Below are 124,506 nucleotides of genomic sequence, written 5' to 3' on the forward strand. Positions count from 1 at the left end.
TGACTCTAGAATACTTTACGATACAGGGGAGTTCATGGTCGACTCAATCACTGCAAGGAACCCAGGTCCTGTGGCTGAAAAATAAGCCCAAGTCATCACCCCTCCAGCACTGTGCTTGACAGTTGGGATTGTGTTAACACACACCTGAATGTTCCAAACCAGCAAACTGCTAAAATTTCGCTTTTATATAGGTTTTTGATCCATTTCATTTCAGATAACAAATTCCGTTACCTGCCCGCTCGTTTCGGACGGAAATCAGGGACCATTGAAAATTAGAGGGGTGTCTGATAACAAATTTTGTTCCCAGACTCTCACACGCTATCACACTCTCATTTTCGTCCACTTTCTCATGCTCTCTGAATGTCTCCCTACCTTCTCTGCTGACTACTTCTATCTTCTTGTTCTGTAATCAGTGGAGAGGTCATCATCGTAAGCTCTTCCATTTTGTTGAAAGTTCACTCTAGGGTTTTGAAGAGCAAAATGGATGATCTTCCGGTGGCGATTCTCCAATCTGAGGATCATGGGAATATATTTTATTTGAATAAATGCAAATGAGCACACTACACACATATGGCTAATATATGTTCGGACAGAATGCTGCCCTCTGTTGGTTTTACATTAAGTAGCATTGTTCCATATGCTTGAAAGAAATCCAGTTATTATGCTACTTAATGTAAAACCAACAGAGGGCAGCATTCTGTCCGAACATATATTAGCCATATGTGGCAGTGTGCTCATTTGCATTTATTCAAATAAAATATATTCCCATGATCCTTTCGTGTAACAGTTTAATACAAAAAAAACCCAAAATAAATAGAAAAAAAGAGTTTGCAAGTTCGACAGAATTAATGTCTGCGAGTGCGGACATTTAACTGTTGCAGTGGGGAGACCAGCGGATCATGGGGATATATTTTATTTAAATAATTAATAATTAATAAATGAAAATGAGCACACTGCCACATATGGCTAATATATCATCGGACAGAATGCTGCCCTCTGTTGGTTTTACATTGAGTAGCATAATATTCTGCCCGAGAATATATTAGCTATATATATGGTAGTGAGCTCATTGGTCCCCAGCAGGAGGCCCCCTGCTGGCGACCAATAGAGTTGCTGATACGCACATTTAAACTACTGGCGCCAGAGCTGCTGCGGTACGCGTTAACCCCGTATTAACCCCTTAACCGGAAAAAACGAAGAAAAAACGAATATTCGCCAGAAGAGAAGACAGGAACAAAGATTTTTTTTGACGAAGACGAGCACGAAGACGAACACGAAGAGCCCCCTGGTGCCCAAGTCTACTTTTAACCCCCTATATGCCAGAGTGGCATATAGGGGTATAAGGCATTTCTGGAGGCAGAGTGGCATATAAGGGAATAAAAGGCATATCATGGGACAGAGTGGCATATAGAGGGTTAAAAGGCATATCATGGGGCACAGTGGCATATAGGGGGTTATAAAGCATATCAGAGAGGCAGAGTGGCATATAGGGGGGCGTAAAGGCTTTTCCATCACTGGGGCCACTGGAGAAGCCTGACTGCCAGCCTCCTCCCTATTGACTATGGGCCCTGGGTTTCTAAAGACTTCTGTGGCTACCCCCAGCAGTATCTTCTCATCTCTGGCTGAGGGGATTATCTCCAGCAGACAGCCAGGGTCTGCCACCAGGGAGTGACCACCATTGTTTTAGTCTAATGTATAAATCAGTCTCCCCCACCTATTGTATTGTTAATCCCGTTACTGCCCCTGTTGTCTCTGGGAGGCAGATTAAGGGGGCGGTTTGTGTCCCAATATCTTGTTTTATGTAAATGTGTGTTTTGCTGGATATATCCAGCTCTGTGTGTCTAAAATAAATGAGTCTTCGTTTGATTTTACCCTACACTGAGTCTCGGCGAGTGACTGGGGAACCGGGGAAAGAGTGGTGTCCCAGGCTAAGGGAGCACAAGACAGCGGAGGCAGTCGGTCGGACTAGCCAGCTCCGTGACATTGGTGGCAAGCGGCGGGATTTCTTCTTAGTCTGAGGGACACTTACTTTCTACCGGGATTGACCGACAGGACGGCAGACTTCGGTCGCCTTGACGAGGACATGGATGTGGTATCGGAATTCCAGGGGCTACTGCGGGTCATCCTCTCCTGCTACACCACTGCTCTGCCTACAGAACAACACCAGAACCTGAGGCAAGTGGTTTGACGGTCAGTATGGCAGAGGGCTGTTATATGCCGGGGTCAGTGTCTTCCAAGCTCCGAACAAAAGATTAGAGACCAGCGGGAACTACGGATGCCATTCCTGGGACAGCAACCCCAGGAGCAATGGGTATGCGAATTGGACAAGCTGGTCCAGCAGGAGGTAGAGCTGGAAGATCATTATAGGGATCTGCAGTGGTATACAGAACAAGCATATTGGGGAACTGCGAAAGATTGTTCTCCAGAGGACTATGACTGCGGTGGCCCTGGATTATTATGGGATAGTCTGCAGGAGGATCCGGACTTCGGCAGTACAGCGGAGTGGCGGATCGAGGACATCCGGGATTTCAGGGAGTGGGACCTCCCAGATGCACTAGGACTCAGAGGTGATTTAGACTTTTTAATTACACAGGAGTGGGAACTGGAGAAGGCGTATAAAAAACTGTTCGAACGCGTTCAACAGAATGCCCCAGTGTCCAGGGATTGTGTGGATTTTGTGGATGTGATTGAGTGGTCAGCTGAGGATGTTGACCCAGGCGGGGTGGATGGGACTGCGGTCTCCACCCCTGAGTCAGAGGGATACTGGGCAGCTAATCCAGATCCGATACTGGAGCTGTGCGACTTTACACCACAACCAGATCCAGAGACTGGGGATTCATTTGATTTATTGTCTGAGGATGTTAACCCAAGAGGGGTGGATAACACTGCGGTCTCCACACCTGAGTCCTCAGAATGCTGGGCAGTCTGCCCAGATCCCTTAGCCCCAGCTGAAGAGCTGGCAACAGGGCAGAGCGCTGCTGGCTTCTGCCCCACACCTGCAATGACTACAGGGATCCAGGAAGATGCGGCACCCGGCCCTTCTCCCCAGCGGCAGCTCACATGTCCGGGAGCAGAGGAACCGGTCCTCCCTCCCCAGCGGCAGGCCGACCCACAAGATGCCCTAACCCCAGCTGAAGTGCTGGCAACCGGGCAGAGCATCGCTGGCCTCTGCCCAGCACCTACCAAAGCTGCAGGAATTCAGGGAGATCCAGCAGCCAACCTACCTCCCCAGCAGAAGCAGGGAGGTGGAACAGCCGGTCCATCCCCCCAGCGGCAGAACCTAATTCCGGTACCGGAGGAACCGGAACTCCCTCCTCAACGGCAGCAGGAGCACCAGGGAGGGGATGCAGGAGGCATCCCTCCCCAGCGGTACCCGGGAGATGGCGCAGCCGGCCCATCTCCCCAGCAGCAGCAGGAGCACCAATTTTGGGAGGGCATTAATGGGCCAAATAAACTGACTGCCTACGGAGTCAACCCGTTTGGGGTCTCATCCTATGTCAGTCCAATTCGAAGGGGGAAGAATTGTGACGGAAGCCTCCATCACTGGGGCCACTGGAGAAGCCTGACTGCCAGCCTCCTCCCTATTGACTATGGGCCCTGGGTTTCTAAAGACTTCTGTGGCTACCCCCAGCAGTATCTTCTCATCTCTGGCTGAGGGGATTATCTCCAGCAGACAGCCAGGGTCTGCCACCAGGGAGTGACCACCATTGTTTTAGTCTAATGTATAAATCAGTCTCCCCCACCTATTGTATTGTTAATCCCGTTACTGCCCCTGTTGTCTCTGGGAGGCAGATTAAGGGGGCGGTTTGTGTCCCAATATCTTGTTTTATGTAAATGTGTGTTTTGCTGGATATATCCAGCTCTGTGTGTCTAAAATAAATGAGTCTTCGTTTGGTTTTACCCTACACTGAGTCTCGGCGAGTGACTGGGGAACCGGGGAAAGAGTGGTGTCCCAGGCTAAGGGAGCACAAGACAGCGGAGGCAGTCGGTCGGACTAGCCAGCTCCGTGACACCTTCTAACCCCCTTTATGCCACTCTGTCTCCAGAAATACCTTATACCCCCCTATATGCCACTCTGTCCCATCATATGCCTTTTAACCCCCTATATGGCAGAGTGGCTTATATGGGGTATAAGGCATTTCTGGAGGCAGAGTGGCATAAAGGGGGTTAGAAGGCATATCATGGGACAGAGTGGCATATAGGAGGGTATAAGGCATATCAGGGGGCAGAGTGGCAAGCCTGGGGCAGATGTGCATAACTGGGGGGCAGGTTTGCAAATAAAAGGATATATATCTACGGGGAGAGGATGTGCCCAGAAACTACGCCATTTTGCCATTCACCAGTAGGTCAAGCCCCATCCCGTTGTCCATAGAGAAATATTTATAAATTTCTACTAGTGAGATCAGAATCCACATATGTGGAATATAGAAACCCAACTTCATATGTAAATGAAATAAATGAAAATAAAGCTAGAGTCATTTTCTTCAATTTTTTATTTCCAATAAAATTGTCAAAAAAGAGAAAAAAAATAATAAACAGATGTAAAGAATGGACTTGTACATTATTATAAGATAAACCTGCAGTTGTATATCCCAGTGAACAGACTGGGATATATATTATATTATATTATAATTCTTTATCTGCAACATTTTCTTAAATAGATTCTCACTTATGACTGAGCACAGTTGGTGCGAAATGCGTTAAGCGTTTTAGCCTTTTTCTTCGTGTTTTTGTTCTGTTTCCCTCCTTGATTTTACTTTCCACGGACATTTAATAAATTCATTTTTGTACATTTATGGATATCCCTGTGTGATTTGCTGGTGTCGGCTGGCGCAACTATTTGTTTTTGTGTTACAATTTGGAACCTGGACCGGGTCCTTTTGGATTTATTATGTGAAATGATATGGGATTGTAGCCTCTCCATTTGTTTCTTCATTGTGGGAAGTGCTTGTACCAAATCTGTATTGGTATCAATATATTACTCCTACCCTACATGTCTTGCCCCCCATGCTGATTTCTTTTTTTTGCCTGCCTCAATCACTAATGCTATAGATTGTTGAAAGGTAATCAAATGGGCAAAGAGCATGGTCTTGGAGTTTGTAAATGTGTATATATACAGTATATATAATAGTGGAGAAGAGCTCCTTACCCTACTGCCATTGTTTCTCATGTCCACTCACTCTGGGAGTGGTCGCTGTACACGCTGCGCAGTTCCATGACCACCTCCAAGTGTGTGGACGTCAGCATGTTGTTAGTGTTGGCTCTGTGATCGGTCTTGAGCTCTGCTCCTTCAAGACCATATCACTGCCGACACATCTCTCCATGCTTAATCCTCCAGTTTCGGGACAGAGGGATGGCAGCTTCAGAGATTTGGGGCTAAAGCATACTTTATCCCCAGGGTCTCCATTCTGGGCTATGGGGTTGAGATTCGGGGCTTCAGGCCCAGTAGCCTAGCGAAGCAACTGGTAGAAAGTATAGTAAAAGTAGGTACTACTTAAGGTAGACATGTACTAAATTTAGGGCTGAAACAACTAATCGATAAAATCGATAATAATCGATAATGAAAATCGTTGTCAATGATTTTCATTATCGATTAATCGGATCGATTTTTATCGATTATAAAAAGAGGTTTTTTTCAGAGCAAATGCTCTGAAAAACTCCTCTCCTTATATAATCCGACCTCAAACAGAGATCGGATTATAACACTGGAATCCAGATCCCCGCTACGCTGCAGGAGACCTGGATTCCCCTCACTGTCGGCCGGTCTCTCACTTCCGTCTCTCTCCCCCTCCCATCTGCCCCCTCCCATACAACACTCTGCCTCTCTACCCCGCACCGTTACTGACAGGCACTTTCCCTGCAGCTTCTTAGAAGCCTCAGTGTAAGTGAAGGTGAGTAACGGAGTCTGTCTGTGCGATGCAGACCCCCACCGGCTGACAGAGAATCATCCTCTCTGATAGCCGGTGGGGGTCTGCATCGCACAGACAGACTCCGTGACACTGTGGCTTCTATGAAGCTGCAGTGAAAGTGCCTTCCGTAACGGAGCCGGGTAGAGAGGCAGAGCGGTGTATGGGAGGGGGGAGGAGTCAGAGGGGTGTATGGGAGCCACCCTCCAATACACCTCTCTGGCTCCTCCCCCTCTCATACGCCACTCTGCCTCTCTACCCGGCTCCCTGGTGTCTTGTCAGAAACGGAGGTTCACAGGAGGCAGAGTGGAGAATGGGAGGGGGGAGGAGGCAAAGTGATGTATGGGAGGGGGAGGAGCCAATGTGATGTATGGGGGGAGGAGCCAGAGTGGTGAATGGGAGGGGGAGGAACCAGAGTGGTGTATGGGAGGAGGCAGAGTGGAGTATGGGAGGGGGAGGAGCCAAAGTGATGCATGGGAGGGGAGGAGGCAGAGTGGTATATGGGAGGGGGAGGAGGCAAAGTGATGTATGGGAGGGGAGGAGCCAAAGTGATGTATGGGCGGGGGAGGAGGCAGAGTGGTGTATGGGAGGGGGGAGGAGGCAGAGTGGAGTATGAGAGGGGGAGGGGCCAGAGTGGTGTATGGGAGGGGCCAGAGTGGTGTATGGGTGAGTTATAGTGGTGTATGGGGGGTATTATGAATTTTTAGGGCATATAGGGGGTATAAGGCATATGGATATTAGGCATATCAGGGGGGCATAAACATATCTGGGGGTAAAAGGTATATCAGGGGGCTCAGTGGCATATAGGGGGTATAAGACATATCGATATCAGGCATATCAGGGGGGCATAAAACAAATCTGGGGGTAAAAGGTATATCAGGGGGCTCAGTTGCATATCACTGGCATATAAGGAGTATAAGGCATATCAGGGGCACAGTGGCATATCAGGGGGCACAGTGGAATCTGGCATATAAGAGGTATAAGGCATATATGGGGGCAGAGTGGCAAGCTGGGGGTCAGATGTGCATAACTGGGGGCAGTTTGGTAAATAAAAAAATTTAAACAAGGCTTTTTTCTCAGTTTTTATTAAATATGAAAAATAGTTAACATATGAATTAATATTTACTAATAACTTTGTATTAAAACCTAGTTTGAGAAACACTGTGTTTGGGTTCTTGTAGCTTTTATTATTATGTCAGTAAAATAAGAAGGTGAATAGAGAGAGGCCATTGCAATAAAGAGATGAAAGTGTAAATTGTATGTTTTTTATTGCAATTTTTCGACAAAATAATCGGCCAACTAATCGATTATTAAAATAATCGTTAGTTGCAGCCCTAACTAAATTATGTCATGTTGTGGGATTCTTTATTTGTTATCTCTTGTTTGCAGTTTCTCAGCTCTATGGAATATGATGGCTCTAAATACATTTTTTTAAATTTATTTATTTAACAAACATCCATTTAATAAGTTCTCTTCTAATCTCTTTGTTCCTCAGACTGTATATAATGGGGTTCAGTAAAGGGGTCACCATGGTGTAAAATCCAGAAACCACCTTTTGTAACCCCAAATATCGATCTTCAGATGGAACCAGGTAGTTAAACGTTAATGTCCCGTAATATATACAGACCACGGTCAGGTGGGAGCTGCAGGTGGAGAAGGCTTTCTGTCTCCCGCTGCTGGAGGAGATTCGGAGGATGGTGAGGAAAATACGGATGTAAGTAACAATAATAAAAATAAAAGGACAGAAAATTACTGGGATACCCAATATAAGGTTTACTATATCAGTAGCCAACCTGTCTGAACAAGAGAGTTTCAGAAGAGGAACCAAATCACAAAATAAATGGTTAATAATATTTGACCCACAAAAAGTCATTTGGTTTAAATTAACAATATGTGAGAATGAAAAAAATATTCCAGATACCCAACACAGAATAAGAAGCCGAATACAAAGTTTAAAGTCCATAATGGAGGAATAACGCAAAGGGCTATAGATAGCCAGGTATCGATCATAGGACATAATGGTGAGGAGGAAACTCTCAGTTGTAGCTGTCACGGAAAAAGAGTAAAATTGGGTAAAGCAACTAAAAAAGGACATAGAGCTTCCTTCTCTTAATATAATCTTTAGCATTGGAGGTTCGATGGTTGTGGTGAGCACGATGTCACTGAGGGACAGGTGGCTGAGGAAGAAGTACATGGGAGAGTAGATGTATCTTGAGGAGGACACCATTATGATCATCATGGTGTTGGCAAGGAACGTCACAATATAATTCATGAGAAAAAGAAAAAATATTAAAAGCTTAACATCATGAATATTTTCAAATCCCACAATCCAGAATTCTGTTACTATCGTCCGGTTCCTGTAATTTCCCTTCACGCATGTAAAAAAAAAATAATAAAAAATTATGAAAAAACATACAAATGTGCAGAAGACAATAATTATAATTGTATCTTTTAAAGAATTTTTAAGGCACTCGGTGGAGTATGATGGACACCGATCCTGACATTATCAGTCGTGAACTGCAATATCCTCGGAGATCAAAAGAGAGTATTCTGACATCTGTATATATGTCTGTGCTTAGTATAAATAAAGTTGGGGCCTTACACTGCCACCTGGTGGTGAACTTTGGCCATGTTTCTGTCAACTTCCTGTTCCAGGTTATTCCACTGTAAGCAAGTCTGAGGAGAAGACAGAACAGTTATGAGCTCTCCTTTTTCCTTACACGCAGGCCTTGGAAATATTAGTCTGTAAGTAATTGTTTTCAATGCATTAGTATATACTTTCACTGATTTAAGTTCTGTTTCATGTTGATGTATATTATTTTCATGTCAGTAAGGTGATATGAGCCTGGCTAGCTAGGCCTTTGTTTTCTGTCAGTTGACATTTGAATAGTCATGTATGCCTGTCGCTTGTATGCTTTGTAGTTTGAAAATGTGTACAAACAGCGTTCTAATATATGTTCCTAATTCTGTATATTTTGCAGTTTTACAAAATAAATACAAAAATAAAATCAAATAAAACGTAAAGTCAGTAAAAATCCAAACAGTACCCTTGCTTCCTGGGTTTTTATTGAGAAGTTGTTCGCTGTCTGCCAAACCTTGTACTAGCAACACATCGTGAGGGCAGAACAGAGAGTCATGCATTTTCTTTTAACAAAAGAAGCATTTCTATTATCTCATTATGATTAAGTATCACAGTAAAAATGTAAACTAGTACAAAATATTCCAACACTTATTGTCCAATAAATATTGTCCTCTTTACTGTACAACAAGTAAAAGCCGAGCAAATTGTAAATACATTACTGTCACGGAAGCCTCTGGGACTTGGGGGGTGCCTGGAGGCTGTGTTTCCCATGATAGACGGTGGACGCCTGGATTGCATTACATATTTCCAGCAGGTGACAGTGAACACTAATTATAGTGCAATATCTGGATCCTTTGCTTGGATTTATGTTTAAGTCACCCTGTATCTGATTAGGGGTACAGGGTGGCAACAGTGAGAGAGGCGGAGCTCTCTAGATCCCAGTTTCACCCTTCCTCCTGCCTGTCTGACCAGTATTATTGGTTACTGTTATAACTAATTTGCATATGATCTGCATATTGTTTTACATATGGTGTGATGCATGCTGGTTGTAGCTCTCCACCACCTTATTGAAAAGCTCTTGGTGGCTGGTGGTAATTGCTTCCTCAATAAAGTGAGTTCTGGTTTTATCTCAATGCGAGTCTTGTCTTGTTATTGGGGTAAGTCTCGGTGATGCCCTTGTCAGGATGATAAAACATTGTATTGCTATGCTTCCGTATACTACAGTGCTGCTGATGTCCCAAAGAGCTATGGTTCTTGCCGTTTCTGTTGCTAGTCCTGCCTGAGGGCGGAAGTTTCATGTTCCTGGTGGCCGTGGGGTGAAGAAAGGACTATCTGGCAGGTGTACCCAATTGGGGTACAGGTTGTTCCCGTTACAATAAAGAAACTGAATTGATCTTGAGCAGCTAGATACCCACTAGATTTATCATCAGAACAACTTTGTACTAAGTTGTTGTCCAGGTTGTGATTCTGAAGCTGCGCTTTATTGGGTATTCACATTTTTTCCATATTACTATGTGTTTTTCCTTTAAAAGTGTTCTAGTTTTTTTCACACACACAGATATGAGTTTCAGAGCTAAATTCTGCCTCACCTGTAGCTCATTGAGATATCAGTAAGGCATTAAACACTTTCTCCCATAGACAACTCATTAATTACCGTATTTGCTCGATTATAAGACAAGGTTTTTTCCAGAGCAAATGCTCTGAAAAATACCCCTCATCTTATAATCGGGGTCGTCTTATAATCAGACCTCAAATATGTCTGACTATGAGACTGAGATCCAGATCCCCCGCAGCGCTGCAGGGGACCTGGATCCTCCTGTCTTATGCCCCCCATTTAACACCCCCACCCCCCAAACTTACCCGTGCTTCTGACTCCCCGGTCATGTAGCCGGGACAGCGTGTAGACGGCTACGCGATTCGCGTAGAGAACTTCCGCTGCAGCCGGAAGGAGGTGCGGTTAGCAGCGGGGGTTGTCTGCATCCATCGCGCAGACCTTCCCCGGCTGTCAGAGATCAGAGTTCCCTGCACCGGTGCGGGGAATTCTCTCTGACACCTCCTTCCGGCTGCAGCGGACGTTGCCTACGCAAATCGCGTAGACGTCTACCCGCTGCCCAGACAACACACCGGGGAGTATTAAATGGGGGGCATAAGGCATTTCTGTAGGCAGAGTGTTCTATGAAATGCCTTATAACCCTCTTAATGCCACTCTGCCTCCAGAAAAGGCATAACATGGGGCACAGTGGCATATAGAGGGTTAAAAGGCATATCATGTGGCATATAGGGGGTATAAGGCATTTCTGGGGCAGAGTGACAAGCCTGGGGGCAGATGTGCATAACTGGGGGAGCAGGTTGGAAAATAAAAGGAAATAAAAACAAAATATTTTTCTCAATCATAGCTTTTATTAAAAAAAAAAAATAGTTTACATGAATTAACATTTACTGGTAAAACTTTTTTCCTATAGGGTCTTATATTCAGTTTTTTTCTTTTTTTTCTAAATTAATATTCCGATTTTGGGGGGTCGTCTTATAAATCAGGGTTGTCTTATAATCAAGCAAATATGGTAATTGAAGTGTTCGGATATTTGAAGGTCGAGAGGATGTGGCTGTTCCTGAATGTCATATAAAATAAGGTTACAGGCGACTTGTAGCAACATAGGAGATTTATACTGAGACCGTAATGGGTATTTTTTTTAATTCATGATGAAGTATTGGAGTACTGAAGATATTATCTTTGGAAAGTTGCTGGGATGTTCGGAGGAGTGCGACTAAAAGGGGGAAGGAGATCTATTCGGCTTGGGGAGAGAAGAGAAAGAGATGGAGGTAGAGAAGAGAGAGAGATAGAGACAGAAGAAGGGAGAGAAGAGCGAGGGAGAGGGGGATGGGAGAGATATTTAAATACATTAAAGGAATTAATAAAGGACAGGGTAGAATTTTAATTCAAAGGAGGAGAAAAGATATAACAAGAGGTCCTAATCGAACATCAGAGGCTTGGATGGAATGGAAAGAAGTTTTACTTTACTGAGAGGATGGGAGATAAGTTGAATTTGTTTTAAGGATTACACTTATATATGACAATATAAAGAAAATTAAAGTGTCCCCTGCAGATAATTTTAAATAGAAAAAAAAATCATGAAAACATATATACCAGTCTATTAATTATTTGCTGTTCCAACGCATTTTGTGTAAATGATGGAGACTTGGATAATATATTTACAGACACTGAATACAGATTAAAGCCAAAGCCTGAATTACAAACAGAAAATCTTACCATGTATCAAAGTTCTTTTCAGGTCTCTGTTTCGTTGAGAATTGTCCAAAAGCAAATAATTTTCCTCTTTTAATTTTCTTATGATGAATATGAGATTTCATCTGACATGTCCAAAGAGAAAGTGACGGTCTGAGCAGGGCCTGTGCCGGTGCTGCTAACGCTCCGCCGGTTATATTTCCACAGGCAAAGTCATGAATCCTCCAGGGGGAATGATGGAGTTTTCTCAGAAGCATTGCCTCTGCTGAATTTTATTAGAACATTAAGAAGTTAACTGTTTCGATCCTGATTTAATTTGTAAGAAGCAATATTTTTAAGAATTGTGTGTATTGTAGGGAACAGCTCACACATGGGGCGACAATGACAGTATTCACACAGGCAGCATGTTTCAAAAGTTCAAGAGGGTGTTTATTTAAATGATTTAGGCACAGAGCGCCTTGCAGACAAAACAAACTCTAAGCCTGTCCGGCTCTAACTAAACATCAGGATACCTCACTATCCCACGACAGGCCTAAGGTCTGGCACCAAGCAAAACAACAAGTTGTCCATAGGGAAAGGTTCAGACCTGGTGGGCTGCAGCGCTGGCTCTAGCTGCTCTCCTACACCCTGCAAACCTAACAGCCCTCTCTTTTAAGGCTTCCTCCCCAGTAATAAGCATAGGAAGCCTCACCTGAGGACCCCTGGGAGTAAGGAAAACCTGTCGTGGACTAGGGGTGTGGGCTGGAGCTCTCCCGCTTCCAACCTGTCCTCCAGTCCAAGAAATCCAGCCCATGTAACTTTAAACAAAAGAGCCCTAGCAGACTATGCTCTGCTAAAGCAGCATGTATCCTCCTGGATTTCTGCTACTGTGCCTGGCTGAGAAAACCAGGTGAGATATACACCCCATCCACCACTTTCCCACATACTTTACCACAGTATATATATATACTCTATAAGGGTTAGAGTGCTGACTGTGTACCACATAAAATGCTTCTGTAGAGTAAGGGTGCTTGTCAATTGGCTCCTGAACCAACCAGCAGCCATCTTACCTCCTCCAGGTGGTAGTCTTGCTTGAGGCTTCCTTTAAAGAGTCTTGTGCTCGACGCAAGAATGAAAGACAGCCCCGGACCATTATCCCTCCTCCAGCAAACTTTACAGTCAGATAGGTAGGTAGGTAGGTAGGTAGGTAGGTAGGTAATGTTCTCCTAGCTCCCGCCAAACCCAGACTCTTTTTCCACAAATGTTTGTAGATGCGGACTGCATGGCTAGGTGCTTGATTTTATATACCTGTGGCGATGGGTCTGATTGAACCACCTGAATTCAACAATTAATAGGTGTGTCCCAATACTTTTGTCCGTATAGTGCATGGGCACATTATATATATATATATATATATATATATATATTCTTTTCCCTGTTTGAAAATATATTTGTCCACAGCTTTATTAACAATTTACAACTTACCAAAGTCATTGTCAAAACATACCATGACAATTGAACAATAATATTTCCCCCAAAATAACACAATGATCCTCAATATTATGAAAACATTGGCATCCCATCACATACAAAGTGCCATCAACTTAACCAAAGAACCATTAAGGCGACCAGATTTTGGTAAATGGTAAAAAAAAAATAAAACATTTTATAAGCATATTTCCTTCAAACTATTTATGCAGTGTATTTGGTATGTGTATATGAAGTGATTGTATTATGTAACAAGGTGCAGGGTGTTGTTGTGGAAGGGGTATACATTCCCCCTCGATTTTGCAGGGTTTTATATGACATATAGGGCAGGCTGGTGCTCCACCCCGCAGTTTACATGCACCTGGACTGACCCAGGATCCAGGCCAGGAGTTTAAGCTGACTCCAATGCACTGGTCAGCTGCAGGTAATGAGCTGCACCGACTGCAATAAAGCCTGGCCTGTTGGGCAGAGAAAAAGGAGAGAGAGTTTGTTTGGAAGCAGCAGGGCTGGCTATGCACAAAAGAGACCATCAAAAAGGTTGGTGGGATTACGTTTTGTTTAGTTTTAGACCATGAGTAGTGAGGGAGTTATATGTTAGTAATCGCTCAGACGAGCTAGGCTTTTGTTTGTAGGGAATTTGTGTACTATGTAATTCTGTATATATCTGCATACGTGGACTACAAATAAATCGTGGTTGATTACCTAACTGAGATGTGGCGTTAATACCCTAGAGGACCGTGCTGTTTGGTACCCTGTGTGGTTTTGCTGGGATAAAATTAAATAGTGGCTCTGCCACACCGACAGTCAGATACACACACAAGGACAGGCTCTGCCACATCGACAGCCAAACACACACACCAGGACAGGCTCTGACACACAAACACACACAGCAGGACAGGCTCTGCCACACACTAACACCAAGTAATCATATATTTTATATAGCAATCAGACTCTTATCATGCCAAGTCAGTCAGTATACGCTGGAATCTTGGTATGCCTGGGCATGATAGGAGTGTGATTGGTGTTAGCAATCATTTAATATAGCAATCACACTCCTATGATGCCAATTCAGCCAGTGTATGCTGGAATCTTGGTATGCCTGGGTATAATAGGAGTGTAATTGCTGTTAGCAATCATATATTTAATATAGCAATCACATTCCTATCATGCACAAGCAGCCAATAAATGCTGGAACCTGGCTAGCTGCTTCCCTTGTGTATTGATGCTGCCAGCTGTATCCCTTATAGCATCCCTATGCCATGCCCCCCCATTACACATTCATGCTATCACACACATATTCATTTACTCATTCAGAAACATTCATTCACACATACTCATTAATTCCTTCAATCACGCAAACTTGTTCATACACCCACTCCCTTACCTGGTTAGTGAAACCACATACAAAATGGTTTCACCTTATATATCTAACATCCTTAACCCCACCGTAACAACCTATACCAATTAAATCAAATTAACTCCTTTAAACCCACCTCCTAGCTCTATCAAGGGCCACTCCACTAAGTTACATTGCTCCATGGGCTACAGATAGTTTGACTTCAGTTAAATAATGGACTTGTACATTTGTATAAGTTAAACCGGAGGTCTGCAGTTATACATCCCAGTGAAGAGACAAGGATATATATTATATTATAATATTATAATTATATTCTTTATATGCAATAATATTATATAATTATATTCTTTGTATGGAACATTTTCTTAACCCCTTCATTCCCCTATAGACGTACTGGGACGTCCAAAAAACGCCTATTAAGAAACCCCTATGGACGTCCCGGTACATCCAGCCCTTCGTGCAGCGTCAGGGACACATCCCTGCTGCTGCACGGGAGACCAGGCTGTCGTTTGACCCCACTACTGTCCGATCTCATGAAAGCCGGTAAGCTGTTACACTGTAAACTGCCCGATCGCGCAGTTTCAAACGCGCGATCGTGCATTCCCTTCCGGGTTGCGTCACTGCTGACGTAACCCGGAAGGTCATCGGAGGACAGGATATCCTGCCCTCCGATGAGGCACAGAGACGCTACGATCTCTATGCAGGTCTGTGAGGACCTGCATAGAGATCACAGTGTGATCGGTGCAGGGGGATCGCGGGGAGGGGAGTGAGAAACCATCTCTCTCACTCCCCCTCCCGTCCTGAAAGAGAAAAGCTGGAAAAAAAAATATAATATTAAATAAATCATTAAAATAATAATATAAATAATACTAAAAAAAAATTATAATGTGAGCTGTAATGTCATTGTGACATCACTGGCATGTAAAAAGATAATAAAAAAAATATTAAAAAACCTTACTTCCCATTGCCCTAGCATAACATCTAGCCAGTATAACCCTCCTGCCCCTGTTCACAACCCCCAAACCCGTTAAGCCATAGGCATAAAAAGTATACAAAATTGTACACCTAATAGTATGCTCCCTGGTGCTGGGAAAGTCTGGGAAATCTATATAAATTTGGTATTTCTGAAATCAGGACACCTGAATTGATAAACTTGGAGGGGAGTTTCCATCACTTTACCTAATTTTGTGAGGATTCAGAGGGAAAATGTAAAAAAATTATATTTTTTTTTCTACTCTTCACTAGTTTTTACTAAAATTTCTCATTCTAAATTTTCAGCTAATCATCCAACTATGGTATCAAACTAAAGCTCTATCTCTCCTTGAAAAAACAATATATAGTTTACATGGGTACACTATTCACAGGAAAGGAGAATCACAGCTAAACCGACATACCCCAAAAATGGCAAAATTGCTCCGGGCTTTGAGGTACCAAAAACCCCTGGGATTGAAGGGGTTAAATTGATTCTTAATAGATTTTCACTATGTTCTTGTTGGTTTCTTATATAGACCATTTCAGCGAACTCCATTGACTGACCATTGTGTGAAGTGCTTGAACCAAATCCGTATTTGAATCAATAAATTACTCCTACCCTACATGTCTTGCCCCCCCATGCTGACTCCTTTTTATTAGCCTGTCACTAATGCTATAGAAGTTGAAGAAGAAGTAATCTAAGAGGTAAAAAGCTTGGTCTGGGAATTTGGGAATTTGTGAATGTGTATATATAATAGTGGAGAAGAGCTCCTTACACTGGTGCCATTGTTTCTCATGTCCACTCACTCTGGGAGTGGTCGCTGTACACGCTGCGCAGTTCCACGAACACCTCAGCATGTTGTTAGTGTCGGCTCAGTGATCGGTCTTTTCCTCTGCTCCTTCAAGACCATATCACTGCCGACACATCTCTCTCTCTCTGTCTGACCTCTATGAGAGCTTTATCCTCCAGTTCTGGGACAGCTGTACAGCAGCTTCAGAGGATTGTGGCTAGAGCATACTTTGGCCCCAGGGTCTACATTCAGGGCTATGGAGTTGAGATTCGGGGCTTTAGGCCCAGTAGCCCCCCTAGCGAAGCCACTAGTAGAGAGTAAAAGTAGGTACTACCTAAGGTGGACATTTACTAAATATGTCATGTTATGAGATGCCTTATTTGTTATCTCTTGTTTGCAGTTTCTCAGCTCCATGGAATATGATGGCACTATATACATTATTTTTATTTATTTATTTAAGAAACATACATTTAAGTTCCCTTCTAATCTCTACGCTCCTCAGACTGTATATAATGGGGTTCAATAATGGGGTCACCATGGTGTAAAATGCAGAAACCACCTTTTGTAGCCCCAAATATCTATCTTCAGAAGGAACCAGGTAGTTAAACGTTAATGTCCCGTAATATATACAGACCACGGTGAGGTGGGAGCTGCAGGTGGAGAAGGCTTTCTGTCTCCCGCTGCTGGAGGAGATTCGGAGGATGGTGAGGAAAATACGGATGTAAGTAGCGATAATAAAAATAAAAGGACAGAAAATGATTGGGATACCCAATATAAGGTTTCCTATATCAGTGGCCAACCTGTCTGAACAAGAGAGTTTCAGAAGAGGAACATAATCACAAAATAAATGGTTAATAATATTTGATCCACAAAATGTAATGTGATTTAAATTAACAATATGTGTTATTGAAAACAATATTCCAGATAGCCAACACAGAATAACAAGCTGAATACAAAGTTTAAGGACCATGATGGAGGAATAATGCAAAGGGCTATAGATGGCCAGGTATCGATCATAGGACATCACGGTGAGGAGGAAACTCTCAGTTGTGGCGGTCACGGAAAAGAAGTACAATTGGGTAAAGCAACTAAAAAAGGACATAGCGCTTCCTTCTCTTAATATAATCTTGAGCATTGGAGGTTCGATGGTTGTGGTGAGCACGATGTCACTGAGGGACAGGTGGCTGAGGAAGAAGTACATGGGAGAGTAGATGTATCTTGAGGAGGACACCATTATGATCATCATGGTGTTGGCAAGGAACGTCACAATATAATTCACGAGAAAAAGAAGAAATATGAAAAGCTTAACATCATGAATATTTTCAAATCCCACAATCCAGAATTCTGTTACTATCGTCCGGTTCCTGTAATTTCCCTTCACGCGTTTAAAAAATAAATAAATAATGAAATAGGAAAGAAAATCTACAGATGGGCAGAAGACAATATTTATTATTGTATCTATCGCGTAATATTTTTACTGCACTGCAATATCCGTAGAGATCGAGTGAAGAAAGTCATGCATTTTTTTTTTTAAATAAAAGACATTTATGCGTTGCTATTATTATAAAGTATCATATTAACCTACGCCTTAAAAAATGTAAACTTCTTATACAAAATATTCCAACAATAAATATCCAATAAATATTGTCCCCCAAGTAAAAGCCAAAGCAAATTGTAAACATACTACAATTAAGTAAAGAAATTGAATTGATCTTAACCCCTTAAGGTTAGGAAAACAATGCATTTTGCGCCCGTACATGCACGGGCTTTGTAATTAAGGGGTTAAGCAGCTAGATATCCAACAGAGTCACCATCAGAACAACTTTGTACTAAATTTTTGTCCAGGTTTTGATTTATTGTGTATTCACATTTTTTACATATTAACCCATATTAACACTGTCCCTCATAGACAACTCATTAACTAATTGTAGTGTTAGGCTGTTGCTGAATGTCGTATAAAAGAGGGTGATAGGCGATTGTCAGGTTACTCGTGGGAACATAGGAGATTTATACTGAGACCGTAATGGGTATTTTTTTTTAATTCATGATGAAGTATTGGAGTACTGAAGACCTTATTTTTGGGAAGTTGTTGAGATGTTCAGAGGAGTGCGACTAAAGGGGGAAGGTGATCTGTCCGGCTTAGAGGAAAGAAGAGAGAGAGAGACAGGAGGAGAAAGGGTGGAGAGAAGAGAGAGAGAGAAAAGGGGGAGAGAAGAGAGAGAGAAATGGGGGAGAGAAGAGAGAGACGGGGAGAGAAGAGAGAGAGAGAGAAAATGGGGAGAGAAGAGAGAGAGAAATGGGGGAGAGAAGAGAGAGACGGGGAGAGAAGAGAGAGAGGGGGGATGGGAGAGAGACATTTAAATACATAAAGGGGTTTAATAAAGGACGGGAGGGAATTTATTTCAAAGGAGGAAAAATGTTACAACAAGAGGCTGTAATCTAACACTAGCGGGTCAGAGGCTTGGATGGAATGCGGGGGAGTTTTACTTTACTGAGAGGAGGGTGGATAAGTGGAACTTAACGTTGAATTGTTTTAGGGATTACATTTTTTTAAGAAAAAATATAAAAAAATTAAAGTGTTCCCTGCAGATGATTTTAAATAGAAATAAATAATAAAAACATATATACCCTTCTATTTATTATTTGCAAAAAAACTGTTCCAACGCATTTTGTGTAAATGATGGAGACTTGGATAATATATTTACAGACACTGAATACAGATTAAAGCCAAAGCCTGAATTACATACAAAAATCTTACCATGTATCAAAGTTCTTTGGAGGTCCCTGTTTGTTGAGAATTGTCCAAAAGCAAATAATTTTCCTCTTTTAATTTTCTTATGATGAATATGAGATTTCATCTGACATGTCCAAAGAGAAAGTGACGGTCTGAGCAAGGCCTGTGCCGGTGCTGCTAACGCTCCGCCGGTTATATTTCCACAGACAAAGTCATGAATCCTCCAGGGGGAATGGTGGAGTTTTCTCAAAAGTATTGCCTCTGCTACGTTTTATTAGAACACAAAGAAGTTAACTTTTTGCCATCTTGGTTTTCACTTTTAAACAATTTCATATTGCAGGAAAACAAGCAACTTTTAAGAAGCAATATGTACACTATCTCACAAAAGTTAGCACATCCCTCACATTGTTGTAAATATGTTATTATATCTGTTCATGTGATAACACTGAAGAAATGACTCTCTGCTACAATGTAACGCAGTAAGTGTACAGCCTGTATAACAGAGTAACTTTACTGCCCCCTCAAATATACCCCAACACACAGCCATTAACCCCTCAATATAACCCAACACACAGCCATTAACCCCTCAAATATAACCCAACACACAGCCATTAACCCCTCAAATATACCCCAATACACAGCCATTAACCCCTCAAATATACCCCAACACACAGCCATTAACCCCTCAAATATAACCCAACACACAGCCATTAACCCCTCAAATATACCCCAACACATGGCCATTTTTCGGCAACAAAAGTGAGTACACCCCTAAGTGGAAATGTCCAAATTGGGCCCAAAGTGTCAATATTTTGTGTGGCCATCATTATTTTCCAGCACTGCCTTAACCCTCTTGGGCATGGAGTTCACCAGAGCTTCACAGGTTGCCGCCGGAGTCCTCTTCCACTCCTCCATGAGGACATCACGGAGCTGGTGGATGTTAGAGACCTTGTGCTCCCCCACCTTCCATTTGAGGATGCCCCGCAGATGCTCAATAGGGTTTAGGTCTGGAGACATGCTTGGCCAGTGGTCATCTTGGAGGTGTGTTTGGGGTCGTTATCATGTTGGAATACTGCCCTGCGGCCCAGTCTCCGAAGGGAGGGGATCATGCTCTGCTTCAGCATGTCACAGTATATCTTGGAATTCATGGTTCCCTCAGTGGACTGTAGCTCCCCAGTTCCGGCAGTACTCATGCAGGCCTGGACCATGACATTCCCACCACCATGCTTGACTGTAGACAAGACACATTTGTCTTTGTACTCCTCACCTGGTTGCTGCCACACAAGCTTGACACCATCTGAACCAAATAAGTTTATCTTGGTCTCGTCGGACCGCAGGTCGTGGTTCCAGTAATCCATGTGCTTAGTCTGCTTGTCTTCAGCAAACTGTGTGCGGGCTTTCTTGCGCATCATCTTTGGAAGAGGGTTCCTTCTGGGATGATAGCCATGCAGACCAATTTAATGCAGTGTGCAGCATATGGGCTGAGCACTGACAGGCTGGCCCTCCAACCTCTGCAGCAATGCCGGCAGCACATATACGTCTATTTCCCAAATACAACCTATGGATTTGACGCTGAGCACATGCACTCAACTTCTTTGGTCGACCAAGGCGACGCCTGAGTGGAACCTGTCCTGTGAAACCGCTGTATGGTCTTGCCCACCATGCTGCAGCTCAGTTTCAGGGTCTTGGCGATCTTCTTATAGCCGCGGCCTTCTTTATGTAGAGCAACAATTCTTTTTTTCAGATCCTCAGAGAGTTCTTTGCCATGAGGCGCCATGTTGGACTTCCAGTGACCAGTATGAGAGAACCTGCTCCCCATTCACACCTGAGATCTTGTAACACTAACGAGTCACATGACACCGGGGAGGGGAAATGGCTGATTGGGCCCAATTTGGACATTTCCACTTAGGGGTGTACTCACTTTTGTTGCCGTAGTTTAGACATTAATGGCTGTGTGTTGAGTTATATTGAGGGGTTAATGGCTGTGTGTTGGGTTATATTTGAGGGGTTAATGGCTGTGTGTTGGGTTATATTGAGGGGTTAATGGCTGTGTGTTGGGTTATATTTGAGGGGTTAATGGCTGTGTGTTGGGTTATATTTGAGGGGTTAATGGCTGTGTGTTGGGTTATATTTGAGGGGTTAATGGCTGTGTGTTGAGTTATATTTGAGGGGTTAATGGCTGTGTGTTGAGTTATATTGAGGGGCAGTAAAGTTACTCTGTTATACAGGCTGTACACTCACTACTTTACATTGTAGCCGAGAGTCATTTCTTCAGTGAAAGATATAATAACATATTTACAACAATGTGAGGGGTGTACTCACTTTTTGTGAGATACTGTATGTATATATACACCGATCAGCCAAAACATTATGACTGCTTACAGGTGAAGTGAATAACACTGGCAGTGGGTGGGATATATTAGACAGTAAATGAACATTATGTCCTCAAAGCTGATGTATTAGAAGCAGAAAAAAATGGGCATGCGTAAGGATCTGAGCAACTTTGACAACGGCCGAATTGTGATGGCTAGACGACTGGGTCAGAGCATCGCCAAAACTGCAGCTCTTGTGGGGTGTTCCCAGGCGGCAGTGGTCAGTGCCTATCAAAAGTGTCAATGAAGGAAAAGTGGTGAACCAGCGACATGTTAGGGTCATGGACCGCCAAGGCTCATTGATGAACGTGAGGGGCGAAGGCTGGCCAGTGTGGTCAAATCCAACAGACGGGCTCCTGTAGCTCAAATTGCTTAAAAAGTTAACATGGGATCTGATAGAAAGGTTTCAGAACATGGGCACATGAGCATAAGAACTGGACCAAGGAGTAATGGAAGAAGGTGGCCAGTCTGATGAATCACTTTTTCTTTTACATCACGTGAATGGCCGGGTGCGTCGCTTACCTAGAGAACACACAGCACCAGGATGCATCCATGGAGGCCGCACCTCACAGCTTACAGGACCTGCTGCTAACTTACCACAGCACACCCTCAGCGGTCTAGTGGAGTCCATGTCTTGACGAGTCAAGGCTGTTTTGGTGGCAAAAGGGTGGCCTAAACAATATTAGGTGGTCATAATGTTAAGTCTAATCGGTGTGTACACATATAAGGGTCTGGAGGCATGATTGGCTGGTCTGAGTATTTCAGAAACTGCTGTCCTACTGGGATTTTCACCCAAACCATCTCTAGGGTTTACAGAGAATGGTCCGAAAAAGAGAAAATATCCAGTGAGCAACAGTTGTGTGGACGAAAATGCTTTGTTGATTTCAGAGGAGAGTGGGCAGACTGGTTTGAGATGATGAAAAGGCAACAGTAAGGTATGCAGAATACCATCTACAGCAGCAGAAGACAACACCGGTCCCACTCCTGTCAGTTAAGAACAGAAAACTGGTGCAAACCGCATAGGCTCACCAAAATTGGACAATGGAAGACTGGATGAACGTCGCCTGGTCTGATGAGTCTCGATTTCTTGTGAAAACCAATGGTTAACGACAATTGACGTGCCAGGACCATCATGACTTGGCCTTGACCTTGGCTTTCTGCACCCAAACAGTGTTGCCGTAATGCCTCGATGTTGAGGCATTCAGCAACACCAAGATCGGCATCAGGGGCCACGTCTGGCCCCTCCCCGGGGCACCAACATCCGCCATACATTGTATGCCGGCAGACACCCGTTTTAAAAGAGTTCAATGGTGTCGCTGAAATGCCTCGATAGGGAGGCATTCAGCGACACTGAACACCCACTCCAGGACGCGCCATGGTCCCAACAGCCACTGCGAGTGATTCGACAATGTCCCAATTAACACACGGAGAAGGGTGACCACATGTCTAATTTTCAATTTGAAAAATGCACACATCGCAAATGTGGCCTTTTAGCCCCCAAACAACCCGACAAACCCATTCATGTGGGGTATCACTGTACTTCCGAGATGTTGCTAAACACATATTGTGCTGTCGTGTGACAGCAACATATACCAGGAGCTGTAAATTCATACATAAAGTAAGTGTGTGGGGAAAAATACACACAAAAAATACTACTGCAAACTTTCACAAAGGCTGGTGGTAGAATTAGTGCATGCAAAGAGTTAAAATACTAGCATTTTAAATACCCTAGGTTGTCTAATCTTCAAAGATATATGGTTTGATGGGGTAAATTGCATTGGCCGGCTTCAAAGATACCCGAAATAGCACATGGGGGCAGAATTAACAGATTTGGAAAAAATGGTTTTGAAATAGCACTTGTACTTATTGCCCCATAACGTGCAGAAAAAAACATTTCATTAGCTTTTAAAGATGAGTAAAAGATTTTTCAAGTAAAAGTCAGAAAAAGTCCTTTCTTCTACATTTTTTCACCATATTTTATACTTTTTTTTTATAGTGCTACGATACAATCAAAATAATGACATCTCTTGTCGTGAAAAAAACAATATATAATTTGTGTGGGTTCAGTAAACGCGAAAGAATAAAATAACAGCTGAACACGAGCAGCGCAGAAATGTTAGAACAGCCATTGTCACGAGGGGTACAACAAATAAAATCAGCCATTGTCACGAAGGGGTTAAAATATAGAAAAAAAATTTCAGTTTTGCTTTCAAATACTTTTTAAATGAATTAAACCTTCTATTTCGGTACTACGTTCCATGTGTGGTTATTTGCATAATCCCTTTCTTTCTCTTGCAGGTATATTTAAGTAGTTCCCGTCTAATCTCCCCGTTCCTCAGACTGTATATAATGGGGTTCAGTAATGGGGTCACCATGGTGTAAAACGCAGAAACCAGCTTTTGTAACCCCAAATATTCTTCCGTTGAAGGAACGAGGTAGTTAAATATCAGTGTCCCGTAATATATACAGACCACGGCCAGGTGGGAGCTGCAGGTGGAGAAGGCTTTCTGCCGGCCATCACTAGAGGAGATTCGGAGGATGGTGAGGAAGATACTTACGTAAGTTACAAAAATAAAAATAAAAGGACAAAATACCATAGTTATAGCCAATACAATGTTACCTATTTCACTACCCAACCTTCCCGAACAAGAAACTTTAAGAATAGGAACCAAATCACAAAATAAATGGTTAATGATATTTGACCCACAAAATGTCATCTGGCTGAAATTAACAACATGCGAGAATGAAATTAGTACTCCAGACGCCCAACACAGAATAACAAGCCGAATGCACAGCTTAAGGTCCATGATGGAGGAGTAACGCAATGGGCTATAGATGGCCAAGTACCGATCGTAGGACATCACGGTGAGGAGTAGACACTCCGTAGCTGCTGATACCGAAAAGAAGTAAAACTGCGCGAAGCAGCCGGGCAAGGACATGGCGCTTCCTTCCTCTAATATAATATGGATCATGGGAGGTTCGATGGTGGTGATGAGGAGGATGTCACTGAGGGACAGGTGGCTGAGGAAGAAGTACATGGGAGAGTAGATGTACCGGGTCGCAGACACCAACGTGACCATTGTTGCGTTTGCAGATAACGTCACAACATAATTTATCAGAAAAAGAAAAAATATGAACGTCCTAATATCGTGAATGTTTTCAAATCCCAAAATCCAGAATTCCGTTACGCTTGTCTCGTTCCTAACATTTTCCTTCACATATGTAAAAAACAAAACATCGTTCATTATATATGCTTGTAATGACGTCCTCTTTGGGTGTTTATTTAAACATTTCATTCTCGTAAGAAGTTTGTAACATCGTTGTGCGTTAATCTATGTGCATCTGTACTCCCCACACCTCAATAAACAGGGAATATTATACCATAAAAAAAAAAAATTTCAAATCTTGAAAAATAGTTTATTCAACTGGAAGATATTTGTATTTTGAGCCTGTAAGTTATTATCTTGTTGCTAAAAATGTATTGTTTGAAAATGGAAGACAAACATATTCATGAAACCACCTACCGATTTATATAATTTTTTTTTTTTTGCAAATTAGGACTTGTCTTTTTTTACATATGTAACATGAGGATTCATCATGGATTTTATTCAATTTGTGAGAAATAATTTACATAATTTAGTTTTCTTATTTTTTTTCAAAATAAAGTATGTTTGGCTACAAATACATATGATATATTGTTTAAATTAAAAAGCATGATATCATATGTACCAGGGCACTATTTTTCTGCTAAAATGTCAATTCCGGCACATTTTGTGTACAGGATGGAGAGGTTGGATAATATAGGTACAGATTCCACTTAGCGCAATTTTTTTTTATTTATCAATAACACTTACCATACTTATACTAAAGACTCATCACAACAAAATGTTACCATATTTCACATTTCTCCCCGACATTCTTCTTTCAGCAAAAATTCTCCAAAAGCTAATATATTTTTTCTTTTATTTTTCTTCTTTTTTATTTCTTTTTTTTTCTGAATATGAAGTTTCATTTGAAAAACATCCACAGATAACATGACACACTGAGCAGGACGTGTGTCTGAGCTGCTAACGCTCTGCCGGTTATATTTCCACAGAAGAAATCATAGATCCTCCAGAGGGACAAAATTAGTTTTCTCAAGAGTATTGCATCTGCCGAATGAAATGATTCACTTAAGGGAATGACACAGGGGGCAGCAGATGGGATAAGAGTAGCCAGGGGCTGTTTAATGTCTTATGTTAGAAAATAAAAAATGTAAGAGATATTTCTTAGAAGAAGGAGGCAGGATTTGATGAGTGGCCAGGTATGCGTGTGAGGCAACAAACTTGGATGGACAATTGAAATTCTCAACATTATAATGAAGATATCAGGAATTGCCTGCAACTGACTTGCATGCCCTCGCCTGAAACTGTCAAAAGACATACCTCACCACCCCTAACATATAGCATATACATTATTGAAACAAATATACATGAATGAAAAGTCCCCAGGATCCCCTGTTAACCAAGGGAAAAACAATTATTTGCCCCAAGTCCCGCTTGGTCTTCACCTGAAAGTGGAGCTCTGAAGGCTGAAGAAATGGCAGCTTGTGCCCACCGAGGGCTATGTCAATCCTTAACAAGTCAATGAATAAATAGTTTTTCATACAAGATTCCACCCTTTGGGTTCAAACCTCATGGCTTCACGCCTTATGCCTGCTTGGGGTAGGTAAGGGTTTTTTAATTTTTTTTTTTTATATCTTCTTAACTTTACTCCTTCATCTCACAGTGAAGCACCGGAGGTTGAGAGACTCAGGATGGGGTCCATTGTGCTTCAAAAGGGATTTTAAGCATTTTTTTCCCACTTTACCCCAGAAGGTGGGAGGCAAAGATGCCTCTAACAGTAAACTTGGTATTTTAACACCTTTGTTGGCATCCAGTGATGATCAACATGACATTCATTAGGGAGAATTAATGCAATTTTATTCTTTTTTTTAGGTGAAAAGTTCTCTTTGACATCTTTTATAACATTGATTTGCTTATCTATAAAACGCTTTGGGTTTTACTGGAAGAAGCTATATAAATGCTTAAATCAATGAATAGACATAGTGTTCACTGCTTGGGATCAGGTGGATTAGCATATAAAGTGTTTGCCCAGCCCAAGTTAAGAAGTGTAAATCCATAAACCACTGGGAGACGCAGGATTACTGCACATAAACCGCTTAGCATACGGGAAGAGGTGTGTGGGCAAAGGTGAGATGAGGAACGTGGAGAGCAAAGTAATGGATGTGTGACCTTTTTTATCTAGAATTGAAAATATCTATCTATGAAAACTCCAAAATGGTGCAGTTTTCTATGTTTTTGATGTATCCTACAAACACTGAAATAAAATCACTGGCAGCAAATTACTGACAGAGATAAATGGAGGACAAAAATAATGGTAAAAGGTAAATATAGTACAAACCGGTGGGAGTAGCAGGGGGAGGGGGCAGGAGATATTTAAACTTATTCCATTTTTGGTTGGTTTTCACCAGTTTATTATACAACGGCAGCCATATTTTCATGAGGTGAAGGAGGTGAACCGCTAAACTCATCATATTTCATCCATTAATATTTCCTTATAACAGTATTTTAAACAGCGCCACCTACTGGTCATATTAGGAAAGCACACAATGATCAACAAAAAGCAAACTAAGACATAACATTAACCATATAACAATTAAAACATTTTATTAATTAGTACAATAAAGTGTTAAACAAAAAAGTGCTTATGAGAAATAATAGGACTCGTCGTCATCTGCAGCCACATTCGTCAACCACCATATCTTCATGTTTGTGTAAAACAATTCTTCCCCCCTCGATCTGTAACATGGACATGGGGCTCAGCTTCACGGGGAGACAGGAAGGACAACTCACTGTGTGGGGGGCATTCACATAGGCCAAACTCTGGGGGAAAAAATGGGGGAAGTAGACAAAAAAACTTTATTTAATTTAAGCAATTCTGAGCATACAAACTTGGAAAATGATAAGATTTACTATCTTTCTAATGTGTCAGAACATAATCTATATTATATCATAATTATTATATTATATCAGAATTACCTGTACATAGGCATGGTTGGTTGGCTTGAAGGAGTCATTTAATGGAAGAGGACAAGCTCCTTCACACCTGTATGCGTTGTATCGCTTGGGTGAAATGATCTGGTGTCCCCATCCAATCTTCTCAAAGTCCACAAACATGTCCACCCGTCTGCACAGAGTCTTCCCGTCTCCCACCGGCATGGAGAGGTTATGGACATTCCTAGGCCTCCTCCGACTGACAGCTTTTCTGGAGGCCTCATTCACTGATCTGGTATATTTAGAGGTCTCCACTGTCTTGATGAGGCTGGGAGACCCGTCAGCATCAGGAGAAGAGTTATCCTTGGCAAACACTAAGAGCCTCACTCTTTTAGCTGTCTCTCCCATACAGTTGCTCTCATCTCCTCTCTCCGGCACATCCTTTGTATCTTCTTGGATGTTGTTCGTCTCCGCATGATGGAGATAGTTCTGGAGCATCTTGGTGACATTGAAAACCTTCCAGGAGGACTCCAACGTGTGAGAAGAGAAATAATTTAAGGATCCTATGAAGAACTCCCTCTGGTCTCCTTTGGCATGATAGATTTCCAGTTTGACGTCTTCAAAAGACGAGCTGGGAATTCGTAACTCCGCCAACCTCAGCTGAGTGCTGCTGGAGATAGACCTCATGTCAAAAGTCAGTTTCCAGCCATTATTCCTTTCAATGCATCCTGGAGAAGACAAGAACAGCAGAGAAGTCATGTTATGTCTTGGATGCAATCTGTCATCTACCTCCCAAAATACAAAGGGAACCACCTAAACATCACTTAGGATTTGAACTAAGGTTATGTTATATACTGTAAAATAGGTTATAAATAGCTGTCTGTAAAATGACGTATAGCCAGTGCTATCCATCTCATCTCTTGCACTACAATAGTTTATATCGTGATCGACACTGAAGAGGCATACAGTACATTCTTAGCAATAACTAATATATAACTCTATAACAAAACCTAAATCATCTAATGCACTCATACAATAAACATGAGATGGATCTGCCTTAGTAAGAGAATATTTATTTTTAGGTATATTCCCTTAATACTAAATAAGTTCATACTTTTTGGAATGAGACTCAGGACGGGATCCGATTCCCAGATGATGGAGCGTTCCAGGATTGGAAGGTTTCTGTCGTTCCCTGTGATGAGAGTTTGGTAGAGCTGCATTATATAAAGGGCCGGTTTCATTGTCTGGGATGGATTGTGTCCATGAAGATCGGCTGAAGGTCTCAGTCCCAGGTTAGTTCCTGTAAGAGGAATATTCAGCTTCCCAAAGATCTCCGGGATGAGAGTGAGGAGCAAAATCATGTGCAGGAGGTCCATCTTTAAACAGGACCTGGACACTTATATCCAAGGAGATGACGTTTCTTCAGAAGCTCTCCAGTAATGATCTCTTCCTTGAAGATCCTAGGACTTTATCTTGAGGTTGTGTCAGAGTCTGAAATGGTTCTTTGCACCTATGGCTGTTTAAAGATTATTTTTTACAGAAGCTTTGAAAGCCATGATCAGTTACTGTTGCATTATTGTGATGCTAATTAGAATGCTAACACATCTTTGTTATCTGGTATTTCAGTGTACCGTATTTTCTGCTGTATGAGACGACTGGGCGTATAAGACGACCCCCAACTTTTCCAGTTAAAATATAGAGTTTGGGCTATACTCGCCGTATAAGACTACCCCTCAACCCAGTATACAACAACCAGCCAATCACGGCAAGCGATGTACCTTACCGGTGATTGGCTGGTTGTTGTATACAAAGCCTGCTTGGATTGGGTGGGTCAGCTCTCCCTAACATATGCCTGTCCACACACACATGTATAGACATACACTGCCCTCACACACCCCTTCCTTTACACACATATACACGTACACACCAGCTTACAAACACACATATACACATACACTGCCCTTACACACACCTGTCCATACACATACACTGCCCATACACAGACATATACATACATACACTGCCCTTACACACACACACACACACACACACATATATATGTATATATATATATATATATATATATATATATATATATATATATGTATATATATATATATATATATATATAATCTACACATACTAACATACACCTGTCCATACATACACATTTATACACTGCTTCTCCGCTCGCCCCTCTCCTAGAGATACGTGGCTTCGTGGGGAATCGTGAATCCGAACAATAAGAGACACGAGAAGAAGCAAGGTTGCGGGAAACAAGACAGCTATGCGGAAGGAGTCAGTGGATAGGGTAGGGAGACAATCACATGCAGTATTTTGTCATCCACAACTGATGATCTCCCGGGACACTGAAAGTACCGGAACAAGCTTCCAAGTCCCAGGACTGTCCCGGTAAAAATGGAACAGCTGGCAACTATGAAGATGAAACAACTAAAAAAAAAAATATTCTGTTGGTGAAGACAAGTCAACGCCATGCTCGTTCTATAAGTGTTTTGTAAGAGTTTTATGTTAGAAAACTAACTAGTTGTACTCTAAGAACAGTTTGGATGAGTTAGGTAGATAATCCCCCATTTCTTGTTTCCCACTAAAGTATTTTGTTACTTTTAATGTGCGTGAGACAGTCTAATGCTGTTCTTGTCTTATCCAAGATGGACTGAAATAGATAATTGCTGGATATTCCTTTTAGACATGATGTCTACCTTCAGCAGCACTCAGATAAGGTTGGCAGAGCTACAAATCCTAGAAAACTATCATGCCAAGGGAGGCCAGAGAGGGGTCAAGAACTAGCTCCATCATGCTGACAAGAACAGCATCTAAGAAGATAAGGAGGAAGATAAGGAGGCTAAGGATATGACAGGCAGAGGTGACGAGAGCAGCTGTATCGGAGAGGTAGCTAATAGAGTGAGACTCTTAGTGTTTGCCAAGGACAACTCTTCTCCTGATGATGTTGGGTCTCCGAGCCTCATCAAGACAGTGGAGGCCTCTAAATACACCAGATCGGTCAATGAGGTCTCCAGAAAAGCTGTCAGTAGGAGGAGAACTAGAAATGCCCATAACCCCTCCATGCCGGTGGGAGACGGGAAGACTCTGTGCAGAAGGGTGGACATGTTTGAGACGATTGGATGATCACACCAGATCAACTCACCCAATATATACAACTCATACAGATGTGAAGGAGCTTGTCCTCTTCCAATAAGTCACACATTCAAGCCAATTAACCATGCTTACGTACTGTTCATGTACTTTTGATTCCAATTTCATATGTTCTCCATTGATACAACTAGTCAGATATATAAATGTGTTTTAATGGTATAAAGAACAAGGGTTAATTCATGTATTTCCTCCAATTTCTTTTGCAGAGTTTGGCCTAACTAAATGGAGTTGTCCATGTTACAGATCAAGGGGGGGAGAGATATTTTGTTTAACATTGCTAAATCTTCTATATTTCATTATATCGGATATATATCTATATTTCAGATAACTCAAAATGTATGTATCTTTTGAAAAAATATTTTATTGCGCCAATTTTAAATTGCATGTTGGTATGTGATTTGAGACCTTGCATGGGCTGTAATAGGCCTCTGAACGGCACAGAAACATTTTCCAATGTACTCGTGGAAAATGTTATTTGTTATTTTATATAATACTTGTTATGTCCTGTCTATCCATTGTACAGGGCTACGGAATATGATTGCGTTATTTAAAACAGTAAATAATAATAATGAGAAAAATGACTTAATCCTTTAACCCCTTAAGGACAATTGGGGTTATTACTCGTAGTATATTGCGGGACAATGGCTCTTTTAACATTTTTCGGTGTTCCTGTTTAGCTGTGATTTTCTTCTTTCTCATTCCGTGCTCCCACACATATTATATATGGTTTTTTTTCAGGACAAACAGGGCTTTCTTTAGATACCATTCATTTTATCATATCATCTAATTTACTATAAAAAAAAATGATAAAATATGGGGATTTTTTGTTAAAAAATAACCTTTTCTCACTTTTTAAACAAAAAACTTTTACTCATCTGCAAAAACTAATGAAAAAACCTGCTAAATAGATTCTACTATTTGTCCTGAGTTTAGAAATACCCAATGTTTTTATGTTTTTTTGCTTTTTTCTACATATTATGGGGCAATAAGTACAGGTAGCGTTTTGCTATTTCAAAACCTTTTTTTTCCAAATCTGGTAATTCTTCCCCCCATGTGCCATTTCAGGTATCTTTGAAGCCGGCCAATCTAATTTACCCCATCAAATCATATATTTTTAAAAACTAGACACCCCGAGGTATTTTAAATGCTGGTAATTTAACCCTTTCCATGCACTAATTTTACCACCAGCCTTTGTGAAACTTTATGGTAGTACATTTTTTTGTATTTTTTTCCACACACGTTGTACTTCAGGTATAAAATTATCGCTCCTGGTATATGTCCCTGTCAAACAACACCCCAATATGTGTTCAGTAACATCTCCTGAGCGCAGTGATACCCCCATGCATGGGTTTGTAGGGTTATTTGGGAGGTAAAAGGCCGCCTTTGTGAGGTGTGTATTTTTATGTCATTTAGACATCTGATCCCCTGCCCCATGTCCCATATTTGGGACATCTTTGAACCCGGCCAATTCAATTTACCCCATCAAATCATATATTTTTTAATACTAGACACCCTATGGGCATTTGTAATGCCAACATTTTAACTCTTTCCATGCTGGAATTTTTGTAAAGATAAAGAATTTTAGGACTTGCTTATTAAAAACTTTTTTTTTTTTGTGAACTCAGATCTATGACGGCAACGTCATTTACAGGATGGCACTTGTGGTTGCTCTTCAGAGCAATCACAAGGCTATCGGGGTAAGGGGGTTGTGTTACTGACATGCCTCGATATGGAGGCATGTCAGCAACACAGTTTATGCTTAGGAAGCGTTTCCGATCGCTTCCTAAGCTGTTTTAGCCGGGATCCTCCCCGGATCCACGGTCAGCCTCACTTGTGAGGCTTCCGTGGATGCCGCGGAGATGCAGCTATTTAATGGCAGCCCGTACATGTACGTGGATTGTCGTTAAGGGGTTAAGAAATGACTGCTGGTTGCACTGGACCCGACGACATCTAGTGGCTGAAATCTGAACTGCATGTTCACTCACTGCTAAGAGTAAATGTTAAATTTAACATCTTCTCATAGGCTGCCTATTTCAGGTCCACTTACTGAATTATGATCTCTGGTGAGTTGCAGTAGCACAATCGTGCAAGTTGGCTGGAGCAAAAATAAAAAAAACTCATGTAGGAGATGCGAGTGCATGCGCGTTGAAAAAGAAGGCAACTCACAAATGTTCTAATAAGAAATTCAATATAAGCCTGTGCCAGCAGGGAGAAAGAAAAGAAAGGTAAAAGGATCAAAAGAAGAAAAAAATGGGCTAGTGGCAGCTCTAACATCACCAGGGACAATAAAAATAAACTGCTGTGAGCGCTCAGTCAGCATTAACAGGGTAAATTAGCAAAATATTTTTTTCATTAGTATTCATACACACAGTGATACATAAATAATCAACACTTAGAAAATGTACGAACAGTGAGTATCCAAGTCATTTAAAAAAGACTCTTGCATTCACATTAGTACCAACTGCAAATTTACCAAATGTTGGCTAATTCGGCAATTCGTACAAAGCCATGAAAACGAGACGAGACCACCCACAAAGTGGATGAAAACGAAGAAGAAAGCTAAAAAAATTTTGCCCTTTCACTCACATTCTCACTTAGTCTATCACAGTCTTGTTCACACTCTTTCTCACCCTGTTTCCATTACCTTCTCTGCCGAGCATGTCTCCTTTTGCTTTTGTTCCACTTCCGCATCTTCTTGTTCTTTATCTTTTATCTTCTACCTTTCTCTACATCCTCCGCAGATATAACCTGGCATGAACTTCTGCCACAATGGCGGCGTTTCCTTTGATGTCCTTTGATGTCCTCTCATTCGATCCTCCAATTGAGGTGAGGACATCGCCAAAACCAAAAGTTCACCTTAGGGCAAAATGGTAACATCCTCTCATTCATTGGATTGGACATAACCTGACCCCAAATCACGGTGTTTCCAGTGACATACTCTCCAGCAATTATTCAATCGAGGATTTAACCAAAAGTGCCACGATTTTGGTAAAGGTCACCTTAAGGCGCTGCAGTTTTGGCAGAAATTCACGCCACATTATGTCCAATCCTCGTATCGTGGGAAAAGTTTTCTCTTAGGTGAACTTACACCAAAATTACTGCACTTTGGTTGATGTCCTCCTCTCTGATTGGAGGATCGGGCGACAGGGCGTCGCCAGAACTGCCGTCATTTTGGCAGAAGTTCATGCCCCGTTATGTCCGTGGAGATGCGGATGAAGAGACAAGATACAAGAAGATGCGTAATCGGTCAGTAGAAGTGGAAGTTGTCGGCAGAGAGGGTAGGGGAACATTTAGAGAGCGAGATAGAGAGAGGACATTAGAATGAGAGTTTGTCTGAATTCAAAATGCCAACCAATGACAGGGAATGTAATTTGTTGTCTGAAAACGAATGTGCCAAAACGAACCGAAAAATTAGTCTGAATCGTTTTTGGCCCATTTGCACATTTCTACTGTAAACTTGTCATGTTTCACCAAACAACTCACAAATGTTCAATTAAGAATAAAATGACAGATCTCCTAAAGTTAATTTGCTTCAAACTGTGTGATGTCAAATTAAGGTTTTATCTAAATGGAACAGCACCTTCAATGTTATCCGTGCCCTACCACTATGGGGACATCGTATTGTGACCTTGCTTGTTGTTTATTCAGTATCTCCTTATATACTGTATTTCAATTTTCTACTCACTTTTTAAACACAAAAACAAGGTTGTCATCTTAGTGGTTCTACACTCACAAAGGTGCAATGAATGGTGAAGAGTGTACTATGTACTGTGTGGGTTATTTATTCTTTTATTTGTTCATGATTAATGGTACAACCCCGTATACTAACGGGTACTGGGTAAAAATAATTTCAAAAAACCTATAAAACAACAATTCATGCCCTCGCCTGTAACTTACAAAAGTTGCAGCCATTCGCAAGCCAGTCGTGAACAACTCTCCAGTTACTGAATCTTCGAGTTGTTTTATGAGTTATCGCATGTGAGGGAACTCTAAATACATCCTTTATTAATAACAAGTGCAACACCTGTATTTTAAAAAATATATTTTAAGTGCTTCATGGAAAATATAAATTGTTTTGCACAGAATCATTACAGAAAGGTTTTTATAAATATCCAAGCAGATGTGTCTTGTTCAGAAGGATCCCAGGACTTTATATTGGGGTTGTGTCAAAATCTGAAATGGTTCTTCACACTTGTGGCTGTTTGAAGATCATTTTGACCAAAACTTCAAAGGCCATGATCAGTTATTGAGTTATTGTGATGCTAATTAGAATTATAACAGGTGTTTTCTTATGATGACTTTCTGTTTTCTGTAGAATGGGAATTAATACCATCAAAGAATCTTCAATAAAGTAATTGATGTAGAAAATACATATTCATGATAACACACAAATACTTAAACATACACATTTATGCTCGCACACCTAAACATAACATACATATTGATGTTCACACACACTTACAGATTGTCTGCTTTCCAAAAATATGTACTATGTGTTATTTATTGTTTTATTTGTTCATGATTACAGCTACAAACCCATATAAAAAATTTTAACACAATTTAAAAAAATACTAATGCATGCCCTCGCCTGTAACTCACAAAATGGAAATTTGAAGCAGCTCACAAGCCCATCGTGAGCAGCTTACCAATTATTACATGTTTGTGTTGGTTTGTAAGTAATTGTGTGTGATGTGACTTTAATTACATTATACATCAGGACTGAAAAAAATCACAAACTAAAACCTTACTTTAATCCTTTATTAATAACAAGTGCAACACATACAGTTTTCATATATATTTAAGTGCTTCAGGGGAAAATGGTAATTTTTATGTACGGAATAATTTCAGAAAAGTTTTTATAAATAATAGGACTCGTCGTCATCTGCAACCACATTCCTCAACCACCATATCTTCATGTTTGTGTAAAACAATTCTTCCCCCCTCGATCTGTAACATGGACATGGGGCTCAGCTTCACGGGGAGACAGGAAGGACAACTCACTGTGTGGGGGGCATTCAGATGGGCCAAACTCTGAAAAAATGAGAAAAATACACAAATTAACATTCATTCTTTATAGTATAAATAAAAAAAATTAAATTAACTAACTATAGAAGTATTAGCAATTCTAAAGAAAAAAATGGAACTGAGACTGCATGCACATAATTGGAATAAATATTTTTCTAATTTGTCAGCAAAATCTACAGAATAAGAGAGAAATCTATATTATATTTATTATATTATATGATAAACTCACCTGTACATAGGCATGGTTGGTTGGCTTGAAGGAGTCATTTAGTGGAAGAGGACAAGCTCCTTCACATCTGTATGCGTTGTATCGCTTGGGTGAGATGATCTGGTTTCCCCATCCAATCTTCTCAAAGTCCACAAACATGTCCACCCGTCTGCACAGAGTCTTCCCGTCTCCCACCGGCATGGAGGGGTTATGGGCATTCCTAGTTCTCCTCCTACTGACAGCTTTTCTGGAGACCTCATTCACTGATCTGGTGTATTTAGAGGTCTCCGCTGTCGTGATGAGGCTGGGAGACCCGTCATCATCAGGAGAAGAGTTGTCCTTGGCAAACACTAAGAGCCTCACTCTTTTAGCTGTCTCTCCCATACAGCTGCTCTCATCTCCTCTCTCCGGCACATCCTTTGTATCTTCTTGGATGTTGTTCTTCTCAGCATGACGGAGATAGTTCTGGAGCATCTTGGTGACATTGAAAACCGTTGAGGAGGACTCCACATTGTGAGAAGATAAATGATTTAAGGATCCTATGAAGACCCCCCTCTGGCCTCCCTTGGCATGATAGATTTCGAGCTTGGCGTTTTTGAAGGATGAGCTGGGGATTCGTAACTCCGCCAACCTCAGTTGAGTGCTGCTGGAGATAGACGTCATGTCAAATGTCAATTTCATGCCATTATCCTTTTTAGAGCAGCCTGGAGAAGACAAGAACATCAATGTTAGGGTCAAATTAGGCTCTCGGACATTTGAGATGACAATTAATGTATCATACATTAAGAATTATGTAATATACCAGATTATTTAAACAGAAAGCTTACTTACTTTTTGGAATGAGACTCAGGACAGGATCCGATTCCCAGATGATGGAGCGTTCCAGGATTGGAAGGTTTCCGTCGTTCCCTGTGATGATAGTTTGGTAGAGCTGCATTATATAAAGGGCTGGTTTCATTGTCTGGGATGGATTGTGTCCATGAAGATCGGCTGAAGGTCTCAGTCCCAGGTTAGTTCCTGTAAGAGGAATATTCAGCTTCCCAAAGATCTCCGGGATAAGAGTGAGGAGCAAAATCATGAGCAGGAGGTCCATCTTTAAACAGGTCTTCTGCTGTGGATGTGGCCTCTTCTATCCAATGAGATGTGTCTTGTTCAGAAGCTCTCCAGTAATGATCTCTTCCTTGAGGATCCCAGGACTTTATATTGGGGTTGCGTCAAAATCTGAAATGGTTCTTCACACTTGTGGCTGTTTGAAGATCATTTTGACCCAAACTTCAAAGGCCACGATCAGTTATTGAGTTATTGTGATGCTAATTAGAATTATAACAGGTGTTTGTTTATGGTGAGTTTCTGTTTTCTGTAGAATGGAAATTAATACCATCAAAGAATCTTCAATAAAGTAATTGATGTAGAAAATACTTCAAAGTAACTCATGATAAATGTCATGTTACCAGAAACCCATTTTGCTTCCTTCCAGTGACTTTGTTTATTGTATACCAGGTGTTCTAGTTTGTGATACATTTTGTCTAATATCTCCCCCATCCTCGACACTTCAATAACTGTTGAAATCATACGGCCATTGATGACTTAATTTAAACTTTTTGTCTGATTCAGCACATGGTGAACCTAATTTAAAGATGGACTGCACATTGACAAAGGGATTGGAGAGTATTAGAAGACAGCATTTACCGTCTACTGAATTACCTGTTAAAGGTTCTGTTCTGAAATCATGGAAAATTTTGCCTTGTTCATAATTTTGACGAGAAAAACATAATCATCACTTGACACAAAAATGGAAAAACAAAGTTTCTGAAAAGCTTCTGTGTTGTTTTCATGCAATGAGATCTTCAGAGGGAGAAATACAATGACAGATCTGCTAAGGGTTATTTACTTAACATACTAGAGATCCCAAAGAATAGTGTGTCTAAGTGGAACAGAACCTTTAATATTTTCCATGTCCCAGCACTATGAGGACATCTTATTGTGATGGTTCTCTGTCTCCAGTCCTGTCTAACAGAGAAATTTCAAACATGTGACCCAGTCCCTGACAATTTATGAAAACATTTAATTATATTCTCATTTATGTCCATTTACTATTAAGGATGTAAAATATGTATATTTATAAAAATTAGCTTAACCATTTTACGTATTCAATATAATCTTACATACTTTATTTTGAACTTCATATTATTTGACTCCTTAATAAAATAAAAAGATTGTCTCCTCCTTGGTTGTTTGATCACAAAGGTCGAGAGCCAACCCTCAAATAAGTGAACAGTGCAACGAACAGGTAAAAGTGTAAAATAAAAAATGCAAAACATAATGTACATTACATCAAGACATTAAAACTGATTTAATATTTCTAATGGGTTTTTATTATTTCAGATTTTTTAAATTAAGTTTAACCCAAATAGAGATAAACCTTACAGTTTTACAAGATTAGATGGAAATATAACAGACATAAGTACAAAGTTAAGCATTTTGGTTTATTTTATTAATTGCAGTTCAGAGTTTCAGAGACATAACATCAGTATTTCTCTAATTATTATATATATATAGTATATTCTAATGATTTTTATTACTATATTATTAGATGTTTGAAGATCTCTTTGAAGATTCTCAGATAGAATTATTCATAGTTCAGAATAAACATTGACACTCGTTGGCGTTAATAGTGTGAAAATGAAGTGTCAATGGCTGGACTTTTGATCCGTCCCCTTTAATAAAACTTCATACAGCCTCAAGTGTGAAACACAATTCATTTTATTCATCAACCCAAATATAAAGTCCTGGGATCCTCAAGGAAGAGATCATTACTGGAGAGCTTCTGAACAAGAAACATCTCCTTGGGCAGAAGAGACCAGATTCACAGCAGAAGACCTGTTTAAAGATGGATCTCCTGCTCATGATTTTGCTCCTCACTCTTATCCCGGAGATCTTTGGGAAGCTGAATATTCCTCTTACAGGAACTAACCTGGGACAGAGACCTTCAGCCGATCTTCATGGACACAATCCATCCCAGACAATGAAACCAGCCCTTTATATAATGCAGCTCTACCAAACTCTCATCACAGGGAACGATGGAGACCTTCCAATCCTGGAACGCTCCATCATCTGGGAATCGGATCCTGTCCTGAGTCTCATTCCAAAAAGTAAGTAAGCTTTCTGTTTAAATAATCTGTTATATTACATAATTCTGAATGTATGATACATTAATTGTCATCTCAAATGTCCGAGAGCCTAATTGGACCCTAACATTGATGTTCTTGTCTTCTCCAGGCTGCTCTAAAAAGGATAATGGCATGAAATTGACTTTTGACATGACGTCTATCTCCAGCAGCACTCAACTGAGGTTGGTGGAGTTACGAATCCCCAACTCATCCTTCAAAAACGCCAAACTCGAAATCTATCATGCCAAAGGAGGCCAGAGGGGGGTCTTCATAGGATCCTTAAATCATTTGTCTTCTCACAATGTGGAGTCCTCCTCAATGGTTTTCAATGTCACCAAGATGCTCCAGAACTATCTCCACCATGCTGAGAAGAACAACATCCAAGAAGATACAAAGGATGTGCCGGATAGAGGAGATGGGAGCAGCTGTATGGGAGAGACAGCTAAAAGAGTGAGGCTCTTAGTGTTTGCCAAGGACAACTCTTCTCCTGATGCTGACGGGTCTCCCAGCCTCATCAAGACAGTGGAGGCCTCTAAGTACACCAGATTTGTCAATGGGGTGTCCAGAAAAGCTGTCAGTAGGAGAAGGACGAGGAATGCCCATAACCCCTCCATGCCGGTGGGAGACGGGAAGACTCTGTGCAGAAGGGTGGACATGTTTGTGGACTTTGAGAAGATTGGATGGGGAAACCAGATCATCTCTCCCAAGCGATACAACGCATACAGGTGTGAAGGAGCTTGTCCTCTTCCATTAAATGACTCCTTCAAGCCAACCAACCATGCCTACGTACAGGTGAGTTTATCATATAATATAATAAATATAAAAAAAAATAGATTTCTTATGTATTGTGTACATTTTGCTGACAAACGAGAAAAATATTAATTCTAATCATGTCCTCGTAGTCTCAGTTCCAATATTTTGTTTAGAATTGCTAAAACTTATAGTTAGATCATTTTAAGTATATGAATTTTGATTTATTTAGATTTATACTGTAAAGAATGAATGTTAATTTGTGTGTTTTTCTCATTTTTTGCAGAGTTTGGCCCATCTGAATGCCCCCCACACAGTGAGTTGTCCTTCCTGTCTCCCCGTGAAGCTGAGCCCCATGTCCATGTTACAGATCGAGGGGGGAAGAATTGTTTTACACAAACATGAAGATATGGTGGTTGAGGAATGTGGCTGCAGATGACGGCGAGTCCTATTATTTATAAAAACTTTTCTGTAAGTATATTTTATATTTAAAAAGCTGTATGTGTTGCACTTGTAATTAATAAAGGATTTAAATTACATTGTGATTTGTGATTTTTTTCAGTGCTAACGTGTAACGTAATTAAAGTCCCCTCACGTGTGATTACTGACCAAATAATGAGATCGGAAACCATCTTGTTATTTATTTTGGATTTGAAAGATTCATTTACTGTGTATATAACTACTTTATAACTGTGATTTGCACAGTAACACTTTCCTGCGTTAGTGGTTTGAGGTAGGGAGCTTGGCATTACCGGTCAGATTCTAGGCAGGGTCATTGGGTCATACTGAAAGCCATGCTCAAGTCATGGGGAGTGAGCGGTGCTAAAATAAATACATATATAAAAAAAACATTGATGCCTAAAGGCAGCGATCAGTGCGTGGAGGAGGCAGCTTACAGTGGCTGCCTGCTACCGCGTCATCAGAAGTTTTATTAAAAACAGTGTGCGAACGGAAGTCTCATGCGATGACGTGATCGCACCATACTTCCTTAGTGAATGGAAGCCTCGCATTCACACTAAAGGTGATGGTCCATTCATGAGGAGTAAGCACTGCTGATTGGTCAGAGACTGATCAGCAGACTTTATAACAAACAGACCAAAAAAAAAACAAAAAGATTGATGCATAAAGGCAGTGATAAATGCGTGGAGCAGGCAGCTTACTATGACTACTATAACATCAGACGTTCCAAAAAGTGTTCCAACGGGTTCCCAGCTCATGTGTGGTTAGATCAGCGGGCTGACAGAATGAAAAAACTGTCTGATCCCTGCTGTCATTTAAGGGCAGGACTGGACTGGGAATTAAAATCAGCCCTGGAAATAATTGAATACCAGCCTCGTGTTTTATGGTGCCATTAATATGCACGTGGCACATGTGTGCGGTCTCATCCCAGATCATGGGAGTTGTAGTCCGCAAAAGCACATGCTCCAGAAAAGCAAAAAGGTTGGCATATTAGGGAATGTTGAAAAGGTGTGATCCCCACCGACTCGTATATAAAATATAATAATAGTGCTTCCCACAGTCTGCTGCTTCCCGAATTTCACTCTTCCTCAGAGAATGCTGTCACCCTCTGGTCTGGGGACAGGGAAAGCCAGGTGACCCCATCAGCCCCTTGCCAATAACCCTGGTAACTCACATAGTCACTGTCACACATATTTACAGAAACCTACATTTCCTTTAATGATCACACTCAAATACTTTTCAAAAATATGTACTATGTGGGTACAAAGCAATGCATGCCCTCACCCGTTACTCACAAAAAGTAGAGATGCAGTCACCCACAATCCCGTCATGAATAACTGTCACGAACCGGGGGAGCAGGTCTGATAGGAGCCCAGATGCAGGGGATACGAGGGGCTCTGTCTGTACCCCACGATGCATGATGGCTTGGGGTTGGTACAGACAGGCACAGGAAATAACTCAAAGACAGAAGATGCGGATTAAGAGTTGTATTGCATATGATGGTACAATATATATACAAAGAAAGTCACTTGGCAGGAAGCCTTCTCGTTGGGGCACACACGGCAGGAAGCCCTCTCGTTGGGGCACACACGGCAGGAAGTCCTCTCGTTGGGGCACACATGGCAGGAAGCCCTCTCGTTGGGGCACACACGGCAGGAAGCCCTCTCGTTGGGGCACACACGGCAGGAAGCCCACTTGCAGGGCACACGGCAGGAAGCCCACTTGCAGGGCACACGGCAGGTTGCCCACTTGCAGGGCACTCGACTTGGGAGTCCACTTAGTGGGGCGCTGGCCGCAACTCAGGAACAAATCAGGAACCAAATCAGGAACCAAATCAGGAACCAAATCAGGAACCAAATCAGGAACCAAAGCAGGAACCAAAGCAGGTGGTCCTCAAACGCCAATGTCAAGGCCCAGACTGAAGGGCTGGGCAGGTTTATATAAGCTGTGATCTCCAGGTGCACCTTGTTTCCTGGTTATGGCAATCAGGTCTGAGTGCAGCTGGACTAGATAATCCCTCTGAGTGCTTTAGAGTGACAAGAGCGACCACTAGAGGTTGGAAACGGGAATGAGCCACGCAAAGTATGAACAAGTCCAGCCAGCGAAGGGTGAAAACGTGACAATAACTGACCAATTATCACACGTTCATGTTGTTATAGGAGTTATTGAATGCAAGACGACTATAATTGCATTAACAGTTTAGACTGACGAAATCACAAACCAAAATATTATTTCAATCCTTTATTAATAACAAGTGCAACACATACAGTTTTTAAATATATTATAAGTGCTTCGGGGAACGTCAATTACAAAAAAAAAATCATGAATAATAGGACTCGTCGTCATCTGCAGCCACATTCCTCAACCACCATATCTTCATGTTTGTGTAAAACAATTCTTCCCCCCTCGATCTGTAACATGGACATGGGGCTCAGCTTCACGGGGAGACAGGAAGGACAACTCACTGTGTGAGGGGCATTCAGATGGGCCAGACTGCAAGAAATGAGAAAAACACACAAATTAACATTCACTCTTTACAGTATAAATAAAAATAAAAAAATTAGCTAACTATAGAAGTTTCAGCAATACTAAACTAAATATTGGAACTGAGACTGCATGTACATAATTAGAATTAATATTTTTCTCATTTGCCAGCTAAATCTACAGAAAAAGTGAGAAATCTGTATTATATTTATTATATTATATGATAAACTCACCTGTACGTAGGCATGGTTGGTTGGCTTGAAGGAGTCATTTAGTGGAAGAGGACAAGCTCCTTCACACCTGTATGCGTTGTATCGCTTGGGAGAGATGATCTGGTTTCCCCATCCAATCTTCTCAAAGTCCACAAACATGTCCACCCGTCTGCACAGAGTCTTCCTGTCTCCCACCGGCATGGAGGGGTTATGGACATTCCTAGTTCTCCTCCGACTGACAGCTTTTCTGGAGACCTCATTGACCGATCGGGTGTATTTAGAGGTCTCCACTGTCTTGATGAGGCTGGGAGACCCGTCAGCATCAGGAGAAGAGTTGTCCTTGGCAAACACTAACAGCCTCACTCTTTTAGCTGTCTCTCCCATACAGCTGCTCTCGTCTCCTCTCTCCGGCACATCCTTTGTATCTTCTTGGATGTTGTTCTTCTCAGCATGATGGAGATAGTTCTGGAGCATCTTGGTGACATTGAAAACCTTCGAGGAGGACTCCCAGTTGTGAGAAGATAAATGATTTAAGGATCCAATAAAGACCCCCCTCTGGCCTCCCTTGGCATGATAGATTTCGAGCTTGGCGTTTTTGAAGGATGAGCTGGGGATTCGTAACTCCGCCAACCTCAGCTGAGTGCTGCTGGAGATAGACGTCATGTCAAATGTCAATTTCCAGTCATTATTCTTTTCAGTGCAACCTGGAGAAGACAAGAACGTCAATGTTAGGGTCCCATTAGGCTCTCGGACATTTAACATAACAATTAATGTATCGTACATTAAGAATGATGTAAATAATAACAGATTATTCAAAAAGAAAGCTTACTTACTTTTTGGAATGAGACTCAGGACGGGATCCGATTCCCAGATGATGGAGCGTTCCAGGATTGGAAGGTCTCCATCGTTCCCTGTGATGAGAGATTGGTAGAGCTGCATTATATAAAGGGCTGGTTTCATTGTCTGGGATGGATTGTGTGCATGAAGATCGGCTGAAGGTCTCAGTCCCAGGTTAGTTCCTGTAAGAGGAATATTCAGCTTCCCAAAGATCTCCGGGATGAGAGTGAGGAGCAAAATCATGAGCAGGAGATCCATCTTTAAACAGGTCTTCTGCTGTGGATCTGGTCTCTTCTGCCCAAGGAGATGTGTCTTGTTCAGAAGTTCTCCAGTAATGATCTCTTCCTTGAGGATCCCAGGACTTTATCTTGAGCTTGTGTCAAAATCTGAAATGGTTCTTCACACTTGTGGCTGTTTGAAGATCATTTTGACCCAAACCTCAAAGGCCATGATCAGTTATTGAGTTATTGTGATGCTAATTAGAATTATAACAGGTGTTTGTTTATGGTGAGTTTCTGTTTTCTGTAGAATAGGAATTAATACCATCAAAGAATCTTCAATAAAGTAATTGATGTAGAAAATACTTCAAAGTAACTCATGATAAATGTCATCTTACCAGAAACCCATTTTGCTTCCTTCCAGTGACTTTGTTTATTGTTTACCAGGTGCTCTAGTTTGTGATACATTTTGTCTAATATCTCCCCCATCATCCACACTTCTTTTTGTCTGATTCAGGACATGGTGAACCTAATTTAAAGATGGATCCGCACATTGACAAAGAGATTGGAGAGTATTAGAAGACAGCATTTACCGTCTACTGAATTACCTGTTAAAGGTTCTGTTCTGAAATCATGGAAAATGTTGCCTTGTTCATAATTTTGACGAGAAAAACATAATCATCACTTGACACAAAAATGGAAAAACAAACCTTCTGAAAAGCTTCTGTGTTGTTTTCATGCAATGAGATCTTCAGAGGGAGGAATACAATGACAGATCTGCTAAGGGTTATTTACTTAACATACTAGAGATCCCAATGAATATTTTGTCTAAGTGGAACAGGACCTTTAATATTTTCCATGTCCCAGCACTATGAGGGCATCTTATTGTGATGGTTCTCTGCCTCCAGTCCTGTCTTACAGAGAAATTTGAAACATGTGACCCAGTCCATGACAATTTATGAAAACACGTAATTATATTCTCATTTATGTCCATTTACTATTAAGGATGTAAAATATGTATATTTATAAAAATTAGCTTAAACATTTTACGTATTCAATATAATCTTACATACTTTATTTTGAACTTTATGTTATTTGACTCCTTAATAAAATAAAAAAGATTGTCTCCTCCTTGGTTGTTTGATCACAAAGGTCGAGAGCCAACCCTCAAATAAGTGAACAGTGCAACGAACGGGTAAAAGTGTAAAATAAAAAATGCAAAACATAGTGTACATTACATCAAGATATTAAAACTGATCAAATATTTCTAATGGGTTTTTATAATTTCAGATTTTTAAAATTAAGTTTAACTCAAATACAGATAAAACCTTCCAGTTTTACAAGATTACATGGAAATATAACAGACATAAGTAGAAAGTTAAGCATTTTGGTTTATTTTATTAAATGCAGTTCAGAGTTTCAGAGACATAACATCAGTATTTCTCTAATTATTATATATATATAGTATATTCTAATGATTTTTATTACTATATTATTAGATGTTTGAAGATCTCTTTGAAGATTCTCTGATAGAATTATTCATAGTTCAGAATAAACATTGACACTCGTTGGCGTTAATAGTGTGAAAATGAAGTGTCAATGGCTGGACTTTTGATCCGTCCCCTTTAATAAAACTTCAAACAGCCACAAGTGTGAAACACAATTCAGTTTATTCATCAAACCCCAATATAAAGTCCTGGGATCCTCAAGGAAGAGATCATTACTGGAGAGCTTCTGAACAAGAAACATCTCCTTGGGCAGAAGAGACCAGATCCACAGCAGAAGACCTGTTTAAAGATGGACCTCCTGCACATGATTTTGCTCCTCACTCTCATCCCGGAGATCTTTGGGAAGCTGAATATTCCTCTTACAGGAACTAACCTGGGACTGAGACCTTCAGCCGATCTTCATGGTCACAATCCATCCCGGACAATGAAACCAGCCCTTTATATAATGCAGCTCTACCAAACTCTCATCACAGGGAACGATGGAGACCTTCCAATCCTGGAACGCTCCATCATCTGGGAATCGGATCCCGTCCTGAGTCTCATTCCAAAAAGTAAGTAAGCTTTCTGTTTGAATAATCTGTTATATTACATAATTCTTAATGTACGATACATTAATTGTAATGTTAAATGTCCGAGAGCCTAATGGGACCCTAACATTGATCTTCTTGTCTTCTCCAGGTTGCACTGAAAAGGAAAATGGCTGGAAATTGACATTTGACATGACGTCTATCTCCAGCAGCACTCAACTGAGGTTGGCGGAGTTACGAATCCCCAGCTCATCCTTCAAAAACGCCAAACTCGAAATCTATCATTCCAAGGGAGGCCAGAGGGGGGTCTTCATAGGATCCTTAAATCATTTATCTTCTCACAATGTAGAGTCCTCCTCAATGGTTTTCAATATCACCAAGATGCTCCAGAACTATCTCCATCATGCTGAGAAGAACAACATCCAAGAAGATACAAAGGATGTGCCGGAGAGAGGAGCCGAGAGCAGCTGTATGGGAGAGACAGCTAAAAGAGTGAGGCTCTTAGTGTTTGCCAAGGACAACTCCTCTCCTGATGATGATGGGTCTCCCAGCCTCATCAAGACAGTAGAGGCCTCTAAATATACCAGATCGGTGAATGAGGCCTCCAGAAAAGCCGTCAGTCGGAGGAGAACTAGGAATGCCCATAGCCCCTCCATGCCGGTGGGAGACGGGAAGACTCTGTGCAGAAGGGTGGACATGTTTGTGGACTTTGAGAAGATTGGATGGGGAAACCAGATCATCTCTCCCAAAAGATACAACGCATACAGGTGTGAAGGCGCTTGTCCTCTTCCATTAAATGACTCCTTCAAGCCAACCAACCATGCCTACGTACAGGTGAGTTTATTATATAATATAATAAATATTAAAAAAAATAGATTTCTCACTTATTGTGTAGATTTTGCTGACAAACGAGAAAAATATTAATTCTAATTATGTCCACGTAGTCTCAGTTCCAATATTTTGTTTAGAATTGCTAAAACTTATAGTTAGATCATTTTAAATATATGAGTTTGGATTTATTTTGATTTATATTGTAAAGAATGAATGTTAATTTGTGTATTTCTCTCATTTTTTGCAGAGTTTGGCCCATCTGAACGCCCCCCACACAGTGAGTTGTCCTTCCTGTCTCCCCGTGAAGTTGAGCCCCATGTCCATGTTACAGATCGAGGGGGGAAGAATTGTTTTACATAAACATGAAGATATGGTGGTTGAGGAATGTGGCTGCAGATGACGACGAGTCCTATTATTTTTAAAAATTAATCTGTAAGTATATTTTATATTTAAAAAGCTGTATGTGTTGCACTTGTAATTAATAAAGGATTTAAATTACATTGTGATTTGTGATTTTTTTCAGTGCTAACGTGTAACGTAATTAAAGTCCCCTCACGTGTGATTACTGACCAAATAATGAGATGAGAAACCATCTTGTTATTTATTTTGTATTTGAAAGATTCATTTACTGTGTATATAACTACTTTATAACTGTGATTTGCACAGTAACACTTTCCTGCGTTAGCGGTTTGAGATAGGGAGCTTGGCATTACCGGTCAGATTCTAGGCAGGGTCATTGGGTCATACTGAAAGCCATGCTGAAGTCATGGGGAGCGAGCGATGCTAAAATAAATACATATATAAAAAAAACATTGATGCCTAAAGGCAGCGATCAGTGCGTGGAGGAGGCAGCTTACAGTGGCTGCCTGCTACCGCGTCATCAGAAGTTTTATTAAAAAAACAGTGTGCGAACGGAAGTCTCATGCGATGACGTGATCGCACCATACTTCCTTAGTGAATGGAAGCCTCGCATTCACACTAAAGGTGATGGTCCATTCATGAGGAGTAAGCACTGCTGATTGGTCAGAGACTGATCAGCAGACTTTATAACAAACAGACCAAAAAAAAAACCAAAAAGATTGATGCATAAAGGCAGTGATAAATGCGTGGAGCAGGCAGCTTACTATGACTGTTTGCTACTATACCATCAGACGTTCCAAAAATGAAGCCCACGGGGGCCAGAATGGACTAGAGTGGGCCCTGACAGAGTGCTGAGCAGGGCTAGGCTAAGGCAGGAATTTTGGATTTTAGGGGAGGAGTTTTGGTAGGAGGATATTTAAGTTTGGTGATCACAGGGGTAAGGATCCATTTTGTTTAACCTTACCTGGTGGTGTTTGTCCCACCCTCCCTCCCCTTATGTGGTTGAGTTTGTGGAGTAGTGTTGCTGCATTAGTCACAGTTGTGGGCGGTAGCTTGCCAGGTATCCAAGGGGTTAATGTGGTGGTATGATCCTTGGTGGTCATAACCAGTGGGAGGTTCCTTGCAAGGAGTGGTGCTCGGAACCTCGGGGCCGGGTTGGGGCATCCTGGTATGTCCCCTCCCAAATTGGTGTCTGGTATGGTGTTGCTGCATTAGTCACAGTCGTGGGCGGTAGCTTGCCAGGTATCCAAGGGGTTAATGTGGTGGTATGATCATTGGTGGTCATAACTGGTGGGAGGTTCTTTGCAAGGAGTGGTGCTCGGACCCTCGGGTCCGGGTTGGGGCATCCTGGTATGTCCCCTCCCAAAATTGGTGTGTGGTATGGTACCTTGATAACTTGGCAAGCTAGGTTGGTTTTGGTGACGTCATTGTCTCTGTTAACGCATCTATGTTTATTATTTCAGGTTTTACAGGACAATGACTGTTAAATAAAACGGCTGTGGCCTTTTCAAACCCATCTTGTGTGTTGGTGTTTTATTTAATTGAGCAAATGAGCCAAGCCTGGCCCGTGAGTCGAAGCTACATCTGTCAGTGTTCCAACGGGTTCCCAGCTCATGTGTGGTTAGATCAGCGGGCTGACAGACTGAAAAAACTGTCTGATCCCTGCTGTCATTCAAGGGCAGGACTGGACTGGGAATTAAAATCAGCCCTGGAAATAATTGAATACCAGCCTCGTGTTTTATGGTGCCATTAATATGCACGTGGCACATGTGTGCGGTCTCATCCCAGATCATGGGAGTTGTAGTCCGCAAAAGCACATGCTCCAGAAAAGCAAAAAGGTTGGGATATTAGGGAATGTTGAAAAGGTGTGATCCCCACCGACTCGTATATAAAATATAATAATAGTGCTTCCCACAGTCTGCTGCTTCCCGAATTTCACTCTTCCTCAGGGAATGCTGTCACCCTCTGGTCTGGGGACAGGGAAAGCCAGGTGACCCCATCAGCCCCTTGCCAATAACCCTGGTAACTCACATAGGCACTGTCACACATATTTACAGAAACCTACATTTCCTTTAATGATCACACTCAAATACTTTTCAAAAATATGTACTATGTGGGTACAAAGCAATGCATGCCCTCACCCGTTACTCACAAAAAGTAGAGTTGCAGTCCCCCGCAGTCCCGTCATGAATAACTCACCAATTATTACATGTTCATGCTGTTCTGGGAGTTATTGAATGCAAGAAGACTCTAATTGCATTAAAAGTTTAGACTGACGAAATCAGAATCCAAAATATTATTTCAATCCTTTATTAATAACAAGTGCAACACATACAGCTTTTAAATATATTATAAGTGCTTCAGGGAACGTCAATTACAAAAAAAAAATCATGAATTATAGGACTCGTCGTCATCTGCAGCCACATTCCTCAACCACCATATCTTCATGTTTGTGTAAAACAATTCTTCCCCCCTCGATCTGTAACATGGACATGGGGCTCAACTTCACGGGGAGACAGGAAGGACAACTCACTGTGTGAGGGGCATTCAGATGGGCCAAACTCTGCAAAAAATGAGAGAAATACAAAGATTAACGCTCATTCTTTACAGTATAAATAAAAAAAATCAAATTAGCTAACTATAGAAGTTTTAGCAATACTAAACTAAATATTGGAACTGAGACTGCATGTACATAATTACAATTAATATTTTTCTCATTTGTCAGCTAAATCTACAGAAAAAGTGAGAAATCTGTATTATATTTATTATATTATATGAAAAACTCACCTGTACGTAGGCATGGTTGGTTGGCTTGAAGGAGTCATTTAGTGGAAGAGGACAAGCTCCTTCACACCTGTATGCGTTGTATCGCTTGGGAGAGATGATCTGGTTTCCCCATCCAATCTTCTCAAAGTCCACAAACATGTCCACCCTTCTGCACAGAGTCTTCCCGTCTCCCACCGGCGTGGAGGGGTTATGGGCATTCCTAGTTCTCCTCCGACTGACGGCTTTTCTGGAGACCTCATTGACCGATCTGGTGTACTTAGAGGTCTCCACTGTCTTGATGAGGCTCGGAGACCCGTCATCATCAGGAGAGGAGTTGTCCTTGGCAAACACTAACAGCCTCACTCTTTTAGCTGTCTCTCCCATACAGCTGCTCTCGTCTCCTCTCTCCGGCACATCCTTTGTATCTTCTTGGATGTTGTTCTTCTCAGCATGATGGAAATAGTTCTGGAGCATCTTGGTGACGTTGAAAACCTTCGAGGAGGACTCCCAATTGTGAGAAGATAAGTGATTTAAGGATCCAATAAAGACCCCCCTCTGGCCTCCTATGGCATGATAAATTTCCAGCTTGGCGTTTTTGAAGGATGAGCTGGGGATTCGTAACTCCGCCAACCTCAGTTGAGTGCTGCTGGAGATAGAGGTCATGTCAAAAGTCAATTTCATGCCATTATCCTTTTTAGAGCAGCCTGAAGAAGACAAGAACATCAATGTTAGGGTCCAATTAGGCTCTCGGACATTTGAGATGACAATTAATGTGTTGTACATTAAGAATTATGTAATATACCAGATTATTTAAACAGAAAGCTTACTTACTTTTTGGAATGAGACTCAGGACGGGATCCGATTCCCAGATGATGGAGCGTTCCAGGATTGGAAGGTTTCCGTCGTTCCCTGTGATGAGAGTTTGGTAGAGCTGCATTATATAAAGGGCTGGTTTCATTGTCTGGGATGGATTGTGTCCATGAAGATCGGCTGAAGGTCTCAGACCCAGGTTAGTTCCTGTAAGAGGAATATTCAGCTTTCCAAAGATCTCCGGAATGAGACTGAGGAGCAAGATCATGTGCAGGAGATCCATCTTTAAACAGGTCTTCTGCTATGAATCTGGTCTCCTCTATCCAAGGAGATGTGTCTTGTTCAGAAGCTCTCCAGTAATGATCTCTTCCTTGAGGATCCCAGGACTTTATATTGAGGTTGTGTCAAAATCTGAAATGGTTCTTCACACCTGTGGCTGTTTGAAGATCATTTTGACCCAAACTTCAAAGGCCATGATCAGTTATTGAGTGATTGTGATGCTAATTAGAATTATAACAGGTGTTTGTTTATGGTGAGTTTCTGTTTTCTGTAAAATAGGAATTAATACCATCAAAGAATCTTCAATAAAGTAATTGATGTAGAAAATACTTCAAAGTAACTCATGATAAATGTCATGTGACCAGAAACCCATTTTGCTTCCTTCCAGTGACTTTGTTTATTGTATGCCAGGTGCTCTAGTTTGTGATACATTTTGTCTAATATCTCCCCCATCATCCACACTTCATTAACTGTTGACATCATACGTCCATTAATGACTTCATTTAAACTTTTTGTCTGATTCAGGACATGGTGAACCTAATTTAAAGATGGATCCGCACATTGACAAAGAGATTGGGGAGTATTAGAAGACAGCATTTACCGTCTACTGAATAACCTGTTAAAGGTTCTGTTCTGAAATCATGGAAAATGTTGCCTTGTTCATGATTTTGATGAGAAAAACATAATCATCACTTGACACAAAAATGGAAAAACAAACCTTCTGAAAAGCTTCTGTGTTGTTTTCATGCAATGAGATCTTCAGAGGGAGGAATACAATGACAGATCTGCTAAGGGTTATTTACTTAACATACTAGAGATCCCAATGAATATTTTGTCTAAGTGGAACAGAACCTTTAATATTTTCCATGTCCCAGCACTATGAGGGCATCTTATTGTGATGGTTCTCTGCCTCCAGTCCTGTCTAACAGAGAAATTTGAAACATGTGACCCAGTCCCTGACAATTTATGAAAACACGTAATTATATTCTCATTTATGTCCATTTACTATTAAGGATGTAAAATATGTATATTTATAAAAAATAGTTTAAACATTTTACGTATTCCATATAATCTTACATACTTTATTTTGAACTTCATATTATTTGACTCCTTAATAAAATAAAAAGATTGTCTCCTCCTTGGTTGTTTGAAAACAAAGGTCGAGAGCCAACCCTCAAATAAGTGAACGGTGCAACGAACGGGTAAAAGTGTAAAATAAAAAATGCAAAACATAATGTACATTACATCAAGATATTAAAACTGATTAAATATTCCTAATGGGTTTTTATAATTTCAGATTTTTAAAATTAAATTTAACCCAAATACAGATAAAACCTTACAGTTTTACAAGATTAGATGGAAATATAACAGACATAAGTACAAAGTTAAGCATTTGGGGTTATTTATTAAATGCAGTTCAGAGTTTCAGAGACATAACATCAGTATTTCTCTAATTATTATATATATATAGTATATTCTAATGATTTTTATTACTATATTATTAGATGTTTGAAGATCTCTTTGAAGATTCTCAGATAGAATTATTCATAGTTCAGAATAAACATTGACACTCGTTGGCGTTAATAGTGTGAAAATGAAGTGTCAATGGCTGGACTTTTGATCTGTCCCCTTTAATAAAACTTCAAACAGCCTCAAGTGTGAAACACAATTCAGTTTATTCATCAACCCCAATATAAAGTCCTGGAATCCTCAAGGAAGAGATCATTACTGGAGAACTTCTGAACAAGAAACATCTCCTTGGATAGGAGAGACCAGATCCACAGCAGAAGACCTGTTTAAAGATGGATCTCCTGCTCATGATCTTGCTCCTCACTCTTATCCCGGAGATCTTTGGGAAGCTGAATATTCCTCTTACAGGAACTAACCTGGGACTGAGACCTTCAGCCGATCTTCATGGACACAATCCATCCCAGACAATGAAACCGGCCCTTTATATAATGCAGCTCTACCAAACTCTCATCACAGGGAACGACGGAAACCTTCCAATCCTGGAACGCTCCATCATCTGGGAATCGGATCCCGTCCTGAGTCTCATTCCAAAAAGTAAGTAAGCTTTCTGTTTGAATAATCTGTTATTATTTACATCATTCTTAATGTATGATACATCAATTGTTATGTTAACTGTCTGAGAGCCTAATGGGACCCTAACATTGATGTTCTTGTCTTCTCCAGGTTGCACTGAAAAGGATAATGACTGGAAACTGACATTTGACATGACGTCTATCTCCAGCAGCACTCAACTGAGGTTGGCGGAGTTACGAATCCCCAGCTCATCCTTCAAAAACGCCAAGCTAGAAATCTATCATGCCAAGGGAGGCCAGAGGGGGGTCTTCATAGGATCCTTAAATCATTTATCTTCTCACAATGTGGAGTCCTCCTCAATGGTTTTCAATGTCACCAAGATGCTCCAGAACTATCTCCATCATGCTGAGAAGAACATCCAAGAAGATACAAAGGATGTGCCGGAGAGAGGAGACGAGAGCAGCTGTATGGGAGAGACAGCTAAAAGAGTGAGGCTCTTAGTGTTTGCCAAGGACGACTCCTCTCCTGATGATGTTGGGTCTCCGAGCCTCATCAAGACAGTGGAAGCCTCTAAGTACACCAGATCTGTCAATGAGGTCTCCAGAAAAGCTGTCAGTAGGAGGAGAACTAGGAATGCCCATAACCCCTCCATGCCGGTGGGAGACGGGAAGACTCTGTGCAGAAGGGTGGACATGTTTGTGGACTTTGAGAAGATTGGATGGGGAAACCAGATCATCTCACCCAAAAGATACAACGCATACAGGTGTGAAGGAGCTTGTCCTCTTCCATTAAATGACTCCTTCAAGCCAACCAACCATGCCTACGTACAGGTGAGTTTATTATATAATATAATGAATATTAAAAAAATAGATTTCTCATTTATTGTGTAGATTTTGCTGACAAACGAGAAAAAATATTAATTCTAATCATGTCCACATAGTCTCAGTTCCAATGTTTTGTTTAGAATAATTTTAAATATATGAATTTTGATTTATTTTGATTTAGAGTATAAAGAATGAATGTTAATTTGTGTTTTTCTCATTTTTTGCAGAGTTTGGCCCATCTGAATGCCCCCCACACAGTGAGTTGTCCTTCCTGTCTCCCCGTGAAGTTGAGCCCCATGTCCATGTTACAGATCGAGGGGGGAAGAATTGTTTTACACAAACATGAAGATATGGTGGTTGAGGAATGTGGCTGCAGATGAAAAGTCCTATTATTTATAAAAACGTTATTGTAAATATACAATATATTTTAAAAGCTGTATGTGTTGCACTTGTAATTAATAAAGGATTTAAATAACAATTTGGTTTGTGAGTTCTTCAGTGCTAATGTGTAACAAAATTAATGTCCCCTCACATGTGATTACATACCAAATAACACAAACATGTAATAGTTGGTGAGTTGTTCACGTTGCTATTGAGAGTGACTGCAACTTAACATTTTGTGAGTTACAGGTGAGGGCATGCATTACTGTGTCAAAATATTTTTTTTAAAGATTTTTACAGTTATTATATGGGTTTGTAACTCTAATCATAAACAAATAAAACAATAAATAACCCACATAGTTCATAGTTTTGGAAATTAGACAACCCATAAGTGTGTGTATGAGAGTAGATATGTATTGTATGCTGAGCTGTGTGAGCATGAATGTTTATGTGTAAGTATATGTGAGCATGAATGCTTATGTGTGTTTGTGAGTTAGTGTGTACGCTTGTGTAAATGTTAGGGTGAGTGTAAATATGTATGCCAGTGCCTATGTGGATTGCTGTGTGTGTGTTTGTGTGGGCAAGGGGTCAATGGGGCCACCTGGCTTTACAGAAGGTACCAGCCCTCCATTGGATGCCAGCATTTTGCTCTTCTGGTGCACCCACTTTTGGGGCCCATTTTGGTGCAATATGGGGTGATAATCATATGGGATGGAAATGATGGTGGGGAGGTGTGGGATGATGGAGGTATGAATTTGCTTATTGGGGGGCATGAATTATGATGTGGGTGTGATGATGGTCAGGGTCAGCTCTACACACACACACAGACACCCTTGGGTTTGCATGTGTTATCTAGTTGGTCTCTGCAGCTCTGCTGCTGCCTTGGTACCGTAGAATGCAGCGTTCCTACCTTAAACTAGGGGGCTACATGATAGTAGGCATCAGACTTGTTGGCATACTACTTTCTTTTACTTCTGATGGCATGGTTGCAGGGAGCCATAGTAAGCTGCTTGCTCCACGCATTGATCGCTACCTTCAGTCATCGGTCTTTTTTATTATATATATAATTGTTTTTAATTATTTGACGTTTTTTTTTAGGTTGGTGATCCATATCTGACCGATCAGCAGGACTCCCTCCCCATAAGTATGGCATTCTGTGAAATATAAACGCAAGACTTCCATTCATAATGCGGGACTTTTGGTGTGGGGAAGGTGAAGGTCCCCTACACTAGGAGCTATTGGACAGTGATGTGTATAGAAGTGCACAGCTCTACTCCATTAATGACGTACATTAACTGCAAACTGACATTCACTCCACCTTTACTGTGGAAGGGTTTTCCATCACCTTTACCAACCATAACTTATATAATGGTATTTCTCTATCACAATCTCATGCTGACGAGTCCCATTAAGGACGAAACAGCTGTCCATGAGCGGGGATCTGGCTGCTGCATCTCTTACCTGAGTTTTGTCTGAAGGCTGTCCTGTACAGCGGGCAATTACTTTCAAGTGATCCATGCATAAAGTGGATATAGCGGAAAAAGGTAATCATTATTTGCATGCGCCTACCCAGAATCCCCTTTGCTCTGGAAGCACCATGAGATTTCTGAGGTAAAAACAAGCCTTCTGGCTTGTCTGGTGTCTGTAGATGAGTGTTTAATAATAATAATGCTTCTACTACCCCATTAATTTTAAATGGAAGGGTTTTCCATCACCTTTACCCACCATAACTTATGTAATGGTATTTCTTGGCTACCTCAAGCTTCAAGTATTAAGCCAGTATTGCAACCTCATGCTGACGAGGCCCATTAAGGATGAAACAGCTGTCAATCAGTGTTGACTGCTCCTCTGTCTTTTGGTTAAGATCAAGTGATGGGCCAAACTCTGCAAAAAATGAGAAAAACACAAAAATTAATGCTCATTCTTTATACTATAAATCAAAAAACAAATAAGGTCAAAAACAAATGTATAAATTTAAATTTGACTAATTTGAACACACAATGTGTTTCTCATTTGTCAAAATCTAGATAAAAATGGAAACTCTATACCTTATTGTATTTATTAAATATTACACTCACCTGTACGTAGGCATGGTTGGTTGGCTTGAAGTTGAAGTTGTCATTTAGTGGAAGAGGACAAGCTCCTTCACACCTGTATGCGTTGTATCGCTTGGGAGAGATGATCTGGTTTCCCCATCCAATCTTCTCAAAGTCCACAAACATGTCCACCCTTCTGCACAGAGTCTTCCCGTCTCCCACCGGCATGGAGGGGTTATGGGCATTCCTCGTCCTTCTCCTACTGACAGCTTTTCTGGAGACCTCATTGACAGATCTGGTGTATTTAGAGGTCTCCGCTGTCTTGATGAGGCTGGGAGACCCGTCATCATCAGGAGAGGAGTTGTCCTTGGCAAACACTAACAGCCTCACTCTTTTAGCTGTCTCTGCCGTACAGCTGCTCTCGGCTCCTCTCTCCGGCACATCCTTTGTATCTTCTTGGATGTTGTTCTTCTCAGCATGATGGAGATAGTTCTGGAGCATCTTAGTGACATTGAAAACCATTGAGGAGGACTCCACATTGTGAGAAGATAAATGATTTAAGGATCCTATGAAGACCCCCCTCTGGCCTCCCTTGGCATGATAGATTTCGAGCTTGGCATTTTTGAAGGATGAGCTGGGGATTCGTAACTCCGCCAACCTCAGCTGAGTGCTGCTGGAGATAGACGTCATGTCAAATGTCAGTTTCCAGTCATTATCCTTTTCAGTGCAACCTGGAGAAGACAAGAACATCAATTTTAGGGTCCCATTAGGCTCTCGGACATTTAACATAACAATTAATGTATCGTAGATTAAGAATTATGTAATATAACAGATTATTCAAACAGAAAGCTTACTTACTTTTTGGAATGAGACTCAGGACGGGATCCGATTCCCAGATGATGGAGCGTTCCAGGATCGGAAGGTTTCCGTCATTCCCTGTGATGAGAGTTTGGTAGAGCTGCATCATATAAAGGGCTGGTTTCATTGTCTGGGATGGATTGTGTCCATGAAGATCGGCTGAAGGTCTCAGTCGCAGGTTAGTTCCTGTAAGAGGAATATTCAGCTTCCCAAAGATCTCCGGGATGAGAGTGAGGAGCAAAATCATGAGCAGGAGGTCCATCTTTAAACAGGTCTTCTGCTGTGGATGTGGCCTCTTCTATCCAAGGAGATGTTTCTTGTTCAGAAGCTCTCCAGTAATGATCTCTTCCTTGAGGATCCCAGGACTTTATCTTGAGGTTGTGTCAAAATCTGAAATGGTTCTTCACACTTGTGGCTGTTTGAAGATCATTTTGACCCAAACTTCAAAGGCCATGATCAGTTACTGAGTTATTGTGATGCTGATTAGAATTATAACAGGTGTTTGTTTATGGCGGGTTTCTGTTTTCTGTAGAATGGGAATTAATACCATCAAAGAATCTTCAATAAAGTAATTGATGTAGAAAATACTTCAAAGTAACTCATGATAAATGTCATGTTACCAGAAACCCATTTTGCTTCCTTCCAGTTACTTAGTTTTTGTATATCAGGTGCTCTAGTTTGTGATTGGCATACCGCCATTGGTGACTTCATTTTAACTTTCTGTCTGATTCAGGACACGGCGAACCTAATTTAAAGATGGATCCGCACATTGACAAAGAATATTAGAAGACAACATTTACCGTCTACTGAATTACCTTTTAAAGGTTCTGTTCTGTTCTGAAATCATGGAAAATTTTGCCTTGTTCATAATTTTGACAAGAAAAACATAATCATCACTTGACACAAAAATGGAAAAACAAAGCTTCTTAAAAAAAAGCTTCTGTGTTGTTTTCAAGCAATGAGATCTTCAGAGGGAGAAATACAATGACAGATCTGCTAACAGTTATTTTCTTAACAGTTAAGGATGTGAAATATGTATATTTATAAAAATCTGCCTAATCGTGTTATGTATTCAATATAATCTTACATATTTTATTTTGAACTTCATATTATTTGACTCCTTAATAAAATAAAAAGATTGTCTCCTCCTTGGTTGTTTGATCACAAAGGTCGAGAGCCAACCCTCAAATAAGTGAACAGTGCAACGAACGGGTAAAAGTGTAAAATAAAAAATGCAAAACATAATGTACATTACATCAAGACATTAAAACTGATTAAATATTCCTAATGGGTTTTTATAATTTCAGATTTTTTAAATTAAGTTTAACCCAAACGGAGATAAAACCTTCCAGTTTTACAAAATTAGATGGAAATATAACAGACATAAGTACAAAGTTAAGCATTTGGGGTTTTTTATTAAATGCAGTTCAGAGTTTCAGAGACATAACATCAGTATTTCTCTAATTATTATATATATAGTATATTCTAATGATTTTTATTACTATATTATTAGATGTTTGAAGATCTCTTTGAAGATTCTCAGATAGAATTATTCATAGTTCAGAATAAACATTGACACTCGTTGGCGTTAATAGTGTGAAAATGAAGTGTCAATGGCTGGACTTTTGATCCGTCCCCTTTAATAAAACTTCAAACAGCCTCAAGTGTGAAACACAATTCAGTTTATTCGTCAACCCCAATATAAAGTCCTGGGATCCTCAAGGAAGAGATCATTACTGGAGAGCTTCTGAACAAGAAACATCTCCTTGGGCAGAAGAGACCAGATTCACAGCAGAAGACCTGTTTAAAGATGGATCTCCTGCTCATGATTTTGCTCCTCACTCTCATCCCGGAGATTTTTGGGAAGCTGAATATTCCTCTTACAGGAACTAACCTGGGACTGAGACCTTCAGCCGATCTTCATGGACACAATCCATCCCAGACAATGAAACCAGCCCTTTATATAATGCAGCTCTACCAAACTCTCATCACAGGGAACGACAGAGACCTCCCAATCCTGGAACGCTCCATCATCTGGGAATCGGATCCCGTCCTGAGTCTCATTCCAAAAAGTAAGAACCTTTTTTTTCTTAAAATATGGATATTTTGTTATATGTTTATCTGAAAAGAAATATTCTCTTAGTGAATGTAAGTCAATGCCATGTTTATTTTATGGATGTTTTAGATGTTTTATTGCAAACTAAGAACAGTTTAGATGAACAATGCAGATAATGTTTTATTTTTTATTGATTGGTAAACATTTCCAAAAAGCTCTGTTGTTTCATCTTACGAACCGAATGTGACCCTAACATTGCTGTTCTTGTCTTCTCCAGGTTGCACTGAAAGAGATAATGGCTGGAAATTTATTTTTGACATGACGTCTATCTCCAGCAGCACTCAGCTGAGGTTGGCGGAGTTACGAATCCCCAGTTCGTCTTTTGAAAATGTCAAAGTGGAAATCTATCATGCCAAGGAAGACCAGAAGGGGGTCTTCATAGGATCTTTAAATCATTTTTCTCCTCATGAACTAGAGTCATCCTGGAAGGTTTTCAATGTCACCAAGATGCTCCAGAACTATCTCCATCATGCTGAGAAGAACAACATCCAAGAAGATACAAAGGATGTGCCGGAGAGAGGAGACGAGAGCAGCTGTATGGGAGAGACAGCTAAAAGAGTGAGGCTGTTAGTGTTTGCCAAGGACAACTCCTCTCCTGATGCTGACGGGTCTTCCAGCCTCATCAAGACAGTGGAGACCTCTAAATACACCAGATCGGTCAATGAGGTCTCCAGAATATCTGTCAGTAGGAGGAGAACTAGGAATGCCCATAACCCCTCCATGCCGGTGGGAGACGGGAAGACTCTGTGCAGAAGGGTGGACATGTTTGTGGACTTTGAGAAGATTGGATGGGGAAACCAGATCATCTCTCCCAAGCGATACAACGCATACAGGTGTGAAGGAGCTTGTCCTCTTCCACTAAATGACTCCTTCAAGCCAACCAACCATGCCTACGTACAGGTGAGTGTAATATTTAATAAATACAATAAGGTATAGAGTTTCCATTTTTATCTAGATTTTGACAAATGAGAAACACATTAAGTGTAATAATTTCCATGATGTCTTGATCCCAAAAATGTGTGTGTGTTCAAATTAGTCAAATTTCAATGTATACATTTATTTTTTGATTTAGAGTATAAAGAATGAATGTTAATTTGTGTATTTCTCTCATTTTTGCAGAGTTTGGCCCATCTGAACGCCCCCCACACAGTGAGTTGTCCTTCCTGTCTCCCCGTGAAGCTGAGCCCCATGTCCATGTTACAGATCGAGGGGGGAAGAATTGTTTTACACAAACATGAAGATATGGTGGTTGAGGAATGTGGCTGCAGATGACGACGAGTCCTATTATTTATAAAAACTTTTCTGAAATTATTCTGTTCATAAAAATTACCATTTTCCCCTGAAGCACTTAAATATATATGAAAACTGTATGTGTTGCACTTGTTATTAATAAAGGATTAAAGTAAGGTTTCGGATTGTGATTTTTTTCAGTCCTGATGTGTAATGTAATTAAAGTCACATCCCACACAATTACTTACAAACCAACACAAACATGTAATAATTGGGAAGCTGCTCATGATGGGCTTGCGAGCAGCTCCAACTTTCCATTTTGTGAGTTACAGGCGAGGGCATGCATTACTGCTAAGTATTTTTTAAAATTGTGTTTACATTTTTTATATGGGTTTGTAACTGCAACCATGAACAAATAAAACAATAAATAACCCACATAGTACATATTTTTGGACAGCAGACAAATCTGTACTGTATGTTGAGGTGTGTGAGCATAAATGTGTATGTTTAAGTATTTGTGCGTTATCATGAATGTGTATGTGTGTTTATGCGTTAGTGTGTAGCTTTGTATGAATGTTGGAGTGTGTGGAAATATGTGTGCCCCTGCCTTTGTGATTTACTGGTGGTGTGAGCAAGGGGCAGATGGGACTTGCCAGATTTACTTGCCCCCAGGCCAGAAGGTGCTAGCCCTCCCCTGTATTCCAGCCTTTTGCTCTTCTGGCGCAAACACTTTTGCAGAATACAACTACCAGGATCTACAGTTCTGCACCATTAGCATGACTGAGGGTGATGAAAGTAGCAATTAACAAACGGTCATCAGCCCATCTGTTAAAAAATATACATATATCATTAGAAAATATAGGTGCAGGGTCTTAACGCTATTTGTGATTGAACTTTAAATGTGTAGTTCGGGGCTACCAGGCTGTGACATAATATCTAACGGACAGCTATTTCACCCTTAATGGAAATCTTCAACATAAGATCGTTATAATGGTTTCCTAATACTTGAGGCTTGAGGTAGTATGAGAAATACCATTATATAAGTTATGGTGGGTAAAGGTGATGGAAAACCCATCCACTTAAAAGTAAGGGGGTAGTAGAAGTATTATTATTAATCACTCATCTCCAGACACCAGAGAAGACAGAAGGCTTGTTTTGCCCTCAGAAATCTCATGGTGCTGCCACAACCACAAGGGATTCTGGGTAGGCGCATGCAAATAAGGTCAACAATGATATCCTTTTGCCTCCATATCCACTTTATATATGGATCCCTTGAAAGTACCGTATTTGCTCGATTATAAGACGACCCCGATTATAAGACGACCCCTTAAATTTTGGATCTTATTGGGGAAAAAAAGAAAAGGCCTGAATATAAGACGACCCTAATGGGAAAAAAATCAAAACCACTGTTTTTGTCATAAAAATAGTTTAATCATTAACATATAACAACCAGATTATCTGTAAAATAGCAAACGTGCAAAAAAACAATCAAAGGGAAAAACAACAGTCTTTGTTTCTAGATTTTTTTAATCAATGATGACTGGAATGATATCATCATCTTCCTCTTCCTCGTCCTCTTCATCTCCTTTGTTTTCAGTGCTGCTCTGTGGTGTCTCATGCCACAAGATATCATCCTCTGTGCCATCCATGGCATTAGTAATGCAGCATTTCTTGAAGCCAAGAACAATACTGTCAGCAGAAATCTGGCCCCAGGCATGAAGTACCCATTCACATAGAAGAGTAATAGATGGCTTTTTAATTTTTCCTGTTGGAGTGAGGGTGTGATCATCAGAAAGGAGCCATGCGCTGTACTGCCTTTTTAAATGGTCTTTAAATGGTTTATTAACCACAACATCCAGGACTTGTAACTGTGAGGTCATACCTCCAGGGATGATGACCAAATCAGTGTTCATCTTAGAAATTTGCTTTTTAACATTTGGGGTTAAATGTCCTCTGAATGCATCAAGGACAAGCATTCCTCTTTTTTTGCAATGGATTCCCCAAACAACTTTAAGCCAGTCTATAACTAGACTTTCTTCCATCCACCCCTTTTCTTGAACTCTGACTATCACTCCTGATGGTACTTTTTCTTTTGGCATGGTTTTCCTTTTCAGAATAATGTATGGTGGAAGCTTTGTTCCATCTGCTAGTACTGCCAACATAACGGTTATTCGAGATTTTTCATTCCCAGTAGATTTTATAAGAACCGACTTCTCTCCCTTCTTGTGCGCTGTAACATTGCTTGGCATGTCAAAGAACACCGGTGTTTGATCTGCATTACAGATCTGACTGAGGGCATAGTCATGCTTTTTCCTCAGAGCGATCACAAAGCGTTGAAAGGAAAGGAGTTTTTCACTAAAGTCATTTGGTAGTCTTTGTGCTAAAGTTGTGCGTCGCCTCAAAGACAAACCATGTCTTAGCATCATCCTTCTGCACCATCCCATGCTGGCTTTAAATTCAGTTATTTTTAACTGTTTTGCAATTTCCAGTGCTTTTATCTGCATAGCTTCTCTGGTTACAGGGTATCCTTTGCTACGCATTTCACAGACAAATTTTTCTACCTGTTTGTCAAGTTCTTCATGACGCCCAACTTTAGGGCCTTTGAAACCTTGCCTGGTGGACTGTGTGTTCAGGAGTTCTTTCTTCTGTGTCCGCCGTCTCCTGACGTTACACTCTGTGACACAGTACTTTCTGGCAGCTGCACAATTGTTTGTTTTTTCTGCCTCGTTTATCACCTTAATTTTAAAATTGGCATCGTAGCTCTTGCGTAAGAATTTTTTAGTAGATTTGCCTTTTCCTTTCGCTTTCTCTACTGGTGCCACTCTTGAAGGCTCTCCTCTGGATGTGGAAGGAGTTGGCATGTCGCTTGAGCACTCTCCTCTGGATGTGGAAGGAGTTGGCATGTCGCTTGAGCACTCTCCTCTGGATGTGGAAGGAGTTGGCATGTCGCTTGAGCACTCTCCTCTGGATGTGGAAGGAGTTGGCATGTCGCTTGAGCACTCTCCTCTGGATGTGGAAGGAGTTGGCATGTCGCTTGAGCACTCTCCTCTGGATGTGGAAGGAGTTGGCATGTCGCTTGAGCACTCTCCTCTGGATGTGGAAGGAGTTGGCATGTCGCTTGAGCACTCTCCTCTGGATGTGGAAGGAGTTGGCATGTCGCTTGAGCAATCTCCTCTGGACGTGGAAGGAGTTGGCATGTCGCTTGAGCACTCTCCTCTGGATGTGGAAGGAGTTGGCATGTCGCTTGAGCAATCTCCTCTGGATGTGGAAGGAGTTGGCATGTCGCTTGAGCACTCTCCTCTGGATGTGGAAGGAGTTGGCATGTCGCTTGAGCACTCTCCTCTGGATGTGGAAGGAGTTGGCATGTCGCTTGAGCACTCTCCTCTGGATGTGGAAGGAGTTGGCATGTCGCTTGAGCAATCTCCTCTGGACGTGGAAGGAGTTGGCATGTCGCTTGAGCACTCTCCTCTGGATGTGGAAGGAGTTGGCATGTCGCTTGAGCAATCTCCTCTGGATGTGGAAGGAGTTGGCATGTCGCTTGAGCACTCTCCTCTGGATGTGGAAGGAGTTGGCATGTCGCTTGAGCACTCTCCTCTGGACGTGGAAGGAGTGGAAGACATGATGGCAATTTGGCAGGTTTGCTGTTTAGGTACTCTAAAACCATAATAACAAGAAGACACTAGTCATGCTATTCTGTTCCTGTATATGGTATGTGTAACTGTAAAGTGTTTGCATACTCTGTAGTGTTGTTTTTATTGGAAATAAACGTACATTACGTACCAGTAATTTAAGCAATACCAGCATTACTATATTTTACATACGGTGTATTATAGAATGAAATGGGCCATGCAGGGAATCTACCACTCACTCATAAGCACACTTAAAATCAGTCACTCATAAACACACTTAAAATCTGACAGGCACTCATAAGCACACTTAAAATCAGTCACTCATAAACACACTTAAAATCTGACAGGCACTCATAAGCACACTTAAAATCAGTCACTCATAAACACACTTAAAATCTGACACTCACTCATATGCACTTTTACACTATGACACAGGGGAATGGTGGTAGTAATGTGGTGGTTTCTTATTGCATGTGTATAGTGGGTTTTTTTTCTTTCTCACCTGTCAGTGGGAATAGCAGATCTATAGATGTCCCATCAACATGTCCCATCAACTTGTCCCATCAACATGCTCCTAATGCTCCTCAGTCACGCTTAAAGGGGTCTGGGAATCATGGGAAATGTAGTTCACTAGGTTGTGCCCCTAATTGAACCAGCTATGCAAATCATTCCTACCTGACAGTCTATGCTCCTCTTCACAAATTGTGAACAGGAGCACAGACTGTCAGGTAGGACTGATTTGCATAGAATCAAAGGCAAAAAACGTAAAAAACGAAGCTGGGTCAGGTGAGAACAGCGCGACCCACGTGACCCGCGCATCTGTTATGGTCACAGCTTCCGATTCGGCCGCATCGGAGGATGCTGAAGCCGCGGATTACGGAGGCGGCGGCTGCTGCCACGGATCACGGAGGCGGAGGCGGCGGCTGCCGCGGATACGGAGGCGGCGGCTGCCGCGGATACGGAGTCGGCAGCTGCCGCGAATACAGAAGCGGCGGCTGCAGCTGATACGGCGGCGGCGGCTGCCGATGGAATTGTGAGGTATCGTGTGGGATGATCTGAGGTCTGATTACAAGACGACCTCGATTATAAGACGAGGTCGGTTTTTCAGAAGTTTTTTTCTGGAAAAAAACTCGTCTTATAATCGAGCAAATACGGTAATCGCCCGCTGTACAGGACAGCCTTTAGACAAAACTCAAGAAGAGATGCAGTAGCCAAATCACCACTCATGGACAGCTGTTTCATCCTTAATTTTTTTTTTTGGAAGCCCGATTTGTTATGCTTCTCAGGTGCGTGCGTCTGTGCATAGGAGCAGCAGAAGTCTGATACTTTTTCAAGTCTTCGTCTGACATTCCCCGTCGGGATACGCGAGACACAATTCTTCCCCTTCCCGGCCATAAGACCTGCAGGAGGATCGGATCTTCCAGTCCACCTCCAAAAACAAGGACCACTGTAGGAAGAAGTAGGGAGCCCCAAGGCATCATACTGCTTCTACTCGCCAGGACAAAAATAGTCCAGTTCCACTGCTGGGATGCAACACTCATATAAAATGCAAAGTCTGTGACCCGTAAAGAATCAAAATCATATCCTCACTGTATCATAAATAGAACCCAGCAGCATGAGGTTGCCATACCTGCTTAATACTTGGGGTAGTACAGGATATACCATTACATAAGTTATGGTGGGTAAAGGTGATGGAAAACCCTTCCACTGATAAATAAGGGGGTAGTAGAAGTATTATTAAACACTCATCTACAGACACCAGACAAGCCAGAAGGCTTGTTTTTCCCTCAGAAATCTCATGGTGCTGCCACAACCACAAGGGATTCTGGGTAGACATGCAAATAAGGTCAACAATGATCACCTTATACACGGATCCCTTGAAAGTAATTGCCTGCTGTACAAGACAGCCTTTAGACAAAACTCGGGTGAAGGGCCCTTCACCTTCCCCACACCAGAAGTCCCGCATTATGAATGAAAGTCTTGCGTTTATATTTAACAGAATTCCATACTTATGGGGAGCGAGTCCTGTTGATCGGTCAGATATGGATCACCAGCCTAAAAAAATATATATATACACACACAAAAAAGACTGATGGCTGAAGGTATCGATCAATGCGTGGAGCAAGCAGCTTACTATGGCTCCCTGCTACCATGCCATCAGAAGTAAAACAAAGTAGTATGCCAACAAGTCTGATGCCTACTGTCATGTAGCCCCCTAGTTTAAGGTAGGAACGCTGCATTCTACCGTACCAAGGCAGCAGCAGAGCTGCAGAGACCAACTAGATAACACATGCAAACCCAAGGGTGTCTGTGTGTGTGTGTAGAGCTGACCCTGACCATCATCACACCCACATCATAATTCATGTCCCCCAACCAGCAAATTCATACCTCCATCATCGCACACCTCCCCACCATCATTTCCATCCCACATGATTATCACCCCATATTGCACCAAAATGGTCCCCAAAAGTGGGTGCACCAGAAGAGCAAAATGCTGGCATCCAATGGAGGGCTGGTACCTTCTGGCCTGGGAGCAGGTAAAGCCAGGTGGCCCCATCGACCCCTTGCCCACACAAACACACACGGCAAGCCACATAGGCACTGACAAACATATTTACACTCACCCTAACATTTACACAAGCGTACACACTAACTCACAAGCACACATAAGCCTTCATGATCAGATATACTTACACATAAACGTTCATGCTCACACAGCTCAGCATACAATACAGATCTACTCTCATACACACAGTTATGGATTGTCTACTTTCCAAAACTATGAACTATGTGGGTTATTTATTGTTTTATTTGTTTATGATTAGAGTTACAAACCCATATAATAACTGTAAAGATCATTCAAAAAATACTTTGAAACAGTAATGCATGCCCTCGCCTGTAACTCACAAAATGTAAAGTTGCAGTCACTCTCAATAGCAACGTGAACAACTCACCAACTATTACATGTTTGTGTTATTTGGTATGTAATCACATGTGAGGGGACATTAATTTTGTTACACATTAGTGCTGAAGAACTCACAAACCAAATTGTTATTTAAATCCTTTATTAATTACAAGTGCAACACATACAGCTTTTTAAATATATTGTATATTTACAATAACGTTTTTATAAATAATAGGACTTTTCATCTGCAGCCACATTCCTCAACCACCATATCTTCATGTTTGTGTAAAACAATTCTTCCCCCCTCGATCTGTAACATGGACATGGGGCTCAGCTTCACGGGGAGACAGGAAGGACAACTCACTGTGTGGGGGGCATTCAGATGGGCCAAACTCTGCAAAAAATGAGAAAAACACAAAAATTACCTCTCATTCTTTACAGTATAAATCAAAATTCATATACTTAAAATGATCCAACTATAGAAGTTTTAGCAATTCTAAACAAAATATTGGAACTGAGACTATGTGAACATGATTAGAATTAATAGTTTTCTCGTTTGTCAGTAAAATCTACAAAATAAATAAGAAATCTATTTTTTTAATATTTATTATATGATATAATAAACTCACCTGTACGTAGGCATGGTTGGTTGGCTTGAAGGAGTCATTTAGTGGAAGAGGACAAGCTCCTTCACACCTGTATGCGTTGTATCGCTTGGGAGAGATGATCTGGTTTCCCCATCCAATCTTCTCAAAGTCCACAAACATGTCCACCCTTCTGCACAGAGTCTTCACATCTCCCACCGGCATAGAGGGGTTATGGGCATTCCTAGTTCTCCTCCGACTGACAGCTTTTCTGGACACCCCATTGACAGATCTGGTGTATTTAGAGGTCTCCACTGTCTTGATGAGGCTGGGAGACCCGTCATCATCAGGAGAAGAGTTGTCCTTGGCAAACACTAAGAGCCTCACTCTTTTAGCTGTCTCTCCCATACAGCTGCTCTCGGCTCCTCTCTCCGGCACATCCTTTGTATCTTCTTGGATGTTGTTCTTCTCAGCATGATGGAGATAGTTCTGGAGCATCTTGGTCACATTGAAAACCATTGAGGAGGACTCCACATTGTGAGAAGATAAATGATTTAAGGAACCTATGAAGACCCCCCTCTGGCCTCCCTTGGCATGATAGATTTCGAGTTTGGCGTTTTTGAAGGATGAGCTGGGGATTCGTAACTCCGCCAACCTCAGTTGAGTGCTGCTGGAGATAGACCTCATGTCAAATGTCAATTTCCAGTCATTATCCTTTTCAGTGCAACCTGGAGAAGACAAGAACATCAATGTTAGGGTCCCATTAGGCTCTCAGACATTTAACATAATTATTGTATCATACATTAAGAATTATGTAATATAACAGATTATTCAAACAGAAAGCTTACTTACTTTTTGGAATAAGACTCAGGACGGGATCCGATTCCCAGATGATGGAGCGTTCCAGGATTGGAAGGTTTCCGTCGTTCCCTGTGATGAGAGTTTGGTAGAGCTGCATTATATAAAGGGCCGGTTTCATTGTCTGGGATGGATTGTGTCCATGAAGATCGGCTGAAGGTCTCAGACCCAGGTTAGTTCCTGTAAGAGGAAAATTCAGCTTCCCAAAGATCTCCGGGATGATAGTGAGGAGCAAAATCATGTGCAGGAGATCCATCTTTAAACAGGTCTTCTGCTGTGGATCTGGTCTCTTCTGCCCAAGGAGATGTTTCTTGTTCAGAAGTTCTCCAGTAATGATCTCTTCCTTGAGGATCTCAGGACTTTATATTGGGGTTGATGAATAAACTGAATTGTGTTTCACACTTGAGGCTGTTTGAAGTTTTATTAAAGGGGACAGATCAAAAGTCCAGCCATTGACACTTCATTTTCACACTATTAACGCCAACGAGTGTCAATGTTTATTCTGAACTATGAATAATTCTATCTGAGAATCTTCAAAGAGATCTTCAAACATCTAATAATATAGTAATAAAAATCATTAGAATATACTATATATATATAATAATTAGAGAAACACTGATGTTATGTCTCTGGAACTCTGAACTGCATTTAATAAATAACCCCAAATGCTTAACTTTGTACTTATGTCTGTTATATTTCCATCTAATTTTGTAAAACTGGAAGGTTTTGTCTGTATTTGGGTTAAACTTAATTTTAAAAATCTGAAATTATAAAAACACATTAGGAATATTAAATCAGTTTTAATATCTTGATGTAATGTACATTATGTTTTGCATTTTTTATTTTACACTTTTACCCGTTTATTGCACCGTTCACTTATTTGAGGGTTGGCTCTCGACCTTTGTTTTCAAACAACCAAGGAGGAGACAATCTTTTTATTTTATTAAGGATTCAAATAATATGAAGTTCAAAATAAAGTATGTAAGATTATATTGAATACGTAAAATGTTTAAACTATTTTTTATAAATATACATATTTTACATCCTTAATAGTAAATGCACATAAATGAGAATATAAATAAGTGTTTTCATAAATTGTCAGGGACTGGGTCACATGTTTCAAATTTCTCTGTCAGACAGGACTGGAGACAGAGAACCATCACAATAAGATGCCCTCATAGTGCTGGGACATGGAAAATATTAAAGGAGCGGTTCCATTTAGACAAAATATTCATTGGGATCTCTAGTATGTTAAGTAAATAACCAGTAGCAGATCTGTCATTGTATTCCTCCCTCTGAAGATCTCATTGCATGAAAACAACACAGAAGCTTTTCAGAAGCGTTGGATTTCCATTTTTGTGTCAAGTGATGATTATGTTTTTCTCGTCAACATTATTATTATATATGATTTCAGAACAGAACAGGAAATTCAGTAGACGGTAAATGCTGTCTTCTAATACTCTCCAATCTCTTTGTCAATGTGCGGATCCATCTTTAAATTAGGTTCACCATGTCCTGAATCAGACAAAAAGTTTAAATGAAGTCATCAATGGCCGTATGATGTCAACAGTTAATGAAGTGTGGATGATGGGGGAGATATTAGACAAAATGTATCACAAACTAGAGCACCTGGTATACAATAAAGAAAGTCACTGGAAGGAAGCAAAATGGGTTTCTGGTAACATGACATTTATCATGAGTTACTTTGAAGTATTTTCTACATCAATTACTTTATTGAAGATTCTTTGATGGTATTAATTCCCATTCTACAGAAAACAGAAACTCACCATAAACAAACACCTGTTATAATTCTAATTAGCATCACAATAACTCAATAACTGATCATGGCCTTTGAAGTTTGGGTAAAAATAATCTTCAAACAGCCACAAGTGTGAAGAACCATTTCAGATTTTGACACAACCCCAATATAAAGTCCTGAGATTCTCAAGGAAGAGATCATTACTGGAGAGCTTCTGAACAAGAAACATCTCCTTGGATAGAGGAGACCAGATCCACAGCAGAAGACCTGTTTAAAGATGGACCTCCTGCACATGATTTTGCTCCTCACACTCATCCCGGAGATCTTTGGGAAGCTGAATATTCCTCTTACAGGAATTAACCTGGGTCTGAGACCTTCAGCCGATCTTCATGGACACAATCCATCCCAGACAATGAAACCAGCCCTTTATATAATGCAGCTCTACCAAACTCTAATCACAGGGAACGACGGAGACCTCCCAATCCTGGAACGCTCCATCATCTGGGAATCGGATCCCGTCCTGAGTCTCATTCCAAAAAGTAAGTAAGCTTTCTGTTTGAATAATCTGTTATATTAAATAATTCTTAATGTACGACACATTAATTGTTATGTTAAATGTCCAAGAGCCTAATGGGACCCTAACATTGATGTTCTTGTCTTCTCCAGGTTGCACTGAAAAGGATAATGACTGGAAATTGACATTTGACATGACGTCTATCTCCAGCAGCACTCAACTGAGGTTGGCGGAGTTACGAATCCCCAGCTCATCCTTCAAATATGCCAAGCTGGAAATCTATCATGCCAAAGGAGGCCAGAGGGGGGTCTTTATTGGATCCTTAAATCATTTATCTTCTCACCTCCTCCTCGAAGGTTTTCAATATCACCAAGATGCTCCAGAACTATCTCCATCATGCTGAGAAGAACAACATCCAAGAAGATACAAAGGATGTGCCGGAGAGAGGAGATGGGAGCAGCTGTATGGGAGAGACAGCTAAAAGAGTGAGGCTCTTAGTGTTTGCCAAGGACAACTTCTCTCCTGATGATGACGGGTCTCCCAGCCTCATCAAGACAGTGGAGACCTCTAAATACACCAGATCAGTGAATGAGGCCTCCAGAAAAGCTGTCAGTAGGAGGAGAACTAGGAATGCCCATAACCCCTCCATGCCGGTGGGAGACGGGAAGACTCTGTGCAGAAGGGTGGACATGTTTGTGGACTTTGAGAAGATTGGATGGGGAAACCAGATCATCTCTCCCAAGCGATACAACGCATACAGGTGTGAAGGAGCTTGTCCTCTTCCACTAAATGACAACTTCAAGCCAACCAACCATGCCTACGTACAGGTGAGTTTATTATATAATGTAATAAATGTTTAAAAAAAAAGATTTCTTATTTATTGTGTAGATTTTGATGACAAGCGACAAAAATATTAATTCTAATCATGTCCACATAGTCTCAGTTCCAATATTTTGTTTAGAATTGCTAATTTTAAGTATATGAATTTTGATTTATTTAGAGCAGGGGCGTCCAACATGCGGCCCGCGGGCCAAATGCGGCCCGCGAGACCTCGAAGTGCGGCCCGCGTAAGATCGGCAGCCAGGGCAACCGATCTTACGCGAGCCGCACCACAAGCCCTGCTACTTACTTGTGGGAGGGTCTTCTGGACTGCACAGAGGAAGCGGAGTTCACGTGACATCCTACTTCCTCTGTGCTTTAGCAGAGAAGGCAGAGGGAGGCCGCGCCCCCTGCTGAAGTCTGTAAGCGGCATCGAGGAGCTGCAGTTCAGGTAAGGGGGTGAGGAGGGTGTTTGAATGAGTGTGTGTGATTGAGGGAATTAATCTGTGAATGAATGAGTGTGTGTGATTGAGGGAATTAATCTGTGAATGAATGAGTGTGTGTGTGTGTGAGATAGCATGGATGTGTAAGTGCTGGAACCTAGGCATGATGGGACTGTGATTGCTGTTAGCAATCACACTCCTATCATGCCAAGTCAGCCAGTACATGCTGAAACCTGGCCAGCTGCCCCCCTTGTGTATTGATGCTGCCAGCAGTATGGGGTCTGCACTTACAGCCACCCTGTACCAGCCTGTACTGGCTGACTTGGCATGATAGGAGTGTGATTGCTAACAGCAATCACAGTCCCATCATGCCTAGGTTCCAGCATTTACTGGATGGATGTGTAAGTGCTGGAACCTAGGCATGATGGGACTGTGACTACTGTTAGCAATCACACTCCTATCATGCCAAGTCAGCCAGTACATGCTGAAACCTAGCTAGCTGCCCCCCTTGTGTAGTGATGCTGCCAGCAGTATGGGGTCTGCACATCACTTCCAGCCACCCTGTACCAGCATGTACTGGCTGACTTGGCATGATAGGAGTGTGATTGCTAACAGCAATCACAGCGAGCACAGTCCCATCATGCCTAGGTTCCAGCATTTACTGGTTGCCTGGGTTGCCAGCATTTACTGGTTGCCAAGTCATATTGCTAATTTTGTCCAGTTGTGTGTTACCTACTTTTATTAAAAATGTGAGTTTTTATTATTATTTTTAAAGGTGGGGGTCATTTTTGGTTTTGGCTAAGTGAACCCTGAATGTTTTGGTCCAGAATTTTCATTTTAGTTCATCCCTAGAATAAATCTAGGGAATCCTGAATTTGTAGTCGCAAAACTTTCTAGGCCCAGAAATCAGTGAGAGGAAGAGTAAAGGTTTTGTGTCATTTTACTTTATTTTAATCTGCATATTTTATTAAAGGCCATATTTTTTGTCACAGTGAAAAATGAGTGCGGCCCGCGCACGTATACAATTCTGATGAGGTGGCCCACTGCAGAAAAAACTTGGACACCCCTGATTTAGAGTATAAAGAATGAATGTTAATTTGTGTGTTTTTCTCATTTTTGTGCAGAGTTTGGCCCATCTGAACGCCCCCCACACAGTGAGTTGTCCTTCCTGTCTCCCCGTGAAGCTGAGCCCCATGTCCATGTTACAGATCGAGGGGGGAAGAATTGTTTTACACAAACATGAAGATATGGTGGTTGAGGAATGTGGCTGCAGATGACGACGAGTCCTATTATTTATAAAAACTTTTCTGAAATTATTCTGTACATAAAAATTACCATTTTCCCTGAATATATATGAAAACTGTATGTGCTGCACTTGTTATTGATAAAGGATTTAAGTAAGGTTTTGGATTGTGATTTTTTCACTCCTGATGTGTAATGTAATTAAAGTCACATTACACACAATTACTTACAAACCAACACAAACATGTAATGATTGGGAAGCTGCTCACCATGGGCTTGTGAGCGGCTCCAACTTTCCATTTTGTGAGTTACAGGCGAGGGCATGCATTAATGTTTCAAACTATTTTTTAAAATTGTGTTTACATTTTTTATATGGGTTTATAGCTGCAATCATGAACAAATAAAACAATAAATAACCCACATAGTACATATTTTTGGAAAGCAGACAATCTGCTGTACTGTATGTTGAGGTGTGTGAGCATAAATGTGTATGTTTAAGTATTTGTGTGTTATCATGAATGTGCATGTGTGTTTATGCGTTAGTGTGTAGCTTTGTATAAATGTTGGAGTGTGTGGAAATATGTGTGCCACTGCCTTTGTGATTTACTGGGGTGCGAGCAAGGGGCAGATGGGACTCGCCAGATTTACTTGCCCCCAGGCCAGAAGGTGCTAGCCCTCCACTGTATTCCAGCCTTTTGCTCTTCTGGCACAAACACTTTTGCAGAATACAACTACCAGGATGTACAGTTCTGCACCATTGGCATGACTGAGGGTGATGAAAGTAGTAATTAACAAACAGTCATCAGCCCATCTGTTAAAAAATATACATATATCATTAGAAAATATAGGTGCAGGGTCTTACCGCTATTTGTATTATTTGTGATTGAATTTGCAATGTGTAGGTGGGGCTGGCTGGCTGTGACATAATATCTAATGGACAGCTGTTTTTTTTTCTTTTCTCGTTGTATGGTTTGCCAGGAACCACCTAGTCTTGAGGAGAGAGCAGTTCACAGTCCGTGACTACTGCAGGCGTATCCACAGCACACGAACACCCGGTGCACATCCCCCAATCTGGGACCAAGGACAAACTACCTAAAAACAACCTCAGGGCTTCATGGTTTCCCAACCCTAGAGCCAGAGGACCAAATTTTCCCTCTCTCACAGGCACTCACTTGATCTTAGCCAGAAGACCAGGAAGCAAACAGCAATCATTGGCAGCTGTTTCATTCTTAACAGAACTTGTCAGCATGAGGTTACAACTCTGAGTTAACACTTGAAGCTTGGGATAGTATGAGAAATCCCATTACATAAGTTATGGTGATGGGAAACCCTTCCATTTAAAATTGAGGGGGTAGTAGAAGTATTATTATTAAACACTCATCTACAAACACCAGACAGAAGGTTTGTTTTTCCCTCAGAAATCTCATGGTGCTGCCACAACCACAAGGGATTCTGGGTAGGCGCATGCAAATAAGGTCAACAATGATAACCTTTTGCCTCTATATCCACTTTATACATGGATCCCTTGAAAGTAATTGCCTGCTGTACAGGACAGACTTTAGGCAAAACTTGAGTAAGAGATGGAATACCCAGATCACCGCTCATGGACAGCTGTTTCAGCCTTAATTTTTTTTTTGGGAAGCCCGAGGTGTTGTGCTTCTCAGGAGCGTGCGTCTGCGCATAGGAGCAGCAGAAGCCTGATACTTTTTCAAGTCTTCGTCCGACATTCCCCGTGGGGATATGTCAGACACAATTCCTGCAGGAGGGTCAGATCTTCTGGGTCACCTCCAAAAATGAGGACCACTGCACAGAAAAGACAGGGAGCCACAAGGCATCGCACTACCTCTACCTGCCAGGACATAAAAAGCCCAGTCCCACTGCCGGGGAGGAACGGTCCTACAAAATGCAAATTCCGTGATCCAAAAAAATTAACATCAAAGACTCGCTTTGTTCTTAATGGGACTCGTCACCATGAGGTTGTGATCCCTGCTTAATTCTTGAGGCTTGAGGTAGTATGAGAAATCCCATTACATAAGTTGTGGGGGGTAAAAGTGATGGAAACCCTTCCACTTAAAAATAAGGGGGTAGTAGAAGCATTATTATTATTAAACACTCATCTACAGACACCAGACAAGCCAGAAGGCTTGCTTTTCCCTCAGAAATCTCATGGTGCTGCCAGAGCAAAAGGGATTCTGGGTAGGCGCATGCAAATAATGATCACCTTTTGCCTCTATGTCCACTTTATACATGGATCCCTTGAAAGTAATTGCCTGCTGTACAGGACAGCCTTTAGACAAAACTCAGGTAAGAGATACAGTAGCCAGATCACCGCTGATGGACAGCTGTTTCGTCCTTAATGGGACTCGTCAGCATGAGGTTGTGATAGAGAAATACCATTATATAAGTTATGGTTGGTAAAGGTGATGGAAACCCTTCCACAGTAAAGGTGGAGTGAATGTCAGTTTGCAGTAAATGTACGTCATTAATGGAGTAGAGCTGTGCACTTCTATACACATCACTGTCCAATATCTCCTAGTGTAGGGGATCTCCACCTTCCCCACACCAAAAGTCCCGCATTATGAATGGAAGTCTTGCGTTTATATTTAACAGAATGCCATACTTATGGGGAGGGAGTCCTGCTGATCGGTCAGATATGGATCACCAGCCTAAAAAAAACGTCAAAAAATTAAAAACAATTATATATAACAAAAAAGACTGATGTTTGAAGGTAGCGATCAATGCGTGGAGCAAGCAGCTTACTATGGCTCCCTGCTACCATGCCATCAGAAGTAAAACAAAGTAGTATGCCAACAAGTCTGACGCCTACTGTCATGTAGCCCCCTAGTTTAAGGTAGGAACGCTGTATTCCACGGTACCAAGGCAGCAGCAGAGCTGCAGAGACCAACTAGATAACACATGCAAACCCAAGGGTGTCTGTGTGTGTGTGTAGAGCTGACCCTGACCATCATCACACCCACATCATAATTCATGCCCCCCAATAAACAAATTCATACCTCCATCATCGCACACCTCCCCACCATCATTTCCATCCCATATGATTATTACCCCATATTGCACCAAAATGGGCCCCAAAAGTGGGTGCACCAGAAGAGCAAAATGCTGGCATCCAATGGAGGGCTGGCACCTTCTGTAAAGCCAGGTGGCCCCATCGACCCCTTGCCCACACAAACACACACACAGCAATCCACATAGGCACTGACAAACATATTTACACTCACCCTAACATTTACACAAGCGTACACACTAACTCACAAGCACACATAAGCCTTCATGATCACACAGCTCAGCATACAATACATATCTACTCTCATACACACACTTATGGGTTGTCTAATTTCCAAAACTATGAACTATGTGGGTTATTTATTGTTTTATTTGTTTATGATTAGAGCTACAAACCCATATAATAACTGTAAAAATCTTTAAAAAAAATATTTTGAAACAGTAATGCATGCCCTCACCTGTAACTCACAAAATGTTAAGTTGCAGTCACTCTCAATAGCAACGTGAACAACTCACCAATTATTACATGTTTGTGTTATTTGGTCAGTAATCACACATGAGGGGACTTTAATTATGTTACACATTAGCACTGAAGAACTCACAAACCAAATTGTTATTTAAATCCTTTATTAATTACAAGTGCAACACATACAGCTTTTTAAATATATTGTATATTTACAATAACGTTTTTATAAATAATAGGACTTTTCATCTGCAGCCACATTCCTCAACCACCATATCTTCATGTTTGTGTAAAACAATTCTTCCCCCCTCGATCTGTAACATGGACATGGGGCTCAACTTCACGGGGAGACAGGAAGGACAACTCACTGTGTGGGGGGCATTCAGATGGGCCAAACTCTGCAAAAAATGAGAAAAACACAAAAATTAACGCTCATTCTTTACAGTATAAATCAAAATAAATCAAAACTCATGTATTTAAAATGATCCAACTATAGAAGTTTTAGCAATTCTAAACAAAATGTTGGAACTGAGACTATGTGAACATGATTACAATTAATAGTTTTCTCGTTTGTCAGTAAAATCTACAAAATAAATAAGAAATCTATTTATTATATGATATAATAAACTCACCTGTACGTAGGCATGGTTGGTTGGCTTGAAGGAGTCATTTAGTGGAAGAGGACAAGCTCCTTCACACCTGTATGCGTTGTATCTCTTGGGAGAGATGATCTGGTTTCCCCATCCAATCTTCTCAAAGTCCACAAACATGTCCACCCTTCTGCACAGAGTCTTCCCGTCTCCCACCGGCATGGAGGGGTTATGGGCATTCCTAGTTCTCCTCCTACTAACAGCTTTTCTGGAGACCTCATTGACCGATCTAGTATACTTAGAGGCTTCCACTGTCTTGATGAGGCTCGGAGACCCGTCAGCATCAGGAGAGGAGTTGTCCTTGGCAAACACTAAGAGCCTCACTCTTTTAGCTGTCTCTCCCATACAGCTGCTCTCGTCTCCTCTCTCCGGCACATCCTTTGTATCTTCTTGGATGTTGTCCTTCTCAGCATGATGGAGATAGTTCTGGAGCATCTTGGTGATATTGAAAACCATTGAGGAGGACTCCACATTGTGAGAAGATAAATGATTTAAGGATCCTATGAAGACCCCCCTCTGGCCTCCCTTGGCATGATAGATTTCGAGCTTGGCGTTTTTGAAGTATGAGCTGGGCATTCGTAACTCCGCCAACCTCAGTTGAGTGCTGCTGGAGATAGACGTCATGTCAAAAGTCAATTTCCAGCCATTATCTTTTTCAGTGCAACCTGGAGAAGACAAGAACATCAATGTTAGGGTCCCATTAGGCTCTCGGACATTTAACGTAACAATTAGTGTATCGTACATTAAGAATGATGTAATATAACAGATTATTCAAACAGAAAGCTTACTTACTTTTTGGAATGAGACTCAGGACAGGATCCGATTCCCAGATGATGGAGCGTTCCTGGACTGGAAGGTTTCCATCGTTCCCTGTGATGAGAGTTTGGTAGAGCTGCATTATATAAAGGGCCGGTTTCATTGTCTGGGATGGATTGTGTCCATGAAGATCGGCTGAAGGTCTCTGTCCCAGGTTAGTTCCTGTAAGAGGAATATTCAGCTTCCCAAAGATCTCTGGGATGAGAGTGAGGAGCAAAATCATGTGCAGGAGGTCCATCTTTAAACAGGTCTTCTGTTGTGAATCTGGTCTCTTCTGCCCAAGGAGATGTTTCTTGTTCAGAAGCTCTCCAGTAATGATCTCTTCCTTGAGGATCCCAGGACTTTATATTGGGGTTGATGAATAAACTGAATTGTGTTTCACACTTGAGGCTGTTTGAAGTTTTATTAAAGGGGACGGATCAAAAGTCCAGTCATTGACACTTCATTTTCACACTATTAACGCCAACGAGTGTCAATGTTTATTCTGAACTATGAATAATTCTATCTTCAAAGAGATCTTCAAACATTTATTAATAAAATAATCAAAAAGCTTTACACTATATTATATATGTACATATATATCTATATTAATTAGAGAAATTACAGTTTTGTGTCTCTGAAAGTCTGAATTGCATTCATTAAAATAACCAAAAATGCTTAACTTTGTATTTATGTCTGTTATTTTTTCAATGTGGTTTTCAAAAGCTGAAAGGTTTTATCTGTATTTGAGTTAAACTCAATATCAAAAAGTAAGTTTTCTTAATGTGATATAAAGTATATTATGTTTTGCATTTTATATTTTACCTTTATTAACATTAAAGGTGCTGTTCCACTTAATCAATAAATTCATTGGACTCTCCAGTATGTGAAGTAAATAACCCTTAGCAGATTATTTATTTTCCCTCTTCAATGACCTATCAGTGGCTGTTTTTGTATCACAGGATTATTATATTTTCCAGGTAAGAGTCAAACATGGACAGGCACCCTAAACAGGTAATTCAGTAGACGGTAAATGCTGTGATCTAAAACTCCCCAATCCCTTTGTCAATGTGCGGATCCATCTTTAAATTAGGTTCACCATGTCCTGAACCAGACAAAAAGTTGAAATGAAGTCACCAATGGCCGTATGATGTCAACAGGTAATGAAGTGTCAATGGTAGGGGAGATAATATTTTACCAGAATTTAAATATTATAGAATAGACAAAACATAACACAAACTAGAACACCTGGTATAAAATGAATTAATTCATTGGAAGGAAACAAAATGGGTTTCTGGTAACATGACATTTATCATGAGTTACTTTGAAGTATTTTCTACATCAATTACTTTATTGAAGATTCTTTGATGGTATTAATTCCCATTCTACAGAAAACAGAAACTCACCATAAACAAACACCTGTTATAATTCTAATTAGCTTCACAATCACTCAATAACTGATCATGGCCTTTGAAGTTTGGGTCAAAATGATCTTCAAACAGCCACAAGTGTGAAGAACCATTTCAGATTTTGACACAACCCCAATATAAAGTCCTGGGATCCTCAAGGAAGAGATCATTACTGGAGAGCTTCTGAACAAGACACATCTCCTTGGATAGAGGAGACCAGATTCATAGCAGAAGACCTGTTTAAAGATGGACCTCCTGCTCATGATCTTGCTCCTCACTCTCATCCCGGAGATCTTTGGGAAGCTGAATATTCCTCAGGAACTAAACTGGGTCTGAGACCTAGCGGGACCCTTACATTGCTGTTCTTGTCTTTTCCAGGTTGCACTGAAAAGGATAATGGCTGGAAATAGATTTTTGACATGACGTCTATCTCCAGCAGCACTCAGCTGAGGTTGGCGGAGTTACGAATCCCCTCATCTTTAAAAATGTCAGAGTTGAAATCTATCATGCCAAGGGATACCAGAGGGGGTCTTCATGGAATCTATAAATAATTTTTCTCTTCAAGATCTGGAGTCCTCTTGGAAAGTTTTTAATATCACCAAGATGCTCCAGAACTATCTCCATCATGCTGAGAAGAACAACATCCAAGAAGATACAAAGGATGTGCCGGAGAGAGGAGACGAGAGCAGCTGTATGGGAGAGATAGCTAAAAGAGTGAGGCTGTTAGTGTTTGCCAAGGACAACTCTTCTACTGATGCTGATGGGTCTTCCAGCCTCATCAAGACAGCGGAGACCTCTAAATACACCAGATCAGTGAATGAGGTCTCCAGAAAAGCTGTCAGTAGGAGGAGAACTAGGAATGCCCATAACCCCTCCATGCCGGTGGGAGACGGGAAGACTCTGTGCAGACGGGTGGACATGTTTGTGGACTTTGAGAAGATTGGATGGGGAAACCAGATCATCTCTCCCAAGCGATACAACGCATACAGGTGTGAAGGAGCTTGTCCTCTTCCATTAAATGACAACTTCAAGCCAACCAACCATGCCTACGTACAGGTGAGTTTATTATATGATATAATAAATATAATATAGATTTATCGTTTCTGTAGATTCTGCTGACAAACAAGAAAAATATAAAATCTATTATTTCCATGTCATCTCAGTTTCAATGTTTTGTTTATAATTGCTAAAACTTCTATAATTAGTTAATTTTAAATATGTGAATTTTTGTATTTTCCTCATTTTTGCAGAGTTTTGGCCTCACACAGTGAGTTGTCCTTCCTGTCTCCCCGTGAAGTTGAGCCCCATGTCCATGTTACAGATCGAGGGGGGAAGAATTGTTTTACACAAACATGAAGATATGGTGGTTGAGGAATGTGGCTGCAGATGACGACGAGTCCTATTATTTATTCTGTATTTGAAAGACTGTGTACGTAACTACTTATGCTTTTGCTGAAGCACTCGAAAAAAAATATTTTATTGTACCAATTAATAAAAACAAAAAATTCAAACTGAATTTGGGTTTAGTTTTTTTCTCACATGCGCTATAATCAGCGGTTTGGGGTTTGGAGATTGCCATCACCGGTCAGACTCTAGGCAGGGTCATTGGGAAAGATTATGATTATCAAGTCCCAGCTCCTTCACCCACCCGCAAGTAACGGCAGGAGCCATCACTGTGGGTAATGCCGGTGGCCAAAGCTTTATTAACTCCCCATGCCAGTACAACCATATCGTAACAACATGGCACTCTAACCAATAACAACCCGCCAGTTATTAGATCTAAACCAGACTGGCGTTTTCAATTCATTAACGTCTAGAGTGCTTGCCCAGCGGGGTCCAAAGGTTCCCATTGCATGCCCCGAAGGCCCCTCCACCAAATACACACTTATTCCTGTTGGAAACCTAGGTTCCTTCGATAAACCCTGTATTTGGCCCGCTGTGCTGCCCAATAAATATATAAATACCCCACAATCTGGTGAGGACCCATTCCTAAGGGCTTCAGTTGCTGAGGCTATCGTGGAAAAGGACAGCTTCATACCCAGACAAGCACACCGAACCAACCTGCCCCAGTACCTTATCCTGACCTTTGCAACCCCGCTAAAAACGCCCAGATCGCCAGTCTCCTATCCTCCTCGCTATTAAGACCAGACTCCCACTCAGCTACTTGCAGCCCGTACCTCCATGCCCGGAAATACGACTCCGCCGCATACTCCACTAACGATGACCAAAGCCCTGCGAGGCTCCACAAACATGGGGGGCCGGATAGACCCGTGGCGTCTGCCTCTGGAGCCGGCTAACTGAAGCAGTCATGCTGAAACAGAAGAAATTGTGCAACGAAGCATTCAATTTCATGTTATTTAACCCTTTTGACCCCTTAAGGAGCAGGCTGTTTTTTATTTTTTGTTCCCTTCGTGATAATGGCTGCTTTGACACTTTTGCGGTGCTCGTGTTAAGCTGTAATTTTCTCCCCTTCTATTTAATGAACACACAATATTGTTTTTTCAGGACAAGAAGGGCTTTCTTCAGATACCATTTTTTGATCATATCATCTAATTTCCAATAATAAAAGAAAATGATGAAAAATTGAAAAAAAAACACTTTTTTCTCACTTTTATTGGAAAAATCTTATTTTTTAGTCTAATATTTGTCCTGAGTTTCGAAATACCCAATGTTTAAGTCTTTTTCCAAGTTATAGGGCAATAATTACAAGTAGAGTTTTGCTATTTCAAAACTATTTGTTTCAAATCTGGTCATTCCACCCCCATGTGCTATTTGGGACATCTTTGAAGCAGGCCAATGGAATTTACCCCATTGGGTAAAACTAGACATCCCAAGGAATTCCAAACGCTGGTATTTTCACTATTTCCATGCAATAATTTTACCAGCCTTTGTCAAAGTTTGCCATAGTAATTTTTTTTTGGGGGGGGGGGTCATACACATTTTAATTCAGGTATGATTTATATGCTCCTGGTACATATCACTGTCATACAACACCCCAATATGTGTTCAGCAACATCTCCCAAGTACAGTGATACCCCACATGCATGGGTTTGTTTTTCAAATTTCAAACTTACATTTTGACATGTGGTCATCCTGCCTCCATGTGTTATTTAGGACATTTTTAAAGCCGGCCAATTCAATTTACCCCATTAAACCATACATTGTTTAAAACTAGACACCCCATGGGCATTTAAAATGTCGATATTTTAACTCTTTCCCTGCGACAATTTTAGGACTTGCTAAAAAAACACTTTTATATCTATATGGACTTTTTAAACATTTTGTTGGAATCAAATTTCTTATTTTACTAATCACATTGTGATTAGTGAGCCGGGTTCCATTGACTTGCAAGGATAAACCCTTTGTGAACTCATTAGTGTTTGAGTTAGTGCCACCATCTTGTGAGCAGTGGCAATGTCACTCACTGATGAAACTTGTGGTTGCTCTTTGGCGCAATCACAATGCGATTGGTGTTGGGGGTTGTGTTGTTGAACGCCATGATATGGAGGCATGTCAGCAATACCAATTACGCTTAGGAATCGATTACTGATGGCTTCATAAAGCTCTGTATCAGCTGGCCAAAAAATGAGCACCGCCGAACCAATCAACAAAGATGTCGCAGCCTTTTTGTTTTGGGGTTTTTTCTCCTCCTCGCATGAATGCTCTGCCGATGAAAATTCCTCTTCTTCTGGATGTTTTTCAGCCACCCAGCCGTCAGGGCCCCTTGTTGTCCCTGCTGCTGAGCCTGCTGCCCTCTGTCGCAGGTGTCGACGGCTTCTGTAAGGCTTAGAGCCTACCCCACAGTGTACAGAAGCCCCTCTTGCGTTTCTGGAAGGACTCACCGGAGCGCGTGGACTCCTGAAGCTTGGCGCTTCGGTGCCCAGGGACACTGCTGCCAGACGACGCACCAGATCCGCTCCTTCTTCTAACAGCGCTGGCGTTCCTGCGGGCTGCTCCTGCCTCATCAGACCTGCGATCCCGTCTCTGGAACACTCCTTTGTCTTCTCACCTGCAGAGAATCTCAAGATGGGCTGGGGCTCAGTCTGGAAGGAGGCCTTGACCTCCTGGCCCTCCTGCCACTTTGCCCTGTAGCCTCTCCCTGGTCCATGGCCGTTGGGGTGTCCCTGGAGGTCGACTGCGCCCTCTCTAGAAGATCGTGCAGAGGCGCATCCATGCTGAGCAATATAATCCTTCATGAGAGGCTCTAGTTGACCCAATTCAGCCATTAATACTTTTTTTGTTGTAGAAGAACACTGTCAAATGAAGTAAAGTGCCTGTCCTTAAGTTCCCAGACAGTTGCTCTTTAAAACTAGTTTGCAGCCACCAAAACCAGGCAGCACTGCTACCGAATGCCCCAGTGGCCTAATGGATAATGCACTGGCCTCCTAAGCCAGGGTTCAAGTCCCCCAAGCAAGAGACCAGTTCAGCCCAGTGTAATGCAATTCCCAAGACATCTGCTGGTATGTGATGATTTTTAACGTCAGGAATCAATTCCACTCGAAATCCATGTCCCAAAACCACCCCTTTAAGCATGGCTCTACAAGCTTGCATGGGAATCACAAAGCTTTCCACACGCCTATTTTGAAAGAAAAAACAGACAATTGGCTTGTGGACTGAAAAGGCTTCAAGCGAACTTTGGTCAAGCTACCTTTCTTAATGTGCAAGAAGCCTTTTCATCAATTTTCGCTGTCCCACAGAGGAGCGTTAAGTTTGCAAGTGACAAAACAAGAAAACCGAGTGTAAGGTGACACCAGCATGAAGCTCCAGTGGCGCAATCGGTTAGCGCGCGGTACTTATAAGGCAGTATTTGTTGAGCAATGCCAAGGTTGTGAGTTCAAGCCTCACCTGGAGCACTTCCCTTTAAGCTTTCAAGTTTTATTTGAAAGATTTTTTTATAGGAATAATGTGCAGGAATATATTTTCTCCAATATTTTCATTAGTAGACGTTAACACGGCTTAATGAAGCACTGACCGCGGTTAAGAGCTGCTGGGAGAGTTCATGGTTCCAAACCAACCAACAGCGATTCCCTGGTGGTCTAGTGGCTAGGATTCGGCGCTCTCACCGCCGCGGCCCAGGTTCGAATCCCGGTCAGGGAACGTTTTTAATAAAGTACAGCAAAGATGAGGAGAAATGTTTACATGGAGAGGAGCAGAGAAGTTGGTCCGAATGGTCCCGCGAGCTTTTCTAACAAGTTGAAAAGTCTGCGCATCTGATTTCAAGTTTTAATCCTGAGAGATTAATACTGGATCAAGGAATTTTACAATCTTCAAGGAGTCTCACTCATTTGGCATGGTGCCAAAAGTTTGGCAAAAAGCATAAATGGTGCTAATCTTTAAAACGAGACCAAAATCCCCTCCACTGGATGAAAGACTTAGTGAGCCTCAACATCTGTGGTGTGGAAGTTATTTGAAAGATTTTTAAGGGATAATGTGCAAGGATATATTGTCTCCCACCTTATCAGTAGTAGACGTGAACACGGCTCAATGAAGGACTGATCGCGGTTAAGAACTGCTGGGAGAGCTCATGGCTTCAGAGCACTCGCCAGCGATTCCCTGGTGGTCTAGTGGCTAGGATTCGGCGCTCTCACCGCCGCGGCCCGGGTTCGATTCCCGGTCAGGGAAGGTTTTTAATAAAGCACAACAAAGATGAGGAGAAATGTTTACATAAAGAGGAGCAGAGAAGTTGGTCCGAATGGCCCCGCAAGCTTTTATAACAATTTGAGAAGGCTGCACATCTGGTTCCAGGCTTGGGACAGGAAGTTGAAAAGAGCATCACAAGAGTGGTGTTTGCACTGTTGTCAGAGTGCAAGTTATGACACCGTGACAGGAAGCACAATTGGAAGCTCAGTCTGGGAGAAAACAAGAGTCCTTCAGTCCAGTCCCCCAAATTGCAGATTGATATTTTAGTGCACGTTAGGGTCCGTTTTGCCTGGACTCCAAACGTATTTGCTGCATGCGTTCTTTGGTTATTGGACTTTGAAAATGAGACCTGCGCCTCCTTGACGTGCTCACCTTGAAGCGTCTATTGAAAACCAGGAAGTCTTAGTATGCAAACGTCTTGCACATGCTCAGTAGCACTCCCAGTAGAAGTCAACCAGGCAAATCAAGCAGGTGCCAAAGAGGTGATTTTCCAGAGGAACGTCCAATTTTGGGGGCTCTTTTCAAAAGACATTCCAAAAGTAGTGTTTGCTTGGTTGTTTTTTTTTCTAATTGACTGTTTTAGCCCAGAGCGATCAGTCGATCTCGTATGTCGGGCAACAAACTAGAGTCATAATGAGGGCTCTCTGAACCTAGTTTGCAGCCACCAAAACCAGCCAGTGCTGCTACCACATACCCCAGTGGTCTAATGGATAAGGTACTGGCCTCCTAAGTGAGGAACTGGGGGTTCATGTCCCATCTGGGGTGCTCTTAACCGAGCAAGAGACTGGTTCGGCCCAGTGTAACGCCATTGGCAAGACATCTGCCGGTAGGCAAGGTTTTTTTTTACGCCAGGAATCAATTCCACTCGAAATCCATGTCCCAAAACCACCCCTTTAAGCATGGCTCTACAAGCTTGCATGGGAATCACAAAGCTTTCCACACGCCTATTTTGAAAGAAAAAACAGACAATTGGCTTGTGGACTGAAAAGGCTTCAAGCGAACTTTGGTCAAGCTACCTTTCTTAATGTGCAAGAAGCCTTTTCATCAATTTTCGCTGTCCCACAGAGGAGCGTTAAGTTTGCAAGTGAGAAAACAAGAAAACCGAGTGTAAGGTGACAACAGCACAAAGCTCCAGTGGCGCAATCGGTTAGCGCGCGGTACTTATAAGGCAGTATTTGTTGAGCAATGCCGAGGTTGTGAGTTCAAGCCTCACCTGGAGCACTTCCCTTTAAGCTTTCAAGTTTTATTTGAAAGATTTTTTTAAGGGATAATGTGCAGGAATATATTTTTTCCAATATTTTCATTAGTAGACGTTAACACGGCTTAATGAAGCACTGACCGCGGTTAAGAACTGCTGGGAGAGTTCATGGTTCCTAAACCAACCAACAGCGATTCCCTGGTGGTCTAGTGGCTAGGATTCGGCGCTCTCACCGCCGCGGCCCGGGTTCGATTCCCGGTCAGGGAACATTTTTAATAGAGTACAGCAAAGATGAGGAGAAATGTTTACATGGAGAGGAGCAGAGAAGTTGGTCCGAATGGTCCCGCGAGCTTTTCTAACAAGTTGAAAAGGCTGCGCATCTGATTTCAAGATTTAATCCTGAGAGATTAATATTGGAACAAGGAATTTTACAATCTTCAAGGAGTCTCACTCATTTGGCATGGTGCCAAAAGTTTGGCAAAAAGCATAAATGGTGCTAATCTTTAAAACGAGACCAAAATCCCCGCCACTGGATGAAAGACTTAGTGAGCCTCAACATCTGTGGTGTGGAAGTTATTTGAAAGATTTTTAAGGGATAATGTGCAAGGATATATTGTCTCCCACCTTATCAGTAGTAGACGTGAACACGGCTCAATGAAGGACTGATCGCGGTTAAGAACTGCTGGGAGAGCTCATGGCTTCAGAGCACTCGCCAGCGATTCCCTGGTGGTCTAGTGGCTAGGATTCGGCGCTCTCACCGCCGCGGCCCGGGTTCGATTCCCGGTCAGGGAAGGTTTTTAATAAAGCACAACAAAGATGAGGAGAAATGTTTACATAAAGAGGAGCAGAGAAGTTGGTCCGAATGGCCCCGCAAGCTTTTATAACAATTTGAGAAGGCTGCACATCTGGTTCCAGGCTTGGGACAGGAAGTTGAAAAGAGCATCACAAGAGTGGTGTTTGCACTGTTGTCAGAGTGCAAGTTATGACACCGTGACAGGAAGCACAATTGGAAGCTCAGTCTGGGAGAAAACAAGAGTCCTTCAGTCCAGTCCCCCAAATTGCAGATTGATATTTTAGTGCACGTTAGGGTCCGTTTTGCCTGGACTCCAAACGTATTTGCTGCATGCGTTCTTTGGTTATTGGACTTTGAAAATGAGACCTGCGCCTCCTTGACGTGCTCACCTTGAAGCGTCTATTGAAAACCAGGAAGTCTTAGTATGCAAACGTCTTGCACATGCTCAGTAGCACTCCCAGTAGAAGTCAACCAGGCAAATCAAGCAGGTGCCAAAGAGGTGATTTTCCAGAGGAACGTCCAATTTTGGGGGCTCTTTTCAAAAGACATTCCAAAAGTAGTGTTTGCTTGGTTGTTTTTTTTTCTAATTGACTGTTTTAGCCCAGAGCGATCAGTCGATCTCGTATGTCGGGCAACAAACTAGAGTCATAATGAGGGCTCTCTGAACCTAGTTTGCAGCCACCAAAACCAGCCAGTGCTGCTACCACATACCCCAGTGGTCTAATGGATAAGGTACTGGCCTCCTAAGTGAGGAACTGGGGGTTCATGTCCCATCTGGGGTGCTCTTAACCGAGCAAGAGACCGGTTCGGCCCAGTGTAACGCCATTGGCAAGACATCTGCCGGTAGGCAAGGTTTTTTTTTACGCCAGGAATCAATTCCACTCGAAATCCATGTCCCAAAACCACCCCTTTAAGCATGGCTCTACAAGCTTGCATGGGAATCACAAAGCTTTCCACACGCCTATTTTGAAAGAAAAAACAGACAATTGGCTTGTGGACTGAAAAGGCTTCAAGCGAACTTTGGTCAAGCTACCTTTCTTAATGTGCAAGAAGCCTTTTCATCAATTTTCGCTGTCCCACACAGGAGCGTTAAGTTTGCAAGTGACAAAACAAGAAAACCGAGTGTAAGGTGACACCAGCACAAAGCTCCAGTGGCGCAATCGGTTAGCGCGCGGTACTTATAAGGCAGTATTTGTTGAGCAATGCCGAGGTTGTGAGTTCAAGCCTCACCTGGAGCACTTCCCTTTAAGCTTTCAAGTTTTATTTGAAAGATTTTTTTAAGGGATAATGTGCAGGAATATATTTTCTCCAATATTTTCATTAGTAGACGTTAACACGGCTTAATGAAGCACTGACCGCGGTTAAGAACTGCTGGGAGAGTTCATGGTTCCTAAACCAACCAACAGCGATTCCCTGGTGGTCTAGTGGCTAGGATTCGGCGCTCTCACCGCCGCGGCCCGGGTTCGATTCCCGGTCAGGGAACATTTTTAATAGAGTACAGCAAAGATGAGGAGAAATGTTTACATGGAGAGGAGCAGAGAAGTTGGTCCGAATGGTCCCGCGAGCTTTTCTAACAAGTTGAAAAGGCTGCGCATCTGATTTCAAGATTTAATCCTGAGAGATTAATATTGGAACAAGGAATTTTACAATCTTCAAGGAGTCTCACTCATTTGGCATGGTGCCAAAAGTTTGGCAAAAAGCATAAATGGTGCTAATCTTTAAAACGAGACCAAAATCCCCGCCACTGGATGAAAGACTTAGTGAGCCTCAACATCTGTGGTGTGGAAGTTATTTGAAAGATTTTTAAGGGATAATGTGCAAGGATATATTGTCTCCCACCTTATCAGTAGTAGACGTGAACACGGCTCAATGAAGGACTGATCGCGGTTAAGAACTGCTGGGAGAGCTCATGGCTTCAGAGCACTCGCCAGCGATTCCCTGGTGGTCTAGTGGCTAGGATTCGGCGCTCTCACCGCCGCGGCCCGGGTTCGATTCCCGGTCAGGGAAGGTTTTTAATAAAGCACAACAAAGATGAGGAGAAATGTTTACATAAAGAGGAGCAGAGAAGTTGGTCCGAATGGCCCCGCAAGCTTTTACAGCAGGTGCCAAAGAGTTATCCTTTCCTCACTTTTTATCCCCTCTGCCATTAACCATATCCCCTTTTTCAGTTCCATCATATGACCTGTAGGTGGCAGTGTTCTTCATAACCCTATAAGGTGCTTTAAGAAATTCAACGGATGGCAAAGAGATACAGCCAACAGGATTACGACATTCCCGCAAATAACAATACAGCCAACTGTATGTAAAATAACGGAGGTCGATGAACGTGGCTGCAGGCGCCACATTTTATTATTTACTATGTGTTTCGAAAGAAAGTTGTTTGTTTTTTTTATAAAAAGCACTGAAATCCGGTACGTTTCCGTTTTACTTTTAGCTACTATTCAAACCAATAAACGGTTTCGATTGAATCTCCTCATAACCCACATTTAATAAAATGATTCACTTAGTGTTTAAAGCCCAAGTTGCATTACCCATTATTTTCCAGTAAATTCAAACCGGTTATGTCCTGTTGACCCATTGTACAGCGCTGCGGAATATGATGGCGCTATATGAATAAATTACATTTTTAAAGGGAATTAAAGCTGGAAGAACTCACACACATGCTCTGTTTAAGGAAAGAAGAATAAAATATCCTGAAAAGTTTCTAATTAATATTTATTGTTATTTTCGGCACTAAAGGGAAGGGAGGAACGTAAAGAGACGGGTAATAAATGTAATCCGCCGCGAAACCTAACAAACCGTGAACGCTGAAAACTGGAAAATCCCTGAGAGTCTTTTTGTATCTTTAAGATCCGTTAATTATCACAATTATAATAAAATAGTTTACTGGGGACGGAAGCGTGTAGAGCGGGAAGGAGGACGGGGCGTCTCGGGGTCTTCTGCTCGGTCGGGTCCCGTCTGGTAGATTCACGGTCTAGAGGACGGGGGACTCTGCCGCAGGAGGGACTGGACGGTGGCGAACAGGTTGTGGACTCCGTCGCAATCCAGGATGTCATGAGGAGAACAGATGGAATCCTGCGGGAATGGGGAGGAAAAAGATGAAGGACAAAGCCAAGGTGGAGGACCAAGAGGAGAAGATGGGTGAGGTGAGGAGCCCCCAACTGCACCCCCAATACTCTAGGTGAGGAAAGGGACACGTTCTCGGAAGACTAGTAGGAGAGATGGTGGTAGAGAAGGTGTGATGAGAGGGAAGGGGGACAGCACAAGGAGATCTCAAACATCCCTAGGTGCAATTAACGAAATAATTCACTCCACTGCTTAGTCTGCATTACGTTTTAACACGTAAGTAACGTTACCCGTGTCGCAGAGCTCCTCCCAGGCTGAGCTGGAAGCACATTCCCCCGAGGAACCACTTTTTCTTACCTTAAGGGTGGTTAACGGGTCCAGTTCAGGTTAGTATGCCTAGAAACACAGAACCTGCCGGCACATCAGACCCATTCGGCCCAGACTCGATCTTTAATCAGTCGTTGGTCTCGCCTTAGATTCAGGAGCCGTATGTCTATCCCATGCATGTTTAATCCCCTCACTGTATTACCCTCTACCACTTCTGCTGGGAGGTTGGGTCCACTTATCTACCACCCTCTCTGTAAAGTAAAACTCCCTTCCATCCGAGTCTCTGATCCTCTAGTGGTGGATTTGGTAACTTTTCTCCTCCTTTGAAATAAATTCCCTGCCGTCTTTTGTTAAATCTCCCATCCCACCTATCGCTTCTCTCCCCGGTCTCTCTCTCCCTCCCTCATTTCTCATTTCTCTTCTCTCTCTCTCTCTTCTGTCCCCCAAGCCAGACATGTGGAGGTCCCTCAGTCTTTCCTGATAATTTTTATCCTGCAAACCATTCACCCATTTTAGTCGTCTTCAATATTCTTCTGAAGATGGGGGTCTCCAGAACTGCACCCCCAATACTCTGAGACCTCACCAGATCTGTAAAGGGGCAGAACCTCCTCCATCTTCCTGCTACCAATAACTCTTGCGATACACCCGGCCCCTTCCTTGCTTTTTTCCACCTCTTTGTTGCATCGCCTGTTTATCTTTCCTCAGATGTCAGGCGCAGCACAGGGGGCCCAATGTTATATTCTGCCTTGGGATGTTTACATCCTAAATACATTATTTTAAACTGCAGCCGCTGCGCTCTCCCCCATTCTTCTAACATTAGACCCTGCCTACTGCCCCTTCCCAGGGGTATTATTTCTTACTGAATCCAGAATTTCAGTAATGAATTTGAATACCCCAGGACACGGCGAAACTATTAATAAGTTCAGGTTCTGCGCCCGTCCCCTCAATCTTTCCCCACATTTATAGAGCTCCTTTCGCGTGTTTTCAGTTTCATTATTCCTGGTTTGTTTCATTCTTTCACCTTTTCCTCTTTTGTTACCCTGGTAGTTTTCACCTCCGTGTGCTTTGGGGCATTTAATGTGTTTTGCCTCATTAAGCTTAGTTTTATATTTGCTCCCATATTCCTCGCTTTGAGTTCACTTTCAGCTCCAAAACAGCTAAACCACGGCAGTCTCCTTTTGCTTTTATTCTTGGCGATTAGTTTAATGCCAGGAGGCCATTTTTTATCTCTCTTTTTCTCCTGGATTCAATGGCCAGACCCCCAGACTCTTAGCGATTCTGTAGCCGCCTCTGCACTTTTCCAAGCTCCGTAAGTTTATTTTTTTAGGTCAGGAGTCCAGACCGGCCCCTGCATATTCAAGGTGGGGTCTTGCCACTGGCTTATACAGACACGCAATCCTATTCGCCTCTCGTCAGTCAATATACATTTCTATACAGCACATCTCATCGGCCCTCGCAGCAGCCGCCTGACATTGAGCACTTACTTTATCCTCGGCAATTATCCCCAAGTCCTTCTCCTTTAATAGATAACCCTATTTAACGTATCATTCGTACATTTATTTATTTTACCAAAAATGCATAACCTTGCATTAGTCAACATTAAATCTCGTCTCCGATTGGTCGCTAAGTCCTGCCATTTTACCAAATCCGCTCGCAGGGAAGTAACATCTGTATTTACCCAACATGGTGTCATCGACAAACGCCGATCCGCGGCTTTCACTACCCGCCCCAAACTCATTAATAAAATTAAATGGCAGCCCTGGGCGGCCCCCATTTACAACTTCTGCTGTTGTCCCTGACATCACAGACACTCCCCCCCACACACCCCCGCCATGCTATGCTATTTTCTGCCTTGGGATTTTTACATCCCAAGTGCATTATTTCACATTTATCTACGTTAAACTGGAGCCGCCGCGCTCCCGATCCTCCATCCTTTATATCGGTTTCCATCAATTCCCCGGCTACCGATTTAAGACTTACCGGCCCACAGTCGGCCGAGTCTTTCCCGTTACCTTTTTCGGAAAGCGGTTCTACTCTTGGCAACTTTCATTCCGTTTGGACTGCTCCAGCCAATAGTGCCCGGTTAACTAAGTCTGCTGATGCGTTTGCCAGGCTTTTGTAGTAACCTTAACCCATCAAGTCCCACAGGTTCAACTCCAAACCCAGCTGGAAGGTACCTTGGGACATGCGCGCATTTTTACCGAAATAAACAAAAACAGGTAAATAAAGTCTTTGAAAAATATATTTGCATCAGAATAACCATTTTTTGGTGTTTCACTTATTTTTTTTGCTACAAGTTAATATAAGGCATTTTTTTCCTTTTCTAAATACAACAGAACCAAAAATTATTTCCAAAAACTGTGATTTTAAAAAATAAAAATGTTAGAATAAGCCACGCGTCACCGTGTTTATGTTTCGTAAATCAAAAAGATAAAGCTATTTAACTATTTCTATCCCCCCAAAAAAAAACTTATATTACAACCAAAAATACTCCTAATTCTTTACAAAAAAATAATAATAATCATAAATAAAATATTTTGGTTAAATTACAAACTCAGAATCAGTGTACAGAGGCCGCACTCCCGTGGCGCGGAGATATATGGGGCGGCCCGTATACATCGGCTCGGGCGCTCAGTGCTAATTACCCATTACCACAGCATATACTTAACCCCACGGCCCTCGCAAAGTCATTTTGTGGCCCTCGCTTAAGAGGGTCGACTGGGTGGTTAAGAAGAAGAAAAAAAAAACCCCAGTGAAGGGAGGGGGTTGAGAGAGGAGGAGGAGGAAGGCACTCTTTGCAGTCATTTCCTGTGACATCATAAGAAAACAGGATGTGTAAGCCACACCGTGGGACTTACAAAGCTGGGTTCCGGGTGCAGTTTACCCCCCACGTACCAAATAATTATGCCACAGATATAACTATTAAAAAAATAATAAAAAAAAGACTCCAAAAGGGAGAAAGCGGTGAGAGAGACCAAGCGGCGGTCGGCAGCACGGGGGGAGACGCAAGCCGAACGGCCAGGGTAGGGTATAAACGCAGGAGGCCGGATGGCGGTAGGGGCAGAGAACATGCTACGTGCCCGTGAGTAAGGACACAATGCACTTAAGGTGGACAAAGCATTAAAAAGGCACCGGTTTGGCTGGGGTGAGCAGGAGAGACCGCGGTGCCCCCTCCCTGACTCATCTCGGAGCCACATCTCTAACCTGCGCGCTGCTCTAGAAGCTCTCGCGATCACATGGCTACGAAAGCTAAAACGTTGGCGCATATAATCAGCATATATATATTTATTTTTACGCAATCCGCCATCTTCAGACAGGTCCTTCTACTATCCTCTCTTTCTCCGGCCAGGGACGTCCGTCACCGCAGGTTTTGGCCCATGTTTGGCTCTTGGCTCTCGCACACCAAAAACTGAGAAGACTAGAGGTGCAACGTGCCAACAGCCCAAACACCTCAAAAGTATTTTCGGGGTAATCATGCTCTGTACATCATTTTAAAAGTGGCTTTTAAGTGACCCTTTACAGTATCTTTCAAGGCAACAGCGCGCCCCCGATTTACCGGCCCCGGGGCTTTGACCAGGTCCCACACGGACATTAAAAGGCACCCAAATAAGTCAGGGAGGGGCGGAAAGTCACAGCCGGCGTGTGGCGTCCCGACACACACAGTGGTAGTCGTCGTCTACTTGGGAGTCCGTTTAGGTTCAGCCGAAACCAAAGCAGACAACCCCCTCAGAGCTCACAGTGATGCGGCTCCTCGTGGGAGGAGCCAGCGCTTTGTCGAGGTAACCGAGCTCGGGAGCGGACAGAACGCCCTCTGGCTCTTCGATCAACGGGGGACTAAAGATAAGGCAATGATCCAGTGCAGCAAGCCGTGTAAATAGCCAAAGGAAGGACAATCCCAAATTGTGAACCTATTAGCCGTTACCGCGGGTAGGGGGCAGACAAATACCCCATGAGGGCCTACAAGGCACAGAGCCTGCTGTAGGCGGCATATAGCGTCAGCATGAAGAGAGCATAGAAGAGCAGGAAGCCGCTGTACGGGGGCAGAAGGGAAGGAGCAGGGGGGCAGGGGGCTGCTCCAGGGGAAGGGGCAGAGTTCGAAGGAACGAGGGCAGCTTCTCCTCGGGCCAGCCTCAGGAGAGAGGAGACCGTCCTCTGCACGTTCAGTAGATGCGCGTCTCCCAGGATGTCAGAGGCCAAGCACAGATCTCGCTGCATGAGAAACACAGTCCGGAGGGAGGAGAGATGGATGGGAGAGACGGGAGACGTGATGGGGGAGGGGAGAGTGGAGAGACGAGATGGGAGAGAGACAGAGAGGAGAGACGTGATGGGAGAGAGGAAAAGGTTATTACAGGAACATGCAGGAGAAGAGATGTATTTACCAAAACAGGGGAAAAGACAGGAGGAGCATGCAGGAGAGGAGACATATATATATAATATATATATATTACAGGGGGGTGACAGAGGAGCGTGCAGGGGGGGGTTGGGGCCGAGGGCATGCGTCAGAAGGAATGTAACAATTATGGGATGGAGACAGAAGAGGGAAGAAGGTGTTAGAGGAATAAAGGAAAGGGGAGATTTAGGAAAGGAGAGAGAAGATTGGAGAAAAGCAAGAGAGACAAAAAACAAACACGTTAATACATTGAAGCGATGGCGTAGCACGTACACAAGCATCACACAGCTCAGCAACTCCCACGACCCTCAGCCAGCCCCGGGCTTCATTACAATAATAAAGCGTTTTATATGAAATACGCTATAAGCCCTGTGTAATGATTGGGGGCAGATAGGGCAATTACTCATCGCGTGTTACCTCGGGAACGCCAAGCTTCCGGCAAGCCTCCAGAAAACTGTCCACGTTCCGACGCCTCTTCACTGCGTTCAGCTTCGGCTAAAGGGGGGCAAAGAGGGGCAATTAAGTGGGGGGGCGCAAAATACAAATGGAGTAATGAACTAACCCGCTAATACCGCCCACCAACACAGAATAATGAATATCCCCGACGGGAGCGGCGTTCCTTACCACAGCGGGGGACGGCACATGAATGGAGGGGATGGAGCGGGGACGCAGGTGGTTGAGCAGCTGGCACAGGGCGACCCCGTTAGACAAAGCTTCACACAGGGGCTCCTGGAGAGTCACCTTCAGACGAGACTCGATGTCCTTCAGAGACAATAAAAGAGGGCATTTAATGAGGAGCGGGACGGGCGAGGAGGGACGGGCGAGCGTACAGGAGACGGGCCGTACCTGGCGGAGCTGCTCCAGCAGAGCTTTTTCATCCGGTAACGGCTGGGAACTTCGTAACCGGACAGGGCTGCGAGACTCCGGGACGCTCTGCTCCGAGGGGCCCGAAGCTGAAACCGGCACAGCAGGGCGAGAAAAAGACACGGCACGCAGAGGGTCAGGGCGAGATAAAGACACGGCAGGCAGAGGGTCAGGGCGAGATAAAGACACGGCACGCAGAGGGTCAGGGCAGGAAGGGCGAGATAAAGACACGGCACACAGAGAGTCAGGGCAGGAAGGGAGAGATAAAGACACGGCACGCAGAGGGTCAGGGCGAGAAAGACACGGCGCGCAGAGGGTCAGGGCGAGATAAAGACACGGCACGCAGAGGGTCAGGGCAGGAAGGGCGAGATAAAGACACGGCACGCAGAGGGTCAGGGCGAGATAAAGACACGGCATGCAGAGGGTCAGGGCGAGATAAAGACACGGCATGCAGAGGGTCAGGGCAGGAAGGATGAGATAAAGACACGGCACACAGAGGGTCAGGGCGAGGTAAAGACACGGCACGCAGAGGGTCAGGGCGAGGTAAAGACACGGCACGCAGAGGGTCAGGGCAGGAAGGATGAGATAAAGACACGGCACACAGAGGGTCAGGGCGAGGTAAAGACACGGCACGCAGAGGGTCAGGGCAGGAAGGATGAGATAAAGACACGGCACGCAGAGGGTCAGGGCAGGAAGGGCGAGATAAAGACACGGCACGCAGAGGGTCGGGGCAGGAAGGGCGAGAAAGACACGGCACGCAGAGGGTCAGGGCAGGAAGGGCAAGATAAAGACACGGCACACAGAGGGTCAGGGCAGGAAGGGCGAGAAAGACACGGCACGCAGAGGGTCAGGGCAGGAAGGGCGCGATAAAGACACGGCACGCAAAGGGTCAGGGCAGGAAGGGCGAGATAAAGACACGGCACGCAGAGGGTCAGGGCAGGAAGGGCGAGATAAAGACACGGCACGCAGAGGGTCAGGGCAGGAAGGGCGAGATAAAGACACGGTGCTAGGACAAAAGGCTTTGAGGCGATGCAGAGCGTTACCTTGCACCATCCGCACGGCTCCTCGGGAACACGATCTGAAGAGGAAGCTGCTGGGTTTGTGAGAGGAGCAGGCCGAGGGGTCTGAGACGGCGGAGGGGAGAAAATAAATAAATAAATAAATAAATAAATGCTTATATTTTAAATAAAAAGCCGGTGCGGCCCCCCGGAGACTCTCTTACCTCCGATCCTCCCGGTGGACCCGGCGGGGGGCGAGACGGAGTTTGCTGTCTGACAGCCCTGTAAAGACGAATAGAAAATGTCAATCAATACAAAGCGTATAAAGCGCAGCCGGTATCACACCAGATAACGCCTCCCGCCCGACTGCCCATCCGCCGGGGGCCAGACCCCGCGTAAGACGTGCTCATTAGTTACCTGATCCTGTGATCTGCAATTATCAGACGAGCTGCTGGGGAGGAAAAAAACATAAATCACATTGTAATCGCTGCCGCTCCTCCCCGACTTCCAAACCCCTCTGCCAGAGAAGCATGGCCCTCCCGGCCCCGGCAGACTGCCCCCCACTTACTCCGTCTGGGCGCCGCGTGCTGGAGGCGGGGTAGATGGGTACGACGGCACTCTCTGTATGCTGTAAGAGTCAGAGAGGAGACAATGATACGAACGTCCAGAAAGGACGCGCCGCACTTCTACCCGCCAGCCACGGCCGCTCACCTCTCGCCCCGCGGCACGGACGCCCGGCGCACGCCCTCCTGCTTCTGCTGCAGCTGCTGCCGCTCTCTCTCCTTCCAGATGAGAAGCGTCTCTGGCCGACGTCGCTCCTCCGCGGCGAGGTCCTGTCGGGTGCTGGGGGATGGAGGGGAAGCTGCAGCCCTGCAGGAGAAGACATGACTCAATCCCCAGGGACCAACACGGGGAGCCGGAGCTTATCCAGGTACCTAGACCGAGTACATCAGCCTCTATAAAAGGGGACAAGCAACAGACAAGCAAACCCCTCCAAGAAATAATCTACACACACATCCTACGTACAGCAACAAACTCCATAATCCCATCCACAAACCATACAGAGCTCTAAACCAGAGAGCGAGTCCATCCAGATACCATACAGAGCCCTAAACCAGAGAGCGAGCCGATCCAGAAACCATACAGAGCTCTAAACCAGAGAGCGAGCCCATACAGAGCCATAAACCAGAGAGCGAGTTCATCCAGAATCCATACAGAGCCCTAAACCAGAGAGCGAGTCCATCCACAAACCATACAGGGCTCTAAACCAGAGAGCGAGCCCATCCAGAAACCATACAGAGCTCTAAACCAGAACCACGAGCCCATCCAGAAACCATACAGAGGCCTAAACCAGAGAGCGAGCACATCCAGAAACCATAGAGCGAGTCCATCCAGAAACCATACAGAGGCCTAAACCAGAGAGCGAGCACATCCAGAAACCACAGAGCTCTAAACCAGAACCACGAGCCCATCCAGAAACCATACAGAGGCCTAAACCAGAGAGCGAGCACATCCAGAAACCATAGAGCGAGTCCATCCAGAAACCATACAGAGGCCTAAACCAGAGAGCGAGCACATCCAGAAACCACAGAGCTCTAAACCAGAGAGCGAGCCGATCGAGAAACCATACAGAGCTCTAAACCAGAGAGCGAGCCCATCCAGAAACCATAGAGCTCTAAACCAGAGAGCGAGCCCATCCAGAACTCCGCCCGCGAGCCCATCCGGAAAGTAATGCGTGAGTACGGCGGCCGCTGACGTGTTTCATGTTTCAGCGCATGTACTTTTCATGCAACTTGTGGGCAGGACCTACAGCAAAACACGGAGACCCCCGGAACTCCATGACTGCGGGGGGCGTATCGGGCGATAAAATCACATTCAGTGAACCCACCCATAGATCAGGGTCTTCTCCTCTGTCCGGGGTGTAGAATGATGATCAGGTCTCCGCTTATCCTATAAAATAAACGCGAGCGTCACTGAGGGGGGAATTACCGTATGTGCTCGATTATAAGACGACCCCCCAAAATCTGAATATTAATTTAGGAAAAAAAGAAAAAGCCTGAATATAAGACGACCCTACAGAAAAAAAAGATTTACCAGTAAATGTTAGTTCATGTAAACTATGTGAACAATTGTTTGTTAATAAAAGCTATGATTGAGAAAAATATTCTGTTTTTATTTCTTTTTTTTTTTCAACCTGCCCCCCAGTTATGCACATCTGCCCCAGAAATGCCTTATACCCCCTATATGCCACTGTGCCACATTATACGCCTTTTAAACCCCTATATGCCACTCTGCCTCCAGAAATGCATTATACCCCTATATGCCACTCTGGCACTTAGAGGGTTAAAAGGCATATTATGGGGCAGAGTGGCATATAGGGAGGTAAAAGGCATTTCAGGAGGCAGAGTGACATTAAAGGGGTTAAAAGGCATTTCACAGAGCACTCTGCCTACAGAAATGCCTTATCCCCCCCATTTAACACTCCCCCTCCCTCCTCCAAACTTACCGGTGCTTCTGAGTTGGAGCGGGGGGGGCGCATAACACAGGAGGGTCCAGGTCCCCTGCATCTGAGCTCCAGGTGCTTAGTCCGGGCAGCGTGTAGAGCTCCACGCGAATCGCATAGAGCTCTACACGCTACCCGGACTAAGCACCGGGGACTCAGAAGCACCGGTAAGTTGGGGGGGGCATAACACAGGAGGATCCAGGTCCCCTGCAGCGGTGCGGGGGATCTGGATCTTAGTCCCATAATCAGACCTATTTGAGGTCTGATTATAAGACGACCCTGATTATAAGACGAGGGGTATTTTTCAGAACATTTGCTCTGGAAAAAACCTCGTCTTATAATCGAGCTAATACGGTATATGGCCATCGAGGGGGGGCGGGGGGTTTCGGAGTCATACGGCCACCGAGGGGGTAGGAATGACAGGATACCTGAGGCGTGACCACCATCTGAAGGCCGCTCTCTGACCTGGCGTCGTCCTCTTCCTCCCCGTTTGTGCCGCCGTCGATGAAGTCCGTGTGCTCGGCGTCTCCCTCTGGTGGTGAAACGAGAGATCAGCAGCGTTCACAGCAGAGACAGGTTCTGGGGGGCAGAAAGCCCCTCGCAGCCACCGTGAACGCAGCTGTCCGGGGGGCCGCGTCTTACCGAGCCCGTTGTGCCTCTCGGCGGACTGCCTCACGTCTCTGCCCAGCCCCGCGATCCTGAACGACAGGTCGGAGAAGTCGTCCGCGGACTGCGAAAGATACAGACGGTCAGACACATCGGTACGGAGTCTCTCCGGCCTCGGCCCGAGGGGACGCCTTTTACCGGGTGCCGTTACATGCCCCCGGGTATTAAAGCTCGAGTGAAGGGTCCACACGGGGCAATTGTCTGCCACGCTCCTACCTCGTTGCCCGACCACCTCTTGCTGCCGCTGTCCACGCTGTTGAAGCCGGAGTCCAGTCCCCCGTACGTCCGCGAGGGGTAGATATCGTCCGTCAGGCTGGGGAGAGAGAGGGGGCAACGTCTCAGGAAGGCAAGAGTAACGGGGTGAAAAAACTAAATACGTCTAGGGCTGCAACTAACGATTATTTTAATAATCGATTAATCGGCCGATTATTTTTTCGATTAATCGATTAATCGGATAAAAAAAACAATATGCAAATTTTTCGTTTATTTAAAAGAATTTAATGAACTGGATGTTAAAAAACAACTTAAAATTTACATTAACATTCTTATTTTGTTATGATGTAATAAAAAACAATATTTTCAAAGTACAAGAACCCAAACACAATATTTATGAAACAAAATAACCCCAAACATTCTGAAAAGAGGTGGACTATTACTGTTCAAGAAACTTTGCCCCAGCACTTTGCACTTTGCACCCAGCACTTTGCACCCAGCACTTTGCACCCAGCACTTTGCACCCAGCCCTGGCACTTTGCACCCAGCACTTTGCACCCAGCACTTTGCCCCAGCCCTGGCACTTTGCATCCAGCACTTTGCACCCAGCATTCAGCACTTTGCACCAGCACTTTGCACTTTGCACCCAGCCCTGGCACTTTGCACCCAGCACTTTGCACCCAGCCCTGGCACTTTGCACCCAGCACTGGCACTTTGCACCCAGCACTTTGCACTGTGCCCCTGCACCCAGTCTCTAACTCTGCCCTGCACCCAGCCCTGCCCCCACATTCTGCCCTGCCCCCACACTCACACTCTGCCCTGCACCCACTCTGCCCTGCACCCACACTCACACCCTGCCCTGCATCCCCACCCCCACTCTGCCCTGCACCCAGTCTCCCACTCTGCTCTGCACCCACACTCACACCCTGCATCCCCACCCCCACTCTGCCCTGCACCCAGTCTCCTGCCCTGCACCCCCCACCCCCACTCTGCCCTGCACCCCCACCCCCACTCTGCCCTGCACCCCCACCCCCACTCTGCCCTGCACCCACACTCACGAACCGCTCTGTGCGAATGGAGCCACTCGCACAGAGCGAACCGCTCTGTGCGAATGGAGCCACTCGCACAGAGCGAACCGCTCTGTGCGAATGGAGCCACTCGCACAGAGCGAACCGCTCTGTGCGAATGGAGCCACTCGCACAGAGCGAACCGCTCTGTGCGAATGGAGCCACTCGCACAGAGCGAACCGCTCTGTGCGAGTGGAGCCACTCGCACAGAGCGAACCGCTCTGTGCGAGTGGAGCCACTCGCACAGAGCGAACCGCTCTGTGCGAGTGGAGCCACTCGCACAGAGCGAACCGCTCTGTGCGAGTGGCTCCATTCGCACAGAGCGATTCGCTCTGTGCGAGTGGCTCTGTGCGATCCGTGCACATAGACATGAAGAATACTTACCTCCGGAACGCGTCACATCCGTCACGTAGCTAAAAGAAGGCGGAGACTGCAGAGCGTGTAGCAGAAGCGGGGAACGCTCGCGGAGGTAAGTAAAAGGAGCCGAGTGCTCCAACAACGAATTGATCACTCGATTAATCGATAACGGAAATCGTTATCGATGATTTCCGTTATCGATTATTATCGATTTTATCGATTCGTTGTTTCTGCTAAAAACCTGTAGCACTAAAGGGGTTAAAAGCCCCCCCCTCTCTGCGCGCGGACCCTCTGTGATAAATCTACATCACAGGCCCCTTAACCGGAGGGTGAATTGCCCCTCTGCCCCGGTGAGCCCGGTATCTCTGCCCCGGGGCGGGTGAGCCGGGTATCTCTGCCCCGGGGCGGCTGAGCCCGGTATCTCTGCCCCGGGGCGGGTCACTCACCACGCGGTGAAGCTTGTGGGGCGGCTCAGCTTGCCCGCGTCCGGTTGGCTGCAGGCCTCGAGGTTCAGGTATTTGAAGATGTGAACTTTGCCTTTCAGACAAATCTGCCAAGAAAAAACAGAACAAGGCAGGGTGAATGCCCTGATCCTAACGGGGAGGAATAACCCCGCAGACCCTGAGAACAGGAAGTGAAGACGGCCGCTCCCACGGGATACGCAGAAGGGTGGGGGGTCTAATGAATTTTAAACATGCAAACATTTTCTTCCAACATCCACGTCCAGTCTGCGCTGAGCCAGACCACAAGCACATAAGACTCAGCTCTATTGGTAGATGTTGCACATGCTCAGTAGCTGCAGCCAATCACATGATGCGTTCAGATAGCATGCGTGTGATTGGCTGCTGCTACACCCTCTGATTTCAGCTCGTACTGGGAGCCCCACTGAGCATGTGCAGGAAGTGTACTGAAGAACACTTCCTGGCTGCAGCGGAGGCGGCCGGGGGGAGGAGTTACAGGACACAGAACGTCGTGTACTAAAGAACGTCGAGCGCCGATCTGCTGCACGCGAAAGGGACTCCAACATGCGCGTAACGTGAAAGCGAGGCTGGCGGGCTCCTGAGGCGCTGACCTGCGCAGGGGGGAACTGCAGCGGGTTGTTGTCCAACGTGACAGTCTGGAGGTGGCGCATGTGCCGGTAACAGATCGGGATGCGGGTGACGCGGTTACAGGAGAAGTCCAGGCGCGTCAGAGGCAGCTCTGCAAGCTCTGTGGATGAGAGTGATGAGATTATACGGGAAGTCGGCGTCTCCCCCTGGAGCCCAACCGGGCAGGCAACCGGTAACTGCCCCCCCCCAGGACACCCCGCTCTTACCCTCGGGCAGCGCCGACAGCTGGTTCCTGCGGACGTTTAACTCGCGGAGAGACAGCAGAGAGCCCATCTGTGCCGGCAGCGTCTGAATTTCATTGCAGCTCACGTCCTGGACACGGATAAAACACACGGATAAAACACGCAATGCCAGCGCTCACCGACAGGGGGCGCTCTGACGGCGCCCGGCACTCACCAGCTGGCGTAGCGTTGTCATGGCGCCCAGCTCCTCGGGCAGAGACGTCAGCCGGTTGTTGGAGGCGATGAGGACGGTGAGCGGCAGGCGGCAGACGTGGGGAGGCAGAGAGGAGAGGAGAGGAGGTTCCGGCTGCGGCAGAACACACGGGAGGTTGGCACGCGTGACCGGCATAGCATGTTAACACGGATCATGAAGAGGGCCGGGATCAGGGGCCCCTGGGAGCCATCTAGCACTGGTCTGCCCGCCCCGACGGACACGCGACATGCCTGCGAGGCTCGTCATGCAAACCCCTCCCCCCGGCACAATGTCCTGGGACGTTTAACCCCTCGCTCCCCGGTGCGGGCGGCACTCACCTGACGTTCAGGTAGGTCAGCACCTGGAGGTGGGAGGCGGCCGGCGGGACGCTGCGGAGGCAGTTGTGGTAAAGATTCAGGGACTCCAGAGAGATGAGCCGGCAGACGTCGCCCGGGATCTCCGCAAACCGGTTCCTCGACAGATCTGGGGAGAGGGGATCGGAGCGTTACAGTCTATCGCTGCCGGGAGACGGGGGGGGCCGCGCTGCCGGGAGACGGGGGGGGGCACTGCCGGGAGACGGGGGGGGGGCCCGCTGCCGGGAGACAGGGGGGGGGCGCTGCCGGGAGACGGGGGGGCCCGCTGCCGGGAGATTTGGCATTGCGGGTGGAACTGAATGCTGATTGGTGGATGGCAAAACCTAAACGCACAGACTGTTTTACGTGGCTTTAACCCTTTCACTGCCACCGAGTCACAATTCTTATTCATTAGTTAGTGGAGTTTAAACAATACAGATTACAACCCGCCAGCGATACCCCCGCCTACATACACCGTCTACATACACCGCTGCGGCGTCCAGCAGCGCTATACACATCAATAATATACCCCCCCGTCTACATACACCGCTGCGGCGTCCAGCAGCGCTATACACATCAATAATATACCCCCCCGTCTACATACACCGCTGCGGCGTCCAGCAGCGCTATACACATCAATAATATACCCCCCCGTCTACATACACCGCTGCGGCGTACAGCGGCGCTATACACATCAATAATATACCCCCCCCGTCTACATACACCGCTGCGGCGTACAGCGGCACTATACACATCAATAATATACCCCCCCGTCTACATACACCGCTGCGACGTACAGCGGCACTATACACATCAATAATATACCCCCCCGTCTACATACACCGCTGCGGCGTACAGCGCCGCTATACACATCAATAATATACCCCCCCCGTCTACATACACCGCTGCGACGTACAGCGGCACTATACACATCACTAATATACCCCCCCGTCTACATACACCGCTGCGGCGTACAGCGGCGCTATACACATCAATAATAACCCCCCCCCCCGTCTACATACACCGCTGCGGTGTACAGCGGCACTATACACATCAATAATATACCCCCCCGTCTACATACACCGCTGCGGCGTACAGCGGCGCTATACACATCAATAATAACCCCCCCCCCGTCTACATACACCGCTGCGGTGTACAGCGGCACTATACACATCAATAATATACCCCCCCGTCTACATACACCGCTGCGGCGTACAGCGGCACTATACACATCAGTAATATACCCCCCCCCACCTACATACACCGCTGCGGCGTACAGTGCCGCTATACACATCAATAATATACCCCCCCCGTCTACATACACCGCTGCAGCGTACAGCGGCGCTATACACACCAATAATATACCCCCCCCGTCTACATACACCGCTGCGGCGTACAGCGGCACTATACACATCAATAATATACCCCCCCCCGTCTACATACACCGCTGCGGCGTACAACGGCGCTATACACATCAATAATATACCCCCCCGTCTACATACACCGCTGCGGCGTACGACGGCGCTATACACATCAATAATATACCCCCCCCGTCTACATACACCACTGCGGCGTACAGTGCCGCTATACACATCAATAATATACCCCCCCGTCTACATACACCGCTGCGGCGTACGACGGCGCTATACACATCAATAATATACCCCCCCGTCTACATACACCGCTGCGGCGTACAACGGCGCTATACACATCAATAATATACCCCCCCCCGTCTACATACACCGCTGCGGCGTACAGTGCCGCTATACACATCAATAATATACCCCCCCCCCCGTCTACATACACCGCTGCGGCGTACAGCGGCACTATACACATCAATAATATACCCCCCCCCCGTCTACATACACCGCTGCGGCGTACAGCGCCGCTATACACATCAATAATATACCCCCCCCCCGTCTACATACACCGCTGCGGCGTACAGCGGCACTATACACATCAATAATATACCCCCCCGTCTACATACACCGCTGCGGCGTACAACGGCGCTATACACAAAACCCCCCCCCCGTCTACATACACCGCTGCGACGTACAACGGCGCTATACACAAACCCCCCCCGTCTACATACACCGCTGCGACGTACAGCGGCACTATACACATCACTAATATACCCCCCCGTCTACATACACCGCTGCGGCGTACAGCGGCGCTATACACATCAATAATAACCCCCCCCCGTCTACATACACCGCTGCAGCGTACAGCAGCGCTATACACATCAATAATAACCCCCCCCGTCTACATACACCGCTGCGGCGTACAGCGGCACTATACACATCAATAATATACCCCCCCCCGTCTACATACACCGCTGCGGCGTACAGCGGCGCTATACACATCACTAATATACCCCCCCCCGTCTACATACACCGCTGCGACGTACAGCGGCGCTATACACATTAATAATATACCCCCCCCCCGTCTACATACACCGCTGCGGTGTACAGCGGCGCTATACACATCAATAATATACCCCCCCCCCGTCTACATACACCGCTGCGGCGTACAGCGGCGCTATACACATCAATAATATACCCCCCCGCCTACATACACCGCTGCGGCGTACAGCGCCGCTATACACATCAATAATATACCCCCCCCCCCGTCTACATACACCGCTGCGGCGTTGGAAGAGAGGGCAAGACGAGGGACGGGGTGGGAAGAAGAGGTGATGGGGAGAGACATTTAAGAGGTTTAATAAACAGCCTCCCAGCAGAGGTGGTAGAGGGTAATACAGTGAGGGGATTAAACATGCATGGGATAAACATACGACTCCTGAATCTAAGACGAGACCAGCGACTGATTAAGGTTTGAGTCTTTATTCCGCCCCACGCATGTACACCGGCACACACCGCGCATGTATGTACAGACAGCGTGTTATGGCAGAGAGACACGCGGTAGTCGCTGCAGGAAGCGGCTGGTAGTCGGATGTGGTCGATCTCGGCTGCCTTTTACTTCTGCAAACCGATTCCTGCAGCAGCTGTGCGGGGGGGGCAATCTGCGGGGGGGGGGTTATCTCAGCAGGGGGCATCTGGCTTCTGTAATCCCCTTTACCCCATACAGCCCCCACTTCACGCTCTCAGCAGCACAGAGCAAAAGGTGTCACCCCGCACAGGGGCATCGGGGGGGGGGAGTATTATTCACAGGGGTCACCCCCCCACACACAGTCCCAGCACAATAACCCCGTCCTGAGGCTGTTCACCCCGCAACACCAAGAGACCCCCACGCTGTACGATGACATTACCTCCCCCATACCCCATCGCTCTCATCACCCCCCCATATCCGTCCCCATCGCTCTCATTACCCCCCTAAACCCCTCCCCATGGCTCTCATTACCCCCCCTATACCCGTCCCCATCGCTCTCATTACCCCCCCATACCCGTCCCCATCGCTCTCATTACCCCCCTATACCCCTCCCCATGGCTCTCATTACCCCCTAAACCCCTCCCCATGGCTCTCATTACCCCCCCTATACCCGTCCCCATGGCTCTCATTACCCCCCTATACCCGTCCCCATCGCTCTCATTACCCCCCCTATACCCGTCCCCATCGCTCTCATTACCCCCCCATACCCATCCCCATCGCTCTCATTACCCCCCCATACCCGTCCCCATCGCTCTCATTACCCCCCCATACCCGTCCCCATCGCTCTCATTACCCCCCTAAACCCCTCCCCATGGCTCTCATTACCCCCCTAAACCCCTCCCCATGGCTCTCATTACCCCCCCTAAACCCCTCCCCATGGCTCTCATTACCCCCCCTATACCCGTCCCCATGGCTCTCATTACCCCCCCCTATACCCGTCCCCATCGATCTCATTACCCCCCCTATACCCGTCCCCATCGCTCTCATTACCCCCCTATACCCATCGCTCTCATTACCCCCCCATACCCGCCCCATCACTCTCATTACCCCCCCATCACTCTCATTACCCCCCATACCCATCCCCATCGCTCTCATTACCCCCCTATAAACATGGCTCTCATTACCCCCCTATACCCGCCCCCATCACTCTCATTACCCCCCCTATACCCGCCCCCATCGCTCTCACTACCCCCTATACCCATCACTCTCATTACCCCCCCTATACCCGTCCCCATCGCTCTCACTACCCCCCCTATACCCATCACTCTCATTACCCCCCCATACCCATCACTCTCATTACCCCCCCTATACCCCTCCCATCGCTCTCATTACCCCCCTACACCCCTCCCATCGCTCTCATTACCCCCCCTACACCCCTCCCATCGCTCTCATTACCCCCCTATACCCCTCCCATCGCTCTCATTACCCCCCTATACCCCTCCCATCGCTCTCATTACCCCCTATTCCTGCCCCATATCTCTCCTCACAGCTGGTCCTGTCCCGTCTACTCCTCATTACCCGCCATCTCTCTCTTTACCTCAGTATTTCTCTCGCTAGCCCAAGCCGGGCCCCTCTCCCCACTCACCGGCCCGGGTAAGGTCGCTCAGGTCGTGGTTCCGAGCGCACCCCGGTAGTTCCTTCATTCGGCGGCCGGATAGATTAAGAAACCCAGTGCTGGCCGCCTCTTCCACGGCTTTCTCCACGCTCCTCCTGCCTCCGGGCCCCACGGTGCCCTCGGGGGCGCAGAGATCAGGGTCCCCGTCCCCACCGCCGCCTTCGTCGTCATCGTTACCCGCCGCCATTGAGAGCGGAATGATCCGGGACGGGTGTGTTTCTAAGCAACAGCCAATACAAACGCTTCCTTTGGAAGAAGGTTTCGGCAATCCAATCGGAGGGAGGGTTCGGCTTAAGTGACAAGTTCCTATTAACCAATAGTGGTTTGGGAAAATAAAACTCCGCCCCTCTGTAACGGAAAGCGCTGAAGAATTGTCTTATTGCTCCATCACTGGAGAGACTGTGAACAGCTAGCACCACGCCCACTTCAGTACACAACCAATCACATGCGAGGTATCTAAAACCGTGCCTACCGCAGCTTTCTAACACATGTCCAGTGACAGGAGGGTGCGGCCCTTGTGGCTGCCCGAAGAGCCTCAGCCAACCCCTGGCGCATAAGACTTAGATTGACAGCTGCGTTGACTAATCAGAAGTGATATAAACAATAATATAATAGAAACGATAATATAAGACGATATAATATAAATGATTATATAATGCGATAAAATATAAAACAATATCATGTAAATTATAGTATAATACAAATGATAATATACAATAATATGTGATAATACAAATATAATGCAATATAATATAAATTATTATATAAAATAATGCAATATAATACACTTTAAGTTATAATATAATAAATAATAATATATAAATGATAATATAATTGACAGTATAATATAATTGATAATATAATACAGATTAAGTGATAAATATAAATAATAGAATACAAATGATAATATAATACAATCGGGGCAGTTACCCTCTACCACTTCTGCTGGGAGGTTGTTCCTCTGTTTTTTAGCTCTTTTGACCACAAAAATATTTGGTTTTCAGAAGAACAGGGGAAAAAAGGGGGGGTTTAAGAAACCTTAGAAATTTAGATAAACCATAATGTAGTACAAAAATATTAAAAAGTAGGAAGAAAAAATAGAAAAAAAAGAAAGATTACAATTTTAGCTAAAAAAAAAAAGTTATCTTTTTTTGTTTTTTTTTTAGAAGCCTTGGGGAAATAGATAAATAAATAGTAGAAATGGGGAAAATTTAGAAACAAAAAACCCCAAATATTCCCATTTTTATGTAAAAAAATGTATATTTACTAAAAGAAAAAAATGGATTTTTTTTATTATTTATTTCTATACATTTTTTTTAAGAAAAGAAAAAGAAGCGTCGGGTGCATCGCGTGAGATTCGGGCGCTCCGTCAGTCCCCGTATGACTCTGGCGTGACATTAGCGTGTAGGGGGCGTGGTAACCCTTCCGCGGTCCGGATCCGAGCAGCGGCGTCGGGGCAAACGATTGTTCTCTGCTGCCACGTTCTACGCGGAGCGCCGCGCGTTCGCACTCCTGCCACCTTGTGGCCACACTGTGAAACTGCACACAATTATTTGGGAGCATGAATACCCTCACTGTATTATCCACTACCACTTCTGCTGGGAGGCTGCTCCACTTATCTAACACCCTTGTGTGTCAGTAAGCGAAACCCCGTCTAAAAACAGGATACTGGTGGAAATATATGGTCCTGTTGATTGGGCTGTTCTGTAGGTTGCTATGGCGATAGCCCCTCTGGGCGTGGGCAGGCAGACGGGCAGAGGTGGACACACAAGCATTTATTAATACATTTGTTTCCCTTCCTACACATAAGCAGCCACTAATACCCTAATGATGTGGCTGGAAAACTACCAGGGGCCCCAAAACAAACACCCCGGACCCCCCCAAACAAACACCCCGGGCCCCCAAAACAAACACCCCAGACCCCCAAAACAAACACCCCGGACCCCCAAAACAAACACCCCAGCAAGACGGTCCGGCAATAAACAAAGTGGGAGCACCAAACAGCATTCGTTGGATGCATTCGCTGGGAGGTACCGGGGGCAACCGGTACCCCTACATGCACCGCCCCCCCAGGACTCGCCGCCTGCGCCTGCTGGGAGTTAAACCGACATCCAGCAGTAACCGACCCGGCAGCATCAACAGTCACAGCGAACACCGGCCGCAGCGCATAGTCATGGTGAGTACCCTGTATACCCCCCGCGCTGTATACAGAGATACCCCCCCACGCGCGCCATACCGAGATACCCCACGCGCGCCATACCGAGATACCCCCCCGCGCTGTATACAGAGATACCCCCCCGCGCTGTATACAGAGATACCCCCACGCACGCCATACCGAGATACCCCCCCCCACGCTGTATACAGAGATACCCCCCCAACGCACTGTATACAGAGATACCCCCCACGCGCGCCATACCGAGATACCCCCCCGCGCTGTATACAAAGATACCCCCCACGCGCGCCATAGCGAGATACCCCCCCGCGCTGTATACAGAGATACCCCCCCGCGCGCCATACCGAGATACTCCCCCCGCGCGCCATACCTAGATACCTCCCCGCGCTCCCTACCTAGATACCCCCCCGCGCTCCCTACCGAGACACTGGCCGCAGCGTATAGTCATGGTGAGTACCCTGTATACCCCCCGCGCTGTATACCGAGATACCCCCCCGCGCTGTATACAGAGATACCCCCCCCGCGCGCCATACCGAGATACTCCCCCCGCGCTCCCTACCTAGATACCCCCCCGCGCTCCCTACCGAGACACCGGCCGCAGCGTATAGTCATGGTGAGTACCCTGTATACCCCCCGCGCTCTATACCGAGATACCCCCCTCCGCGCTCTATACCGAGATACCCACCCCGCGCTCTATACCCAGATACCGCGCTCTATACCGAGATACCCCCCTCCGCGCTCTATACCGAGATACCCCCCTCCGCGCTCTATACCCAGATACCCCCCTCCGCGCTCTATACCCAGATACCCCCCTCCGCGCTCTATACCCCCCTCCGCGCTCGCCATACCGTGATACCCCCCCACGTGCGCCATACCGAGATACCCCCCTACGTGCGCCATACCGAGATACCCCCCCCACGCGCGCCATACCCATACCCCAACCCCACGCTCTATACCCATATTACAGCGCAGCATACTGATACTGAGTATCTATACGCTAAGTAGTCCTTTCTTCCTCCTCTCCCCAGCGATGGAGTTTGTCTCTGGTTACAGAGACGCCATCTTGGATCTCTCAGAGCTGCTGTGTAGTTGGTACAGGGCGTATCTATCTGACTGCTCTGGCCGGCTCGACAGGGACGTGAGGAACCGGGAGCAGGAAGCTGCCCTCCGAGGTCTGCCTCGTGCCCCCGTCTGCTGGGCCGTACACGTGATCCCCAACAGCGAGCTCAGCTTCCAGCCCAGGAGCCCGGAGCGGCAGCTCAGCGGCAGCTTCTACGCCGACGACGTCCTGCGCTTCAGCAACCTCAGCCAGTACGTGCGCCTCGTCTACCACGACTGCGACAGCGGAGACGAGGCCGGTACGTGCCCCCCGTAACGCGTCGGACCCCCGATCTCACCCGCAAATCACAGCCAACTGCCTCCGCTGGCAGTGACATAACTACCACCTATCCTGGTTTTCAGGGGACAGTCCTGATGTTCAAGCAGATCTGTGATTCTCGCCAAATCCCACGGTTCAAAGATCTGCATGCTTAATAAACCCGTGTAACATACATGTATTAAACAACACCCCCCTTTACATGTATCCCGTGGGAGCGGCCATCTTAACTTCCTGTTCTCAGGATCTGCGGGATTATTCCTCCCCTTTTATAGTGTTACTGCTCTCCTTGGGAGGAAGCTGATTGGTTCAGACAGACTTAGGAGGAGTGGATGCTCAGGGCAGGACAGTGATTGGCCATACAGCTTTTGCCCCGCCGAGATTAAATTGTCCCGAACAAATACCCAGAATTTGTTGGTTTTAATAAATTTAATCTGAAAAGGTGCGCGCAATCTCTATTCCGAGAATCAGTCCCTACGTCTCTCTGTGTCGGGGCTTATGGCCTGGCGTGTCGGAATTCCTAATGGCAGAACTCATCGATACTCGCCTCCATGACACTTCCCCTTTAAGATGAGCTGAGTCCCCCTAATCATATATTTATCATTATCATATATCAATCTTACTATTGGCCGAGCTTCCTCTCTACCTTGCTGTGATTGGCTGGTTTCTCCCGACCCTCCTCAGATGACCTCTACAGGATTGACTATGTGTTGGTGGTGGTGGAGGAGAGCGGCGTCATGCTGGGGGTGGACTTCATAATGAGCAGAGGCAGGCGCAAGCAGGACGGTCCTTGCTTGCGGGCGGCCAGAGCGTACCACCTGCTGTGCCAGTGCATGGCGAGACCCATGGGAGACGGACCACCGCGAAGACCAAAGAAAGTGGCCGTGGATGACCCTGCGGTGCACGTGTAAGTGGGAGACAGGGGGGCCCGTGATGGAGGAGGCACCAACGCATGGTGGGACACATGGCGGCTGCTCAAGAGGTCCTTGGGCTGGTGGGTCAGGAGATAGAGAGGTCAACTATCTCCCGGAGCCATATGACGGCTGCCCAGGGTTAGGAATGTGGGGCCGGATAGCCACCCCGTGCCGGGGACAGCTTGACCCATGGTAGACGTCCCACCGGTTCTCCTCACTCCATCCTCCTCCATCTTCTAAGCATCTCGTTTGCCTCCAGTTTTTTCAGGAGCCTTCTGCCGACGCTCGGGGTCCACGTGGCGAAGAAGCCTCTAAAGGACTGGTCGCTGAGAGAGAACTTCACCTTGTCCTCCAAGCCGGTGAATTCCTGCCACGTATGTAAGAAAAGAAGATTTGAGGCTTCGCTGAGACCATGGTAAGGCAAGGGAAGTGGGTGAGGAGGGCAGAGGTCGGGGGTCAAAGGTGTTCAGGTAAAGTACATCATTCCATAACACCCACACCCCCTCCCTTACCCATACATACACACCCCCTCCCTTACCCATACATACACACACTCTCCCTTACCCATACATACACACCCTCTCCCTTACCCATACATACACACACTCTCCCTTACCCATACATACACCCCCCTCCCTTACCCATACATACACACCCTCTCCCTTACCTATACATACACACCCCCTCCCTTACCCATACATACACACCCCCTCCCTTACCCATACATACACACCCCCTCCCTTACCCATACATACACACCCTCTCCCTTACCCATACATACACACACTCTCCCTTACCCATACATACACACTCCCTTCCTTACCCATACATACACACCCCTCCCTTACCCATACATACACACCCTCTCCCTTACCCATACATACACACACTCTCCCTTACCCATACATACACCCCCCTCCCTTACCCATACATACACACCCCCTCCCTTACCCATACATACACACCCCCTCCCTTACCCATACATACACACCCTCTCCCTTACCCATACATACACACACTCTCCCTTACCCATACATACACACACTCTCCCTTACCCATACATACACACTCGGTAGTGAAGTCTGTCTCTGGAGGGAGCCGCATGGTGACAGACTGGAAGAGGCGGTTTGCCGCGCCATGCGTTCCATCACCACGAGCCCTGGATGTAGACTTGGCTGTCCCCCTCCCCCCTCAGTACTCTGTATCACTATATATATCTATATGTATATATATATGTCTAGAGATTCTTCGTCTTGTTAGGTCCCTCTCGGTTGTTTTATCTCCAGCTGTTTGATCTCTGAGTGCAGGGGGTTTGATTATCCCAAAGGCTCAGCCAATCACAGCTCGGATACATACAAATCCAAAGCCGGAACGGGTAAGTCTCGCGGTTTGTATCTTCCTGCACCCGAGACGGGGTAAGTATCTGACACATACCGACTAATACCCCTACACGGGTTTACCCCAGTCTCAGGGTCCCGGGGGTTATACTCACAGGTTTTACCCCAATCTATTAAAGAGTTAATATTTGGGGTCTCTCTGACCCAGGTGTCTCACCTACTATAACCCCCTCTCTGCCCCCTAGTGGCAGGTGCGGAGCCGTTCTCTACTGCTCAGAGCAGTGTAAGGCCTCGGACTGGAACAAGCGCCCCGCGGACGTCAGCCACGAGTCCTGGTGCCAGAGGATGGAGGGCTACATGCAGTTTGGGGAGAAGCTGGCGGACCTGCCATTCCAGTTCAGCCAGGGTACGGGGGGCCCGGGCGGCGACGGTCTCTGCCCCTCACCGCCTGTCTCTGACTGACCACCTCTGCCCCTCACCGCCTGTCTCTGAATGACCGCCTCCGCTTGTCACCGATTGTCTCTGAATGACCTTCTCTGCCCCTCACCGCCTCTCTCTGCCTGACCGCCTCCACCTGTCCCTGCCTGACCGCCTCCGCCCATCACCGCTTGTCTCTGAATGACCCCCTCCACCCGTCACCGCCTGTCTCTGACTGACTGCTTCTGCCCGTCACCGCCTGTCTCTGAATGACCGCCTCCGCCCGTCACCGCCTGTCTCTGACTGACCGCCTCCGCCCGTCACCGCCTGTCTCTGACTGACCACCTCTGCCCGTCACCGCCTGTCTCTGACTGACCGCCTCCGCCAGTCACCTCCTGTCTCTGCCTGACCGCCTCCGCCCATCACCGCTTGTCTCTGACTGACAGCCTCCGCCCATCACCGCCTGTCTCTGACTGACAGCCTCCGACCGTCACCGCCTGTCTCTGACTGACCGCCTCCGCCCTTCACCGCCTGTCTCTGACTGACCGCCTCCGCCCGTCACCGCCTGTCTCTGACTGACCACCTCCGCCCGTCACTGCCTGTCTCTGACTGACCGCCACCGCCCTTCACCGCCTGTCTCTGCCTGACCGCCTCCGCCCATCACCGCTTGTCTCTGAATGACCCCCTCCACCCGTCACCGCCTGTCTCTGACTGACTGCTTCTGCCCGTCACCGCCTGTCTCTGAATGACCGCCTCCACCCGTCACCGCCTGTCTCTGAATGACCGCCTCCGCCCGTCACCGCCTGTCTCTGACTGACCGCCTCCGCCCGTCACCGCCTGTCTCTGACTGACCGCCTCTGCCCGTCACCGCCTGTCTCTGACTGACCGCCTCCGCCAGTCACCTCCTGTCTCTGCCTGACCGCCTCCGCCCATCACCGCTTGTCTCTGACTGACAGCCTCCGCCCGTCACCGCCTGTCTCTGACTGACAGCCTCGGCCCGTCACCGCCTGTCTCTGACTGACCGCCTCCGCCCTTCACCGCCTGTCTCTGACTGACCGCCTCCGCCCGTCACCGCCTGTCTCTGACTGACCACCTCCGCCCGTCACTGCCTGTCTCTGACTGACAGCCTCTGCCCCTCACCGCCTGTCTCTGACTGACCGCCTCCGCCCATCACCGCCTGTCTCTGACTGACCGCCTCCGCCCGTCACTGCCTGTCTCTGACTGACCGCCTCCGCCCGTCACCGCCTGTCTCTGACTGACCGCCTCCGCCCGTCACCGCCTGTCTGGTTCTGTGTGGTTATGTCTTTTTCTTGCCCCATTGGATGACCTGATTAACCACTTCCTTCCCAGCAGAAGTGACCAGCCCGACCTTTGACAAAGAGCGCTTCCTCTCCGACCGTCACCTCACCGGAGGATACTGGCTGGCGGAGAGCATCCATTACCAGGCCTCCCGCCTGCTCCTCGAGAGACCCCCCTGGGACATCAACGGTAATAGTTTTGGGGTCAAAGATGTTATTAACGCTCTCCGGAAACTGATATCAAATATTGCATTGTGTTATGATGCCCCGCCCACTTCCTCCCGGCCAATAGAAAGCAGGCAGCCCGGACCACCAACCCAGTAGAAGCAGCTGGAACATGAGGGACCCCCCCTGCTCAAAGAAATGACTGCAATTCATACGAGAGCCCATTTACTGCACGCAAATCGCTACATGTGATTGGCTATCACCACTACCAGCATACTTATGTATGCTCCCGGATTTCTATAGGGGCAGCCAGGGGGAGGAGTTAAATAAGACAGAAGCCTCACTATCCATTAGAATGGTACTAGACTACATATATATATATATATACACGCACGCTCTGGAACGTTGGTCACTGTATATCACGCGACCTCCATATTGCAGGAGGCAGAGAGAGCGCGGAGCCCCTACTCAAGGACACGGACAAGATACTGAGGCAGACCCCCACTAAAGGATTGAAGACCCCATTAGGTAAGTGGGTAACGCAGTACACCCCCACCTCTGGAACCAGCACATAGTGGGACATACAGGTTGGGATACTGGTCAGGGACCTCTAGGACAGGTAGAGCGGGTAATTATGTGGATCGTGTAGAATTATCACAGATCGGGAATTTCGACGGCTGCATGAATGTGCAAGTTTTCCTTTACCGAAAGGGTGGTAGATGAGTGGAACAGCCTCCCAGCAGAAGTGGTAGAGAGTAACACAGTGAGGGTATTAAACATGCATGGGATAGACATACGGCTCCTGAAGAGGAGACCAATGGCTGATTACGGTTGGAGTCTTTACAGCGGGATTAGTCGGGCAGAATGGGGCAGAATGCATGATTCTATGGAGCCTCTAGGACTGCCATTAAACCTCCATGGCTAGTGTACCTGGAGTCCATGGAGCTGACAGCACATCCTTTTCCCTTCACTGCCCTCTAGTGACGTGGAAGGGGTATTACACCTGGAGAGGTCTGAGTTTGAACAACCCGCTTGCTGCCCTCCTCACCTACCCCCTGACCATATACCACATCATCACCGGGATGGTACCCCAGCACTGTGAGTACCCGAAACCTGCAATTTACCCTCCTCACTGGGATCAACTGCACTATATCCACTACCCAGAGCACGAGGAAATGAAACGGTCACTGCATTAACGTCATTACACAGGGCCCACCCCGGGAGCTTCTCCTGCGGGATTATTATCACACCTGCCGAGTGCCCCTGATGAATTTGGTCACTCCCTCCACACCTGCCAAGCTTCCCTGTCTAGTGTGGCCAGTCTCTCTCTTGCCCCTCATATCTTTACCGAATTACCCCCATGTCCGCGTGACGTCTCGGCGAGTCCTTTGCCTCTCTTCTCTTTAGTTCCCGAGCTGAACATTTTAAAGAAACAGTCGCTGAAAATTCACATTATTGACGGGAGGCGCGAGTACGACAGCATCCTGCTCTTCTGGGTAAGTACATACTCCTTACCCATCTCTTTTTTTTTTTACTTCACTGAGGGGGTGGTAGATAAGTGGAACAGCCTCCCAGCGGAGGTGGTAGATGTCAATACAGTGAAAGGGAATTTCGGGGACAGGTTCTCAGTTTCGGGGACAGGTTCTCAGTTTCTATATATATATATATTTGTACTGACGCTCCATGGCCTCCCTCTGACATTGTACCCCGGGTGGGGTATTTTCTCAGGAGCTTGCTGTGCTGATGCCCCGCGTGGTGATCGAGCTGGTGTTTGTGGGTGAGACGCTGCCCCTAGAGGACGACGACAGACACTTCATACTGCAGAGGGAGGTGCGTCTGCCGGTGGACGGGGGTAGCGGGTGAAAGGAAGTGCAATTAATGTTAATTAAACTTTTTCCTCCCCCGCGCAGGGGCGCAAAGTGGTCTGCACCGATCTCGATTTCCCTACCAAGAACCGGGAAGGGAGGAGCATCCAGGTCAAAGTTCACGCCCGCCCCTACCACACCCTCCAAGCCGCCAAGCCTGACCTCGTCATCGGTTCGTGAAGCAAAATTATATAAAGTCATGTGACCAAAGTGCAAACGTTTCTCGTCGGCCCCCTGAGCAGCCCCCTCTGTCCCTTCCGCAGGCAGTGGGGGTCGTGGGGCAGTTGGGGGATCCTCTGATCTTCTCTGGGCATCCCTGTACCTTTTACAGTAAGCCTGGCAGGTGGTCACGCCTTTAACCCCTCCTACTTCCACACCAGACCCCGCCTCCCTGCTTCCAATCTTATTTATTGTTATCATTATTATTCATCATAATGATGATGTCATGCACAGGTATGGAATATGTGACCCAACCTGCCCCCAGACGCCGGTATCAGAGTGTCGGTGAATTTATCCCTAATAATAACTCCTTCTCATCCCTGCAGGTTTTAATTCTGGATTCTGGGTGAATAATTCTTGGCTGAGCACCTTACCCCGTCTGCAGGTGAGTGACACAGCGCCCCCGGGGCCACAGCACTGCCCCTCCCCCTGCGGGGTGACCCGGGGAGCTGGAGGTCTGCCCCTCCCCCTGCGGGGTGACACGGGGAGCTGGGGGTCTGCCACTCCCCCTGCGGGGTGACCCGGGGAGCTGAGAATCTGCCACTCCCCCTGCGGGGTGACCCAGGGAGCTGGGGGTCTGCCACTCCCCCTGCGGGGTAACACAGGGGGCTGGGAGTCTGCCCCTCCCTGGGGTGACACCGGGAGCTGGGGGTCTGCCCCTCCCCCTGTGGGGTGACCTGGGGAGCTGGGAGTCTGCCCCTCCCCCTGCAGGGTGCCCCGGGGAGTTGGGATCCTGCCCCTCCCCCTGCGGGGTGTATATGACGTTGCTCTCTCAGTCCATGAAGGTGCCCGCGTATTTCTCGGAGTGCTCGCAGTACAGCTGTGATGTGGACGCACAGGTGGTCTCTATGGCTACGGGGGGCGCTGCTAGTCCTGCCGTCCTGAACCCGTTCCGCTCCCCGCTGAGGATTCCAGCAACTGATAACTGCATGCCATGGTAACCACCAGCCCTGACCCCGATACCCCTCACTGCCCTCTGACTGCCAGATACCCTCACACTGCCCCTGATACCCCTCACTGCCCCTGACTGCCAGATACCCTCACACTGCCCCTGATACCCCTCACTGCCCCTGACTGCCAGATACCCTCACACTGCCCCCTGATACCCTCTCACTGCTCTACTCCTGACTGCCAGATACCCTCACACTACCCCCAGACACCCTCTCACCACCCCCTGACTACCAGATGCCCCCTGGTGCCCTGTGTAGTAAGTTACTAACACTGTGCCCCCTCTCTCTGCAGGTACAGCAACGCCTTTCTCTTCTATTTGATCTACAAGTCTTGCAACAGGCAGCGTAACCACGCCCCTCCGCCCCGTCCCGCCCCCGCGGAGCCCCCCTTCGAGTGCTCTGTGCGCAAAAAGAAGAAGCAGCCCTGGCCGAACAACCCCCGCAAACGCAAATGACTTCCCTGCATGTACCCCCCGCTAGACAGTAAACCTGATCTGCCGGTAGCCTCGCGTGTTTCATGCTCTGGGGCCTGGTGGCGCTTTTACTATACAGGACGCCCGCGACACGCATGCACGTGACACATGACACTGCACACAACTCCCAGGCGGCAGCTGCGCTTCTCATCATGCTCAGGCAGTACCGCCCGGCTGGGTTTATGCTGGCTCTGCCCTTCCCCGTCCGTGGGGTCCTCCTCAGACCCTGTAAAGACTAAGCTGCCAGGATATGGCACAGTAGATAACGCCTACTTGCTGGGACTACCTATGAAAATTCCAGGGTGTAAGCAGCTATGGTGGAATTTTATTGAAAGAAAATATACTCTCTATAGTGAATCCAGGTGCAGCGAGCAGAGCCCACGTCCACAGACATCATATAATAACACCCCAGTGCATAACCCAACACTGTATACATAATAACCCCCAACGCTATGTACATAATACACCCCAGCGCTGTATACATAATACCCCCCAGCGCTGTATACAGTAATATAACCCCCCAGCGCTGTATACACTAATATATCCCCCCACCTCTGTATACAGTAATATAACCGCCAGCGCTGTATACAGTAATATAACCCCCAGCGCTGTATACAGTAATATAACCCCCAGCGCTGTATACAGTAATATAACCCCCAGCGCTGTATACAGTAATATAACCCCCAGCGCTGTATACAGTAATATAACCCCCAGCGCTGTATACAGTAATATAACCCCCAGCGCTGTATACAGTAATATAACCCCCAGCGCTGTATACAGTAATATAACTCCCCAGCGCTGTATACAGTAATATAACCCCCCCAGCGCTGTATACAGTAATATAACCCCCCCAGCGCTGTATACAGTAATATAACCCCCAGCGCTGTATACAGTAATATAACCCCCAGTGCTGTATACAGTAATAACCCCCCAGTGCTGTATACAGTAATATAACCCCCAGCGCTGTATACAGTAATATAACCCCCCAGCTCTGTATACAGTAATAACCCCCAGCGCTGTATACAGTAATATAACCCCCAGCGCTGTATACAGTAATATAACCCCCCAGCGCTGTATACAGTAATATAACCCCCAGCGCTGTATACAGTAATATAACCCCCAGCACTGTATACAGTAATATAACCCCCAGCGCTGTATACAGTAATATAACCCCCCAGCGCTGTATACAGTAATATAACCCCCCAGCGCTGTATACAGTAATATAACCCCCCAGCGCTGTATACAGTAATATAACCCCCAGCGCTGTATACAGTAATATAACCCCCAGCGATGTATACAGTAATATAACCCCCAGCGCTGTATACAGTAATATAACCCCCAGCGCTGTATACAGTAATATAACCCCCAGCGCTGGATACAGTAATATAACCCCCAGCGCTGTATACAGTAATATAACCCCCAGCACTGTATACAGTAATATAACCCCAGCGCTGTATACAGTAATATAACCCCCAGCGCTGTATACAGTAATATAACCCCCAGCGCTGTATACAGTAATATAACCCCCAGCGCTGTATACAGTAATATAACCCCCAGCGCTGTATACAGTAATATGCCCCCAGCGCTGTATACAGTAATATAACCCCCAGCGCTGTATACAGTAATATAACCCCCAGCGCTGTATACAGTAATATAACCCCCAGCGCTGTATACAGTAATATGCCCCCAGCGCTGTATACAGTAATCTACAAATGAAGTCTGTTCCTCCTTAGACTTTCATTAGTCAGATAGTCCGGCTGGGTGATTAAGACAGAGTCATTCTATTGTTCCCCACAGGCAGTATGATAAGGAGTCGGGGGGTTTAGTAGATCGGGGGTCAGATAAATCATACAAATGGCTGATTTGCGGCTGCCTGAAAGCTGGCTGCCGATGTGGCTCCCTGCCTCCGGCCCCGGGACGTGGAGCTGGCTGAGCTTTATGTGATTCACAATACTCCAGAAGCCGCAGGAGTTTCTTCTTCGTTGCCAAACCGCGATCCTGACGACGGAGCCGGCAGAATAACAAATCCTTCAGGTTCTACGATGGAATGTGACGAAAGGGATAATTATCCTTCTTTTAGTTTTATGACGACCGTAGAGACTCAAACCCTACTCAGCCGTCTGACTCGTCTTAGATTCAGGAGCCGTATGTCTATCCCATGCATCTTTAATACCCTCACTGTATTACCCTCTACCACTTCTGCTGGGAGGCTGTTCCACTCATCTACCACCCTCTCAGTAAACCCTCTGTTCCGTGTATAACTAAGGCAGTTGAGTGCTACCAGCTGTTTGCTAAATTCAGGAATCACGGAGATTCCAAGAATCCTCTGTAGCAGGATTTATATCAGCAGAGCGATGAGGAGAAAAGACAGATGTTCCTGAAGCGAGTCCAGGAGATGAGGAGGTGGAGGCTTCGCTGGCTCCCGGAGATAATGGAATTCCAGCCGTCTCTAATCTGACGGAGAATAACCTATCCAACGATCTCTCGTTGGCAACAAAAGAAGGTTCTGGAAGCGGACGTTTCCCTGGAATGGATTCTCATGAGACGTGTCCTTCAAGAAGGATTCTCTGATTTAGGATCAGATGGACGTACGGACCTACCAGCGATGGCGTTCTTCCAGCCTTGGACCACTGGAAAAAGTAGCCCTACTGAGGTAGGGGAGCAGGAGCCCTACTGCATCCATTCATGGAGGTGCTTGGGATAGAAGCCACGCCTGACGATCACGATGATGATGATGGAAATATCTACAATCACACGATATATTTAGGGTTCCTTGAAGAAGCCAACCTTATTATTCCGATGCTCCAAACATTTTGAGAAGGTAGCTTGGACCTTAGAAGTTGCCCCTTCTCGGGTTAACCGCTTGCAAACAGGTATGTTGTCCCCGACCGGGATTTTCCAAAAGATCTTTGGGTCTTCTGGCAAGCACTCACAGTTTAGTGAATAGACCACCTCAGCTAAATACCCTCGACCATTTTGGGGACCCAAACGAGGTCCAACTCAGAAGATACCTCAGAAGATACATCTCAGTGAAAATTCTATCTGAGAACCCAACGTTCTTTTCAAACATGAAAGGTTCTGCGGGCCTCTGAGGACAAGTCTCATCCACCGTCTCCCCCAGCCCCGGTTTAGGGTGTCACGGACCCCCTACGGGAACTGTAGATGGCCCGGATGTTTCTTTAAATAGTATCCCACCCTGACACGGGGCATCGCGGCCGTCTTATTCTTACTCGGTCGATTAAAAACAACGTGGACCTGATGCGGCGTTTCGCGAAGCCACATAATAGCGGGTTTCGGAGCAGCGGCTGTAATTATGGAAGCGGAGACGGGAAAACAAAAATTGCAAGGAAACTGCCCCGCAAATAAAAAAAAAAACTATTGTCGCGATGTGACGATTCTCGTCACCGATTGGCTGCTCGAAGCCCCTTGTGTTCCTTTAGAATTATCCAGTGTTGACATCCCGTTCTAGCGGGCGAGATCCGGTTCTATCGGTGATACGTTACGGCAAGACTTCAGGTCTCAGAGACACCAAATTTATGTCTCTGCCCCCATCGTACAAAGTGCCTATTTTTTCAGACAGCCACCCCGACCCCCCTTCGCCCAACGTCATATCTGGTAACATGGCAGCCGGGGTTTAGCCGCGTGGCTGGGATGCCCGGCAGTGGATGGTGTTAAGGTGCAGAATGCCGCCGGCACATGGGTCTCCCGCGCGCACTCATTACGTGGTTTATCGGTGAATCCGTTCTCACGGGTTGTGCTTTGTAATAACGACCATTTTTGGTGTATATGTTGGTGGAAAACTCAGGAGTGGAAGGGGACCCCCTGATCCACCCCATGAGCCACCCCGCTCCCCAGCGGCTGAAGGATCGCCAATAAGTGTGGAAGGGGGACTGGCCTGTGGGATGGAGGGAAAAGGGATTTTGGGGCAGAACTCAGCAGACTGAACATGGAACCTCATAGCTATCCATAGACTGAACCCGGAACCTCTCCGGAAACTGAACCCGGAATCACTCTAGAAACTGAACCCGGAATCTCTCTGGAGACCAAACCCGGAACCTCTCCATACGCTGAACCCGGAACCTCTCCATACGCTGAACCCGGAACCTCTCCATACGCTGAACCCGGCATCTCTCCAGAGACTGAACCCGGAATCTCTCCAGAGACCGCACCCGGAACCTCTCCATACGCTGAACCCGGAACCTCTCCAGAGACTGAACCCGGAACCTCTCCAGAGACTGAACCCGGAACCTCTCCATGTGCTGAACCCGGAACCTCTCCATACACTGAACCCGGAACCTCTCCATGCGCTGAACCCGGAACCTCTCCATGTGCTGAACCCGGAACCTCTCCAGGGACTGAACCCGGAATCTCTCCATAAACTGAACCCAGAACCTCTCTATAGACTGAATCCGGAAGATCTCCAGAGACTGAATCCAGAATCTCTCCATACACTGAACCCGGAACCTCTCCTTACACTGAACCCGGAATCTCTCCATACACTGAACCCGGAACCTCTCCATACGCTGAACCCGGAACCTCTCCATACGCTGAACCCAGAACCTCTCTATAGACTGAACCCGGAACCTCTCCATACACTGAACCCGGAACCTCTCCATACGCTGAACCCGGAACCTCTCCATACGCTGAACCCGGAACCTCTCCATACACTGAACCCGGAACCTCTCCATACGCTGAACCCGGAACCTCTCCATACGCTGAACCCGGAACCTCTCTTTAGACTGAACCCGGAACCTCTCCAGACACTGAACCCGGAACCTCTCTATAGACTGAACCCGGAACCTCTCTATAGACTGAACCCGGAACCTCTCTATAGACTGAACCCGACATCTCGTAATGGACTAAACATGGCTGCTGTTTTTGGACTGAACCCGGCAGCGCTGTTTGGACTGCAGCTTGCCGTGCGTTGAATGCTGGACGCTGCAGCTCCCCGTGGAATGAGTTCAGAAATCAGCAGGGTGTCAGCAGCCGGGGGTCTCCCCGCTGGGGGTCCGGTGATTAAATCCCCATATGTGGAGTGTAAGCCCCGGCTCGGATAACTGCCCCCCCCCCCTGCAGACTCCTTCCAGCAGGACTTGGATCTCACCCCGGGACAATTTGCCCGCACATCTGTTTAACATTATTCCTCCCCCTCTGCTTCACACTCTGTGGCCGCACTACTGCTCATGTGCTCCTCACTCA

At 44.9% G+C, this 124,506-nt stretch overlaps 13 protein-coding genes, 8 non-coding genes and 2 pseudogenes across 21 annotated transcripts; 15 read left to right on the top strand and 8 right to left on the bottom strand.

Moving 5' to 3' along the window:
* Nucleotides 1–27,195: 27,195 nt before the first annotated feature.
* Nucleotides 27,196–28,835, bottom strand: LOC128491762 (nodal homolog 2-A-like). The gene is made up of 3 exons (XM_053464076.1): nt 28,574–28,835; nt 27,505–28,187; nt 27,196–27,348 (listed from the first exon to the last, which is right to left on the bottom strand). The coding sequence occupies exons 1-3, from the start codon at nt 28,833–28,835 to the stop codon at nt 27,196–27,198; spliced, it is 1,098 nt and encodes a 365-aa protein (XP_053320051.1).
* A 6,676-nt stretch (nt 28,836–35,511) lies between these two features.
* LOC128491763 (nodal homolog 2-A-like) lies at nt 35,512–36,959 on the bottom strand. The gene is made up of 3 exons (XM_053464077.1): nt 36,698–36,959; nt 35,888–36,570; nt 35,512–35,664 (listed from the first exon to the last, which is right to left on the bottom strand). Exons 1-3 carry the CDS (start codon nt 36,957–36,959, stop codon nt 35,512–35,514), a joined length of 1,098 nt encoding a protein of 365 aa, XP_053320052.1.
* A 1,797-nt stretch (nt 36,960–38,756) lies between these two features.
* On the top strand, nt 38,757–40,225 carry LOC128491764 (nodal homolog 2-A-like). The gene is made up of 3 exons (XM_053464078.1): nt 38,757–39,018; nt 39,146–39,828; nt 40,073–40,225. Exons 1-3 carry the CDS (start codon nt 38,757–38,759, stop codon nt 40,223–40,225), a joined length of 1,098 nt encoding a protein of 365 aa, XP_053320053.1.
* A 2,357-nt stretch (nt 40,226–42,582) lies between these two features.
* On the bottom strand, nt 42,583–44,036 carry LOC128491765 (nodal homolog 2-A-like). Its single transcript, XM_053464079.1, has 3 exons — nt 43,775–44,036; nt 42,963–43,645; nt 42,583–42,740 (listed from the first exon to the last, which is right to left on the bottom strand). Exons 1-3 carry the CDS (start codon nt 44,034–44,036, stop codon nt 42,588–42,590), a joined length of 1,098 nt encoding a protein of 365 aa, XP_053320054.1. The 3' UTR covers nt 42,583–42,587.
* Nucleotides 44,037–45,793: 1,757 nt separating this feature from the next.
* LOC128491766 (nodal homolog 2-A-like) lies at nt 45,794–47,262 on the top strand. The gene is made up of 3 exons (XM_053464080.1): nt 45,794–46,055; nt 46,183–46,865; nt 47,110–47,262. Exons 1-3 carry the CDS (start codon nt 45,794–45,796, stop codon nt 47,260–47,262), a joined length of 1,098 nt encoding a protein of 365 aa, XP_053320055.1.
* Nucleotides 47,263–49,632: 2,370 nt separating this feature from the next.
* On the bottom strand, nt 49,633–51,081 carry LOC128491767 (nodal homolog 2-A-like). Its single transcript, XM_053464082.1, has 3 exons — nt 50,820–51,081; nt 50,010–50,692; nt 49,633–49,785 (listed from the first exon to the last, which is right to left on the bottom strand). The coding sequence occupies exons 1-3, from the start codon at nt 51,079–51,081 to the stop codon at nt 49,633–49,635; spliced, it is 1,098 nt and encodes a 365-aa protein (XP_053320057.1).
* A 1,798-nt stretch (nt 51,082–52,879) lies between these two features.
* LOC128491768 (nodal homolog 2-A-like) lies at nt 52,880–54,324 on the top strand. Its single transcript, XM_053464083.1, has 3 exons — nt 52,880–53,141; nt 53,271–53,950; nt 54,172–54,324. The coding sequence occupies exons 1-3, from the start codon at nt 52,880–52,882 to the stop codon at nt 54,322–54,324; spliced, it is 1,095 nt and encodes a 364-aa protein (XP_053320058.1).
* Nucleotides 54,325–56,155: 1,831 nt separating this feature from the next.
* Nucleotides 56,156–57,481, bottom strand: LOC128491769 (nodal homolog 2-A-like). Its single transcript, XM_053464084.1, has 3 exons — nt 57,220–57,481; nt 56,404–57,092; nt 56,156–56,209 (listed from the first exon to the last, which is right to left on the bottom strand). Exons 1-3 carry the CDS (start codon nt 57,479–57,481, stop codon nt 56,156–56,158), a joined length of 1,005 nt encoding a protein of 334 aa, XP_053320059.1.
* A 1,548-nt stretch (nt 57,482–59,029) lies between these two features.
* Nucleotides 59,030–60,618, top strand: LOC128491770 (nodal homolog 2-A-like). The gene is made up of 3 exons (XM_053464085.1): nt 59,030–59,291; nt 59,553–60,235; nt 60,455–60,618. Exons 1-3 carry the CDS (start codon nt 59,030–59,032, stop codon nt 60,605–60,607), a joined length of 1,098 nt encoding a protein of 365 aa, XP_053320060.1. The 3' UTR covers nt 60,608–60,618.
* A 6,722-nt stretch (nt 60,619–67,340) lies between these two features.
* On the bottom strand, nt 67,341–68,797 carry LOC128491771 (nodal homolog 2-A-like). The gene is made up of 3 exons (XM_053464086.1): nt 68,536–68,797; nt 67,729–68,411; nt 67,341–67,493 (listed from the first exon to the last, which is right to left on the bottom strand). The coding sequence occupies exons 1-3, from the start codon at nt 68,795–68,797 to the stop codon at nt 67,341–67,343; spliced, it is 1,098 nt and encodes a 365-aa protein (XP_053320061.1).
* Nucleotides 68,798–70,577: 1,780 nt separating this feature from the next.
* Nucleotides 70,578–73,397, top strand: LOC128491772 (nodal homolog 2-A-like; annotated as a pseudogene).
* A 3,653-nt stretch (nt 73,398–77,050) lies between these two features.
* Nucleotides 77,051–78,509, bottom strand: LOC128491774 (nodal homolog 2-A-like). Its single transcript, XM_053464087.1, has 3 exons — nt 78,248–78,509; nt 77,438–78,120; nt 77,051–77,203 (listed from the first exon to the last, which is right to left on the bottom strand). The coding sequence occupies exons 1-3, from the start codon at nt 78,507–78,509 to the stop codon at nt 77,051–77,053; spliced, it is 1,098 nt and encodes a 365-aa protein (XP_053320062.1).
* Nucleotides 78,510–79,905: 1,396 nt separating this feature from the next.
* LOC128491775 (nodal homolog 2-A-like) lies at nt 79,906–81,060 on the top strand (annotated as a pseudogene).
* A 3,359-nt stretch (nt 81,061–84,419) lies between these two features.
* On the top strand, nt 84,420–84,512 carry TRNAI-UAU (transfer RNA isoleucine (anticodon UAU)). The gene is given in 2 exon segments: nt 84,420–84,457; nt 84,477–84,512. It is a non-coding gene; the product is annotated as a tRNA-Ile (tRNA).
* Nucleotides 84,513–85,209: 697 nt separating this feature from the next.
* Nucleotides 85,210–85,281, top strand: TRNAE-CUC (transfer RNA glutamic acid (anticodon CUC)). The gene has a single exon. It is a non-coding gene; the product is annotated as a tRNA-Glu (tRNA).
* Nucleotides 85,282–86,427: 1,146 nt separating this feature from the next.
* TRNAI-UAU (transfer RNA isoleucine (anticodon UAU)) lies at nt 86,428–86,520 on the top strand. The gene is given in 2 exon segments: nt 86,428–86,465; nt 86,485–86,520. It is a non-coding gene; the product is annotated as a tRNA-Ile (tRNA).
* Nucleotides 86,521–86,692: 172 nt separating this feature from the next.
* Nucleotides 86,693–86,764, top strand: TRNAE-CUC (transfer RNA glutamic acid (anticodon CUC)). The gene has a single exon. It is a non-coding gene; the product is annotated as a tRNA-Glu (tRNA).
* A 453-nt stretch (nt 86,765–87,217) lies between these two features.
* On the top strand, nt 87,218–87,289 carry TRNAE-CUC (transfer RNA glutamic acid (anticodon CUC)). The gene has a single exon. It is a non-coding gene; the product is annotated as a tRNA-Glu (tRNA).
* A 1,146-nt stretch (nt 87,290–88,435) lies between these two features.
* On the top strand, nt 88,436–88,528 carry TRNAI-UAU (transfer RNA isoleucine (anticodon UAU)). The gene is given in 2 exon segments: nt 88,436–88,473; nt 88,493–88,528. It is a non-coding gene; the product is annotated as a tRNA-Ile (tRNA).
* A 172-nt stretch (nt 88,529–88,700) lies between these two features.
* Nucleotides 88,701–88,772, top strand: TRNAE-CUC (transfer RNA glutamic acid (anticodon CUC)). Its single transcript has one exon. It is a non-coding gene; the product is annotated as a tRNA-Glu (tRNA).
* A 453-nt stretch (nt 88,773–89,225) lies between these two features.
* Nucleotides 89,226–89,297, top strand: TRNAE-CUC (transfer RNA glutamic acid (anticodon CUC)). Its single transcript has one exon. It is a non-coding gene; the product is annotated as a tRNA-Glu (tRNA).
* Nucleotides 89,298–89,986: 689 nt separating this feature from the next.
* LRCH4 (leucine rich repeats and calponin homology domain containing 4) lies at nt 89,987–108,413 on the bottom strand. The gene is made up of 19 exons (XM_053461926.1): nt 108,092–108,413; nt 103,608–103,747; nt 103,247–103,378; nt 103,057–103,162; nt 102,814–102,950; nt 102,188–102,291; nt 100,321–100,417; nt 100,081–100,168; nt 99,867–99,970; nt 98,824–98,885; nt 97,647–97,805; nt 97,504–97,563; nt 97,353–97,386; nt 97,160–97,217; nt 96,981–97,061; nt 95,920–96,026; nt 95,698–95,835; nt 95,491–95,568; nt 89,987–90,365 (listed from the first exon to the last, which is right to left on the bottom strand). The coding sequence occupies exons 1-19, from the start codon at nt 108,306–108,308 to the stop codon at nt 90,258–90,260; spliced, it is 2,010 nt and encodes a 669-aa protein (XP_053317901.1). The 5' UTR covers nt 108,309–108,413; the 3' UTR covers nt 89,987–90,257.
* A 2,911-nt stretch (nt 108,414–111,324) lies between these two features.
* Nucleotides 111,325–119,333, top strand: ZMYND15 (zinc finger MYND-type containing 15). The gene is made up of 13 exons (XM_053464088.1): nt 111,325–111,652; nt 112,333–112,576; nt 112,843–112,998; nt 114,166–114,326; nt 115,691–115,825; nt 116,242–116,328; nt 116,782–116,898; nt 117,208–117,296; nt 117,529–117,630; nt 117,711–117,837; nt 118,211–118,269; nt 118,661–118,821; nt 119,127–119,333. Exons 1-13 carry the CDS (start codon nt 111,325–111,327, stop codon nt 119,287–119,289), a joined length of 1,929 nt encoding a protein of 642 aa, XP_053320063.1. The 3' UTR covers nt 119,290–119,333.
* Nucleotides 119,334–124,506: the final 5,173 nt, after the last annotated feature.

Source organism: Spea bombifrons, chromosome 4, assembly GCF_027358695.1.
Source record: "Spea bombifrons isolate aSpeBom1 chromosome 4, aSpeBom1.2.pri, whole genome shotgun sequence".
Taxonomy (NCBI): domain Eukaryota; kingdom Metazoa; phylum Chordata; class Amphibia; order Anura; family Pelobatidae; genus Spea; species Spea bombifrons.

What these genes read in the sequence shown, in the direction of transcription:
- LOC128491762 (XM_053464076.1), bottom strand. Translation starts at nt 28,835, where the DNA reads ATGGACCTCCTGCACATGATTTTGCTCCTCACTCTCATCCCGGAGATC. An exon ending in CCTGAGTCTCATTCCAAAAA is followed by an intron (nt 28,188 to 28,573) that starts GTATGAACTTAT and finishes TGTCTTCTCCAG; the next exon opens with GATGCATTGAAAGGAATAAT. An exon ending in CCAACCATGCCTATGTACAG is followed by an intron (nt 27,349 to 27,504) that starts GTAATTCTGATA and finishes TTTTTCCCCCAG; the next exon opens with AGTTTGGCCTATGTGAATGC.
- LOC128491763 (XM_053464077.1), bottom strand. Translation starts at nt 36,959, where the DNA reads ATGGACCTCCTGCTCATGATTTTGCTCCTCACTCTTATCCCGGAGATC. An exon ending in CCTGAGTCTCATTCCAAAAA is followed by an intron (nt 36,571 to 36,697) that starts GTAAGTAAGCTT and finishes TGTCTTCTCCAG; the next exon opens with GCTGCTCTAAAAAGGATAAT. An exon ending in CCAACCATGCCTATGTACAG is followed by an intron (nt 35,665 to 35,887) that starts GTGAGTTTATCA and finishes TCATTTTTTCAG; the next exon opens with AGTTTGGCCCATCTGAATGC.
- LOC128491764 (XM_053464078.1), top strand. Translation starts at nt 38,757, where the DNA reads ATGGATCTCCTGCTCATGATTTTGCTCCTCACTCTTATCCCGGAGATC. An exon ending in CCTGAGTCTCATTCCAAAAA is followed by an intron (nt 39,019 to 39,145) that starts GTAAGTAAGCTT and finishes TGTCTTCTCCAG; the next exon opens with GCTGCTCTAAAAAGGATAAT. An exon ending in CCAACCATGCCTACGTACAG is followed by an intron (nt 39,829 to 40,072) that starts GTGAGTTTATCA and finishes CATTTTTTGCAG; the next exon opens with AGTTTGGCCCATCTGAATGC.
- LOC128491765 (XM_053464079.1), bottom strand. Translation starts at nt 44,036, where the DNA reads ATGGATCTCCTGCTCATGATTTTGCTCCTCACTCTCATCCCGGAGATC. An exon ending in CCTGAGTCTCATTCCAAAAA is followed by an intron (nt 43,646 to 43,774) that starts GTAAGTAAGCTT and finishes TGTCTTCTCCAG; the next exon opens with GTTGCACTGAAAAGAATAAT. An exon ending in CCAACCATGCCTACGTACAG is followed by an intron (nt 42,741 to 42,962) that starts GTGAGTTTATCA and finishes CTCATTTCTTGC; the next exon opens with AGTCTGGCCCATCTGAATGC.
- LOC128491766 (XM_053464080.1), top strand. Translation starts at nt 45,794, where the DNA reads ATGGACCTCCTGCACATGATTTTGCTCCTCACTCTCATCCCGGAGATC. An exon ending in CCTGAGTCTCATTCCAAAAA is followed by an intron (nt 46,056 to 46,182) that starts GTAAGTAAGCTT and finishes TGTCTTCTCCAG; the next exon opens with GTTGCACTGAAAAGGAAAAT. An exon ending in CCAACCATGCCTACGTACAG is followed by an intron (nt 46,866 to 47,109) that starts GTGAGTTTATTA and finishes CATTTTTTGCAG; the next exon opens with AGTTTGGCCCATCTGAACGC.
- LOC128491767 (XM_053464082.1), bottom strand. Translation starts at nt 51,081, where the DNA reads ATGGATCTCCTGCACATGATCTTGCTCCTCAGTCTCATTCCGGAGATC. An exon ending in CCTGAGTCTCATTCCAAAAA is followed by an intron (nt 50,693 to 50,819) that starts GTAAGTAAGCTT and finishes TGTCTTCTTCAG; the next exon opens with GCTGCTCTAAAAAGGATAAT. An exon ending in CCAACCATGCCTACGTACAG is followed by an intron (nt 49,786 to 50,009) that starts GTGAGTTTTTCA and finishes CATTTTTTGCAG; the next exon opens with AGTTTGGCCCATCTGAATGC.
- LOC128491768 (XM_053464083.1), top strand. Translation starts at nt 52,880, where the DNA reads ATGGATCTCCTGCTCATGATCTTGCTCCTCACTCTTATCCCGGAGATC. An exon ending in CCTGAGTCTCATTCCAAAAA is followed by an intron (nt 53,142 to 53,270) that starts GTAAGTAAGCTT and finishes TGTCTTCTCCAG; the next exon opens with GTTGCACTGAAAAGGATAAT. An exon ending in CCAACCATGCCTACGTACAG is followed by an intron (nt 53,951 to 54,171) that starts GTGAGTTTATTA and finishes CATTTTTTGCAG; the next exon opens with AGTTTGGCCCATCTGAATGC.
- LOC128491769 (XM_053464084.1), bottom strand. Translation starts at nt 57,481, where the DNA reads ATGGACCTCCTGCTCATGATTTTGCTCCTCACTCTCATCCCGGAGATC. An exon ending in CCTGAGTCTCATTCCAAAAA is followed by an intron (nt 57,093 to 57,219) that starts GTAAGTAAGCTT and finishes TGTCTTCTCCAG; the next exon opens with GTTGCACTGAAAAGGATAAT. An exon ending in CCAACCATGCCTACGTACAG is followed by an intron (nt 56,210 to 56,403) that starts GTGAGTGTAATA and finishes CATTTTTTGCAG; the next exon opens with AGTTTGGCCCATCACTTGAT.
- LOC128491770 (XM_053464085.1), top strand. Translation starts at nt 59,030, where the DNA reads ATGGATCTCCTGCTCATGATTTTGCTCCTCACTCTCATCCCGGAGATT. An exon ending in CCTGAGTCTCATTCCAAAAA is followed by an intron (nt 59,292 to 59,552) that starts GTAAGAACCTTT and finishes TGTCTTCTCCAG; the next exon opens with GTTGCACTGAAAGAGATAAT. An exon ending in CCAACCATGCCTACGTACAG is followed by an intron (nt 60,236 to 60,454) that starts GTGAGTGTAATA and finishes TCATTTTTGCAG; the next exon opens with AGTTTGGCCCATCTGAACGC.
- LOC128491771 (XM_053464086.1), bottom strand. Translation starts at nt 68,797, where the DNA reads ATGGATCTCCTGCACATGATTTTGCTCCTCACTATCATCCCGGAGATC. An exon ending in CCTGAGTCTTATTCCAAAAA is followed by an intron (nt 68,412 to 68,535) that starts GTAAGTAAGCTT and finishes TGTCTTCTCCAG; the next exon opens with GTTGCACTGAAAAGGATAAT. An exon ending in CCAACCATGCCTACGTACAG is followed by an intron (nt 67,494 to 67,728) that starts GTGAGTTTATTA and finishes CATTTTTTGCAG; the next exon opens with AGTTTGGCCCATCTGAATGC.
- LOC128491774 (XM_053464087.1), bottom strand. Translation starts at nt 78,509, where the DNA reads ATGGACCTCCTGCACATGATTTTGCTCCTCACTCTCATCCCAGAGATC. An exon ending in CCTGAGTCTCATTCCAAAAA is followed by an intron (nt 78,121 to 78,247) that starts GTAAGTAAGCTT and finishes TGTCTTCTCCAG; the next exon opens with GTTGCACTGAAAAAGATAAT. An exon ending in CCAACCATGCCTACGTACAG is followed by an intron (nt 77,204 to 77,437) that starts GTGAGTTTATTA and finishes CATTTTTTGCAG; the next exon opens with AGTTTGGCCCATCTGAATGC.
- LRCH4 (XM_053461926.1), bottom strand. Translation starts at nt 108,308, where the DNA reads ATGGCGGCGGGTAACGATGACGACGAAGGCGGCGGTGGGGACGGGGAC. An exon ending in CCCACAAGCTTCACCGCGTG is followed by an intron (nt 100,418 to 102,187) that starts GTGAGTGACCCG and finishes CTCTCTCCCCAG; the next exon opens with CCTGACGGACGATATCTACC. An exon ending in CGAGAGGCACAACGGGCTCG is followed by an intron (nt 99,971 to 100,080) that starts GTAAGACGCGGC and finishes TTTCACCACCAG; the next exon opens with AGGGAGACGCCGAGCACACG.
- ZMYND15 (XM_053464088.1), top strand. Translation starts at nt 111,325, where the DNA reads ATGGAGTTTGTCTCTGGTTACAGAGACGCCATCTTGGATCTCTCAGAG. An exon ending in AGGATTGAAGACCCCATTAG is followed by an intron (nt 116,329 to 116,781) that starts GTAAGTGGGTAA and finishes ACTGCCCTCTAG; the next exon opens with TGACGTGGAAGGGGTATTAC. An exon ending in CAAGCCTGACCTCGTCATCG is followed by an intron (nt 117,838 to 118,210) that starts GTTCGTGAAGCA and finishes TCATCCCTGCAG; the next exon opens with GTTTTAATTCTGGATTCTGG.